General features: G+C 46.4%; 1 protein-coding gene across 3 annotated transcripts; it reads right to left on the bottom strand.

Annotated features, from left to right (window-relative positions):
• Positions 1-1,309: 1,309 nt before the first annotated feature.
• On the bottom strand, positions 1,310-90,112 carry LOC115477834 (alpha-tocopherol transfer protein-like). Of its 3 annotated transcripts, none has more exons than XM_030214928.1 (5): positions 89,836-90,112; positions 48,752-48,905; positions 45,213-45,406; positions 9,407-9,517; positions 1,310-1,595 (listed from the first exon to the last, which is right to left on the bottom strand). In XM_030214928.1, the coding sequence occupies exons 1-5, from the start codon at positions 90,094-90,096 to the stop codon at positions 1,419-1,421; spliced, it is 897 nt and encodes a 298-aa protein (XP_030070788.1). In that variant the 5' UTR covers positions 90,097-90,112; the 3' UTR covers positions 1,310-1,418. The 3 variants fall into 3 exon arrangements, with proteins under 3 accessions (XP_030070788.1, XP_030070797.1, XP_030070806.1); XM_030214937.1 differs by lacking the exon at positions 89,836-90,112 and adding an exon at positions 80,921-81,187; XM_030214946.1 differs by lacking the exon at positions 9,407-9,517.
• Between the last annotated feature and the right edge of the window lie 54,067 nt (positions 90,113-144,179).

The raw sequence follows: 144,179 nt of genomic DNA on the forward strand, positions 1-144,179 counted from the left end.
TAGACATCATAATACATCAAAACACTTGCAGTGGTCCTATATAAAATAATTTCATGGCTATCAAGTTTATTTGAAAGATCTGTGCAAAATCATTGATAGTTCTCAAAACCTACAATCATAAAAAAACAAAATCATCCTCTCAATGACCTCACTAAAAGAACAACTTAATTTGGCTCAATTATTTATTTATTTATTAGGATTTATTTACCACTTTTTTTAAGGAATTCACTCAAAGCAGTGTACAGTAAGAATAAATCAAACATGAGCAATAAGCAATTACAGCAGTAAAAATACTCAAATAACAGTACAAAGTTTGGCATAGTATACTACTTACAATGTCAATACGTAATAGAACATTTTAATTGATAGTGAAGTGTAAAGCAAAGGTTTAACAGATAGAGAGGTAAGAAAGCAAGAAGAGTTAGAAAGTAAGGTGACTGATTTAAAGAAAGGTGCACATGAGATCAGAGAGATGGTTAAATATTATCTCACTAGGGTAGGAGTGGATAAATATGTCCTGCTGCAGTATGTGCCTCCCGAGTCACTCCTCACACACGAGTGAGACTAACAAGTTAATTACGTCTTCCATTAAAGGCCTAGTTGAAGAGCCAAGCTTTCACCTGCTTCCTGAAGTAGAGATAGTCTTGTGTTAAGCGGAGCCTTTCAAACTGTGCATTCCAGGCTGGGGGCTACTCCGGAGAAGTCTTGCTTGCGGGTATCACATCATGTAATGTCTTTTGGAGAGGGTGTGGTTAGTCATAGTCCTTGAGAGGACCTTAGTGTCCTTGGCGGTGTGTAGAGGATCATCCTATTCTTCAGGTACTCAGGACCATTTCCTTTGAGGGCCTTGAAGATCAGACATAGAGTTTTAAATTTGATGTGATGTGGTCACGTTGCTTACAACCTTCTATGAATCTTGCTGCTGCATTCTGAACCAGCTGGAGCTGGTGCAGGCCCTTTGTAGTCAGACCATTTGTATAGTGCATTGCAGTAATCCAGTCTTGATGTTATCATGGCATGTACAACTGGGATAAGGTTTACTTTCTCGATGTAAGGAGATGGGCAGCATAGCTGTTGCAAATAGTAGAAGCAGCTCTTGAAGGTTGCTTGGATTTGAGGAATCAGAGTAAGTGTGGAACTGTATTCCAAGGTTCCTGACTTGTGATCTGAGGGGAGTTCATACTTCAAAAAGGGATTTTGATGTCAGGTATGTATCCACTTATGTTAGGGACCCAGAGATACTTGGTTTTACTTGGGTTCAGAGAAAGTTTGTTGTGTTTAGCCCATTCTTGAATTGATGTTAGAGAGGTAATCAATTCAAGGCTGTAGGTAAGTCAGGTTCAATGGGTATGAGCAGCTGCACATCATCTGCATAGATGTATGCATTGTACTTTCGTCGTGGAAGGCTTATTTCCTTCTCACTGATGAACTAAAGAGATTTGTTGAAGATAGTCCTGAGACTTCATTACAAAATCTACCCATTCCTCACAATGTTCATCCACTGAAGAGTCAGTACCACCATATTCCTGTGGAAGAATGCTCCTTTGGAAGTGCTGGTGAAGGCTTTGCATGTAATTGCTCCCATGCAAGTTTATCTGAAACAAAAAGTTGAAGGTTTGCTATCAGCTGTTAAGTAAGAGCTGTTAAGCTCTTGGTAAGCCACCATCAGCTGTTGGTGGCTTACTTAAGAGTCCCTCATACTTCACAGCCTGCATTGCAGCATTCAATTGTCTGGGCATACCACAGTACCTTCCTTCTAGACAAATATCTATTTTAGCAAAATGAGGATTGGGTAGGGAATTTCACCTACAGTTCACTGTTTGCCTATTCCTGGAGCCAAAACCTAAGGTAAGATAGAGAAGAGAATTTGCAAACCTTGCACTGGGATTAATATTCAAAGGTTTTAGGATCCTAAAATTGTCATCTCTGAAAATTTACTACTAGAGATGAGTACATACCTAACATTGCGCCCTGTTTACTAAGCCACGCTAGCGTTTTAGCGTATGCTAACGCTAGAGACACCTATAGGAATATATAAGTATGCTAGCACACCTTAGTAAACAGGGCCCTTTATGTTTCTATTTTCACTAGACTCTTTAAAAGTGGCTGACAATAGGGGTAGGCAATGACAGCTCCAGACCTGCCAAAACATTTTGAACATTATAGGTAGGTGCTCCTTTCTGTACATTGCACAGAATGCTCATTTTAATACTAATGAACTCATTGTAATATATTTGCACAGGATTATTGGTAGCTGCTACTGTGAATGGTAAAAGTGACAAAGAGCCTCTTTGTGTATTAGATGTTGAATAGCATATATGCTAGATGGTTACAACCAGTCCAAATCAAATGTTGCAAGCACGATAAACTCTGAGCATTGCGGCCTTAGAGGCCTATTTACTAAAGTACATTAGACATTAGCTTGCACTAAGTGTCATATGGTCCATAAGTATAAAATAGGCCATGCAGCATTTAGCCCGGGCTAATTCCATTAGCATGTGTTAAGTTTTAGACTCCAAAATCTAGTCAAATGAATAGCAGTCGTAAATTTAGGAGAACATTCAGCTCCTAAACTAATGCTAAGTTTGGCTAAAAAATAAAGGACATACTTAGGCACATTAGATGCATAAATTCTAGATCTTAGTTTTATTTTGAATAGAAGCCCTCTTTCAGTGTTTTGATAAGATAGGGGATCAACTGGACCAAAATAGATTCCCAACTACAAAAAATATGAACAAATCTAAAAGAGGTTTGGCTCAGTTATTCATAAGGAGGGTAATTGTATAATGGTACATCTAAGTAGGGAAGGCACATGAGTAATGTTTTCTCAATCTCAGTATTATGGGGGAATGCAAGTCTGAACAATTCTTAGGTGCCAAATTGCAACCTGCCTAGAAATTGTTTGCTGGAGGCCCTGGAGTTTGTCTCTGGCTGTCTCCACTGTAAACACAAAGGGGTTTAATTGGTTCTGAGTGGGCTAGCTGCTCAAATTCAGCAGGACTTAACCAGGCAGTGCCATGGAATATTGGCACTAACCGGCCATGTCAAAACCAAGCAGTGAAGGAGTGTCCAGCGGCAGAGTCAGGGAGGAGCCAGGAGTTATATGGGTGCTGGCAATATTCAGTCAGTGTCTGCACAGCTAAACGACCAGATAGGTGTTTAACTATATGGGTGCTGGCACTGAATATTGGCTAACACCTGCCTATCTTCCCATAGTGGCCTGTAGATTCCTATCTTCTCCCTTCTGAGCAAGAGCTTGCCACCCTCCCAAATCCCCCTCTCCCCATCCCCAGGCCTACGTTAGCATTCCTGGTGGTCTAGGGGGTATTTTTGGCAGAAGCAAACCCCATTTGCTCCTCTTGGTGAAAAATGGTGGCCACTGAAAAGGTAGATGGGAGCTGCTCCTACCTTGATTAACTGCCACTGAAAGTTGGGGCCTAAGTTATTTTCCAGATATCTGCTTTAAATATAGATGCCTTCTCTTAACTGCAAATTTTAATGAAACCTCAAGTGAATTCTAGGTGAGGTCTTTGCAATCATCTTATATAAGTTTGTTAACAGTCCCTTCGTTCTGACAAGCCCACTTAGCCATCACATGTGATCATGCCTGTGTTTTTAACTAGACCTCAGCTACGGAATTCTTTGTCCTTCCCAATCTGGATGGAATAGAATCTTCTTTCTTTTCATAGGCAGGTGAAGGCACATTTATTTACTATAACTTTTTCAGATTGATTGGTATGAAATATTATTATATATATGTTTGTTGTATACCACTTTGGATTGTTTAAGATGGGCCCATTATAAGTGAAATAAAATGTAATGAAATAGTTTGCTTTGATTGTACTCTTAAGTATATTGCTTTGTGAGCTGCTTTGGACAAATGTTTTTTTTTTCTTCCCATTTTTTTGGATTAGCAGGTTATAAATCCATAAACAACTAATATGTGCCTTTATAAAATACTATACCATAAACCTGCATAGTTTTGCCTGTTCTGAAACGTGAGTATTTTTGTGTATGTATTTGCTGGTAGAAATCAGCACATAGACCCATGCATGCTGTAAAATACATGCATAAGTTCCAGTCCCACCTTTGCTCCATCCGTGCTCCATCCCCAGAACTGCCTGTGTGCACAGCATAAACCGCATGCTACATTTCAACATTTACCCCCAGATTCTATAAGGCTGGGAAATAAATTTCTAACTAGTACACAAATTTGACCATGCAAGTTATGGAATAGTGTTAGTTGTGTGCCTAAATTAACTGTTAAATTAGGTGCCGTTGTCATTAAGTACCAATTGTAGCCCTTAAGTGCCATTAATTGGTGCTAATTGACACTAACTGTAGTTATACACATGACTGCACTTAGGCATTATTCAATAAACATAAGGCCCGTTATTCAGCCAGCAGCAGGCAGCACATTTGCTGTCGGTTACCAACTTTAAACCCAGATATTCAATAACAGGCCAGTTCCAATGACCGGCTTTTAATATCCAGGGTTTTTTTTTAACCGCTGAAAAATTAACCAGTTAAGCCAATATTCAGCGCTAAAATCCGCCCCTTTCTTTCTGAGCATTCTACCAGAACCCTCATCCACACCCTTGTCACCTCTCGTTTGGACTACTGCAATCTGCTTCTTGCTGGCCTCCCACTTAGTCACCTCTCCCCTCTGCAGTCAGTTCAAAACTCTGCTGCCTGTCTCGTCTTCCGCCAGGGTCGCTTTCCTCATACTACCCCTCTCCTCAGGTCGCTTCACTGGCTCCCTATCCGTTTTCGCATCCTGTTCAAACTTCTTCTACTAACCTATAAATGTACTCACTCTGCTGCTTCCCAGAATCTCTCCACACTCGTCCTTCCCTACATCCCTTCCCGTGCACTCCGTTCTATGGATAAATCCTTCTTATCTGTTCCCTTCTCCACTACTGCCAACTCCAGACTTCGCTCCTTCTGTCTCGCTGCACCCTAAGCCTGGAATAGACTTCCTGAGCCCCTATGTCTTGCCCCATCCTTGACCATCTTTAAATCTAGATTGAAAACCCACCTCTTTAACATTGCTTTTGACTTGTAACCACATGTAACCACTCGCCTCCACCTACCCTCCTCTCCTCTTTCCTCTTCACATTAATTGATTTGCTTGCTTTATTTTTGTCTATTAGATTGTAAGCTCTTTGAGCAGGGACTTTCTTTCTTCTATGTTTGTGCAGCGCTGCATACGCTTTGTAGCGCTATAAAAATGCTAAATAGTAGTAGTAGTAGCGCTAACCAGTTAACTTTTTGGCGCTTAAAGATAGGCCACATAAATAGCAGGCCTATTTTAACTACTGAACATAGACAGTTAAACGCTGAATAGCCATATCTAGCTGGCTAGCTGATAATCACTGATATACAGCTGGGGATAACTTATCTCCCACTGAATATATGAGGTTAGATGCCGATTTGCTATTTAACTGGCCTTTGAATATTGGAGGATTAGTGCCTAAATGCTATAGTGTTAAACTAGAAAGAGGCGTGCTCATGGCTGAATCAGAAGTGTATCTTGTACTTTTGCGCATAAGTTACAGAATACTATCACATGCTGTGATAAAGTCACATCCAGGATAGTTTGGTTAAGGCAGTTTCAGTCTGAAATACAAGTCCCAGAAGGCATTGCAGGCAAGGAGCCAGAGGGTGAGATGAGGAACCCGGACTGAACTCCTAGCTGCAATCGGGGAAGACATGGGTGTAAGCTGGCAGGCTGTGTGGAGTGGCTGCCACTAGGCGGAAAGAGAGTTGGGAAAACCCTTGGGCAGGGAGGTCCCTAAAGTACTGGAGTCTGAGAAGTATTGGCAGGCTGAAAACCCTTGGGAAGGGAGGTCCCTAAAGTACTGAAGTCTGAGAGGCAGTTGCAGGCTGAAATCCCTTGGGCAGGGAGGTCCCTAAAGTACTGAAGTCGGAGAAGTATTGGCAGGCTGAAAACCTTGGGCAGGGAGGTCCCTAAAGTACTGAAGTCTGAGAGGCAGTTGCAGGCCAAAAACCCTTGGGCAGGGAGGTCCCTAAAGTACTGAAGTCTTGGAAGTATTTGCAGGCTGAAAATCCTTGGGGTAAGAAGAAGTCCCTAAAGTATTGACCTTACTAGTGAAGCTGTTGCAGGGGGAATCCCTTGGGTGTGAGAAGTCCCTAAAATATGGAGCTCATTATGAGGGTTAAGAGAATAGAAGTATAACTGCTGCTTTGTGATTTGACTATGATGATGAATTGAATGGACTGCTGCTGTTTGGAATTGAACTAATGGTTATGGTGCACTGGATAAAGAGCCTAGACTGAAGCCGGCTGTAGCCTATATTGAATCCTGACATGTGCTAAGAACCTTCTGCTTAAAGGGGACTACTGGCCACACGCTTTCAGGTGGCTTATAGGTACTTAGGATTGAAGGTGAATGCTGCTGTTGGGACTGTGTACTAAAAACCTGCATGGAATAAAGTCCTTGAGTTTGAAGTTACTGGTGGATATCTGTTTCTTCATTGTACTGGGAGCCTATGGTTAGAGGAGTTTGTTCTATCCCTGGCTGCACAAGAGAGGCGCCTGGTTACAACGCACAACTGCGAACTTTAGGTGCAAGCATTTATACCAGTCTTTGACATGACGTAAGTGCTTGTGCCTAAAGACAGGTGCACACATGCCAATTTTGTGCAATTTGATGTTACAGAATTGGCACTTACCCCTGGATTCTATATAGTGCGCCTAGAGATCCACGCCAAAATCCAAGTGTATTCTATAACAATGCACGTAATTTAGTTGGCTTAACAAACTAATCAGCATTGATATCAGCTCTTAACAAGCAATAACGAGAACTAATTGGCAATAATTAGAATTTACACACACAACTCACTAAGTGCATTCTGTAATGCAGTGCACCTACCTTCTAATGTACACAGTCAAAAAGGAATGTGGTAATGTGTGGGGAAATGGGCGTTTCATGAGTATTCTAAAATTTACATTTGAAGTTATAGAATATGGCACAGTGAACCTAAATCTACGTGCCACAATTTACGCAACATCTTCAATGGTGTAAGTGGAGGTGTGTAGTTTTAGGCGCTGAGATATCAACTAAGCGTATTCTATATACTGCACCTAAATCTAGATGCCACTTATAGAATACGCTTAGTCGGCATCTATTTCCACGCCTATTTTATAGACGCTGTATATAGAATCTCACCCTTACTGCTCATATTCTTGGCATCTTTTGTACAATCTACCCCTTTAATTTTTATGTGTGTATAACCCAAGGCAATTTTCTAAGGATTTACTGGAGCATATAAGATGCTGGTGCAAAACACTCAAGTCACTTTATAGAATTAAACCATACAAGATGAAATGAGTCCTTCTTATAAAACAAGCCAAGGGTGCTGAAGAGAGCACATTTTTTCCATTATTCTCTCTCATGTCAGTTCAATTCCCATATTAAAGCTGGTTTTATTAGTTTCAGCTATTTCATAACCAATCAAGCTAGGAAAATCTACCCTGCTTATTTTCGAAGGAGAAGGGCGCCCATCTTCCGACACAAATCGGGAGATGGGCGTCCTTCTCCTAAGGTCGCCCAAATCGGCATAATTGAAAGCCGATTTTGGGCGTCCTCAACTGCTTTCTATCACAGGGACGACCAAAGTTCAAGGGGGCGTGTCAGCAGTGTACAGAAGGTGGGACAGGGGCGTGGTTAACAGATAGGCGTCCTAGGACGATAATGGAAAAAAGAAGGGTGTCCATGACGAGCATTTGGCCGACTTTACTTGGTCCATTTTTTTTCACGACCAAGCATCAAAAGGTGCCCGAACTGACCAGATGACCACTGGAGGGAATCGGGGATGACCTCCCCTGACTTCCCCAGTGGTCACTAACAACCTCCTACCCCGAAAAAACAACTTCAAAAACTTGTGTCTTTTTTTTTTAGAGTATGTCCTTCGCTATGCCTCCGTCCCTGTGACCACAGTTTGGATGTCCAAAATGTGGATGTTTCTCTGAGAAGGACATCCATGTCTTTGCTATGCTTCCAACACCCTTTTTATTTATTTATTTGGATTACAAGTAGCAGCAGTGAGATTTGAACCTGCCACCTTTGGATTGCAAAAGCAGTGCTCTAACCACTAGGCCACTCTGCCACCATTCTATGCCACGCCACTCCCTTGAAATGTGGCCATCCCTGTTGGGGGGGGGGGGGTGCAGTATGCAGGTCCCTGGGGGGGGGGGGGGTATGTGTGTGTCAGCAGAGGCATAACAAAGGTGTGGACGTCCTTCTTTCAAACATTTTGGACATCCTGAACTGCCCCCCACAGGGATGGCCAAATTTCAAGGGAGTAGCATAGAATAGAGTGGTCTAGTGGTTAGAGCACTGGTCTTGCAATCTAGAGGTGGCTGGTTCAAATCCCACTGCTGCTACTTGTGATCCCAAATCCAAATAAATAAAGGGGGTGTCAGAAGCATAACAGGCATGGATGTCCTTCTCACAAACATCCACATTTTGGATGTCCTCCACTGCCGTCTCTTCCCCTCTTTAGGAAGGAAATCATGTGCAAATGAGCTAACAGCAAGCAGCTCATTTGCATGCAATTTCCTTCATGCATGCCCGTTCCTTTCTGGATCGGGAAGGGCTTTTTCCATTCAGTTAGTGGGGCCAGTGCAATACAAATGCTCGCTCCTCCCATGACCAAATGGCTTGGATTTGGTCATTTCTGAGATGGGCGTCCTCGCTTTCGATTATCGCCGAAAACTGGGGACGACCATCTCTACGGTCGACCTAAATTTCATGATTTGTTCATCCCCGACCATATTATCAAAACGAAAGATGGACGTCCATCTTGTTTCAATAATACGGGTTGCCCCGCCCCTTTACAGGACCATCCTTAGAGATGGGCGCCCACGTTCGATTATCCCCCTCCACATCACACACCATATATCATGAGAGAGGAAAACTAATTTCTCATTAGGACTCTTTCCATTGGCTCAAGACGCTTGCAGAAAGAACACAGCTTCATGGGTAACAATTATGTTTATTATGTTTATAACACATGAACCTTATTCGACCACAACAACTCTTTATATTTGTTTCTCTACCAGAGTTGGCGAACGCCTCTACGGTACAATGTAAGCCACATTGAGCCTGCAAATAGGTGGAAAAATGTGGGATACAAATGTAACAAATAAATTAGGTTGCCTCTGCAGTGACTTAGCTAATGAATATGTTGACCCAAGCAAAAAAACAAACAAACCAAAAAAAGCCTGGCCCTATGACATTTCACTGGATGATTTGAGGATAGAGGGAGCTTATTATTGTGCTAAAACATGAAACTGTATTGTTGCTCACTTCAGTGCACACTGAAGGAACAGGTTTTAAGCTCTGGGAATGCTCTAGGAAGATGTATTCATGGTCACTTACCCGTTTCTTCATTTTGTCTGTCAGTAAGGACTTAATTAGCACAAAGATAGAGTGGAACAACGAAGGCTCATTTATCAGATGAATACCACGGACTTTTAATGGAAAGGAATCCTGTCAAAAGGGTGTGGGGGGGGGGGGGGAAAGATGATCAGTAGGCAGAAAAGAACAAGCAACAAAATTATAGATACAACAAATCATCATCTCCCTATGATCTCACCATCACCTTGATCCATATTTGTTACAGATGCAAATATAGTTATTTCTTAATCTCATTTGTTTTTACCATTCTGACTGAACTCATTATTATTCTTCTGATATAATAATCTTATTTTTAAAGCAATAATATTTACTCCCAGACATTGAGAGTTGCAAGTGGGCCAGGTTTTCAGGACATCCCTAATGAACATGCTTAAGACAGAGTTGCACACAATGGAGGTGGTATGCATGCAAATCTATCTCATGCTGTCACGTCTGTGGTCATGACCCCTCTCAGACTCACCTTATTTCCAGCGGTCAGCGTCTGAGCGGTCTGTTCTTTCTGAGTTAGTTTTGTCTCTGTCTCTGTGTGCTGGCTGCATTGGATTGTCTGTGTGCTGTTGCCCGTTCCAGACTTCAGCCTAATCCAGTCTGGATCTTCCGGCCTGCCAGACTTGCTTGGCTTGTTTGAGCCAGCACAGCACCCGTAGCTGCCTTGTGATTGCTGCAGCTGAATCTCAGCTGCTGCTGGGCTTATTAGCCATTTGGGAACTCTCTGCTTTGCCTTTACATCGCCTAAGGCCCTGGTATGTTGGGGTGTTGGTGCACTTCTGCCTAGTCCAGTTATAGTCTATAATTCTTGCCTGATTCTAGTTTAGTCTTTGTGTAGCTTTGTGTTCTGTATTGCTTGTTTACTGTATTGCTTGTTTCCCAGTCTTGTTTCTTGTTTGTATGTCTTTGTCTAGTTATTGGTTGCCTGGGTTTCTTGTTCAGTGGCTGCCTGGCAGCTTTTAGTCCTGTCTCTTATCTATCCCTTATCTATCAGTGTTTGTTCCCTGTTTCAGTGGCTGCTTGCAGCTTTCAGTTCAGTCCCTTGTCTGAGAGTCCTAATCTAATATTCTGCCTAGCCTCCCTGTGTGTTCTTGTCCCTATGTGTATCCTGCTGGTATTCTGTTCTGGCCCTGTCCGGCAAGTCCTGCCGGCCACCTGCACCCAGGGGCTCAACTCCTGGGGAAGGGTGGCTAAGTGCAGGTGAAGTCTAGCTGTTCCTGTCTGAGTTCTGTCTTGTTCCTGGTGTGGGGTGGTTTTGCCTGCCACTGCCGCTCCTCGGCAGTGGCCCAAGGGCTCACGATCCGAGTTCCTGCTTTTTGAAAACGTGACACATGCATATTCTTCAGGGTTAACCTGAAAACCTAACCCAAGTGTGGCCCTTGAGGATTGGAATGAATACCATTGTGTTAACACATTATGGCACTGTGATTATATATCCTAAACTACATATTAGCTGACACCAATGCACTCTACATGCCACCCATGCTGACAGAGATCTGGGCCTCTGGGCACTAAGGGTCATGGACCCCTAACCACTTATCAAAAATGAGTAACTAGATGGAAATTAGGAGAAAGCAGACCCCCTACTGTTGAGTGCTCGAGCACTGCCCTATTGTTCCAATGGTCAGTTCACCCATAGTGACACTCCTCACGAAGAGCATACTAAATCTTGCAACTACTTGGCAATGAGTAGTGAGGATGTTTTTCCTTTCTTAAAATGCATCTATTCAATACAGGTAAAATATTAAGAGCTATAGGGGGGAAAAGGCAGAGGGGCAAGTGATTGACCTAAGTAGAAGTTAACAATTTTGGAGGATGCCAAGTTGGACTATTTATAGGATGTATATAGGAAAATTTGGGGAGTGTTCCTGATGAAGATATAACAAAATGGAGTCTCTGTTGGGCAGTAACCCATTTTTTAAGAAAAACATAAGTGATCAGCCCTTTTGATGGATTTTGAATATTTTACAATTTATAGGCATCCTTACATTTATTTATTTATTGATAGAATGGGGTAGTATATGGGATTACAATTTGCACATTATGATTTGTTTGGACACTATAAGGAAGGTTATGTGATGTGAAAAGAGTGTTTATGTATAGTCCCTTTATTGAGTGGCATTTCATAGAAATTGCTCTTAAACCTCATTTACATATTATTTATTTATTTATGTATTTTGATTTTGATCACACTTTTTTCAGTAGCAGCTCAAGGTGAGTTACATTCAGGCATGCTGAGCATTTCTCTGTTCCTGGAGGGCTCACAATCTAATTTTGTACCTGAGACAATGGAAGGTTAAGTGACTTGCCCAAGATCAAAAGGAGCAGCAATGGGATATGAACTGGCCACCCCTGGATATCAAGACTAGTGCTCAAACCACTAGGCTAACTCTTGTATTCTCCTCCACTTTCTTTCATAGGGTGGTTTTAAACTGTACGTTATGATATTATTTACCTTCCCAAGGTTTTAGGATTTGTTTATTATCCCCTAAGCGGAAAAAAGACAAACAAGACAGAAAACTGGGAAACCTTGACATCACATTTACGTCTCAGGCCCACCATTCATCTTGAACAGATAATTGAAAAACAGTTCTGACTGATTGAAGAAAACAGTCAGATGGCAAGAAGGTGTAATTTTATGAAGTCATTTTTATCCATGTGTGGCAATATATACATGCAAAATGGCTCTTGTAAAACTGCTAGAATATAAATCAAAACAGAATCCCATATAATTGATTTATATTCTAGCAATTTATTATTCCCAACCCTTTTTGAGTGGATTCTTGTAAAACTGTACCAGGCACATAAGTGTACACAATGGCAAGCATATGTGTACTTTCGCTTTGGATAGTGCTAGCTGCCTGGTTTGGGTGGAGCATAAGAGGACTAGCAAAATAAGGGGACCTTTTACTAGAGGGTATTAAGGAGGAGATTCTATATATGGCACCTATAAAATCAGCATGTAAATTTTAAAATGCCCATGAAACACCCATTTCCCTGCCCATAACTGTTATGATCGTGGTCAGAACCCCTCTCAAACTTACCTTGTGCCTGGGGGTCAGCTTTTTAGCTGGCTTCTGTTCTGTTTTCTGTCCTATTTGAGCTAGCTCTCTCTCTCTCTCTGTGCCGGCTACTGCCAGCATGGGGCTAATTGTCTCACTTCACTGCAGCTGTGGGTGTAGTCTGAGTTGCTCTAACTCTCTTTGGGTGTACTGGCTTCAAGTGTTTCACGGTGTTGCATTGGTGTGGGTTGGGCCTCTATGGTTTTCAGTGTGCTCTCTGGGTCAGTGTGCTGTTGCCTGGGTCTAGGGAGTGTGACATCATCAGGGAGGGCCTTGATAAGGAAGTGATGTTCTTTTCTTCAGAGCCTTCGCAACGTTTGCTTCTGGCTACTTGCTTTAGGTCCAGGTTAGTTTAGTGCAGTGTGCACTTGTGACTTGTGTGTTTGACTTCCCTGTTTTTCCCTTTGGCTCCTCTGCTTTCCCTTTTACTACGGTGTGTAGCACTGCTGTTAGTGCAGTGCTGGAGTTTGGTGCTGGGAGCACCCTTGTTAGTAAGTGCTTAGGAAGCACCTTTTGTTGTTTGGGTATTTGGCTTTCCTGCCTGTTTCCTTGTGTCTTCCCCGCTTTTCCTCATGAACCCGTGCTTAGCTGCTGCAGCTTGGTGCTTAGGAAGCACCAGTGTTAGGTCTGGCATTTGTCTTCCCTTCCTTTTCCCTTGTGGCTTCCCTGCACTTCTGTTAGTGTAGGGCGTAGGGGCACCCCTGTTAGTTTCTGTTAGGAGCACTGCTGTTAGTGGAGGGCTTAGGAGCTTTTCTGTTGGTGCTGGGCTTAGGAACACTTTTGGTCAATTTAGGAGTTAGGTGCACTTCAGTTACAGCTTGTTCTAGTCCTGGTCCCTGTGTCGTCCAGTAAGTCCTGCCGGCTACTCGAACCCAGGAGCTCAACTCCTGGGGGGCTTAGTAGCTAAGTGCAGGTGAAGCTGTGTGGACCAGTCCGGTGTGCTCCAGTCCAGTGTTCCAGTCCTGTGTCCTCTAGTCCGGGGGATTCCAGTCCAGTATTCCAGTCTGGGGGATTCCCGTCCAGTGTTCTTGTCCGGGGTTCCAGTCCTGTGTCCTCCAGTCCGGGGAATTCCAGTCCAGTATTCCAGTCCGGGGGATTCCCGTCCAGTGTTCCAGTCCTGTGTCCTCCAGTCCGGGGAATTCCAGTCCGTGTGTTCTGGCTCACTGGGCGGTGCCTGCAGTCCCTGCCGGTGTCGGTGTGCTTGCCCAGCGTTGGTTGGTGGGTTTTGCCTGCTGCTGTCGCTCCTCGTCAGCAGCCCAAGGGCTCACGTTTGCTCCAGAGCCCGGCCCCGCGGGCTTTGAACCTGAGAACCTGACAATAACCATGCCCCTTTTTGCCTGCGCGTGTTAGAAGTTCGGCACATTGCATTACAGAATATGCTTAGTGAGTTGTAGGCATAAATTATTATTAATTCATGCTCATTATTGCTTATTAAGTGCTATTATCAGCATTCATTAGCTTATTAAGCCAATTAAGTTGCACACATTGTTATAGAATTCACTTGGATTATGGCGTGGATCTCTAGATGCGCTATATAGAATCTGGGGTAAGCCCTTAACACACGGTTAATGTGCGCCAACAGACTACCACAAAATTTTATTTATTTATTTGTTGCATTTGTATCCAACATTTTCCCAACTATTTGCAGGCTCAATGTGGCTTACAATGTTCCATCATGGCATTCGCCATTTCAGAGTAAAAAGATAAAATTGGTACTACATAAAGAACATGGATGACATAATAGAATTAAGCAGTCAGGTATATAAAGCGAATGCTACATACCTGTAGAAGGTATTCTCCGAGGACAGCAGGCTGATTGTTCTCACTGATGGGTTGACGTCCTCGGCAGCCCCCTCCATCGGAAAGTTTACTAGCAAAGGCCTTTGCTAGTCCTCGTGCGCCCATGCGCACCGCGCATGCGCGGCCGTCTTCCCGCCCGAAACCGGCTCGAGCCGGCCAGTCCAGTATGTAGCAAGACAATACACTTCAAGGGAAGACTCAACTCCAAAGGGGAGGCGGGCGGGTTTGTGAGAACAATCAGCCTGCTGTCCTCGGAGAATACCTTCTACAGGTATGTAGCATTCGCTTTCTCCGAGGACAAGCAGGCTGCTTGTTCTCACTGATGGGGTATCCCTAGCCCCCAGGCTCACTCAAAACAACAACCATGGTCAATTGGGCCTCGCAACGGCGAGGACATAACTGAGATTGACCTAAAAAATTTACCAACTAACTGAGAGTGTAGCCTGGAACAGAACAAACAGGGCCCTCGGGGGGTGGAGTTGGATCCTAAAGCCCAAACAGGTTCTGAAGAACTGACTGCCCGAACCGACTGTCGCGTCGGGTATCCTGCTGCAGGCAGTAATGAGATGTGAATGTGTGGACAGATGACCACGTCGCAGCTTTGCAAATTTCTTCAATGGAGGCTGACTTCAAGTGGGCTACCGACGCAGCCATGGCTCTAACATTATGAGCCGTGACATGACCCTCAAGAGCCAGCCCCGCCTGGGCGTAAGTGAAGGAAATGCAATCTGCTAGCCAATTGGATATGGTGCGTTTCCCTACAGCCACTCCCCTCCTATTGGGATCAAAAGAAACAAACAATTGGGCGGACTGTCTGTGGGGCTGTGTCCGCTCCAGATAGAAGGCCAATGCTCTCTTGCAGTCCAATGTGTGCAGCTGACATTCAGCAGGGCAGGAATGAGGACGGGGAAAGAATGTTGGCAAGACAATTGACTGGTTCAGATGGAACTCCGACACAACCTTTGTCAAGAACTTAGGGTGAGTGCGGAGGACTACTCTGTTATGATGAAATTTGGTGTAAGGGGCCTGGGCTACCAGGGCCTGAAGCTCACTGACTCTACGAGCTGAAGTAACTGCCACCAAGAAAATGACCTTCCAGGTCAAGTACTTCAGATGGCAGGAGTTCAGTGGCTCAAAAGGAGGTTTCATCAGCTGGGTGAGAACGACATTGAGATCCCATGACACTGTAGGAGGCTTGACAGGGGGCTTTGACAAAAGCAAGCCTCTCATGAAGCGAACAACTAAAGGCTGCCCTGAGATCGGCTTACCTTCCACATGGTAATGGTAAGCACTGATTGCACTAAGGTGAACCCTTACAGAGTTGGTCTTGAGACCAGACTCAGACAAGTGCAGAAGGTATTCAAGCAGGGTCTGTGTAGGACAAGAGCGAGGATCTAGGGCCTTGCTGTCACACCAGACGGCAAACCTCCTCCAATGGAAGAAGTAACTTCTCTTAGTGGAATCTTTCCTGGAAGCAAGCAAGATGCGGGAGACACCCTCGGACAGACCCAAAGAGGCAAAGTCTACGCCCTCAACATCCAGGCCGTAAGAGCCAGCGACTGGAGGCTGGGATGCAGAAGTGCCCCTTCGTCCTGTGTGATGAGGGTCGGAAAACACTCCAATCTCCACGGTTCTTCGGAGGACAACTCCAGAAGAAGAGGGAACCAGATCTGACGCGGCCAAAAAGGAGCAATCAGAATCATGGTGCCTCGGTCTTGCTTGAGTTTCAACAAAGTCTTCCCCACCAGAGGTATGGGAGGATAAGCATACAGCAGGCCCTCCCCCCAGTCCAGGAGGAAGGCATCCGATGCCAGTCTGCCGTGGGCCTGAAGCCTGGAACAGAACTGAGGGACTTTGTGGTTCACTCGAGATGCGAAGAGATCTACCAAGGGGGTGCCCCACACCTGGAAGATCTGTCGTACCACACAGGAATTGAGCGACCACTCGTGAGGTTGCATAATCCTGCTCAACCTGTCGGCCAGACTGTTGTTTACGCCTGCCAGATATGTGGCTTGGAGCCCCATGCCGTGACGGCGAGCCCAGAGCCACATGCTGACGGCTTCCTGACACAGGGGGCGAGATCCGGTGCCCCCCTGCTTGTTGACATAGTACATGGCAACCTGGTTGTCTGTCTGAATTTGGATAATTTGGTGGGACAGCCGATCTCTGAAAGCCTTCAGAGCGTTCCAGATCGCTCGTAACTCCAGGAGATTGATCTGCAGATCGCGTTCCTGGAGGGACCAGCTTCCTTGGGTGTGAAGCCCATCGACATGAGCTCCCCATCCCAGGAGGGACGCATCCGTGGTCAGCACCTTTTGTGGCTGAGGAATTTGGAAGGGACGTCCCAGAGTCAAATTGGAGCAAATCGTCCACCAATATAGGGATTTGAGAAAACTCGTGGACAGGTGGATCACGTCCTCTAGACCCCCAGCGGCCTGATACCACTGGGAGGCTAGGGTCCATTGAGCAGATCTCATGTGAAGACGGGCCATGGGCGTCACATGAACTGTGGAGGCCATGTGGCCCAGCAATCTCAACATCTGCCGAGCTGTGATCTGCTGGGACGCTCGCACCCGCGAGACGAGGGACAACAAGTTGGTGGCTCTCGTCTCTGGGAGATAGGCGCGAGCCGTCCGAGAATCCAGCAGAGCTCCTATGAATTCGAGTCTCTGCACTGGGAGAAGATGGGACTTTGGATAATTTATCACAAACCCCAGTAGCTCCAGGAGGCGAATAGTCATCTGCATGGACTGCAGGGCTCCTGCCTCGGATGTGTTCTTCACCAGCCAATCGTCGAGATATGGGAACACGTGCACCCCCAGCCTGCGAAGTGCCGCTGCTACTACAGCCAAGCACTTTGTGAACACCCTGGGCGCAGAGGCGAGCCCAAAGGGTAGCACACAGTACTGGAAGTGGCGTGTGCCCAGCCGAAATCGCAGATACTGTCTGTGAGCTGGCAGTATCGGGATGTGAGTGTAGGCATCCTTCAAGTCCAGAGAGCATAGCCAATCGTTTTGCTGAATCATGGGGAGGAGGGTGCCCAGGGAAAGCATCCTGAACTTTTCTTTTACGAGATATTTGTTCAGGGCCCTTAGGTCTAGGATGGGACGCATCCCCCCTGTTTTCTTTTCCACAAGGAAGTACCTGGAATAGAATCCCAGCCCTTCCTGCCCGGATGGCACGGGCTCGACCGCATTGGCGCTGAGAAGGGCGGAGAGTTCCTCTGCAAGTACCTGCTTGTGCTGGAAGCTGTAAGACTGAGCTCCCGGTGGACAATTTGGAGGTTTTGAGGCCAAATTGAGGGTGTATCCTTGCCGGACTATTTGCAGAACCCACTGATCGGAGGTTATGAGAGGCCACCTTTGGTGAAAAGCTATCAACCTCCCCCCGACCGGCAGGTCGCCCGGCACTGACACTTGGATGTCGGCTATGCCCTGCTGGAGCCAGTCAAAAGCTCGCCCCTTGCTTTTGCTGGGGAGCTGCGGGGCCTTGCTGAGGCGCACGCTGCTGACGAGAGCGAGCGCGCTGGGGCTTAGCCTGGGCCGCAGGCTGTCGGGAAGGAGGATTGTACCTACGCTTACCAGAAGCATAGGGACCAGTCTTCCTTCCCCCGAAAAATCTTCTACCTGTAGAGGTAGATGCTGAAGGCTGCCGGCGGGAGAACTTGTCGAATGCGGTGTCCCGCTGGTGGAGAGACTCTACCACCTGCTCGACTTTTTCCCCAAAAATGTTGTCCGCACAGCAAGGCGAGTCCGCAATCCGCTGCTGGAGTCTATTCTCCAGGTCGGCGGCACGCAGCCATGAGAGCCTGCGCATCACCACACCTTGAGCAGCGGCCCTGGACGCAACATCAAAAGTGTCATAAACTCCTCTGGCCAGGAATTTTCTGCACGCCTTCAGCTGCCTGACCACCTCCTGAAAAGGCTTGGCTTGCTCAGGGGGAAGAGCATCAACCAAGCCCGCCAACTGCCGCACATTGTTCCGCATGTGTATGCTCGTGTAGAGCTGGTAAGACTGGATCTTGGCCACGAGCATAGAAGAATGGTAGGCCTTCCTCCCAAAGGAGTCTAAGGTTCTAGGGTCTTTGCCCGGGGGCGCCGAAGCATGCTCCCTAGAACTCTTAGCCTTCTTTAGGGCCAAATCCACAACTCCAGAGTCATGAGGCAACTGAGTGCGCATCAGCTCTGGGTCCCCATGGATCCGGTACTGGGACTCGATCTTCTTGGGAATGTGGGGATTACTTAATGGCTTGGTCCAGTTCGCAAGCAATGTCTTTTTCAGGACATGGTGCAAGGGAACAGTGGACGCTTCCTTAGGTGGAGAAGGATAGTCCAGGAGCTCAAACATTTCAGCCCTGGGCTCGTCCTCCACAACCACCGGGAAGGGGATGGCCGTAGACATCTCCCGGACAAAGGAAGCGAAAGACAGACACTCAGAAGGAGAAAGCTGCCTTTCAGGAGAGGGAGTGGGATCAGAAGGAAGACCCTCAGACTCCTCGTCAGAGAAATATCTGGGGTCTTCTTCGTCCTCCCACGAGGCCTCACCCTCGGTGTCAGACACAAGTTCACGGACCTGTGTCTGCAACCTCGCCCGGCTCGACTCCGTGGAGCCACGTCCACGATGGGGGCGTCGAGAGGTAGACTCCCTCGCCCGCATCGGCGAAGCTCCCTCCGCCGACGTAGTCGGGGAGCCTTCCTGGGAGGTGGCCGCGGTCGGCACCGCACGCGGCACCGACGTCGGGGACCTCAACCTGGGCGATGGACCAGCTGGCGCCATGCTCGACGGTACCGGAGGCGCAAGCACCGCCGGTACCGGAGGGGTAGGGCGCAACAGCTCTCCCAGAATCTCTGGGAGAACGGCCCGGAGGCTCTCGTTCAGAGTGGCTGCAGAAAAAGGCTGAGAGGTCGATGCAGGCGTCGACGTCAGAACCTGTTCCGGGCGAGGAGGCTGTTCCGGGCTGTCCAGAGTGGAGCGCATCGACACCTCCTGAACAGAGGGTGAGCGGTCCTCTCGGTGCCGATGCCTGCTGGGTGCCGACTCCCTCGGCGACCCAGAGCTCTCGGTGCCGACACGGGGAGGAGACCGGTGTCGATGCTTCTTCAACTTCTTCCGAAGCATGTCACCGGAGCTCCCCGGCACCGACGAGGAGGACGTAGAATCCATCCGTCGCTTCCTCGGGGCCGAGACCGAAGAGGGTCGATCCCGGGGGGGCTGTACCGCAGGAGCCCTCAGGGTAGGAGGAGACCCACCCGAAGGCTCACCGCCACCAGCAGGGGAATGGACAGCCCTCACCTGCACTCCTGACGATGCACCTCCGTCCGACGACATCAGCAGACGAAGTCTCGGTACCACCGACGTCGATGCAGTCGCCCGATGCCTCGGCGCCGATGCAGAGGTCCTAAGCCTCGATGCAGTCGATGGAGCGGCAGCCAAGGAAGATGGTCCGGACGCTGACGACGTCGATGCACTCGATGCCTCCGGTGCCGATGTCGACGAAGAGCCCGAGAACAAAACGTTCCACTGGGCTAATCTCGCTACCTGAGTCCGCCTTTGTAACAGGGAACACAGACTGCAGTTCTGAGGGCGGTGCTGGGCCCCTAGACACTGAAGACACGCAGAGTGCCTATCAGTGAGCGAGATTACCCGGGCGCACTGGGTGCACTTCTTGAAGCCGCTGGAAGGCTTCGATGTCATGGGCGGAAAAATCACGCCGGCGAAATCAAAGGCCGAAATGGCGAAAATTGAAGCACCAAAATTTAAAGGGAGAAAAATCTCGACCGAGGCCAAACTAGGCCTACCCCGACACGAAAGAAAACTTACTGGGCAAAAGCTGTGAAAATTACGGGAAGGGCAGAAAACCCGAAAGGGTCTTCCGGAACACTTCCGGAGCGCTTCCCGAACTTTTTCAACGAAAAACAAGGAAAAAACACGTCGAAAAGGACGCGCGAGGTCGACTCTCTGGGGCACGAACGGCGTAACACGACCGTACCGAGCGCGGACGAAAGAAGACTGGCCGGCTCGAGCCGGTTTCGGGCGGGAAGACGGCCGCGCATGCGCGGTGCGCATGGGCGCGCGAGGACTAGCAAAGGCCTTTGCTAGTAAACTTTCCGATGGAGGGGGCTGCCGAGGACGTCAACCCATCAGTGAGAACAAGCAGTCTGTATTTTAGTCCTTTACAGCTAGGGAAGTGGAGATTAAGGAATGAGCATACTGATCTTTTAGCATTTCTGGGTGGCAAGTCAATAAGGTCTAACATGTAAGCCGGGGCATCTCCATGAATGATTTTATGAACTAGAGTGCAGATCTTGAACGCAATACGTTCTTTAAGTGGAAGCCAGTGTAGCTTTTCTCTTAGGGGTTTGGCACTTTCATATTTTGTTTTTCCAAATATTAGTCTGGCAGCAGTGTTCTGGGCTGTTTGAAGTTTCTTGATGATTTGTTCTTTACAGCCAGCATAGAGAGCATTGCAGTAATCTAGGTGACTCAGCACCATTGACTGTACCAGGTTGCAAAAAATGACCCTTGGGAAGAAAGGTTTTGCTCTTTTAAGTTTCCACATTGAATGGAACATCTTCCTAGCTGTATTCTTCACATGACTTTCAAGTGTAAGATTTCGATCAATAGTGACTCCAAGAATTTTCAGGGTGTCTGAAACTGAAAGGGAAAGGTTTGGTGTGGTTATAGTGGTGAATTTACTTGTGTTATGTTGTAAGTATAAGACATTGTGTTTTTTCTGCATTAAGTTTCAATTGAAATGTGTCCACCCATGAATGCATAATTTGAAAGATTTGGTTGATGTCATTGGTGATTTCCTTTAAATCATGTTTGAACGGGATGTAAATAGTGACGTCATCTGCGTATATGTATGGATTGAGGCCCTGATTGGATAGCAATTTGGCCAAGGGTGTCATTATTAGGTTAAAGAGGGTCGGCGACAGTGGAGATCCTTGAGGGACTCCGCATTCAGGTATCCTCTGGGGAGGTGCAGAGCAGAGGCAAACCAGGCACTAAATTCAGACCAGATACCAGACATGGCAAATAAACAGAGCACGTTCAAGACAAGGTGAAACCAGAGCCTGGCTAAAGCGAAAACCAAGAACAGAACTTGACAAAAGCAGGAACCATGAACAAAGGCAGGACACTCATACGGGCCGCAAGGCCGAACTGGAACCCACCTGTAACAGAGTCCAAGCATATGGGCTGCAAGGCCAAACTGGAACCTACTCATACCAGAGGGATGGGAAAAGAAATAGAACGGAATCTCTTGAGCAAGTACTACTCAAGCAGTGCACACACACACTGCACTAAACAGAGCCACAAACAAGGGGTCAAAAGACCCTACATATAGGCACAAAGAAGCTAAAGGGGAAAGGACAGCCCCACTTAGACTCGCATGGAAGAAATCATAAGTAAAAGATAAGAAAACCACACAGGGAGGCAGCACAGGGCTGTGCTTAGAACCACAGCTATAAACAAATAGTCCTAAACAAGTCAAACAGAAATCACACAGAGAGGTAGCTCAGGGCTGAGCTAGTAGTCCCAGCTAAATGAAAGAGCTGTCCACTCGTGCCACACAGAGAGGCAGCTCCAGGCTGAGCTAGTAGTCACAGCTAACAGAAGAACCACCCACTCAAACAGAAACACAACTAAACAAAGAGGACGCTCAGGGCTGTGCTAGTAGACATGGCTAAACGGAAGAACAGCCCACTCATGCCACACAGAGAGGCCACTCAGGGCGGTGCTAGTAGTCACAGCTAAACAGAACAGCAACCCACTCAAACTCAAACAGAAACCTCACAGAGAGGACTCAAACAAAAAGCACACAGGGAAAACTCAAGACAAGGCCACACGGTCATAGTAAGGGAATACTCATGACTGTGCCACACAGCACACAAGGATAAGGGGAAGCCACTCATAGGAACTCTCTAGGCTATACCATATGGTACGCAGGGAAAAGAGAAGCAACTCAAAGGAATACTCAAGGGTGTGCCACCTGGCACTCAAGGATAAAGGGAAGCCACTCATGGGGACACTCTAGTCTGTACTGTACAGCACTCAGGGAAAAGGGAAGCCACTCAAAGGAATACACAAGAGTGTGCCACAGAGCACTCAAGGATAAAGGGAAAAGTGAGCACAAAGGGAAAGCTGCCTTTATATACACAAATCAGATAAGGAACAATGCTCACAAGAACCATGAGACAAACACAGCAGACAAAGAGTTAAAGCATGCTAAAGGGAAAGCCTGCTTCTAATACACAAGTCAGAAAGAAGCAGGGCTCACAAGACCCAAATAACAAACACTGCAGACAAAGGGTAAAAGGAAGCTAAAGAAAAAAATAAAAAAGAATATTCTTACCAGAACTCAGCCAGCACACACAGCTGAGCAAGGAAAGGGAATCAGGCAGAGAGAAAGCAGACACACCTTCACAGAAGCAAAGTAATCAAGGAAAGAAGCTTGCAACAACCATCTCTCTGAACAAACCCAGACAAAAACTACACCCACACAGAAACAGTACAGGCTGAGCTTGAAAAAGAAGCTAACAGAAAAGTAAGCCATTCAGGTTCAAACAAGAACCACACACACAAAGAAACAGAACAGGCTTTGCTGGAGAGCAAAGCTAACATTAAAGTGATCCATACAGGTTCAAACCAGAACCAGACACACACAAGGAAACAGAAGAGGCAGTAGCGTAGCCAAGGGTGGGCCGGGATAGGCCCAGACCCACCCACTTTGGGCTCAGGCCCACCCAATAGCAGCACACCTATGATGTGACTGTCAGGGATCCCCAAGCCCCACCAGCTGAAAACTCCCAACAACTGTCCCTTGTGCATACCTTGTAAATAGTAGATCTTCGCCTCCAGTGAGCAATGAGGACTGTTCCAGAGTTTAAAAAGGCATGCGATAAGCATGTGGGATTGCTTAGGAACAGGAAGAATTAGGAGTTACAGAGGATGGGCAGACTGGATGGGTCATATGGCCTTTATCTGCCGTCATGTTTCTGTGTTTCTATGATACATACTGCTTGCTTCCCTCTGGTGTATTTCCACCTATGCAGAAACAGGAAGTTGCATCAGAGGGAAGGCTGTGGGACCAATATGAGCAGTGTGTATTAGTTGCTGCTCGCTGCCAGTGAAAATCTGCTATTTAAAAGGTATGCGGGGGAGGGGGATGTTTGAGAGACCATATGGCATGCAGGCGAGACAGGGCAAGACCATATCACTAGGTGGATTTCTTCTGCCCACCCATCTTGGGCCCAGGCCCACCCAAAACTGCATATCTGGCTATGCCCCTGAGAAGAGGGCTTTGCTTGAGAGCAAAGCTAACAGGAAAGTAATCCATACAGGTTCAAACCATAACCACACACACAGAACTCAGGGCTGTGCCCAGAGGCACAGCTATCAAGGAGACCAGTTCCCTCAAAATCAAACAACAGTACAACAAGAAAAGGGAAAATTGATCTGTTGCAAAGGCAACACAGGAAAGCTCCCTTGGTCCTTATAAAGGAGTAGGCTGATGATGTCACAAGTAGGAAATTAAGCAGAAGCAGGGAGACCAAAGTGAGGCTTGGCTTCAGGGACAACAAAGCGAGGCCTGGCTAACAGGAAGAACAGCAGGAAAAAGGCAAACTGGAGAGGTCACAGAGCTAGCTACAGAGAAACAGTAGGACTGGACATAAGGGCACGGCCACAACCATGACAAATGTGGCATACATCAAACTTTTAAAGCAAATTACAATAAAAGAACTATAATGAAAATACAAAACAATAATAGGTAAAAACATCCAAGCAGTAAGTTGAATCATTTTGAAATAACAAATTAACTAAAAGAACAACAATCACCAACAGTGGCGAGGAATTCACTAAATAAGAATGCTTTCAACAATTTACGAAATTTCAAGTAGTCAGTAACAGCTCCGAGTGACTTTGGTAGGGAATTTCATTTCCTAGTAGCTTGGTATGTGAAGCTTGCATCATGACTAAAATTTTTACAACATGGAAAATGGAGAAGATAGTCTCTTGATGTTGGATAAGCAAGGTAATTCTAACAAGTATTGCATACTGTCAGATAAAAGACCAAATAACATTTGATAAACAAACAAGAACACATACTTTAAAGGTAACTCTTGCATTTATTGGAAGCCAGTGATGCAGTTTGATTAAAAGAGGAGTTGACTTGGTGAATCAAGGGACTTTTCATACAAGACGAACTGTGGTATAACTGCGGTATTCTGAGTTGTTTGAAGATTTTTGATACGAGAGACTTTTAGGCCTAAGTAAACAGCATTACAGTAATGGATAGCACTAAAGATTTAACTAAAGAGCAAAAAAGAGAGTTTGAAAAGACTGAGGCCTTTCTTTTCTATCTCCACAGAAATCACCACAGAAACATGAGGTACAAATGATAAGTATTGGTCGATATTTATTCCCAAGATTTTCATGGTGGTAGAAAAAGGGTAGGACACATCAATAGTGAAGTTTTTATTAGTCATTGGGTGGGCAGAACTGGTTAGAATTAGGAACTTGGTTTTATCCTTATGCAGTTTAATTTAAAATTGTCAGCCCAAGATTCCATCAAATCCAAGTCGGACTTAATTCTAGGCAAGATTTCATCTAAGTTCTCTTTAAATGGTATGTAAATAGTGATATCATCAGCGTAAATAAAGGTATTAAAGCCATCTGATTTCAATAGTCTACCTAGTGGGACCATCATTATATTAAACAGAATGGGAGAAAGGGAGGAACCCTGGGGCACCCCTCTCACAAAGAGCCAGGGTGAAGAAACGTTCCCACATAACTTTATTTGATTTTGCCTGTTAACCTGTGGGTTACCTATTTTTGCAAAATATCTGGGGGCATTCTTGTGTTATCCAGCTAGCTGGATAACATGGGTAGAGGCTGATGGAAACTGCTTTTTTTCAGTTTCACCTGAAACCAAAACTACCTGAAAGCAATCAGCTGGAACCAAAACCGCAGCCGAAATTCATCATCTGGTTTTGGATGAAGCTGAAACTGAAAACTCAAGTTTGGTTATGTGACTGTGAATCACTGAGGGCCACTAGGGATTGTCAGCATTTGCAGTCTGCATCCATCAGCAAAACCCACAGTATCCAAGTCAGAATATAATAATTTAAATAACTAAAGACAAAACAAAAGCCAAAGTGCTTTTACATTGGCTGACTTTGTGCCACACTCTGATACCCTGATGATTAATTCCCTGATCTGTTCCGAAACAGCAACCTAAAAATAGCACCAGAACAGCACAAGGAATTAACTCTCCTATGATCAACGCTAATAACATGCTAATTTAGGTGCATTATTAGTGTTGATCATCGAGGGAAAGTGAAGGAGGATTGTGCCTGGGCATGCACTCAAGTACAATCCTCCCACACTTGCTTGACAGGCCCGAGCAGTCAAAAACCTGACCTGTCAACCATGAGGAGCTGGAGGTCCATGGGACCCCCCCCCAGGCCCCCCCAAAGGCAAGGTCCTGGCAGTCTAGTATCCACTCAGTCCCTCCCTGGATGCTAAAAAGACCCTGGGGGTCCAGTGGGACTGTTATCCGCCACAATTCTGATGAAACCCTCCCTACCGCCACTGTCATCCCTCCCCCCCCCCCCCCCCCCCCCCCATGGCCAACCTCTTCGGGTGCCTCCTCAAAATGGCCGTGCCCTGCCTTGCCTGGTGCATTTGCACCATCAGTGGCAAATTTATTTATTGCAGATTATAAGGACAAATGGCTCACAACATGCCCACAGAAAACTAATATAATCATTTGACTGCGTTACATTGATGACGTGTTCCTGATTTGGAAAGGGGACGATAGCTGTCTAAAACTGCTCGTTGAATGGCTTAATAACAGGTGCGCCGAAATACAATTTGCTTATGAAAGTTCGCCCAGCAACATCCATTTTCTGGATGTCAATAATCAAAGAAATGGTGATAACTGGAAGATGACTGTATTCAAAAAAAACAAATGACAGGAACACACTCTTGCAATATGGCAGTTGTCACCCGAGAACCTTGAAGAACAGCCTTCCTTACTCACAATTTTTGAGGTGCAGAAGGAACTGTACGGACAAGTCACAAGCAAAAGATCTTATATACAATTTGGAGGACAGAGGTTACTCGACTTCAGTTGTCAGGAGAGCATACACCAGACCTAAGTACAGCGAACGGAATTATTTATTGACAGATAATCAAACAATTGAGAATGATGACAGTTTTGAAACATTCTTCTTAAAATTCAGGAGGGGTGGTGAAGAGGTGGGAAACATTATCAGAAAGAACTGGGACATCGTACAGACTCATCCGTGGTTGGCAAAAAATAGTTTATGCATAACGTATTCTAGAGAAACAAATCTAATAGAAAGACTCAGTCCAGCGCAATTAAGATCGAGTACGGATTTCACAGGACCAAAAGGTCATTTCAAATGTGGTGGATGTAACACATGCATCATCACCAAAGAGGGTGATGAATTCACCAATCCTGTAGAGTTGAAAAAGTACTCCATTAACTCCTATACAAATTGTCGTTTCGATCATGTGTATGTATTACAGTGTTCTTGCCGTAAGTTCTATGTAGGAAAAACTACTCGGCAATTACACACTCACCTAATAGAGCATAAACCTTGCCTAAAACGAAAACAATTGGGTTCCCCTTTGACAGCACATTGTATTGCCACTAAACATGAATTTTCTGAATTCCATTGTTTTGTGATCAATCAATTTAGGTCAGATATCAGAGGGGGAGATAAAGCCAAACGTCTCCTACAATTAGAGCAGCGATGTGGATCTTTAGGTTGAAATCCTTGGAACCTAAGGGGCTCAATACGATTATACAATGGGCAACATTAAAAAAAAAAAAGTATTGCCTTCAGTATGATGCTATCCCTTTAAATGTTTTGAATCAATATCGTTGCTGTGCATTAATGAGCATCTATAAATTCAGGCGCCATTTTTGAGTGGACTGTTTGGAACAGCGGAGAGATTTTAAGCTGCATCCAAGTAAGTTGATATTACCCTGATATTTAAAGTTTAAATGCTGTGTTGTAAGGAGCATTAATGCTGAATTGGTAACAACCTTGATATTGAAAAATCCGGAGGATGGTTTTTTAATTGTGGTTTCAATTGTTGCAGACATCAACATAAGCACAAAGTTGGTCTCCTTGACAAAGCCCATATGGCGAAACGGGACCCCGTCGGACGACTAAGATAAATGCTACAGGCTTATACTTCAATACAATAATGGCAGATGCATAACTTAGATACATGACTCAGAAAATTAATTTGTTAATGAAAATAAAATTTTGGAGGTTTTTGGCTGATGAAGAATTCATCCTGTGGGTCACAAGATTATAAATTTTGACCGGGGTTACAGAGGCTGTTTTCTCCGTCACATATAAGACATTTTACCATGTTATTCATAAACCACTTTGACACACTTAGTAGTATTTCTATATAATATTGTGGTTTAGTCCTCAGTCAAGTACATATGAAGTCTCTGCAAGAGTTATACTAGGACAGTGTTTGTCAATCTATTTGTGGCTGCGACCCCATAATAGTGGCCAAATAAAATTGTATAACCCCCCACCCCCCCACCCCTGGAGGTGCAGAATAATGTGACTCAATATTTGAGTATTGTGACACCATTTGGGGTCCTGACCCACAGTCTGGGAAGCTCAGTGCTAATGTTTTATAACAACAAATAGATGTCTTCAGGTCCACTTAACCTACAGTGGGTACCCTCTACTTGTGCATTTAGCCAAAGATGAAGTATTTCAATTGGCAGGTAGAACACTTTATTACCTTATTGCAATATCCCAATTTTAGTTCTGTTAAAGAACAGGTAAAATTTTCTTCAAATTCTATTCCTCCTGTTAACAAGATTTATTATTTATCTACTAAAAATGCAAGTGGAGAAGGGGGGAGGGACACTGTAAGATCCTGGTCAGGAACAAGATGATTTGAAAGCTTTATCTGCTATATTGAAGGATTCTGTTTCAGAAATGTCAGTTAGAGCTACTTGCTTATTTCCTTTGTGTTTGAACAAGATTTTAATGGATTTATGAGACTGTTCTTTAAGAATTTTCAGCAACCTTTTTGTGGTCAAAGAATGTGGTTATATCCTGATGTGACCAAAAATACGCAGGACAGGAGAAGACATTTCCTGGATATGACTGAGGGCTGACACTAAAGTGTTGGGTGCTTCATTTCTTCTTGCATATCCCTGTAAATGTATTATTATATTTAGGTGTGAAGTACATGTTCTTTGAACAGAAACATCTAAAGTCTTTCATTGATCTGAAGAAGTTATCTGGATTTGGTTAAAATCATCATTGGTTATTGAGAGTTTATACTGTGGGAAATTGGGCTACGCCGTTTCATTGATTAAAGTTTTTCTTTTATTAATCTCTTAATAATATGTAGTTACTCCCTTTATTATTGTGGTCTGTGGAAAGGTTAGTGCATACACATTCCTTATTTTCTCTGTCATCTTCTTTTAAAATTATTTTTGTTTATGTTATTTTCTTACAATGTATTAGCCCTGTATTTCCTAATCAAGTGGATACTTGTGAAATTATTCATATAATTGTATAAATAAAAGGTTAAAACAAAGAACAGGTAAGTATTCAAGAATGTTTTACTAATGAGGTCGTTTTTATAATGCATATTGGTGGTACACTAAACTATTTTTTGAAATATATACAGTATGTTTTTTTTTAAACATAAAAAGGAAATAGAGCACCCATGTTATTCTGTGGTATTTTATATTAGCATTGCTAGTTAGATTATTATTACTACTACTACTACTACTTAACATTTCTAAAGCGCTACTAGGGTTACGCAGCGCTGTACAATTTAACATAAAAGGACAGGCCCTGCTCAAAGAGCTTACAATCTAACGGACAAGTGAGTAGACGATACGATGGGGGCAGTCAATAACCCCCCTATGTGACTGAGCGAAGGTTTTCACTCCCAGAGATCAAGTTTAAAAATAGTAGATCTGGGTCAAGCTGAAGCCCAACTGAAAACAATGCGCTGTCATATGAGGTCTTGTATTTCATTCCTGAGTCTTACTTTTGCTTCAGGGATCAGGCACAGCTCTCAGGGTTTTGCATATCAGGAGGTCTTTTACTAAAGGTTAGCTCGAGTTATCTGCAGCAGGTCCCATTTTATTCCTATGGGCCCTGCTTCAGATAACTCGAGGTAATCTTTAGTAAAAGACCCCCTCGATGAACTCTACAGGTTTCAGAGGTCACATGGCCTGAGGCCTCTAACTGAAAATTATTCTTTCATGGCCCCTTTTACAAAGTGGCGATAAGCCCAACGCAGGCTTACCACTCGCTAAAAGGGAACTACCACCGGACTGATGTGTACCCGGCGGTAATCGGGCAGTGCAGTTTGCTGCCCAGTTACCGCTGGAGTAGTGTGGGAGCCCTTACTGCCACCTCAAAAAAACCTTGTCTTTTACCCGCTGCGGTATAAAGGGTCCTCTGCACACATCAAAAACACGTGCCGACGCCAGCGCAGGCCTACTTTTTCTGCAGCTTTGTAAAAGGTGCCTCAGTGACTTGGTTATATAGAAAGGACTTAAAAAACAAGGCAAAATGTTTGTAGCTCCCAGTGAAAGGTCATGCTGCCACAGAACTAGTAGAGCCAATTTAGCTGGAAGTCCAAAGGAGCAGAGAGAAACTGACAAAGTTTTGCAATTTTTTCTCCAACTATATTTATTCTGCTGTGAAACTCAGACTGTATACAAAGGGTGCAAACTAGAAAAATTCAGTTCCATAAAGCTGTGTATAAGACATATGCCCATCTCTGCATAAATGGCAAATGCACTGCAGTTAATATCAATATCAAAATAATTCTAATTAACCGCTCAACTCCCCTTTCCAGGGTTCAATGCGGTTTACATTAACAGTTAAAAGTTTACACAATAAAACAGATTAGCATAACATTACAATACACACTCACTAAATCATATTTACTTAGTAGAGTTATAAGGAAGCAAGAAAGTTTTCACCTTTTTTCTAAATATTAAATAACTCCTTTCTGTTCTAATAAAAGATGGAAAAGAATTTCGTAATGATACCCCTTTAATTGAGAATATAGTACTAGCAATTAATTACACATTCTTACCAGAGGGCGGACACAGTACTAATTGATTTTGCAATCTAGATGAAAATCCAAATAATGAAGAAGAAACTCTATTAATAAATCAGTTGTGAAACCATAAAGGATCTGAAAAAAACATTAAAAAAGAACAACCACCTCATAATCGAAAGTGAAAGACGCCCATATTTCGACCCAAATCGGGAGATAGGCATCTTTCTCCCGTGGGCGACCAAATCGGTATAATCAAAAGCCGATTTTGGTCTTCTTCAACTGCACTCTGTCACAGGAACGACCAAAGTTGACGGGGGCGTGTCAGAGGCGTGGTGAAGGCGGGACTGGGGCGTGGTTATAAGCCGAGCCCGAAAATCGAAAAAGAGGCGTTTTTACCGCGATTTTGGGTCACTTTTTTTGGACCCTTTTTTCACGAAGAAGTCCCCAAAAAGTGCCCCAACTGCCCAGATGACCACTGAAGGGAATCGTGGATGACCTCCCCGGAATCCCCCAGTGGTCACTAACCCCCTCCCACACAAAAAAAAACTTTAAACACCTTTTTTTCCAGCCTGTATGCCAGCCTCAAATGACATACCCAGCTCCATCCCACCAGTATGCAGGTCCATGGAGCAGTTGTTAGTGGGTGCAGTGGACTTCACCCAGCTGGGGGGATTTGAGGGGCTCAACACCCAAAGGAAGGGAGCTATGGACTTGGGATGTATTTTACTTTTTTTTTAACGTTTTACAAGTGCCCCCTAGGGTGCCCGGTTGGTATCCTGGCATATGAGGGGGACCAGTGCACTACGAATCCTGGCCCCTCCCATGACCCAATACCTTGGATTTGTTCATTTTTGAGCTGGGCACCTTCGGTTTCCATTATCGCTGAAAAACGATACCGCCCAGCTCAAATCCGCACAAATCTGATGCATTTGCCCGGCCCAAACCGTATTATCGAAAAAAAAGATGGACGTCCATTTTTTTCGAAAATACGGTCTGTCCCACCTCTTCACGTACCCGTTTTTGGACATAGATGCCCATGAAGATGGGCATTCGCGTTCGATTATGCCCCTCCAAGAAATCTAAGCCTAAACTAGCTTACACCCACCTGTTTTCTTTTAGGTCAGGGCTTTCCAAACCTGTCCTGAGGACCCCACAAGCCAGTCAAGTTACATTGTAACATAGTAAATGTTGGCAGAAATGGTTCATCCAGTCTACCCAAAAAAGTGGCCAGAATTGTCTGCATAGGCTTCACTTTTGCATGATTAAACATTGGCATACTTAATCTCTATCTCTTCCTACCAATTTTGGGTCACTGTAGAAGTCTGTCCAGCAATGGTCCTACTTCCCAACTATTGGAGTTGCCTTGAAGCCCACTTAAGTCTTGATCCTGATCTTTTTCTGCTATATATGGGACCCAGACTGTAGTCTTTCAGGTATTGGTTTTACTTTCCAATTTCTGGAGCTGCCATCAAAGCTCACTCCAGCTATGGAGTCATTTAAGGTTTATTTCAACTGGATTCCATAGAAATCTTCTGTGTTTATTCCATGCCTTCTTGAACTCTGTCACCATTTTTCTTCACAACCTCCCCTGGGAAGGCATTCCAGGCATCTACCACCCTTTCTGTGAAAAAGTATTTCTTAATGTTGCTCCAAAGTCTACCACTCTGCAACCTCAACTCATGATCTCTAGTTCTACCACTTCCCTGCCTCCAGGTTTTCTGGATATCCATAATGAATATGTGCCAGGTAACTTTGCATATCCTGTATTTCTGGTGCATGTATATTACTTCACACATATTCACAGTGGGGTCCCCAGGACAGGTTTGGGAAGTCCTGCACTAAATGCTCTCTTTTCTCCCATTAGAGAGTCTTTTGTTTTGAAGTATGTTTCTAATTTGCAAGACCTGTGACACAAATTCCTGAAGTTCAGGATTTCTCCACAATGTAGTCATACTTTAAAAAATATATCTATAACTCTTTATGACTCCCGGCAATTAGTCATGTATCCAAAAATTTGTAGTTTTCTAAGAAATGAAGTAACATCTTGAAAACTTATTGCTGCTCCTTATCTCATAGTAGCGCAATGTCTGTGCAGACTATCTTTGTTAACAGCATTTCACACTGGCTTGCAACAGACTTTTTACCCTCATGGAGACTGTTACAGGATGATGTACTACTACTACTACTACTACTTGACATTTCTAAAGCGCTACTAGGGTTACGCAGCGCTGTACAATTTAACATAGAAGGACAGTCCCTGCTCAAAGGAGCTTACAGTCTACCAAAGCAGAAGTAAAAAGCTCTGATCCTCAAGTGCTGTCAGCCAATACAGTGCATTCATGAGATGCATTTACATGCATTGCATCAATTGCATTAAAGTTTATTTATTTATTTCATCTATATCCCACATTATCTCAATAGATCAATTCCAAAGTGGCTAACAACTTATTGTGATTAACAGTACAAAAGGTGATACTGGGTTAGTATACATAAGTACATAAGTATAAGTACTGCCATACTGGGACAGACTGAAGGTCCATCAAGCCCAGCATTTTGTTTCCATCAGTGACCAATCCAGGTTACAAGTACCTGGCAAGATCCCACAACAGTACAATACAGTTTATGCTGCTTATCCTAGAAATAAGCAGTGGATTTTCCCCAAGTCCATTTTAATAACTGCTTATGGACTTTTCTTTTAGGAAGTCATCCAATCCTTTTTTAAACCCCCCCAAGCTAACTGTTTTTACAACATTCTCTAGGAACGAATTCCAAACACAGAGCAAAATAATGTCACTTACTCAGAAAAATCTCCTCTTCTCTCTCAGAAGTTAAGTGGAACCTTTCCTCTATATATTGTTTGGATTCTAAGAAGACTGCTTCAAACAAACCCTTTGATGCTAGCCCAGTAATCAGATTGACCTTTACAAATATTCTACTTCCTCATACCTTAATTAACACATATTCAGGTCAGCAGGCAAAGAACAGAATATAACTTTCTTTTAGGACAGTTTGAGCCTTGCTACTATCCTTTTTAATATTCGTGGCTGTTAAAGTTTCAGTTTAAAACTATAGGAAAAGGGGTTGTACACTATGGAAGCTAGTTAATAATACTTGCTTCTCTCTCTTTTATTTTATTTTTCTAAGACTGAACTAGGCCCTAATGTCCTTCTAGAGTTTGTGGCAGAAAATTAAATTAAAGTTTTAAAACTATGGGGTAAAGGCTATGGAGACTAGCTAATAAAGCTTTTTACATCAGGAATTAATTCAGTGGACAGCACCAGTTAATTTTTGGTGAGGTCTCCAGAAGAAGCCATTTGCAAAACTGCACAGAGAGCACAACCGATATTATCGCCTGAAGATTTGACAGTGCTGTTAACCCTTCATACAGTGAAGCTACACTGTTGTGCTTCCAAAGTGTGACTTTCATTTTTGACATATTATTTGTTTGATAGATACTATAGATAAGGATAAAAGTTTGATATTATTGAAACTATCAAACAATTTTGGTGAGTTTTTTTTAGACCTATGATTATGTTTTGATTGATTACAATGTTGAGTGGCTACATTGAAATTTGAGCCTCAGTATCATTGATAATGGTCTTTATGAGGTCTTTTCCTCCTTATTTTTGAAAAGGTCATATATATTTCCTGTATTTTTCCAGACATTCACCAATGTGTATTTTAGATTTTTCTGATTTTCTACTTGGTGCAATAGATCTTAGGGCTCCTTTTACTAAGCGACGGTAAGCCCAATGCAGGCTTACTCTTCGCTATTTAGGAAGTACCGCCGGGCTAACGCAGCAGCTCAGAGTTACATCCCACCCCTACCGCTCCGTCATTTTTGGCACTATGCAAATTTGTAGCACCGGTTACCACCGGGTTACATAAGTTACATAAGTAATGCCACACTGGGAAAAGACCAAGGGTCCATCGAGCCCAGCATCCTGTCCACGACAGCGGCCAATCCAGGCCAAGGATTGTACATTTGGGCAAGCTTCCCAAATGTACAAACATTCTATACACGTTATTCCTGGAATTGTGGATTTTTCCCAAGTCCATTTAGTAGCGGTTTATTGACTTGTCCTTTAGGAAACCATCTAACCTTTTTTAAAACTTTGCCAACCTAACCGCCTTCACCACGTTCTCCAGCAACGAATTCCAGAGTTTAATTACGCGTTGGGTGAAGAAACATTTTCTCCGATTTGTTTTAAACTTACTACACTGTAGTTTCATCACATGCTCCCTAGTCCTAGTATTTTTGGAAAGCGTGAACAGACGCTTCACATCCACCTGTTTCACTCCACTCATTATTTTATATACCTCTATCCCTCAGCTGTCTCTTCTCCAAGCTGAAAAGCCCTAGCCTCCTTAGTCTTTCTTCATAGGGAAGTCGTTCCATCCCCGCTATCATTTTAGTCGCCCTTCGCTGCACTTTTTCCAATTCCACAATATCTTTCTTGAGATGCGGCAACCAGAATTGAACACAATACTCAAGGTGCGGTCGGGTTAGCACGGGAGCCCTTACTGCCACTTCAATGGGTGGCAGTAAGGCCCTCCCCCCCCCCCCCCCCCACCTGAATTGGCCTTGCGTCAAGTGTTTTACTTGCCACCCAGCTATTTCCTGAAGGAAAGCAAGACCAGCCCTTTTACCAGCTGTAATATATCTGATACTCAACTGGAAACCAATGTAATTGTTTAAACTTTGGTGTCACATGTTCTTGTCTGCTACCACCAGTTATCTTTCTAGCTTTTGCATTCTGAAAAACCTGGAGTGCTCTAATTAGTGACTTTTCACAACACCCAGATACAGGGCTGGTCCTAGGGGTTCTGGTGCCCTCCTGCAGCCGATTATTCGGTGCCCCTATCCATCCAGGGGCGGGATCACTATGGCTCCGCCCCTACAGGAGTCACACCCCCTTTTACTAGCCATGGCATTATTGAAAATATTACACCTGTCTTCCCTTCTCTCCATCCACCCATGTCCAACAATTCTCTCCCTGCCCTCCCCTCCATCCACCCATGTCCAGCAACTCCCTTGCCCTCCATCCATCTATCCATCCATATCCAGCAATTCTCCTCTCCCTGGTTGCCCCCCTCCATTCATCCATATCCAGCAATTCTCTCTATCCCCTGCCCTCCCCTCCATGTCCAGCAATTTCTCCTCTCTCCCTGGGCTCTGCCCTCCCATCCATGTCCATTCTTGTCTATCGATGCTCCTCTCTCCCCTTCCCTCCTCCATCCATCCATATCCAGCACTTATCCTCCCTCCCCTCCATGTCCAGCAATTTCTCCTCTCTCCCTGGGCGCTGTCCTCCCATCCATGTCCATCGATCAATGCTCCTGTCTCCCCTGCCATCCTGCTCCCATGTCCACCTGCCCGCCCTCTTCTCTGGTTTAAATCTTGTGTTTAAATTTACCTCCGATGTCGCAGCAGCTGTGCAGCGTCAGTGAAAGCGCTGCTGCCATCTCCCAGCCTTCCCTTCACTCGTTCGTTCCCTCAGTGTCCCTCCTTCTTCTGATGTCATTTCCTTGCGAGGGCGGGACACTGAGAGGGAACAAACGACCGAAGGGAAAGCTAGAGACGTCGGGCAGCAGCGCTTTCACTGATGCTGCAAAGCTGCTGTGACATCGGAGGTAAATTTAAATACAAGATTTAAGTGCCCCAGGGCAGCGCAGGTACCGGAGCAGGAAACCGAAGGCAGGGCTGCTGAAGGGGGCCGGGAGCTAAGCGGCGAGGGTAAACATGGCATGGTGGTGCCCTCCAGAGGTCGGCGCCCTCCTGCCATGCTTACCTCGCTTACTGGGTTGGACCGGCCCTGCCCAGATATGTCATATTACAAAATCCAATCTACTCAAAATAAAAGACTGTACTACTATTCGAAAAGAAGAAAACACAGTGAGGAAATGCATTTGACTTTCAGAACCAAGCACTAAACATTGATCTTAGTTTTACAGTGATACACAAATAAATAAAACAGGTCTTCACAACTCACATCTTGCCCTATCTGTGCACAAAAAGATAAGTGGGAATCAATAATCACACCTAAGCTTTTCACTCTCTGCTGTGTAAAAACTACAATCCCATCTAAATCACATTTTATCTGGCTCTATTACCAATCAACACAATTTCTGTCTTCATTAAATTCAACATTAACTTGTGACTTTTCATCCGATTCCCTACACAATCCATATATTGTTTCACTCTTCCAGCCACATCCTCTCCTACTAAAATAGTGAAAAAAACTTGATCATCTATGTACATTCTGTAACTTACTTGCATATCAGCAAATAAATCACCAAAAGCTTAGGGAGTAGAAATCCACGGGAGACGTATGTGTTAGGCGGGGAGAGTCTGATAGTTACGGACGGGGAGAGGGATCTTGGGGTGATAGTATCTGAGGACCTGAAGGTGACAAAACAGTGTGACAAGGTGGTGGCCATAGCTAGAAGATTGCTAGGCTGTATAAAGAGAGGTGTGACCAGCAGAAGAAAAGAGGTTATAATACCCCTGTATAAGACGTTGGTGAGGCCCCACCTGGAGTATTGTGTTCAATTTTGGAGGCTGTATCTTGCGAAGGATGTTAAAAAAATGGAAGCAGTGAAAGAAAAGCTATGAGAATGGTATGGGATTTGCGTTGCAAGACTTATGAGGAGAGACTTGTTGACCTGAACATGTATACCCTAGAGGAAAGGAGAAACAGGGGTGATATGATACAGATGTTCAAATATTTGAAAGGTATTAATCCGCAAATGAACCTTTTCCGAAGATGGGAAGGTGGTAGAATGAGAGGACATGAAATGAGATTGAAGGGGGGCAGACTCAAGAAAAATGTCAGGAAGTATTTTTTCACGGAGAGAGTGGTGGATGCTTGGAATGCCCTCCCGCGGGAGGTGGTGGAGAGGAAAACGGTAACGGAATTCAAACATGCGTTGGATAAACATAAAGGAATCCTGCTCAGAAGGAAGGGATCCCCAGAAACTTAGCCGATGGTGTGAGGCAGGGATGGTGGTTGGGAGGTGGGAATAGTGCTGGGCAGACTTATACAGTCTGTGCCCGAGCCGGTGGTGGGGAGGCGGGGCTGGTGGTGGTGAGGCGGGGATAGTGCTGGGCAGACTTATACGGTCTGTGCCGGAGCCGGTGGTGGGGAGGCGGGGCTGGTGGTGGGGAGGCTGGGATAGTGCTGGGATAGTGCTGGGCAGACTTATACGGTCTGTTCCCTGAAAAAGACAGGTACAAATCAAGGTAAGGTATACACAAAAAGTAGCACATGTGAGTTTATCTTGTTGGGCAGACTGGATGGACCGTGTAGGTCTTTTTCTGCCATCATCTACTATGTTACTATATAGAGGTTAAACAATAAAGCACCGCTTCCTTCCCCAACAGGTGTCCCCTTGCTTCCTTCCACCAGCATAAAGTCAACTACGTACTTTCTTCTTTATTTTATTATTTGATAGTGAATGGTGATGGTTTCTAACCTTTGGTATCCTTGTCACTATTACTTTTTTCCCCTCATTTTCTTTCTGGTAGCACCTTCCTTTTCTATTTCAGTCTCTCTTTCTTTCAGTAGGGTATGTTTTAATATATTCTCTTCCTTTTTCTGTCCCATCCTCTTCATTTATATTCTTTCTCCTGTACTTTCTCTTCTGTTCCTCACCTCCTTCTTTCTATATTATCACTTTGGATTAATTTACTTCCCTTTCCCTCACAGTCCAAAAATCTTGCCATCTCCTGTCATCTCTGTTCTCCCACTTCCCTCTTTTCCGTCCTCTCCCACCTATCACTGCAGTCTCCCCCATTTGTTCCCTCCCTTTGATCTCATCTTTGCACCTTCCTCTCTATTGCAATCTCCTTCTCCCTATTTCTTTCAAAATTTTTCTTCTCTCTTTGGGCATTCCTAGTGTCCCTTCCTTTCTCCCCTCCCACTCTTCACACTCATTTCCCCCACGTTCTTGCTCACTTCTCTTGCATTCCCCTTTCTTCCCACCTGTGCATTTATATAGAAATCCTGAAAACTAAACCCCCAAAGATACTCCCAAAGACTGGGTTGAGAACCTATGGGTATAATAACTAGTAGAATGCATCAGAAGTGCTCAGATTACAGGGTGTCACTATATGAAATTTTGCTTATTTCATTGAATGTACACTATGATATAAACTGCTTCAGTATTCAGTCAAAAGACAGTATAGTAAAAATGTAGGGCCCTGTTTACAAAGGCACACTAGACTTTTTAGCATGTGCTACAATTTAGCGCGTGCTAACCGTATAGATACCCATAATATTCCTATGGGCATTTAAATGGTTAGTGCATTATCATTTTTAGCGCAGGCTAAAAACGCTACCATGCCTTTGTAAACAGGTGTTTACTAAGGTATGCTAGTGTTTTTAGCACATGCAAAACATTAGCACGTGCTAACCATGTAGATGCCCATGCGACAAGGCGGTGGCTGTGGGCAGTAGGTTGCATAGAGAGGAGTATAACCAACAGAAGAAAGGAGGTGTTGATGCTCCTGTACAAGTCATTGGTGAGACCCACTTGGAGTATTGTGTTCAGTTTTGGAGGCCGTATCTTGCTAAGGATGTAAAAAGGCTTGAAGCGATTCAGAAAAAAATGACAAAAATGGTATGGGGTGTGCGTAGCCAGACTTACGAAGAGACACTTGCTGACCTGAACATGTAAACCCTGGAGAAATGGAGAAAACAGGGGATATGGTACAGATGTTCCAATATTTGAAAGGTATAAATCTGCAGACAAACATTTTACAGAGATGGGAAGGCAATAGAACTAGAGCACATGAATTGAGGTTGAAAAGGAGCCAACTCGGGAATAATGTCAGGAACTATTTTTTCACTGAGAGGGTGGTAGGTACCTGAAATGCCCTTCCACAGGATGTGGTGGAAATGCAAACTGTAGCGAAATTCAAAAAAACAAAAAGGAACCCTCTTTGGAAGGAATGGATCCAAAGAAGCTTAGCGGAGATTAGGTAGGAACACCGCTAATTGGGAAGCAAAGCCAGTACTGGGCAAGACTTCTATGGTCTGTGACTTGATCATGGCTGAATAGATTTGGAAGGGCTGCAGTGGAGCTTTTCAGGGGCTTTGACAAATTCAGAAATTTAGAAATTTAGAACAAGGACAGCACCGGGCAGACTTCTACAGTTTGAAAATGGCCTTGAAAATGGCAAGGAGAAATCAAGATCAGGTATAACATCATAAGTACATAAGTCCATAAGTATTGCCATACTGGGAAAGACCAAAGGTCCAACAAGCCCAGCATCCTGTTTCCAACAGTGGCCAATCCAGATCACAAATACCTGGCAAGATCCCAAAAAAGTACAAAACATTTTATACTGCTTATTCAAGAAATAGTGGATTTTCCCGAAGTCCATTTAATAACGATCTATGGACTTTTCCTTTAGGAAGCCGTCAAAACCTTTTTTAAACTCCGCTAAGCTAACCGCCTTTACCACATTCTCTGGCAACGAATTCCAGAGTTTAATTACACGTTGAATGAAGAAAAAGTTTCTCTGATTCGTTTTAAATTTACTACATTGTAGCCTCATCGCATGTCCCCTAGTCCTAGTATTTTTGGAAAGCGTGAACAGACGCTTGACATCTACCCATTCAACTCCACTCATTATTTTATAGACCTCTATCATATCTCCCCTCAGCCGCCTTTTCTCCAAGCTGAAGAGCTCTAGCCGCTTTAGCCTTTCCTCATAGGGAAGTTGTCCCATCTCCTTTATCATTTTTGTCGCCCTTCTCTGCACCTTTTCTAATTCCACTATATCGTTTTTGAGATACGGCGACCAGAATTGAACACAATATTTGTGGTGCAGTCGCACCATGGAGTGATACAAAGGCATAACAACATCCTCATTTTTGTTTTCCATTCCTTTCCTAATAATACCTAACATTCTATTTGCTTTCTTAGCCGATAGAATGTTAGGTATTATTAGGAAAGGAATGGAAAATAAAAACATTATACCATGGCACTTTGTTTGATTTATTCTTTGAAAAAAATCTAATAGATTATCTCAATGTTTCAGACAAGTGGAGTAATCCTAGCAGTGTGCCATAGGGCTCTCCCTTGACCCCACTCTTATTCAATATTTATATGTATTTGTTGGGGTATGTTCTGGAGAAATTGGGGGGTCTATTTTTATAGTTATGCTACTGATATGTTATCATACCTATTAATTCAATAGTTGCATCTTATTCAGTTTTACTTCACAATGTCATTGATACTTTAGATTCTTGAATGAAAATGCACAAACTTAAGTTAAATACAGACAAAACTTCATTAGTCGTTCCAGGGGTGTAGCCAGACACCCAATTTTCGGTGGGCCTGGGTCCAAGATGGGTGGGCAGAACTCCATTTGTCCCACAGGTGATTTGGTCTCTCCCTCTCTCGCCTGCATGCCTTATGGTCTCTCAAACATCCCCCCCTCTCCTGCATACCTTTTAAATAGCAGATTTTCACCAGCAGCGAGCAGCAACTAATACACACTGCTCATGTTGGAGGTGGTCCCTCTTCACAAAAGGGTGATAGGGAAGAAGCTGGAAACTACAGGCCGGTAAGCCTCACTTCGGTTATTGGAAAAGTAATGGAAGCGATGCTGAAGGAAAGGATAGTGAATTTCCTGGAAGCCAATAAGTTGCAAGATCAGAGACAGCTTGGTTTTACCAGAGGGAAATCGTGCCAAACGAATCTCATTGAATTCTTTGACTGGGTAACTGGAGAATTGAATCATCGACGTGCTATAGACTTAATCTACTTAGATTTTAGCAAAGCTTTTGACACGGTTCCCCACAGGAGGCTTTTAAATAAACTCAATGGGCTGAAGATAGGTCCCGAAGTGGTGAACTGGATTAGGAACTGGTTGACGGACAGACGACAGAGGTTGGTGGTAAATGGAGTTCGCTCGGAGGAGGGAAAGGTGAGTAGTGGAGTGCCTCAGGGATCGGTGCTGGGGCCGATTCTGTTCAATATATTTGTGAGTGACATTGCCGAAGGGTTAGAAGGTAAAGTTTGCCTAATTTGCGGATGATACTAAGATTTGCAACAGAGTGGACACCCGGGAGGGAGTGGAAAGCATGAAAAAGGATCTGAGGAAGCTAGAAGAATGGTCTAAGGTTTGGCAATTAAAATTCAATGCGAAGAAATGCAAAGTGATGCATTTAGGGAGTAGAAACCCACGAGAGACTTATGTGTTAGGCGGTGAGAGTCTGATAGGTACTGAGGGGGAGAGGGATCTTGGGGTGATAGTATCCGAGGATCTGAAGGCAACGAAACAGTGTGACAAGGCGGTGGTCGTAGCGAGAAGGTTGCTAGGCTGTATAGAGAGAGGTGTGATCAGCAGAAGAAAGGAAGTGTTGATGCCCCTGTACAAGTCATTGGTGAGGCCCCACCTGGAGTATTGTGTTCAGTTTTGGAGGCCGTACCTTGCGAAGGATGTTAAAAAAATGGAAGCGGTGCAAAGAAAAGCTACGAGAATGGAATGGGATTTGCCGTTCTAAGACGTATGAGCAGAGACTTGCTGACCTGAACATGTATACCCTGGAGGAAAGGAGGAACAGGGGTGATATGATACAGACGTTCAAATACTTGAAAGGTATTAATCTGCAAAAAAATCTTTTCCGGAGATGGGAAGGCGGTAGAACGAGAGGACATGAAATGAGATTGAAGGGGGGCAGACTCAGGAAAGATGTCAGGAAGTATTTTTTCACAGAGAGGGTGGTGGATGCTTGGAATGCCCTCCCGCGGGAGGTGGTGGAGATAAAAACGGTAACGGAATTCAAACATGCGTGGGATATGCATAAATGAATCCTATGCAGTAGGAATGGATCCTCAGAAGCTTAGCCAAAATTGGGTGGCGGAGCAGGTGGGGGAAGAGAGGTTGGTGGTTGGGAGGCGAGGATAGTGGAGGGCAGACTTATACGGTCTGTGCCAGAGCCAGTGATGGGAGGCGGGACTAGTGGTTGGGAGGCGGGAAATACTGCTGGGCAGACTTGTACGGTCTGTGCCCTGAAAAAGGCAGGTACAAATCAAGGTAAGGTATACACATATGAATTTATCTTGTTGGGCAGACTGGATGGACCATGCAGGTCTTTTTCTGCCATCATCTACTATGTTACTATGTATGTTGGCCCCACAGCCTTCCCTCTGATGCAACCCTGTTTCCACATAGGCGGGAATACATCAGAGGGAAGGCAGTGGGGCTGGTGCGGGCAGTATGTATCAGTCGCTGCTCAATGCAGGCAAAGATCTGCTATTTACAAGGTATGCAGGAGGGACAGTTGTTGGGAGCTTTTGGCTGGTGGGGCTTGTGGATCATAGGTGTGCTGCTACTGGGTGGGCCTGAGCTCAAAGTGGGTGGGCCTCAGCCCACCCAGGCCCACTCTTGGCTACGCCACTGAGTCATTCAGCTTTGGAAAAAGAAAATAGTGTAAGAATTAATCAGACGTTATATCAGTGTTGGGTATTTTATTAGATTCTAAGTTATCCTTTGATTTTCTGTCAATATGCTAACATAGAAAGCTTTTTCACTGTGCATAATCTCAGATGGCTACCCAAATTTTGATCAAGATCATTTCCATCTAATAGTGCAGTCTTTGACCCTGGGTATGTTAGATTACTGTAATGTTATTTACTTGGGTGTCTCAAAACAATTATTGAAGTGGTTACAGATCATTCAGAACTTGGCACTTTGATTTATTCTTTGAAAAAATCTGATAGAGTATCTCAATTTTTCATAAGGAGTCACTGGTTACTGGTTTATGCAAGTGTTCTATTCAAACTTTATTGTTTTATTTAGAAAGTTACCTATGGACTAGCTCCACTGTATTTTGTAGATCATTTTGAAAAATTAGAACTACAAGATCAATAGCTCTACTTTTCCTTTTTTCAAAAAACACAAAAAGATTCAGATTGCTAGATACTTTATTTTCATTCCAACAGCCTGTCTTGATAAAAATGTTCAGACTTTTTTGCTTTCTACTTCAAGTTATTTCAATATTAAAAAATATATAAAAACGTACTTTTTCCAGAAATTCATCTTGCAATCTACTAACTAGTTTGGATTAGTAGATTTTATTTTATTGTGAATGTGTATTCTTGTTCCTATTGATTGCAGATTCCTGGATATGCCAAGCTTCTACTACTGTGATCCACTTTGAACCACGAGGTATTGGCAGAATACAAGTTACATTGTTAATGTTAATGTTAATCTTGTTGGGAAGGCTGGATGGACTGTACAGGTCTTTATCTGCCATCATCTACTATGTTACTATGAGTACCTTTTTTCTTTTCAGCACCCTCTCTCTGGAATACTTCGCCTCTAGGACTTTGCACTGAAATGCCTTACAAACAAGTTAAGATAGATTTAAAAACATATGTTTTCATTGAGGCAATTAAAACATAAGGAATGTAGGATTGGGGATTGATAGGGGCAGTCACTATGTTCTATGCTTGCATGTTGGTTTCTTTCTCTTTGATTGATTGATTGATTGATTGATTGAATGTATATCTATCCTGTCCATTTGTACCGGTAGTTCTTTTCCTTTCTTTGATGACTTTATATTGTACATTGCCTAGACTTGCCATGCCCAAATTTGGTGATTAATCAAGTGTTTATAATAAACATAAGCATAAAAACAAACAAAAAGGGACTTGACGCACAGCCAAATTTCGGTATCAAATGCCTGCTTCAGGAGTCACAATAGCTCTTTTATTTCATTCAACTGCATGCAGTGTGCCTTTTATAATACTCCTTCCTGGTGAATGGTTGTAACCTGCTAGGTTTAGAGCCATTCAGCAAGAAGGATTCCTCGGGACCCTAGCAGCTGTGTGACTTACCCAAGGTCACAAGGAGCATCTACAAGGTCTGAACCATCCTTTATAAAATGTTCTGAGCTTTGTTATTTTACTCTTAAACACAATGGGAATTGCCCAAACTAAAGCATCAACAAAGACAAGGTAAGTTTAATATTAAGCAGTGATAATAATTTAGAGGTCGATATTCAGCTGATGATGTTCAGTGCTTTGCTGACTGTCGCTAGTGTTATGCCTGAAATTCAATGCTGGGCCATTCCGGGCTTCAGCATTGAATTTCTGGGTTTCTGGAGCCAGTTACACCATAGCTGGTTAAGTGCGATATTCAGCATTGACTTTTATAGAGTCCTATTTATGCAGTGTCTTTGATTGGTTAAGTGCTGAGTATCGACACGTAACAGGCTAAGTGCAAACTCCACCCACAGAATACCCCCCAAATATCTGGTTTTGATTTAAGTGCTAACCAGTCATTTTCAATGCCACTAACTTGTTAACTGCCATTGAAAATGACTGGTTAGCCCTTAACAGGTGGTTTAACCGTCCAAGAGCTTTTTCCAGCCGGTTAAATCACTTTGAATATTGATCCCTTAAAACAGTGTTTCGCAAGTTGTACCCCCTTGCCAGTCAGGTTTTCAGAATATTCACAATGAAAATGCATGAAATTTATTTGCATAAAGTGGAAGCAGTGTATGCAAATCAATTTAATGCATATTCATTGTAGATATCCTGAAAACATGACTGGCAAGGGGGTACTCCAGGACCAACTTGAGAAAACACTACCTTAAAATGTAATATACAAGATAGAATACAAAAACACAACAGCTGACATTTCATATTAGCTCTTCTACTCTCCGTCCATTAGAGTATGTAGAAACACTTTGAGCAATACATCAGAAATACTAATACTATGTTCCAACTAAGATGAGAAACAAAGAAACAGCCCCAGTAGATTTTTAATTAAAAAGCATTAAACTCACATTGAGCCCACTGGCTATTTTCTTGGCAATTTTGGGGGTTAATTGAAATGCGTGAGCATATTGCCAGTCCTGAAGATCACAGATAACTTTGGCCCCATTCCTCTGTGTCTCTGTTTCCTTCACAATGAGTTCTGATGTGATCACACATACACGATACACTTCGTATGCTGTAAAAAGCTTTGGGTCAAATCGCGCTGTAAAGAAAATTCATTTAAACGTCAGGGTTCCAAATGTTTTTATTAGATATTTTTCAAATTAACAAGTAACACAACAATCAAAACAGTGCAATGAGACATATAACATAGCAATCAATATATTGCTCTAACAAGGCCCATTTTGTTTATTGCAGCTCTTTCAAACTTCTAAGTATGACAAACAAAAAATTCCATCACATATTAAAACTTAGGGCCAAATGATCCTTCCAGTTACTAAGGATGAGTTTGCCGGCCAACAAAAGCGGAACGGTATTTGAGTTCAAGAAAGCTTGTGACAAGTATGTAAGTTCTCTAAGGGAGAGGAAGGGGTAGAAGATGTCATGGATGTGCAGACCATCATATGGTCTTTTATCTGTCTTCATTTTTCTCTGCGTTCCCATTAACTTCCATATAACAGTTCTATACATCAATTGTTCATGAATGTTCCATACATCACAGACCCTCTCCCATATTGCAGACCAAAAACATGATAGATTTGAAAAACAAATTAATATAAGGGAGAGCATATGTTTTATTTTTACATGGCCAACAGGAATCAGTAGCAATATGAGTCACTTTTAGAAGTTTTAACTGAGGTCCAGACACCTTTGTGTGCAATAAAATACACAGATTGTGATCAGTGCAAAGTGGGAAATTTGGGCTATTTGATTCCAAAAGAACTCCCTCTGCATAGCACCAAAGTATAATTTATCTTTCCCCAATATTTTTCTATCCCCATAGATGGGATTTGAACCAGCCACCTCTGGATTGCAAAATCAGTGCTCTAACCACTAGGCCACTCCAGTTGTATAATAGTGTATAAAATATGATACCCTTTTCTTAGAAACCAAAGCTCCCTTAGAGAAATCCTCAAATCTGCCAATAGTCTGATAATGAGGAAAGATTTAGGGGTCCTTTTACTAATGGATTTAACGTACGCTAATTGTTAGCATGTGCTAAATGAAAAGATGCCCATAGGAGTCTTAGCATTTAGCATGCACTAATTGTTAGCATGTGCCATATCCATTAGCATGCTTTAGTAAAAGGATCCCTTACTTTGTCAGATTGAATGATATGTCACAGTTGGAGCCAAGGAAAGTAAAATTTTTGTGGTGCAATCAGTGGCGTTCCTAGGGGGGCTGACACCCGGGGCGGATAGCCGATGTGCCCCGCCCCCCAGGTACAGCGCGACCCCCCCCCCCCCCCGGCGAAAGGACACCCCCCACCCCGGCGAAAGAACCCCCCTCCCGGGTGCACGCCGCTGGGGGGGTACCGTGTGCCGGTCAGCTTCATTCGTTTCCATGCTCCCTCTGTCCCGGAACAGAGGGAGCATGGAAATGAAGGAAGCTGACCGGCGTGCGGCACCCCTCCCAGCGGCATGCACCCGGGGCAGACCGCCCCCCCCCTTGGTGCGCCACTGGGTACAATAATCCCATTGCACCTCTGCAAATGATTTTAGCTGATTCACAACCACTAATTGTTTTAAATGCCACATCCCATGTGACTGCCAGCACACCCTATTTATCTTTTGGTTTTGGATCTGAAGATAATCCCATTGCCCCAAATAGGTATTTTTTCAAAGTACTATTCCTCAAAATCCATTTTACTTTCTAATTCTTTTAATGTGTTTTGGATATTTTAAGCAAATGTTTATTGAGAAGTTTATCCGTGATTTTCATACCAGGGTCGGTAGAATAGTTAGCAACTCTTCTACCTGCCTGAGCCATGTGGGTCTGTCCCAGCCTCAGTAGTGCTAAACCATTTACACCCATGCTGCAGGGCAAATGCCTGATGATAGAAGTCAAGGAAATTAACCCCATCCTGTGATTTGGACACTTATACTAAGAGCTTTCTGGGAGTTTTAGCAGACCAAATGAAATCAACCAGAGCAGTGGCATAGCCAAACAGACAATTTTGGGTGGGTCTGAACCCAGAGTGGGTGGGCACAGAAATTTTCACTCTGCCCCACCCCTTCTTCCCTCCACTCTCTACCCCTCCCCTGGCACCTCCCAACTCAAAATATACTTTGGCTCATGAGGATCCACAAGCTCTGTCAGCTGAAGACTTCCTCTGAAGACAGCCAGAACTCCCTTTTACCAAGCTTAGCAGACAGCAGCAGCTGCAGCATCAATGCTGGCACCCCACACATGCTTAGTTGTCGGTGGCTCAAGGATGCTGCCACCGTCTGCCAAGCTTAGTAGAAGGGAGTTTTTTGCTGCCTTCAGAGGAGGTCCTCAGCTGATGGAGCCTGGGGATTCCCCCCCCCCCCCCCCTCCAGCTACAGCAAGGGTCAAGACTAGTGTTAGACATGCTAGAGCCCAGGGCACAAAATAAAGAAGCCGCTTCCCCAATTCCCTGTCTTCCCTGCCTCCCCTCCAATCTTCCCACTTACCATTACAATCTCACTGATATCACCAAATACAGAAGAAGGAATCACATGTACTGCAACAGTGGAGAAATAAAAATAGAAATATATTTCTTTTTCTACTAAACCCACTCTCTCCCCCTCCTTACAGCATCTCTTTCTCTCACCCCCCCATGTCCAACAATGATCTCTCTCTTCTACCTGCTCATGCAGCATCTCTCCCTCCTCTCTACTCCCATACCCAACAAGTTTCCCTCTCTCCTACACCCCTCCCCGAGCAGTATCTCTTCTTCTCTCCCTCCCTTCCACTCCCATGTCCAACAATTTTCCCTTTCTCTTACACCCTCACATGCAGCATCTCTCTTTTTCTCCTTCCCCTCTACTCCACTCCCATGCCCAACAATATTCCCTCTCCAAAGCCCCCTCCACTCCCTTGCCCAATAAGTTTCCCTCTTTCCAACCCCCCCATGCCAAACAATTTTCCCTCTCTCCTACACCCCCCAACCATCATCTCTCCTTCTGTCCCTCCCCTTCACTCCCATGCCAATGCAGCATTGGGAGCATCGCAGCACTTCAAACCTTGAAATTCAAAGGGTCACTGGCAGCATATAAGAATCACTGCACTGCTGCCGGCTGACCCAGAAGCCTTCCCTTTGCCATGTCTTTCCTCCCAGGAAATTACATCATAGTAAGGGGGAAAGATGTGGCAGAGGGGAGGCTTCCAGGTCAGCTAGTAGCACTGGCAGCGATTTTTACATGCTGCCAGTGACCCTTTTGGGTTTCTGCCAGGTACTTGTGACCTGGCTTGGCCACTGTTTGGAAAACAGGATACTGGGCTTAATGGACCATTGTTCTGACCCAATATTGCTACTCTTATGTTCTTAAATGCTAGAAAACAATTAGGTTCTGGAGTGAAGGGAGCAACTACACAAACTGGTTTCCTATTATAGTTACCTAATAATTTAAATAAAACGGCTTACCAATCCTGAAAATTAGGACTTTGCTACCTGAGGAATCCCTTGACCTCAGAACACCAAGGCAACCAGCAGAAAGCAGGTTCATGACAGAAGACGGACACAAGTTTGCACTGATTTCAGGGCACTCAACTCTCCATTTGTGATAGTTCTTCAAAAGCTGGAAAGAGATTTGATTTACTCAAGTTCAGGTTAATACTTATATTTGTTACATTAAATTATGCTTGCTTAATCAATGGGATATGCCAGATAGATTTTGTAGATGGACCCATAGATCTTTCTCACCCATAAAATCTTTATTACTACAGGTTTGAGCAAGTCTCAAGAGGAGTGACATCAGGATTGAGGCCCAAGGGGTTGGGTAATGAAAAGGGAATTCCATATGCCCCGAAAAATATATCAACACCTGACAATTCCTAAGGCCAAAACATGCCCTCTCATTTGATAGTTTGGCACCTTCTGGAATAGACAGTGACAAACTAGCTTTGTGTCACCCCAAGAGGGGAATGATAAGATATAATACAGCCAGAAACCCCCACTGGAATGGTGGAGGGCTGAGCCATAGAGCTCAGGCTACTAGAGACATAGGCCAAGTCAGAAATCTGATGGCTGGCATAACTAAGAGCTTACTGGAAAAGTATGGCCTAGTTTTTAGCCCAGATTGAGGCCTAAATAATCTAAATTAGGAAAATTGGTCAGAGAAACATGAAACAAAATGGAGATCAGAAAACAAAATGGAAACTCTAAAGTGTCAGTTATAGAGTGGATATTCCCCAATTTCCCCATTCCCCCATTCCGAACCCGCCGCCAGCGTCGCTGACCACTGCCCGCAAACACCTCCGACAGATTGGCGCGCCTGGGCAAGGCGACTCGAGCAACCAGCTGAGACTTCATCATCACGGGTTCAGCGCTACCCGGACCCAACGGACGCGCCGCACTGCTCGACATCGCTGAGGGAGGATCGGTGCCCTAGTCCAGGGGCCCACCAAGCGGAGGACTGACTGGTGAGTGCCTAGACCGACCTGGGGTGTGCCGGAGATAGTAGACCAGGGCCGAATTCAGGTGAACTACCGGCGGGATCTGGTGGGCTGGAGGCTGATCGCTGCTACCTGCCAGCCACGCGACCGCCGAACCACGCTGACCAGGATGCATCGACGAGGTCCGGGGACTGGGTAATCAAGCGGGGACATAAGGAGAAACAGGGCCTCTGCCTGCTTGCTTGCTTGCTTTGATTCGACCTTGCTTTACAGTCATGCCTGCTACTACAAACCTGCCTTTGATTCTACCTGCTTGCTTTGAGTTTGCCATATAGCTTGCTGACTCTGCAAATCACCCAGACTGCCCGGACATCCAAATTTGGAATCGCACTGGAGAGTGCGATTCAATTGTCTGAATATAAGGAGATACAGGGCCCCTGCCGGCTTGCTTTTGATTTGATTTTGCTTTTGCTTCATAGCCTTGCATAACTTTAAAAATGCCTTTGATCTTGCTTGCTTGCTTTTGATTTGCTTTTTACCTCGCTTGACTCTGCAAATTACCTTTGATTTGACAAAGGACCTGATAGAACTGCCACTACTGCTGCCAGGACGCATACGACCTGTCTGCTTTGCCTACTCACTTTCGATTTGCTTATCGCCCTGATCTGATCTAGCAAAATTGCCTTTACCTGCTAACTTTGCTCTGCTTATGCAATTCTGCAACACTGCCTACAAACACACACCAAAAGCCTCTCACACTGTTCTGCTTCTAAACCTTAACTCCATCTACCTACCCTATATACTGTAAGCACCTGCACTACAACTGAACGATACCCTTACCACTTAGATCACTAACCCAAAGGTCTAATTATGCCAATGACTTGTTGAATTAATTACAGCTATGGACCACCTGTTCTAAGCACCGCAACACCTGCTGACACAACCACCGTCCTGAACCAATTGTTAAGACAGTCGATGCACTACAGATATCACAGACGCCACCCAACACATCCACGAACACTGTCCACAAACAACTGACATCACTAACAACACCCAATACTACAACGAATACCATCCACAAAGCCAACATGAATACCAACAAACTACTGATAATAATCTACCTCTCTCCCATAATCTACCACGCATGGACCACCCCTAACATCAACAACAACCCAACCACAATCCACCAACTCTATGCACAAACAATCAACAACCCACCAGACCAAAAACACAACAACCAACCTAAAGGAAAAAACTCCACATATGAACCTCACCAACAGAAAGAAAAAAAGAAAAGCAACAACGAAAAATTCAACCACCGAGATAACAAACAACTAATAAAAATAAATACATCTAACCTCCCAACAGAACCATACCGCTTCATCCGAATAGGATACATCAACGCAAGATCAGCAGTAAGTAACTCAATAGACATACTAGACTGGATTACCACAGAGAATTTAGACTTTCTATTTATCACCGAAACATGGTTCCATGGTCCCACAGACCCCGCCATCAAAGAGACATGCCCACCAGAATACAAAATCACCCATTGGGCAAGAACTGGAAAAAGAGGCGGCGGAATAGCCATAATTTACAAATCTGAGTTTACCATAACTACCACTGGCGAATCGACCTCACCACAACTCGAGATTGCCTCAACAAGAATCACTCATACAAACCTACAAGGACACCTCAACACAATACTATTCTACAGGCCACCAGGAAAATGGAAAGACTCCCAAACGCAACTCACAGACTTCATCTCCAATACATGTGTCTCTGCCTCAAATATCCTCATAATAGGAGATATCAACCTACACCTTGAGGACGACACCTCAACAGGCACACAAGAATGCAAAGACTTCTTAAAACTCTGGGATCTACACGCACCTAATAATCAACCAACACACGAAAAAGGACATACACTGGACATCATTACACACAAATTCGACCCAGACCTTACCCTCCTACTTACAGATACAAGATGGACACCCACACCATGGACAGACCACCATAAGGCGATGGTCTCCCTCCACTGGCGAAAAATACACAGAAACGCAATTAACAAACATGAACGAACAACATACACCACAAGAGGAAAAATAGACCCCACAACATTCTGGCAACAGGTCTACCAAAGTGAATGGTCAACAAATACAGACACCATCCAATTCCTCCAAGAATGGGACGACATATGCAGTACAACATTAGACACAATCGCCCCAATCCAAACTAGAACATCACACAGGAAAAAAACAAATTCATGGTTCACCGAAGAACTGAAAAAACTCAAAACACAAGTCAGAAAACTAGAACGTACATGGAATAAAAAGAAAGACGAACACACACTGAACGCCTGGAAATCACTCCGGAGGAAATACAAATACACAATTAAACAGACTAAAAGACTACACTACAAAACTATGATTGGACCAAACTACAAAGACACACACAAACTCTTCTATCTCGTAAACAAATTGCTTGACACCACACCAGTAACAACCAACAGCAAAGATACACCAGGGGTCGATGACCTCGCGAAATACTTCAAGGAAAAAATCATACAACTACGGTTCAAAATACCCACCAGCCCCACGGAATACACAACACTCCTAAGTTGTCTAGACCCAGAAGACGGAATATACCCAGCAGACAGGATCTGGACCGAATTCGAACTATTATCAGAAGACCTAATCTCTAAAACGCTCAAGAGATTCGCCAAATCCCAATGCAAACTAGATATCTGCCCAAACAACCTCATGAAATCAGCCCCCCAACAATTCATAATAGACCTAACTAACCACATGAACTACATGCTACAAAACGGACTTTTCCCAAAAGAAAAAGGAAACATTCTACTCACCCCAATACCCAAGGACACAAAGAAAAACACAAGCGAAATAACAAACTACAGACCAGTAGCATCCATACCACTAATAACTAAAATAACCGAAGGGATGGTTACCAAACAACTCACAAACTACCTCAACAAGTTCTCCATACTACACGACTCCCAATCAGGATTCCGGTCAAATCATAGCACAGAAACAGTGCTAATCACCCTAATGACCAAATTCAAACAAATGATTGCAACCGGCAACAATATACTCCTACTACAATTTGACATGTCGAGTGCCTTTGATATGGTAGACCACGAAATCCTTCTAAACATTCTCAAATACTTTGGCATAGGAGGTAATGTTCTAAACTGGTTCAAGGGGTTCTTAACCACACGTCCATATCAAGTCACATCAAACTCAACTACGTCAGCTGCATGGACACCTGATTGTGGAGTACCGCAAGGATCCCCCCTCTCACCAACTATTTTCAATCTAATGATGACCCCCCTGGCAAAACTTTTATCTAACCATAACCTCAATCCACATACAGTGGTGGAAATAAGTATTTGATCCCTTGCTGATTTTGTAAGTTTGCCCACTGACAAAGACATGAGCAGCCCATAATTGAAGGGTAGGTTATTGGTAACAGTGAGAGATAGCACATCACAAATTAAATCCGGAAAATCACATTGTGGAAAGTATATGAATTTATTTGCATTCTGCAGAGGGAAATAAGTATTTGATCCCCCACCAACCAGTAAGAGATCTGGCCCCTACAGACCAGGTAGATGCTCCAAATCAACTCGTTACCTGCATGACAGACAGCTGTCGGCAATGGTCACCTGTATGAAAGACACCTGTCCACAGACTCAGTGAATCAGTCAGACTCTAACCTCTACAAATGGCCAAGAGCAAGGAGCTGTCTAAGGATGTCAGGGACAAGATCATACACCTGCACAAGGCTGGAATGGGCTACAAAACCATCAGTAAGACGCTGGGCGAGAAGGAGACAACTGTTGGTGCCATAGTAAGAAAATGGAAGAAGTACAAAATGACTGTCAATCGACAAAGATCTGGGGCTCCACGCAAAATCTCACCTCGTGGGGTATCCTTGATCATGAGGAAGGTTAGAAATCAGCCTACAACTACAAGGGGGGAACTTGTCAATGATCTCAAGGCAGCTGGGACCACTGTCACCACGAAAACCATTGGTAACACATTACGACATAACGGATTGCAATCCTGCAGTGCCCGCAAGGTCCCCCTGCTCCGGAAGGCACATGTGACGGCCCGTCTGAAGTTTGCCAGTGAACACCTGGATGATGCCGAGAGTGATTGGGAGAAGGTGCTGTGGTCAGATGAGACAAAAATTGAGCTCTTTGGCATGAACTCAACTCGCCGTGTTTGGAGGAAGAGAAATGCTGCCTATGACCCAAAGAACACCGTCCCCACTGTCAAGCATGGAGGTGGAAATGTTATGTTTTGGGGGTGTTTCTCTGCTAAGGGCACAGGACTACTTCACCGCATCAATGGGAGAATGGATGGGGCCATGTACCGTACAATTCTGAGTGACAACCTCCTTCCCTCCGCCAGGGCCTTAAAAATGGGTCGTGGCTGGGTCTTCCAGCACGACAATGACCCAAAACATACAGCCAAGGCAACAAAGGAGTGGCTCAGGAAGAAGCACATTAGGGTCATGGAGTGGCCTAGCCAGTCACCAGACCTTAATCCCATTGAAAACTTATGGAGGGAGCTGAAGCTGCGAGTTGCCAAGCGACAGCCCAGAACTCTTAATGATTTAGAGATGATCTGCAAAGAGGAGTGGACCAAAATTCCTCCTGACATGTGTGCAAACCTCATCATCAACTACAGAAGACGTCTGACCGCTGTGCTTGCCAACAAGGGTTTTGCCACCAAGTATTAGGTCTTGTTTGCCAGAGGGATTAAATACTTATTTCCCTCTGCAGAATGCAAATAAATTCATATACTTTCCACAATGTGATTTTCCGGATTTAATTTGTGATGTGCTATCTCTCACTGTTACCTATAACCTACCCTTCAATTATGGGCTGCTCATGTCTTTGTCAGTGGGCAAACTTACAAAATCAGCAAGGGATCAAATACTTATTTCCACCACTGTATATATGCCGATGATGTAACGATATATATACCATTCAAAAAAGACATCAATGAAATCTTTAACGAAATCAGCCAAAGTCTACACATCATGAATACCTGGGCAGATGCATTCCGACTGAAACTGAATACAGAAAAAACTAAATGCCTCATACTTACCTCCCAATACAACACGAATAAATTTACTGCCATCAACACACCTAAACTAAATCTGCCAATCTCAGAAACCTTAAAAATCCTTGGAGTCACCATCGACCGCCACTTAACTCTCGAGACTCATGCAAACAACACAACAAAAAAAATGTTCTACTCCATGTGGAAACTGAAAAGAATTAGACCATTCTTTCCAAGATCTGTTTTCCGTAGTCTAGTGCAATCACTCGTACTCAGTCACCTGGACTATTGCAACTCATTATACGCAGGATGCAAGGAACAAATACTGAAGAAACTTCAAACAGCACAGAATACAGCAGCCAGACTCATCTTCGGAAAACCAAAATACGAAAGTGCAAAACCCTTACGGGAGAAACTACACTGGCTACCACTCAAGGAACGCATCACTTTTAAAGTATGCACCTTAGTCCACAAAATCATTCACGGTGAAGCCCCTGCATACATGTCCGACCTAATTGACCTGCCACCCAGAAACGCTAAAAGATCGTCCCGAACCTTCCTCAATCTCCATTTCCCTAAGTGCAAAGGCATAAAATACAAAGCACTGCACGGATCGACTTTCACATACATGAGCACACAACACTGGAATACACTACCCCGCAGCCTGAAAATGACCTACGAACTGACCGACTTCTGCAAACTACTAAAGACTTATCTCTTCGAGAAAATCTATGGCAAGGATCAAAACACATAAAGCCCATGCAATCTCATAGACGCGCACCAATACACTCTCTGAACCTCTACTCCCGCGCTTAAACCCTACCTACTGACCAAATTTGTCAGACCTCCCTATTCCCTCGATTATGTTTCCCCCCTCTCAACTCACCCCTGTTATAATCCACTATTCGATCCCCTAAGAATATCTTGAACTTACTCTGTCTTATATAATTCTTCACAATGTAACCCATAATTGTACTGCAACCAACTGCACTTCCATTTTTACAATGTATTGTAAGCCACACTGAGCCCGCAAATAGGTGGGAAAATGTGGGATACAAATGCAAATAAATAAATAAATAAATAAATAAATAAATAAGTTAGAAAAAGACTTGTTTTTCTTAAGTATCTGCAAGTGCAAAGGAAATTACTTATTGATTGAGCAAGATTGTGGTTAGCTAGTTTGGGATAAACAAGTTTAACATTGTGGCTTATGGGCCTCATTACTTAGAATGGAGTTAGGAGAGTATATAAGGCAGGAAGATTTAGGGCGTGTCAGAAGATCTTTTGACTTGCTACATGAAGTGCTGTCCGACTGTACACCCATCTGCTTGTATACCTGATCCTGCTGTATTATTGTGGTAAGCTATAATAAAGCTGATTATTCTTGCATCTTGTTCCCTTACTCTTTCCTATAGAATATTTAGAGACTTAGTTAAACTCTTGGGGTAAAAATGGCTAGTAAGATAATACCCAAGCACACAATTACCGGTTGGGAGTCAGATAGCAGCCAAATAGATAACAGCCTTCAGGGGACCTTCTCTGGTAGATGGCTAGCTTGCCAGCCTACCACAGCTGGTCCTCATGGGTCTATCCAACCCTAGATAAAAACAGGACCTATGCATGTGGGAGCGTTGTCTGAAGTCCACCGCACTGACCTCTAGGGTGTACAGTTGGTGTCCTGGCATGTCAGGGGGGCGAGTGTACTACGAATCCTGGCCCCTCCCACGACCAAATGGCTTGGATTGGGACGTTTTTGAGCTGGGCGTTTTTATTTTCCATTATCGCAAAAAAAAAAAAAAAAAAACGCCCAGCTCAGAAAGGACCAAATCCATGGGCATTTGGTCCGTTCAAACCGTATTTTCAAAACAAAAGATGGACGCCCATTTTTTTCGAAAATACGGTCTGTCCCGCTTCTACACGTACCCGTTTTCAGACATAGACGCCCATGGAGCTGGGCGTTCGCATTCGATTATGCCCCTCATTGTCTCCTACTGTCATCCCGTTTATCTGTCATATCCTCAATCTTTCATTGTCCACTGCGACTGTTCCTGATGCCTTCAAACATGCCATAGTCACACCACTCCTTAAAAAACCTTCATTGGACCCTACCTGTCCTTCCAGCTATCGCCCTATCTCCCTCCTCCCTTTCCTATCCAAGATACTTGAACGTGCTGTTCACCGCCGTTGCCTTGACTTTCTTTCATCTCAAGCTATTCTTGATCTACTTCAATCTGGCTTTTGCTCCCTTCATTCAACTGAAACAGCGCTTGCTAAAGTCTCCAATGATCTGTTCCTAGCCAGATCCAAAGGTTTCTATTCTATCCTCATCCTTCTCGATCTATCTGCTGCTTTTGACACTGTTGATCACAGCCTACTCCTTGATACGCTGTCCTCACTTGGATTTCAGGGCTCTGTTCTTTCCTGGTTTTCTTCTTATCTCTCCCAGCGTACCTTTAGTGTATGCTGTAGTGGATCCTCTTCTACTTCTATCCCACTGTCAGTTGGTGTACCTCAGGGATCTGTCCTGGGACCTCTTCTCTTCTCCATCTATACTTCTTCCCTTGGTACTCTGATCTCATCCCATGGTTTTCAGTATCATCTTTACTCTGATGACTCCCAGAGCTACCTCTCCACACCAGAAATCTCAGCCGAAATCCAGGCCAAAGTATCAGCCTGCCTGTCTGACATTGCTGCCTGGATGTCTCAACGCCATCTGAAACTAAATATGACCAAGACTGAGCTTCTTATCTTTCCCCCTAAACCAACCTCTCCTCCTCCCCCATTCTCTATTTCTGTGGATAACACTCTCATCTTTCCTGTCTCATCAGCTCGTAACCTTGGGGTCATCTTCGACTCCTCCCTTTCCTTCTCTGCACATATTCAACAGACTGCTAAAACCTGTTGTTTCTTTCTCTATAATATCAGCTAAATTTGTCCTTTCCTTTCTGAGCACACTACCAGAACCCTCATTCACGCTCTTATCACCTCTCGCTTAGACTATTGCAACTTGCTTCTCACAGGTCTCCCACTTAGCCATCTCTCTCCTCTTCAATCTGTTCAAAATTCTGCTGCACGACTAATATTCCGCCAGGGTCGTTATGCTCATATTAGACCTCTCCTCAAGTCACTTCACTGGCTTCCTATCCGTTTCCGCATACAGTTCAAACTCCTCTTATTGACCTATAAGTGCATTCACTCTGCAGCTCTTCAGTACCTCTCCACTCTCATCTCTCCCTACATTCCTCCCCGGGAACTCTGTTCACTGGGTAAATCTCTCTTATCTGCACCCATCTCCTCCACTGCTAACTACAGACTCCGTTCCTTTTATCTTGCTGCACCATATGCCTGAAATAGACTTCCTGAGCCGGTACGTCAAGCTCCATCTCTGACCGTCTTCAAATCTAAGCTACAAGCCCACCTTTTTGATGCTGCTTTTAACTCCTAACCCTTGTTCACTTGTTCAGAACCCTTATTTTATCATCCTCACTTTAATATTCCCTTATCTCTTGTTTGTCCTGTTTGTCTGTCCTAATTAGATTGTAAGCTCTGTCGAGCAGGGACTGTCTCTTCAAGTGTACAGTGCTGCGTATGTCTAGTAGCGCTATAGAAATGATAAGTAGTAGTAGTAGTAGGATTGCAGGATGCCCACCCTTCATATATATGGCGTATATATACTGCATGTAGGTGTTTTCTTGGGGTGGCTTGTGTAGAGCAGAGGTGGAGTTGTAATATACCCATGTATTTTATACAATACTCATAGAATATATATATATATATATATATATATATATTGTCAGCAAGCACCTCTCCGTGCTGTCCGCTCTCGACCCGCACCTCTCCGTGCTGTTCGCTCTCGACCCGCACCTCTCCGTGCTGTCCATCTTCACCCACACAATTGGGGCTAATCCACCTCCTAAGAGGCACTGCTTCTGCTCACTTGCAAAAAATAATTATTCACAGTACCAAATTTATCCTGCAGAGTACTTTATTACACTGCGGTACCAGTGGGAAAAACAGTATGTTCACTGTACCACAGCTGTTGGTCTCCGTGCAGTTTGCTTCACTTTTCCAACACACCAAACAAACAACAGTTCAGTCTTAGAATTAGCTAAAGACTTGGGAAAACTTTTTGTGTATACCTTACCTTGATTTGTACCTGTCCCTTTCAGGGCACAGACCGTATAAGTCTGCCCAGCACTATCCACGCCCCCCAACCACCAGCCCCGCCTCCCACCACCAGCTCTAGCACAGACCGTATAAGTCTGCCCAGCACTATCCCCGCCTCCCACTACTGGCTCTGCCACCCAATCTCGGCTAAGTTCCTGAGGATCCATTTCTTCTGAACAGGATTATGTTTATCCCACGCATGTTTGAATTCCGTTACCATTTTCATCTCCACCACCTCCCACGGGAGGGCATGCCAAGCATCCACTACTCTCTCCGTGAAAAGATTTCTGCTCCTTATTTATGGCATGCTTAGTTGGCTTTTTGATGAAGGACATGTTATCTCTTTCTCTGGTGATGCATCCACTTTGCATTTTCTTTGGACTGACTTTCTTGGGTAGCGCTTTAGGGGAAGCAGCCCACCAAGTACCTTAATTCAGCCCACCATGTCTTGTCCTAGAGGCCAAGGCCCTGGCATGGGCTTCAGTGCTCTGTTCAGCTCCCTCAAACTGCCACTTCTTGCTCTGAAGACATATACCTTGCAAGTCAAACACCAACCAGAGGAGAACAAAGCCTTTCTCATTGTCTCCAAGCTGTAAACCAGTGATTCTCATCCTAGTCCTTGAGGCACACATAGCCAGTTGTGTTTGTAGGATATCCAAAATGATCCCCCCCCCCCCAGGAACATTTCTAGATTTGTGTGGCTTTATTTATGCTGATGATGTTACACTTTACTTATGGAGAACTTAAATGAAGTCCTGCCTAGAATTAAATCCAGCTTAGATTTGATGGAATCTTGGGCTGATGCTTTCACATTGAAGCTACATAGAGACAAAGTTCCCAATCCTAACTAATTCTGCTCTCCCAATGACTAACAAATATTTCTCTATTGATAATGTGTCTTACCCTTTTTCTGCCTCCTTGAAAATCCTTGGAATAATTATCGACCAGTATTTATCATTTGAACCACAGGTTTCTGTGTTAGTTTCCAGTGTCTTTAATTCTCTATGGAGACTAAAAAGACTGAGGCCTTTTCTTTTCAAATTCAGTATTTCATTCTTTAGTACAATCCTTAGTGTTGTCCAGGTTTGAGTGTTGTAATGCTGTTTACTCATGTTTGAAAACCTCTCTTATCACAAAACTTCAAACAGCCCAGAATACTGCGGCCTGTCTTGTATGCAAAGCCCCTCTGTCTACCAAATCAGACCCTCTTTTAATCAAGTTTCATTGGCTTCCTATAAATGTAAGAGTCACCTTTAAACTGTGTGCCCTTGTTTATCAAATTTTGTTTGGTCTTCTCCCTGATTATATGCAACAGTTGCTGCAATTACCATCATGCAATGCCCATCGTGTGTTGAGAGACTATCTACTTCACCATTTTCTGAACTGGAAGAATCTCCTCTACAAATCAGTTCAATGATGCCAGTTTCTCATATCAAGCTAGTAAGCAATGGAATTCCCTCCCAAAATATCCTATCAAAGCTACAGTAATATCACAACAGAACAAAGCAACACATACTATGAATTGCTTCCATGCATTTTAAAAAGTGACATTTATGAAGGAATTTCTCAAACACTGGTCATTCTGTCAAAACTGATACTCATCAACAAAGAACAGGTTTCCATTCTACTAATGCACAGAAGGAAAGGTTAATCTACAGCTTGAATATCACTCAATTGTATCTAATATTGTTCATTTCAAATTTTCGCATAGTTATTTGAATCTGTGAGGGCTGGCTCAAGGCATGAGTCAAGTGAGGCACTGGCTCTGCCTGCCAAATAGCCTTCATATCAGTGAAAGCATATTGATTTATTCTTACCACTGTCTTCTCTACTCTGCACAGCCACCAATGCTACAACAGGTTTAAATGTGAGAACAGGTATTTCCTGATTGCATTTAAATCTGGGGAAATGCTAGCAGCCAAGAGTGGAGGAGGACATAGCGATGAAAGTAGAGCAACATGCTCTCGCTGCTGTGAAAAAGCAGGTAGAGTCAATGCTGGGGGGAAGGAGGCAGCAATAACAGTTGGCTCTGGGCACCACAACCCTTGAGCCAGTACTGAAATCTTAGTTGAAAAAAGGTGTCATGTTCTTGCAAAAGACAGCTGCTCAGTACTACAGTAGCATTTCATGACTAGCTATGCAACAAGCTGACACCACAGCACATTGTATGCAACTGATACAACATTCTGAATTCAGTCATACACAACCGTAATAAATTTCCCTAACCCCATTTCTTCAGTTCTTTTAGTTGTCATATCCTTTGTTGCTGATTTTCATTATAGTGACAATGTAGACTGGCACTGTGACTAAGGCCACAGTTCTCTGCACTTTGATGTTCAGCTGGTTCAGCCTGAGTAGTCTACAGAGGCAGTGAATTCTCACTTCCTATGGGTGAGGTGAAGCAGAGGAAAGGCCCCCTTGGTGGGGCCAGCTGGAGGCAGTCTGTATATGACGCTATCTCTATTGATCTCCCATATGTTTGAAGACCACGGGGGGGGGGGGGGGGGGGGGGGGGAGGGTACTACAGAGATGCCAGACCTGTGGGGTGGTGGAGGGGCAGAAAAAGGGAGGAAACGCTGGGGCTTGTGGGGGGAAGGGGGACAAAGAATGACATGCTTGAAGAGGATGTTTAAAAAATGACCCACTCTGGGTGTCAAATATGCTAGGTAAACCACTGTGAAATAATAGAGAAAAATACAGATTACAGGTAGAGTAGCACAAGTCAAACAGTATTCATCTTTACAGGGTCAACCCCACCGTTAGGGAAACTTAGGGGTTTCCTGCTGGGAATCAACTGTGAGTGACATCAGCCTGGCTATGGAGCCTAGCTCAGCAACTCCGAAGGAGCCACTGACACAGGCAGACACATTAGAACGTTGGTGGTGAGAATTATTATATAGGATTTTTACTGCTGTAACTGTCTATTGCTTATGTTTGATTTATTCTTACTGTACACCGCCTTGAGTGAATTCCTTCAAAAAGGCGGTAAATAAATCGAGCACAGCAGTTTTGAGAGTGGCACCAGGAGCTTCATTATGCATAAGCATACTGGGAACATCAATGACTCCATTAGCCAGTTCCCAGTCTCAGGCAATACAGACTGGGCACTAGTCCCTGCTCCAGCACCTCCCCTCTCTCTCTCTCTCTCTCTTTTACCGCAGAGTTGGTTTTCATTTTGCCACACGTCCATTTTCTAGCCCAATTAAAAAAAAACCTTTACCTGAAAATTGCCCCAGAGAAGACCATACACAGAAATTAGATCATGCTTTATCCCTTCAAGCTTATTCTTTTAGTTTTGAAGATGCAAAGCTATGCACATTATTGTCCCCTCCCCCTCCCCAAGGCAGTATACAACACATACAGCTAGAAATAAAATTTACCATTTTGATAGCAGCATGACAATAGTAAAATGACCAAATATCGGCAGTGAGACAAAGTTGGAGATAGTATTCTAGTAATAGGACTAATATGATACAGTATCATCAGTATTTATCAGAACTGTGAAACATTTATTTATTTATGACATTTATACCCCACATTAGCATGAATTAGACTCAAGCTGAATGTGGCTTACAAACAATAAAGTGAATAAAGCATAATAATGTACAGAATATAACACAGATTACATCTAACAGAAATATGATAAACATAAGCAGAATAAAAATGATACCATAACATGGAAAAACATTCATATAATACAGATATGATTCTCACAATGACGGCATAATACAGATGAAACACCTTAATACACATTACAACATTCTTTTTTTTTTTTAAACTTTATCTTTATTAAGCTTTTTAACAAACATAATTTCACATTTATGAATGATAATACACAATTTGGAAATAAATTATATAGACAAGCAAATATTTTTTTAAGTTTCAAATAGTTATCGACCACAAGAATAAGAAATCAATCCAAGATGTAATTAATAATATAATCTAAAAGAAATAAACATACATTGTAAATTATAATAATGAAGCGTCACGTCCCGAGTGATTCACTCCAAGGCTGTTAAACAGTGTACATATGGGATTAAACCACTACATTAACCTCTTCCCTACTAATTAGAAATTCCTCTAGCTGTTTGGGGTCAAAAAATTGAAACTGTTTAGATTGAAACACTATTCTACATATACAAGGGAATTTCAAACAGGAAGGTAGCTCTTATTGCCACAGTTCTTGTGCGTAAAGCCAAAAAGGCTTTACGCCTCTTCTGAGTCTCTCTTGATAAGTCTGGGTATATTCTTATTTTTGACCCCAAAAAACCTGAATCCAAATGTCTTAAAGAAAGTCTCAGTACTGCATCCCGATCCATCTCCAAGGCAAATGAGACTAATAATGTTGCTCTTTTCGTTATAACGTCTAATGATGACTCCAAAAAGGTAGTCAGATTCATCACTGCACCACCTTGAGGAAATTTTTCTGATTCCATTCTAGAATCAGTTGGCAAATAAAACCCTCTAGTTATTGGTGGTAGTGAATTTTCTGGCATACCCAATATTTCCACTAGATATTTTTTTTTACCATTTGTACAGGGGTAATAAGAGGTGAACTAGGAAAATTTATTAGTCTCAAATTAAGTCTCTTAGACTGATTTTCCAGATATTCCAGCCTTCGGGAAGTAAAGTTCTTATCTTTAATCAATGTTTGACCCACAAGTTCCATTTTTTTGAGTTCTTTCAGTAAGAGATTTTACTTCTATAGCTTGTTTTTCAGTCTTTTGCAATTGAATTAATGCAGTTTCTGATAAAGTCTTAATAATTGTAGCATTTTTTGTTACCACAGATTGTAGGGAGGAATGTGCAGTAAAGGTTAAGTCCCATAGTGACTCTAGCGTCACTACAGCTAGTTTTTCCATTTTCTCCAATGTTAGTTCAGGAAGAGGTGCTTTGGCAGCATTTTCCAGAATACTCAATGTCTCTGGAAGCAGTACAGCAGCTGATGTCGCTTCTGGAGCTCCCAAACTGTCGTCCCTCTGATCTCCCCTTGTCTCCAAAGGGCTCCCTCCCTGCAGACTCTGCTCTCCACTAGGGGTTAGACCTGCAGGGCTCCTCTGGAGACCCTGATGAAACACCTTAATACCAGTGTTGCCAGGTGGGCGGTTTTACCGCCCAATTGGGCGGTTTTCCGCGACCCGCCGCGGGAAATTTTTGCCCGGGGCGGGTTGCGGTTTTTTGGGCTGGTTTTTGTACTTCGGGCGGTTTTTTTCGGCCGCGGGGGGGCGGGGTTAATGACGTTTTTGGGTGGGGTTAATGACGTTTTGGGCGGGGTTAGTGACGTGGGAGGCGGGCCGATGACGTGGGAGGCGGGGCCGATGACGGGGAGGCGGGGCCGATGACGTGAGAGGCGGGGCCGATGACGGGGAGGCGGGGCCGGTGACGTGGGAGGCGGGGCCGGTGACGGCGGGGGCGGGGTTGATGACGGCGGGGGCGGGGGTGATGACGCGGGGGCGGGGGTGTCAGGGGCGGGGTTTGTGTTTGGGCGGTTTTTGGGCTGTTTTTTGGGCTCCAGTGGGCTGGAAAAAAATTTTCCACCTGGCAACCCTGCTTAATACACATTACAACATTCTTTATCTGTCTCTGCCTTTAGGATTTATAACTGAGGGATTTTATCAGTTTTACTATAAACACCTGTGCTCAGCTTTCATAGTAATGTAGGTAATAAATAGAAATAATTCAAAACACAGAAAAGAAAATATGGTGATACTTTTTTTTATTGGACTAACTTAAAACATTTTTTGATTAGCTTTTGAAGGTAACCCATCTTCTTCAGATTGGAAATAAGCAAATGTTGACAAATATCAGTATAAGTGAAACACAAAAGCATTCCAATGACAGTCTCACAGGATGAGTAGGGGTAGTTAGGTGAGAAACAGGGAGAGTTGGGTGGATGAGAGACAGGGAGAGATGGATGGCTGAAAATGTTTGAAATACTTCCTGTATAAACTTAATCCACACTGTCTGGGTATTGCCTGGCAGCACAGTGTAAGATTATGCAGGAAGTATTTCAAACAATTGTGGGGAAGTGTGATAACCGTCTTAAGGGCAACCTTCGAAAGCTAATCAAGAAATGTATTAAGTTATGTCCAATAAAAAAGGTGGTATCTTATTTTCTTTTCCATGTTTTATTTTGTTTGATTTCTATTGATAAACAATTGTGGAAAATCCCCTGAAGAAGCCTGTCCTGTGGTGAAATGGGTTCCCCTTGGGATTTATTAAGCAAAGTAGAAGTTGAATACCCAGTGCATTTTTTGTAGAAAAAAAGGCGCCGGTACTCATTATGGGCGGGGTCACCACATATGGCTCCACCCCTATGATAGCCACACCCACATTAGCCACACCCCTTATATCAGCCATGGCGCATATAAACAGACATCATTGAAAATATACTAGTATAGGAGAAAAACAATAACTTGTGATTCTTTTTTCATTATAAATCATTTCTGTAAGATGTTACAGCTCCAGTATACCCAGTGCAAAATAAGACAACAGATGTAAATTCTCAAATTGGACATATTCCAAACACTAAAATGAAAATAAAATAATTTTTTTCTACCTTTGTTGTCTGGTGACTGTTTTCTGTCCATACTGGTCCAAGTGTCTGATTCTGCTGCTGTCTATCTGTTCTCTTAACTCCGTTTCCAGGGCTTCCTTTCCATTTATTTCTTTACTTTCCTCCTTTCTTCTTCCATGTCCAGCAATGCTCCTCTATCTCCTGCTCTGCTCTCCTCTCCATCCATTTCCAGCATTTCTCCTTCCTCTCCTGCCATCCCATCCATGTGCATCTCCTTCCTATCTTCCCTCCCCTCCATCCATGTCCAGCATGTCTCCTCTCCCCTCCCCTCCCATGTCCAGTGATTCTCCTCTCTCCCCTGCCCTCTTCTCCTATCCAAGTCCAGCAATTCTCTCTTCCCTGCCTTCCCCTTCCATCCATGTCCAGCAATTCTCCATTCTCCTCTCTTCCCTGTCCTACTATCCCATCCCCTCCATGTCCAGCGATTCTCTTTTGCCCCCTATCCTCCCCCTCCCTTCAATGTCCAGTGACTCGCCCCAGCCTCCACCTGCCCCTGAGATCATTCAAACCCCAGCCCCATTTGCCCAGCCCCCCTTGCCCATACACACATACCCCCAGCCCTACTTGCCCATACACACACCACCAGCCCCACTTGCCCACACACACACACCCCAGCCCCACTTGCCCACACACACCCCAGCTCCACTTGCCCCCACACACACACCCCCAGCCCCACTTGCCCCCCCCACACACACCCCCAGCCCCACTTGCCCACACACACCCCCAGCCCCACTTGCCCACACACACATACTCCCAGCCCCAATTGGCCACACACCCCCCCCAGCCCCAATTGGCCACACCCCCAGCCCCAATTGGCCACACAACCCCCCCAGCCCCACTTGCCCACACAACCCCACCCAGCCCCAATTGGCCACACAACCCCCCCAGCCACAATTGGCCACACAACCCCCCCCCAGCCCCACTTGGCCACACACCCCCCAGCCCCACTTGTTCACCCTCCCCTGCTCGCTCCCTGCTGTTTGCACCGATCCCTGCCTCGTAAAACTTATTTTTTCGCGAACCGGCAGACTGAAGAAATAAAACAAACAGCTGACAGGCTTGCCTCCTTCGATCGCGTCGGCCGCTTCCTTTCCCTGCATTCTCAGCGCGTCCCGCCCTCAAGGAAAGGAAATGACATCAGAGGAGGGCGGGACGCGCTGAGAATGCAGGGAAAGGAAGCGGCCGACGCGATCAAAGGAGGCAAGCCTGTCAGCTGTTTGTTTTATTTCTTCAGTCTGCCGGTTCGCGAAAAAATAAGTTTTACGAGGCAGGGATCGGTGCAAACAACAGGGAGCGAGCAGGGGAGCCACAGAAAAAAGGTGCCGGTACGCCGTACCGTCGCGTACCGGCACAAAAAAAGCACTGTGAATACCTCCTTTTTTCACTGCATGTTTGATGAAAAGGCAATTTCTCCCAGGACAAGCAGTCTGCTTGTTCTCACATGTGGGTCGACGTCTGCATCAGCTCAGGAATCGGCATTTTGCAAGCAAAATATAAAAAAAGTTTTGCCAGAGTCTTCTGGCACGCGTGCAGCCTGAACTGCGCATGCGTGGACTAATTTCCCACCCATCGCGTTCCCTCAGTTTTCTTTTCTCGCGTTGAGGTGCGGTCGTTTTTTTTCTGCGCTCCTCTCAGGCCCAGGAAAGAGTCTTTGACTTTTCACTTTTTTCTCCTCATTTTTTCTTTATTTTATTATTTTAAAAAAAAAAAACCAAACAAGTTCCCGTAGTGTACTGTTAGTTTTGTCCCCTTTCAAGTTTCCATTATTTTTCGTCACGGCCGGTTTTTATGCCGCGCGGTTGGGTTAGTCCCTTATTTTTGTGCTCTTTTTTCTTTTATCAGGCACAATCGTGTCTTTTGATTTTGCCGAAGCCGTTTTTCCTTCCATGTCATCGAAGACACCCAGCGGTTTCAAACGTTGTACTCGGTGCAACCGGACCATCTCAGGTACCGATATTCACGCCTGGTGTATCCACTGCCTTGGGCCCGACCATAGCCCAGCCGCTTGCAGTCTGTATCTTCGTATGAAGAAACGGACCCAAGCGTCTCGAGAAGCCCAAAGAGAAAAGCTATTTGGGGCTTGGTCCGGTCCTTCAATGTCGTCATCGGTACCGAGGTTGGCAGCGTCGGGAAGCATTGATGTCGGGAGCGGAGGTAATAGTTGCTGAAAGACCAATTCGCACTGGGAGCAGTGAGGCATTGAGTGGGTCTCCACCTGCCTCGAGGCCTCCTGTTAGGCAGGCCCCCCGGGTCGGTCCCGGCCCCAAGGAGGCGTGAGGATTCCGCGTCCTCCTCATTGGTACCGAGGAATCTCGATGACAGGCATTGAGTGAAGGCGAAGAAGCACCGTCATCGTTCTCCTTCGACACACGGTGCCGGGAGGTCTGGGGTGTCGAGGGAATCGGCGCCCGAGAAGCGTCAGCGCCGAGAGGATCGCTCCCCCTGTATTCAGGAGGTGCCGATGCTTCGGTCTTCTGGCAGCTCGGTTTCTGCTCCCGAGTCTCGACAGATTCTGCCACCGGCTCCTTTACCGATCCCGCAGCCTTGTCTGATGGCGGCTCTCGATGAGTGCATCAGGGCCCTGCTTCCAGAGCTTCTGGAAGGATTGCTGCACCAGTCTGCTTCGGTGTCAGGGGTGCTTGTGCCTTCCGTACTGTCTGCTGCAACCGCATCTGGCCCTTCGCCTGTGGTGAGGTCCCCGACCTCAGTGCCGCCTACAGCATCGGTGTCGGCTGCCACCCAGGTCGACTCCCCTTCGACGTTGGTGGAGGAAGCTTTACCACAGTCCAGGCAGGCGTCGACTTCTCGGCACCGCAATTGAGGTCGTTGCTCCTCGGCATTGAGACAGGCTCAGTTTCGGACTATTCTGAGGGATGTCTTGTCCGATACTGAAGATGAGCGTTCGTGGAAGGAAGAGGAAGAGCCCAGGTACTTTTCTTCTAACAAGTTCTATGGGATTCCCTCTGAACCTTCCCCTCCACCAGAAAGGAGACTTTCTCCACCAGAGAGTCTATCCTTTACCTCCTTTGTCCAGGAAATGGCTGCGGCTATTCCCTTCCCTATGGAGGTTGAGGATGAACCCAGGGCTGAGATGCTCAAGGTCCTGGATTATCCTTCTCCGCCTAGAGAGGCTGCAACGGCTCCTTTGCATAATGTACTGAAGGAAGTCCTTATGCGAAACTGGTCGTTCCCTCTGTCTAATCCTGTGATCCCCAAAAAAGCTGAATCCCAACATCAGATCCACAGTGAACCTGGATTGATGAGGTCTCAGCTACCTCACAATTCCATGGTGGTAAACTCCGCCCTCAAAAGAGCCAAGAGCTCCAGGGACTATGCCTCGGTGCCCCTAGGCCAACTTCCGCAAATCCCTGAAGACCCACCTATTCAACAAGGCATACCAATAAGATCAGCTACTACCAATGTAATACATCACAACCTACTTACTATCAGGAATGTATTTGTCTATATCTAGTTATTTGAACTTCGATCACGTTATATTCCATGACATATCTGCCTACCCATTATCAACGCTTACCATTATCAGCAATGTTTTGCTTATATCTGCTTGTTTAAATCTCGACCACGTTACCTTTATGGCACCTGTACCTATTATCAATACTGTTTTGCTTCTTATATCCACTTGTTAACTGTCGTTTATGCTATTCTTTATGTAACAACAACAACCACTCTGTAAGCCACATTGAGTCTGCAAAGAGGTGGAAAAATGTGGGATACAAATGCAATAAATAAATAAATCTAGAACCTTGGACTCTTTTGGGAGGACGACGTATCAGGCTGCTATGCTTGCTGCCAAGATCCAGACATACCAGCTGTTCATGAGCGTCCACTTGCGGAACTCGGTGACACAACTGTCCAGCTTGGTTGATGCACTCCCTCCGGAGCAAGCCGAGCCTTTTCGCCAGGTGGTCAGGCAGCTGAAGGCGTGTCGAAACTTCCTGGCCAGTGATACGTTCGACACTTTTGATGTAGCATCCAGGATCACTGCCCAAGGTATAGTGATGCGCAGACTCTCATGGCTGCGTGTCTCTGACCTGGATTATTCAGTCCAGCAGTGGATGGCGGATGTTCCTTGCCGGGGGGGATAACCTTTTTGGTGAGAAAGTAGAGGATCTAGTTGACCAGAAGCAAAATGATGCTATGGATTCTCTCTCCCGCCAGGCGTCTTCTGCTACTACCTCCTCATCTAGGAGGTTTTTTGGAGGGAAGAGGAGTGCTCCCTATTCCTATGCTAGGTGTAGGTACTGTAAGATTCCTCTCCTACGGGTGTGTCCAAACTTCCGACCTCTGCTGCTGGGCTGCTGCAGGACTCCTCTCCCACAGTTGTGTCCGAACCTCCGACTCTGATGCTGGGCTGCTGCAGGACTCCTCTCCCATGGGTGTGTCCGAACCTCTGACCTCTGCTGCTGGGCTGCTGCAGGATTCCTCTCCCACTTGTCTGCCCAAGCCTCCGGGCTCTGATGCTGAGCGGTGTCTGCCTCTCTTTTCCACAGTGAATTACTTTAGGAGGATAGCGTCCTACCCAGCAAAATATCCTCTTTCCCAAAATGGCTGACGCCCCCACTCAGTCTGTTCCCCTCTTGGTGGAATGTAGTACCTATCCCACAAGACTATAGGTTTGCAGTTCAAACAGCCAGTCCTAATAACTTTTTGTCCCTCTGCTCACCCCTTTCTCCCGAGGGAGCAGGGTGTTAATGTACTCCAACAACAGTTTATGTCAGTGCTTCCTCTCTCTCCGTCTCTCAAAACACAGTCCAAACTCCTCACTTTATTTTATTTATTTATTTGTTGCATTTGTACCCCACATTTTCCCACCTATTTGCAGGCTCAATGTGGCTTACACAGTACCGTAAAGGTGTTTGCCAATCCGGTAGAGAGCAGATACAAGGTTATGTTGTGTTCGAATAAGGTAGGTGTTTTCCCAGCTCCGGTAGGGTCGAATGGAGGGGGGTTGTTTATTGTCCAGTTTGTTCTTTGGTATAGTTGTGTGGCCGGATGTGGGGATTTACATTGGATCAGTAGGGTAGGCCCTTTTGAAGAGGTTGGTTTTTAGCGATTTTCTGAAGTTTAAGTGGTCCTGAATTGTTTTCACAGCTTTTGGGAGTGCGTTCCATATTTGTGCGCTTATGTAGGAGAAACTTGATGCGTAGGTTGTTTTGTATTTGAGTCCTTTGTAAGTTGGATAATGGAGGTTTAGGTATGTACGAGATGATCTGAATCTGTTTCTGGTTGGTAGATCTATAAGGTCTATCATGTAACCTGGGACTACACCATAGATAATTTTGTGGACCAGGGTGCAGATTTTGAAGGTGATCCGTTCTTTGATTGGGAGCCAATGTAGTTTTTCTCGGAGGGGTTTGGCACTTTTGAAGCATGTTTTACCAAATATCAGCCTGGCCACAGTGTTTTGGGCGGTCTGAAGTTTTTTTGTAAGTTGTTCTTCTTTGTAAGTTGTAACTTCTTCTCCTCAAGTTGTGTTAAGGAAAAGAGACCCTCCTCCCTCAATTGTCAGTCAATAACCTCCTAACAACCACCCCACAGGTCAATTTGGCTGTGTTCAACTCCTCCACAACAGCCTACCAAAATCAGTACAGCAGCTGTAACAGTTCTTATCACTTATTAATCCTTTCGGCTGTACCTGAGCAAGAGCTGAGTCTTCCATTAGCCCTTCTTACTCCTCCTCCAGCTGGTATCTCCTTCCCTCAGCTCCCTGCACAGCCTTATCCCAGTCCATCAACTCCTCACCTGGCTCATCTCCCAGGTGCTCCTCCTCTACTTGATTGGACCCCATCTCCCAATCTTCCTCTTCCTCTGAGGGCTGCTGGGAGTTGTAGTTCTGCCCTTCCTGTTCCCTGTTCCGCTCTAAGGGTTTCTGGGATCTGTAGTTCTGTCTTCCCTTTGAACCTCGACTGATCCCTTCCCACCAGGGGGCGATCCACCCTACCTCGAGAACTCTGGGACTTGTAGTCTGTTCTTCTTGAAGGAAAAACTTTCCCTTTACTTCTTTCTTGAGCCCCCTCCTCTTCCCCAAAACCTGACTTCTCACAGTACACTCCTACTTCTCGGCAGCCTGCCCAGGCTCAGTCCCAGCATGCTCGTTCTCGTCAACAGCGTGCACCTAAGGCCACTGCGGCTCCCCAGCAAAAGCAAGGGACGGGCTTTTGACCGGCTCCAGTTCAGCATAGCCTCAGTAAACGTGTCCGTACTGGACGACTTGCCGGTTGGGGGGAGGTTAATGTTTTTTCACCAAAGGTGGCCTCTTATAACCTCTGACCAGTGGGTTCTTCAAATTGTCCGGTTAGGATACACCCTCAATCTGGAATCCAGGCCTCCAAATTGCCCAACGGGAGCTCAGTCCTACAGTTCCCAGCACAAGCAGGTACTTGCAGAGGAACTCTCTGCCCTTCTACAGGTCCAAGCGGACGAACCCGTTCCACCAGAGGAAGAAGGGCTGGAATTCTGTTCCAGGTATTTCCTTGTGCAAAAAAAAAACAGGGAGGAGTAGCCTAGTGGTTAGGGTGGTGGACTTTGGTTCTGGGGAACTGAGGAAGTGAGTTCGATTCCCACTTCAGGCACAGGCAGCTCCTTGTGACTCTGGGCAAGTCACTTAACCCTCCATTGCCCCATGTAAGCCGCATTCCTGCCATGAGAGTGGGAAAGCACAGGGTACAAATGTAACAACAAAAAAAAAATCCTAGACCTAAGGGCCCTGAACAAATTTCTTATCTGAGAAAAGTTCAGGATGGTTTCCCTAGGCACCCTTCTTCCCATGATTCAGGAAAACGATTGGCTATACTCTCTGAACTTAAAGGTTGCTTATATACACATCTTGATACTTCAAGCTCACAGGAAGTATCTTCGATTTTGGCTGGCAACACAGCAGTTTCAGTACCGTGTACTGCCTTTTGGCCTGGCGTCTGCGCCCAGAGTGTTTACAAAATGCCTAGCTGTAGTTGCAGCGTCGCTACGCAGACTGGGAGTGCATGTGTTTCCTTATCTCGACGATTGGCTAGTGAAGACCACCTCGAACGAAGGTGCTCTGGAGTCTATGCAAATGACTATTCAGGTGCTGGAAATACTGGGGTTCGTCATAAATTATCCCAAGTCCCATCTCATCCCAGTCCAAAAATTGGAATTCATTGGAGCTCTGCTGAAAACTCAGAGAGCTTGAGCTTATCGCCTCGAGGCAAGGGTAGACAACCTTCTGTCTCTGGTATCCATGGTTCGAGCATCTCAGCAGGTCACGACTTGGCAGATGTTGAGAATTCTGGGGCACATGGCCTCCACAGTTCATGTAACGCTCAGGGCACATCTACATATGAGATCAGCTCAATGGACCCTAGCTTCCCAGTGGTTTCAAGCTGTGGGGGATCTAGACGATGTAATCCAACTGTCCACTGACTTTCGGAATTCTCTTCAGTGGTGGACGATTTGATCCAATTTGACCATGAGGCAACCATTCCAAATTCCTCAGCCATGAAAAGTGCTGATGACGGATGCATTTCTCCTGGGGTGGGGAGCTCATGTAGATGGGCTCCACACTCAAGGAGCCTGGTCCTTTCAGGAAGAAGGTCTGCAGATCAACCTTCTGGAATTAAGAGCAATCTGGAACGCTCTAAAGGATTTCAGAAATCGGCTTTCCAACCAAGTAATCTTAATTCAGACAGACAATCAAGTTGCCATGTTTTACATCAACAAGATCTTGCCCTTTGTGTCAGGAAGCCATCCAGATGTGGCTCTGGGCTCGCCGTCACGGCATGTTTCTCCAAGCCACTTATCTGGCAAGCGTAAACAACAGTCTGGCCGACAGGCTGAACAGGGTAATGCAACCTCATGAGTGGTCACTGAACATGGGCGCAAGATCTTCCGAGTGTGAGGCACCCCCTCGGTGGATCTTTTTGCCACTCAGATCAATCACAAGTGCCCTTAGTTCTGTTCCAGGCTTCAGGCCCACGACAGACTAGTGTCAGATGCCTTTCTCCTGCATTTGGGAACAGGCCTTCAGTATGCGTATCCTCCCATACGTCTAGTAGGGAAGACTTTGCTGAAACTCAAGCAAGACTGCGGAACCATGATTGTGATTGCACCCTTCTGGCCGCATCAGATTTGGTTCCCTCTTCTTCTGGAGTTGTCGTCGAGGAACTGTGGAGATTGGAGTGTTTTCCAACCCTCATCACCCAGAACGAGGGGTCGCTTCTACATCCCAACCTCCAGTATCTGGCTCTCACGGCCTGGATGTTGAGAGCTTAGAATTCACCTCCTTGGGTCTTTCAGAGCGTGTCTCCCGAATCTTACTTGCTTCCAGGAAAGATTCCATGAAGAGGTGTTACTCTTTCAAATGGAGGAGGTTTGCCATCTGGTGTGACAGCAAGGCCCTACATCCTCTTTCTTATCCTAAACAGACCCTGCTTGAATACCTTCTACACTTATCAGAGTCTGGTCTCAAGACCAACTCCATAAGGGTTCACCTTAGTGCGATTAGTGTAGAGGGTAAGCCTATCTCTGGACAGCCTTTAGTTGTTCGCTTCATGAGAGATTTGCTTTTGTCAAAGCCCCTGGTCAAACCTCCACCAGTATCATGGGATCTCAATGTCGTTCTCACCCAGCTGATGAAAGCTCCTTTTGGGCCACTGAATTCCTGCCATCTGAAGTACTTGACCTGGAAGGTCATTTTCTTGGTGGCTGTTATTTCAGCTCATAGGGTCAGTGAGCTTCAGGCCTTAGTAGTGGATGCACCTTATACCAAGTTTCATCACCACAGAGTAGTCCTCCACACACACCCTAAATTTCTGCCAAAGGTGGTGTTGGAGTTCCATCTGAACCAGTCAGTTGTCTTGCCAACATTTTTTCCCCATCCTCATACCTACCCTGGCGAAAGCAGTTTGCACACCTTGGACCACAAGAGAGCATTGGCCTTTTAGGTGGAGCGGACAAAGCCCTTTAGACGATCCGCCATCGGAAAATGCACAATCTCCAATTGGCTAGCAGATTGCATTTCCTTCACTTATGCTGAAGCTGTGCCAACTCTGGAGGGCCATGTCACGGCTCATAATGTTAGAGCCATGGCTGCGTCAGTGACTCACTTAAAGTCAGCCTCCATTGAAAAGATTTGCAAGGTTGCAATTTGGTAATCGGTCCACACATTCAGATCACTACTGCCTTCAGTAGGATACCCGACGCGACAGTCGGTTTGGGCACTCAGTGCTGCAGAATCTGTTCGGGGTTTAGAATCCAACTCCACCCCCTAGACCCATTTTTCTTCTGTTCCAGGCTGAACTCTCAGTTAGTTGTTTATGGTTTCAGGCAAATCTATGTTATGTCCTCAAAGTTGCGAGGACCAATTGACCAATGTTCATTGTTTTGAGTGAGCCTGGTTGCTAGGGATACCCCACAAGTGAGAACAAGCAGCCTGGTTGTCCTCGGAGAAAGTGAAGATACTTACCTGTAGCAGGTATTCTCCGAGGACAGCAAGCTGATTGTTCTCACAAACCCGCCCACTGTCACGATTGTGGCCGTGACCCCTCTTTTGACTCACCTTATTTCTGCTGGTCAGCTCATGAGCTGGCTTCTATCTGTATTGTTGTGTTTGTCTTGCGTGTTCCAAGCCTCACTTTGGTGTTCAGTGTGTAGGGTTTCCACTTCCTTTGTGTTTCATGCCTCACTTTGGGTTCTGTGTATTTCCTGTCACTGAGGAATAAGGAAGAGGTTGACTTTCATTCAGGGCCTTTGCAATGCCAAAGGTCTCCAGGTCAGTCCGTGTGCTGTGTGAAATTCTGCCTTGTTCTTGTCTGTGTCCCTGTGGGTACTTCTGCTTTGTTCTTAGCCTGTGTGCCCTTGGGCACTTCTGTTTATGATGCCGGTGTGCACTTCTGGTTCTGTTCTTCTCTGTTTGTTAGCCTTGTGTCCTGCCTAGTCTGCTTTGCTGTTCTAGTCTCCTCTACCTTTTGCCTTCAGCCATTGTTCTGTTGTTTGTCTGTGTGGGTCGGCCTTGTGTCCTGCCTAGTCTGCCTTGCTTGTTCTTGTTACCTCTAGCTTAGCTTCAGCTATAGTTCTGCTGTTTGTCTGTGTGGTCAGCTTTGTGTTCTGCCTAGTCTGTCTTGCTTGTTCTAGTCCCCTCTGCCTTCAGCTTCAGCCGCCTTCCAGCTTGTCCCTGCCGTGTTTGCTTTCAGCTCCTGTTCCTGCCAAGCTTGTTTGTAAATCCTGAATCTTGCTTGAGTATCCTGAGTCCTGTTCCAGTCAAGCCAAGCTTGTTCCAGTATCCGGTTCCAGTCCAGCCAAGTCAAGTCCGTTCCAGCATTTGGTTCCAGTCCAGTCAAGCCAAGCTTGTTCCAGTATCTGACTCTAGCCAAGCCAAGTGCATCCTGTATCCAGCCCAGTCTTGCTTGAGGGGTGTTGCCTCCTGCTGCCGCTCGACGACAGTAGGCCAAGGGCCTACATTGTTCCTGAGTTTGTGCCTGGTTGTTCAAAGCCTGGGATCGTGACACTCACCTCCCGTTTGGAGTTGTTATTTATTTCTTTCTATGCTTTTTGATTTAACTGAGGGAGAACGCGCTCACATGATGGGTGGGAAATCAGTCCGCGCATGCGCGGTATCTGCTGCATACGCGCCAGAAGACTCTGGCAAAACTTTTTTTATATTTTGCTTGCAAAATGCCGATTTCTGGGCCGACGCAGACATCAACCCACATGTGAGAACAATCAGCCTGCTGTCCTCGGAGAATACCTGCTACAGGTAAGTATCTTCGCTATTCTGCAATATCCTGCATTATTGTAGTATTGGTGGTAACCTTAAAGAACTGAAGTCATTTTGAAAATGCAAAATTTGAAAACACAAGAATAAAGTTTTGTGGGGGGTTTTTGGCTGATGATTGGTTCTATTTAAAAGAAACTGCAGCCGTCAAATGAATGGTGACAGTTATATACAGCCAAAGTGCGTATTACCATGGCAGCTTGTAGCCTTCTACTACTGAGGCCTTTATTCCTCCATTTTTTTAATATGAAAATAACAAAAAAGAAAAAAAAGCAAATATGAAATAAATAATGTGATTTGATATTATAATTATTAAGAAGGTTACACGAAGCTTTGTTTCCTGAGTGTGCATTTCTCACTGTTTTGGTTATTAGCTTGGCATTTTTTGTGGGAAATAGTTCTTCTGTGATTGATTAGAATAATCCAAATGTGCCATTAATAGTGTCTGTATAATTAATTGGAAGTCTTTTGCTTGAAAGCAGGATCTAAAATGTCTTAACTTCCACACGTAAATACCTTAGCTGTTAACAACTGGACATGAGATTCAGAAGTTAGATGATTGTCCAATATAACATCTAAGATTTTCAATTGAGATTCCACTATATTTTACTCCATTGAATACCAAATCATTTGTTAGGTACATTCGACTGATAATTGGCCATTTTGCCTTCCCCAGTGAAGGAAAAATGAGTCAACGCCTCTCAGGGTTCCAATATGTCGAAATTGGGACTACATAAATTGTAGCATCCTCCAAGGAATTAAAAAAAAGGGGGGGTGGACCTTTGGTTTCCAGTTAAAGAATGCAGTGTTAATAGTTTCCTATTTAGCTTCATGTTCCAGTTTAACAAAGGAGCTGGGAGTGATTGAGAAGCAGCACATTCTGCACTGTTGCACCACCCACAGCTGGTATTAGATATGCTGAGGCCCAGGGCAGAAATTTAGCAGGGGGCCTCATTCTGCTTTTGAGAAGTTTGAGAACTCCCTGTGGCACAGGTGCTCCAGGACAATTACCCTGCTTTTTAGCCCCCCTCCCCCATTAGCTCTGGTACCATTTGCTAGTCACTTCGATAGCAGACACTAGATGGGATTAGACCAGTAGTTCTCAATCCAGTTCTCAGGACATACCTAGCCAGTTGTTTTAAGGATACTGACAATGAATAGACATGAGGTAGATTTGCATACAATGTAGTTAATCCATGCAACTTTATCTCATACATATACATTGTAGGTATCCTGAAAACATGACTGGGTATATCCTGTGTAATGAGTTGAGAATCCTTGGGTTAGGTCAGTGATTCCCAAACTGGGTTTCATGAAACTAGGGTTCTGTGAACTTTCTCTAGGGGTTCCACATTAGTTGTGGCAGAAGCAATCTTCAGTCACTCATGCCCATGCTGACTGTGCTGACAAAATGGCTACTGGGACCTCCCATACTATACACCGTCTTCAGTAAATTCCTTCAAAAAGGCAGTAACTAAATCCTCATAAATAACTAAATAAATAAATGACAGCTTCATGAGACAGCTGCGGGAGGTCCTGGCAGCCATTTTGTCAACAGAGCCAGCATAGGCAGGATCGACTGGGGGAAGTGGGTGAGGGGGCCTATGTGTGGTTCTGGGAAAGGAGATTCAATAAGTCTGTGCTGAGGGTGGGAAGTGGGGTTCCTCAGTTTATGAAAAATACTTTAGGGGTTCCACCATAGGAAACAAAGTTTGGGAATCACTGGGTTACGCACAAGCACTCTAGTACTCCCTTTCATTTCCACCCAAATACTTTCCCAGTGAGTGTTGGGAAGAAAAATGTTATGGCCGTAAACAAAACTTATTTGATGAAGGGTTTGTACTTTGCCCACTCCTGATCTCTCTCCCACCTTCCACCCTTTCAAAAGATAACCAAATAATGCAGAATAGAGAGCACTGTACCTAGAAATGGTAGGAATCATCAGTGTAGCAGCACGCTGGGTAAAAGTTACACCTAGGGCTGGTTCAAGGGAAATGGAGGGCTATTCTGATAACTGAGTTACACTGTGACCTGCCACAGCCCAGGCATATTTGCTCAGTTGATTGACTGAAGGTTACATGCAGTGCTTGATTAACCTTCAGTCACTGTCCTAGCTGACATGAGAGGTTGAAGCATTTTAGAGGTTTGCAAACTCTGTGTGTTTTTCTGATATCTGGTACATCTTGAGCCAGCAATCTGGATCGTTTTATTTACTTTCATAAGGTCTCCCTAGCTTGTTCAAGTGCCAGAATGGTTCTTCCGTATACTCAGCTGACATTTTGAGTTCTGTGATGCATGTGAATAGATATTCCAGGTATTGGAAACTTAAATATTGATCTTGGAACTGAAGCCAGACTTTATTTTAGCAGACATTGCTAGCAGGCAATTCAAAAAAATGGTTCTAGTCCTTGAAAAAGTATCAATTTACAGAAGATGTTCTTTTGTAAAAGGTGACAATAGAAAATCAAATTGCAGATGTCAATATAAAGTCTCTCATTGATATAGAAGTTTGTTACTCAAAAGTTTTCTTAACATAATTAAAATTCCCAAAGTTTCAAACAAAGCAACAAGAAGTATACTTAGATATTTCAGTAAACAGTTAAAATTAAAATAATTTGCCCTACCCTTCTAACGTGATATTTTGAATTCTGAAGAAATTATTTAATGTTTCGAAAGCTCCAGTCTTGTTTTATTTTTACTTTTTCACTGATCACTGTGAAGCCAAGTAGATCAGGGTACAGTTCGGCAGATCCCTCTACAAATCCCCACTGCCAGACATGTAAAAGGCGACTACAGTCTGAATAGAACACAGAAGGCCCGATGTTCAAAAGTAAACCTGGGTGCTAGAGGCCATTAGCACAATATTAGCGCCCATATTTACCAGCGTAGAATGTTCAGAGTGGTCTAACACAGGAAACGATGAGCGTGCCAGGCAGTAGTGCGAACAGCATGCAAATATAGTCCAGCTCATGTTAATGAGGTCATTTTGTATTCCTCCCCAATGCTCAGAAAAGAGAGCCTGAAACAAAACTGCCTTACAGCTGTAAAAAATAACGCCAGGTCAGAGCAGGTGTTAGGGTGTTGGAAGAGAGATTTTCATATGATTCTCATGCTTCTCTCATGATTCTTTCTGCAAAATCTGCCGGGTTTGATTGTTTTGAAAACAGGAGGAAGCTCATGCAAGCCCTTAAGTGCTGGTCGTGAGAAACAGCAGACCCAAGCAAAATCATACATCGATGTCTGTTTCCTTTGTTTAAATTTAAAGCATCCATGCTAAAAAAATAAATAAAATAAAAATGCATACTGAAAGCACACATTGGCATCTGTTTACTGCATCTAAATATAAGCGTCAAAGGTTTTTAAAAACTGTAAACACGTACATCTAGGCTGCAGAAAACAGATGCCAATGTGTGCTTCATATTTAGATTTTACCAGGCGTATGCACAGAGGAGCCAAGCTTATCGCAGAACTCTTCTGTGCATGCATCAGCACAATCCTCCCGCCAAACTTCCTAATGTTCAACGCTATGAGCTTGCCTATATTTGCATCTCATTAGCATTGAGCATTAGGGTGTTGTTCATCTGTGCTATTTGGAACAGCACAGGAGTTTTGAGCATCAGGGCCTGAGGAGAGGAAAAGCAAAGTGTAGGATCAGGTCATGACTGAAAAACTGAGGCATAAGCAGGTCAGCAAACATACTAACCCTTATTTAAATGGCCTCACATCAAAAAGGTTCTGACTTATTTACTTAAGAAACAAAAATGTATACATAAAACTTTAATTTCTTCCACCCCCCCCCCCCCCAACCAAAATAGTTGGCTGTCTCTTTTTGCCCTTCTTTCACCAACGCCCCTGTTCATAAAAACACCCCAGATTTACTACTGCATAACAAGTACTCATATCTTCTTAATATCTCCAGTAGAACCCATTAATAAAAATAGTTCTATTTCATTTTAACGAAATGTCAGCAAACATACTAACCCAAGGTTCTGACTTATTTACCTAAGAAACAAAAATGTATACATAAAACTTTAATTTCTTCCACCCCCTCCCCCCCCACCAACCAAAAATAGTTGGCTGTGTCCTTTTGCCCTTCCTTCGCCAACACCCCCTGTTCATAAAAGCACCCCAGTTTACTACTGCATAACAAGTACTCATATCTTCTTAATATCTCCAGTAGAACCCATTTAAAAAAAATTTTCTATTTCATTTTAACCAGATCTCATTTTCTATAAAGCTGCAGGACTTTCAAACTTTTCACTGTTGGATGTGACCTTTGTCAAGCAGGACAGGGCTGTCCGTTCCCTTCCCCTCCCTCTCAGCCCTGTAGTTTTGCCACTGGTCATCCCAAATTATACTTTTCAGATCTTATTTTTCACAGACAACAAGTGTTTGCCCGTCTTGTGATCCTCAGCTGCTTCATTAAACCTTAAATACAATCCTGAACTTTGTGTCTGGGAAATTACAACTGATTATCTTCCACTGAATCTCTCCTGTTCCTTTCCTCAGCATACATACATATATATATATATATATATATATATATATATATATATATATATATATATATATACACACACACAATTTTTTTACCTTGTAAGCTAGATCAATGTTGAAATCCCTGGCTCTGAGGAAGCGCAATAAGAAGTCATCAGCCAAGCCAAATGGCCAGTGCTCACTCTCCCCTTGGGCTCGCTGTTTAAGGAGGTTGATGGCTTTTCTAACCACCTTAGAGTGGTCTGGCAGCTGGTTGAGTTCGGGGTCTCCCCTGCTGAAGTCTGGCAATACCTCTGACATACTGCAGACAGGAATGAGTGCAGAAAAGCAACTGCAGGCTGTGCACAGGACAGATGCTGTTGCCAGTAGCAGCACAGTTTGGCTGAGTATTGATTTTAATGGGAAAAGAGAGAGGTTGTGGCTAAAATAGAAAAAAATAGGAAGTGTAGAAGCTAACAGGGTGGAGCATTTGGAATTTCACTAGCACTTAAATTGCAAAGTGGGTGAGCCCTCATCACATTCTCCTCTGCCCTTTTCCATGTTTTTGAAGAATTCACTTCCAAGCCTTCTCCTCCCTGTGACTTCTTAACCCACTCCCTCAACCAACCTAACCTTGCCTCCTTCTCCTCCTTCCCTGAGATCACCGAAGAGGAAACTGCTCATCTTCTTTCTTCCTCTAAGTGCACCACCTGTTCCTCTGATCCCATTCCCACCAATCTGCTTATCAACATCTCTCCTACAGTTAACCCCTCAATCTGTCACATCCTCAACCTCTCTCTCTCCACTGCTACTGTCCCTGACACCTTAAAGCACGCTGTAGTCACACTACTTCTCAAAAAACCATCACTTGACCCCACCTGTCCCTCCAATTACCGCCCCATCTCCCTTCTACCCTTCCTCTCCAAATTACTTGAACGCGCTGTCCACAGCCGCTGCTTTGATTTCCTCTCCTCTCAGGCCGTCCTCGATCCGCTTCAATCCGGCTTTCGCCCACTACACTCTACAGAAACAGCACTCTCTAAAGTCTGCAATGACCTGTTCCTTGCCAGATCCAAAGGTCACTATTCCATCCTTATCCTCCTCGACCTATCTGCCGCCTTTGACACCGTCAATCATAATTTACTTCTTGACACACTGTCCTCATTTGGGTTCCAGGGCTCCGTCCTCTCCTGGTTCTCCTCGTATCTTTCCCAACGCACCTTCAGAGTATTTTCTAATGGCTCTTCTTCCACCCCCGTCCCGCTCTCTGTTGGGGTTCCTCAAGGATCTGTCCTTGGACCGCTTCTTTTCTCGATATACACCTCTTCCCTGGGCTTGCTGATCTCATCACATGGTTTCCAGTACCATCTGTATGCCGATGACACCCAGCTCTGCCTCTCCACTCCCGACATCACAGTCGAAACCCAGGCCAAAGTTTCGGCCTGCCTCTCAGACATCGCCACCTGGATGTCCAACTGGCATCTGAAACTGAACATGGCAAAGACTGAGCTCCTTGTCTTTTCACCCAAACCCTCCTCTCCTCTTCCCCCGCTCTCCGTCTCAGTTGACAACGCCCTCATCCTCCCCGTCTCTTCAGCCCGCAATCTCGGAGTCATTTTCGACTCCTCCCTCTCCTTCTCTGCCCATATCCAGCAGATAGCTAAGACCTGTCACTTCTTCCTCTATAATATTAGCAAAATTCGCCCATTCCTCTCTGAACAGACCACCCGAACCCTCGTCCACTCACTTGTTACCTCTCGTCTTGACTATTGCAACATTCTCCTCGCTGGTCTCCCGCTTAGCCACCTATCCCCCCTTCAATCTGTCCAAAACTCCGCCGCACGTCTTATCTACCGCATGAACCGATACTCTCATATCACCCCTCTCCTCAAGTCGCTTCACTGGCTCCCGATCCGCTACCGTATACAGTTCAAGCTTCTCTTATTGACCTTCAAATGCACTCAATCTGCAGCCCCCCATTACCTCTCTACCCTCCTATCCCCCTATGTTCCCACCTGTAACCTCCGCTCTCAGGGCAAATCACTCCTATCTGTACCCTTCTCCACCACCGCTAACTCTAGACTCCGCCCGTTCTGCCTCGCATCACCTTATGCCTGGAACAGACTTCCCGAGCCCATACGCCATGCGCCCTCCCTGCCCATTTTCAAGTCCTTACTCAAAGCCCATCTCTTCTCCCTTGCTTTTGGCGCCTAACCACCTTCCCCCTTCATGATACCTGCACTGACTACATAGTTTGTTACCTTTAGATTGTAAGCTCTCTTGAGCAGGGACTGTCCTTCCCCTTGTTAAACTTGTACAGCGCTGCGTAACCCTAGTAGCGCTATAGAAATGCTAAGTAGTAGTAGTAGTAGTGCTCCCCCCCCCCCCCCTTGTAGTGCAATCTTCATATTGTGTTATTATAAATATCATTCTGGTGGTCCAGACAAGCCTTGGTTAAGCTGAATGTAAAAATTATGTACAAAAGAATAGGATCTCTGCATTAGAGTGTTGTACATATCTTAACTCTTTCTATAGTTTGGGGTGTTTATAGTCCACCATATGACTCTGAAATACATGGAAATTTATTTGGATTTGCTACATGCCTTTTCAGTAGCAGCTTAAGATGAGGTACATTCAGGTGTAGTAGGTATTCCCTGTCCCCAGAGGATTTACAATCCAAGGGTTTACTTTACTAAACCACATTAGGCGCTAACGTGTACCTAATGCAGCAAAACAAGGAGAACTGCAGGGTGCGCTCAGGCATCCTGTGGTAACATTGAAATCTGAACACACTAAAAAATGTTTCTAATTTTTTTGAGGGTGTGTCATTGCAGAGAGAGGGGGCTCCTGTGCTAACTAGTTAGAGCACCTACATTACCATTCGCTAACTGGTTAGTGCACGCTTTACCACCTACAAAATAGGTGGTGGTAAGTGCTCACTTGGTAATTTTCAAAAATGGCTGAATGCTAATTGCAACATTAGAGCATGGCCATGAATGCAAAAAATAGAAAAAATTATTATTTTTTTACTGCTGTGGTGAATAGTGGTCTTAGCACATGGGAAAGACCCACATAAGGGCTCGTTAAGGCCACTTTTCACTGCAGCTTAGTAAAGGGACCCATAAGTTTGCCTCTGAGGCAACAGAGGATTAAGGGTCCTTTTTACCAAGACGCGTAAGGTTCTATGTGTGCCCGATGTGTGCCAACATGGAGTTACTGCCCGACTACCGCATGGCTCTTGCGGTAATTTCATTTTTAGCACGTGTCCGCTACATTCGTCTGAAAAATCTTTTTTATTTTCGGACACACGCCAAGTGGCATCTGATACACGCAGGTCATTACCACCCAAATTCTTTACCGCTAGGTCTATATCTGATGGTAAGGTCTCAGACCCACGCCTACACTACCGCAGGCCACATTTTACTGTGAGCAGGACGTATCGGGATGTGTGTATAAGCATCCTTTAAGTCCAGAGAGCATAGTCAATCGTTTTCCTGAATCATGGGGAAAAGGGTGCCCAGGGAAAGCATCCTGAACTTTTCTTGGACCAGGAATTTGTTCAGGGCCCTTAGGTCTAGGATGGGACGCATCCCCCCTGTTTTCTTTTGCACAAGAAAGTACCTGGAATAGAATCTCAGCCCTTCGTGCCCGGGTGGAATGGGCTCGACCGCATTGGCGCTGAGAAGGGCGTAGAGTTCCTCTGCAAGTACATGCCTGTGCTGGAAGTTGAAGGACTGAGCTCCCGGTGGGCAATTTGGAAGTCTGGAGATCAAATTGAGGGAGTACCCTAACCAAACTATTTGAAGAACCCACTTGTCGGAGGTTATGAGAGGCAACCCCCGGTACAGAGACAGACTGACGCAGCAGCCCTTCCAGGAGACCTGGAAGAATGGCTCGGATGCGCTCGTCAAGAGCCGCTGTCAAGGAAGGCTGTGGGGCCAGTGCAGAAGTCGGCATCAGAATCTGTGAAGGCCTGGGAGGCGGTACCGGGCTGTCTGAAGATCTACTGTAAGGGGTTACTGAGAAGACGGTCTCAGGAAAACCGAGAGCAGCCCCGGGAAGGGAGTATAAGACATGTGCCAATCCCTTATAGACGGGGAATGCGCCCTCTGGTGGTCAAGAGACCAATTAGAATAAGGGATGAGCCTAGGAACCACGATTCCCACAATAAAGCCCAGCAGTGAAGCATATCTGCTAAGCAGGGTCAACCTGGGCCAGAGAGCGGAAGGGTGACCTCCTGACACTATGCACCAACACCTCTTGTATGGAGGGTGAGCGCTCCTCCGGGCATCAACACTTCTCGGGTGCCGAATCGTTCGATTCCCCGGAGCTCCTGGTACCGTGTCTCGAAGGAGACCGGTAACGATGCTTCTTTGCCTTCGCTCGAAGCACGTCACCGGCACTCCTCGGTACCAACTAGGAGGACGTGGAATCCACATGCCTCCTCGGGGTCGGGTCCCGGGCCTGCACAGCAGGAGCCCTCGAGACAGGTGGAGACCCGCTCGACAGCTCACTACTCCCAGCTAGTGGTGAAGTCTGGACAGCCATTACCTTCTCTCCCGATGTCGATGCCATCTCCGGTGCCCATGTCAATGCCAAGGAATCAGTTGGAGCTCCGAAAAGACGGTCCTGAAGAGCTCTTCTCGACGCCTGTGTCCGCTTTTTCAAGCTCAGACACAACTTACAGAAATCTGGGTGATAGTCGGGCTCAAGGCACTGGATGCACCACGTGTGCGGGTCAGTGCCCGAGATCGACCGCTGGCACCGAGCACACTTTTTGAAGCCGCTGGGAGGCTTTGAGGACATGAGCGGAAAAATCATGGCGGCAAAATCAAAAGGCGTGATTGTGCCAACAGAGGGGCACAAAAATAAGAACCGCGTACGCGCGGCCTAAGAAGGCCGCCTCGAAAACGAAAGGAAACTTTAAAAGGGGGAAAAAATAAGAAAATAAGGATTTCTCTTTTTTTTTTAACTGGAAAAAGAAAGACAAAAGAGGCAACAAAAAACAAAAAGAAAGTGCGAATTAACAGCGCTAAAATGCCGAAGTCTTTCTCTGGGCCTGAGGGAGAGTGACTGACAAGCAGCCACTCTCCTCCGCAGAAAAAGAAAAACTGAGGCGGGAACGGACGTGAACGGGTGGGAAGATGGCCTCGCATGCGCAGTGCGTCTGTTCTGCGCTCCGGAAGCTGTCACAAAGTTTGTTGATTTTTGCTGGAAAAAAATCTCCGTTCCTGGGCTGCCGCGGACGCCGACCCATCAGTGAGAACAAGTAGCCTGCTTGTCCTCGGAGAAAACTCTTTACACAAAAGGTAAAGGGAAAAGTCAGGAAGGGCTAACAGTTGGGAGGCGGGGCTAGTGCTTGGTAGACTACCACAGTCTGTGCCCTGAAAATGGCAGATACAAATCAAGGTAAGGTATACACAAAAAGTAGCACATATGAGTTTATCTTGTTGGGCAGACTGGATGGACTGTGCAGGTCTTTTTCTGCCGTCATCTACTATATGTTATATTTAGGCCAAAAAAAACAGATGCCAATGTGTGCTTTACGTTCGGGTTATACCAGTCGCATGCATAGAGGAGCTGAGATTACCGGGAACTCTTCTGCGCATGCACAAGCACGATCATCCCACCAAACTCCCTAATGCTCAATGCTATGAGCTTGCCTATATTTGCATCTCATTAGCATTGAGCATTAGGGTGTCGTTCTGCACTATTTGGAACAGCTCCGGAGTTTTGAGCATCGGGGCCTGAGGAAAGGAGAAACAAAGGTGTGGGATCAAGGACATGACTGATAAACTGAGGCATGAGCAGGTCACAAAACATACTAACCCTTATTTAAATATCCTCAAATTAAAAAGGTTGGTGACAAACGAAAATTTTATATATAAAACTTTAATTTCTTCCACCACCCCACAACCCCCAACCCTAAACAGGTGGCTGTCTTCTTTGCACTTCCTTCCCCGACATCCCACACCCGTTCATAATAACACCCCAGATTTACTACTGTGTAAAAAATATTCATATCTTCTTAAAACCTCCATTAGAACCCATTTTAAAAAGTACTATAGTTTTACTTCATTTTAACCCAGGGCTTTTTTGAGGGGGTATTTGGGGGTACTGAGTACCGGCACCTTGTCCATTTTCTTCTAAAATTGACCCATGGTCCCCAAGTTTTAATGAAAGAGCTCAGGCTCTTGTCTTGAAAAGAAGGTGAGCCCTTAGGTCCCGCAAGGCCCCGAAGGACCTCAGAGGACAGCCGTGCAACCCCAAGTCTTCACCCGCGGCGACCGCCGTTCACCAAGGGTTGAGCCCCCAGCTGCAGGCGGTCAATGGGACTTCCGGAACCGCGGGGTTGACGGACTGACCCAGAACTGGAACCAGGAGAGAAGAGAGCAGGTGGAAAACAGAGGAATCCAAAACCAGCAACAAGTCAGGGCAGGCAGGTCACAGCGTAGTCTGAAACAGGCAAAAGGTCAAGGCAGGCGGCTAGCAGAGTAATCCAGAAACAGTCCAAAGGTCAAAACCAGGAGAGCAAGGAAACCAACTGAGAACTAGAACACACGAAGACTGGCCTCGGGAAACAGAACCTGAAGCAGTGTCTATCTCAGGCCCGTTCCTTAAATACTATCAGCATTCAACCGCCCAGCCCCAGCCAACATGGTCGGGCAATCAGAACCCGGTTACTGACAAAATCCTTCTGATTGGTTCCGTCCGACCTCCCAGGCGGGACTACAGCACCGGCCTCCCAATCTAACTCCTCTGAGGCGGAGCTTCGGGTTCCTGCGCCCGAAAGTGAAGGAGACGCCGGCCTGGCAGCCGCGATCGCCGGCCCACGGCCTCGGCCCCGGACTGGGCGGCTATCGCTGCGGCGAGCCCCGGCTCTCTGCCGCGGCCTCAAGAAGGCCGGCCCTCGCCGCGATGGACACCGGTTCCAGCTTCCCACAGAGGAGCAGCCGGAGGGAGTGACGGATGTGACAGCTCTACACACCAATTCTGATGTCATAGATTCTGTGAGTGGTTGCAGGGGGCCTGGCTATTCTGGGGTGGGTCCCTTAGAGGGGCATAATCGAACGAGGCGCCCAAGTTTTCCTGAGGACGTCCTCGCAAGACGTCCCCGCGAAGGGGCGGGGAAACCCGTATTATCGAAACAAGATGGGCAGCCATCTTTCGTTTCGATAATACGGTCGGGGATGCCCAAATCTCAACATTTAGGTCAACCTTAGAGATGGTAGTCCCTAGAGATGGTCGTCCCCGATTTCAGCGATAATGGAAACCAAGGACGCCCATCTCAGAAATGACCAAATCCAAGCCATTTGGTCATGGGAGGAGCCAGCATTCGTAGTGCACTGGTCCCCCTGACATGCCAGGACACCAACCGGGCACCCTAGGGGGCACTGCAGTGGACTTCAGAAAAAGCTCCCAGGTGCACAGCTCCCTTACCTTGTGTGCTGAGCCCCTAAAACCCACTCCCCACAACTGTACACCACTACCATAGCCCTTAGGGATGAAGGGTGGCACCTAGATGTGGGTACAGTGGGTTTTAGAGGGCTCACATTTACCACCACAAGTATAACAGGTAGGGGGGATGGGCCTGGGTCCGCCTACCTGAAGTGCACTGCAGTACCCACTGAAACTGCTCCAGGGACCTGCATACTGCTGTCATGGAGCTGGGCATGATATTTGAGGCTGGCATAGAGGCTGGAAAAAATATTTAAAAAATTGTTTTAGGGTGGGAGGGGGTTAGTGACCACTGGGGGAGTAAGGGGAGATCATCCCCGATTTCTTCCGGTGGTCATCTGGTCATTTAGAGCACATTTTTGTGGCTTGGTCGTAAAAAAAAAAAAAAGGACCAAGTAAAGTCGGCTAAGTCTTTGTCAGGGACGCCCTTCTTTTTCTATTATCGGCCGAGGGCGCCCATGTGTTAAGCACGCCCCAGTCCCCCCTTCGCTATGCTTCCGACACACCCCTGTGAACTTTGGTCGTCCCCGCAATGGAAAGCAGTTGAGGACGCCCAAAATCGGCTTTCGATTATGACGATTTGGGCGACCCTGGGAGGACACTCATCTGCCGATTTCTGTCGAAATATGGGCGCCCTTCTCTTTTGAAAATAAGCCTGCTAGTGATCACCCCACCCCTGAAGGGTGGCCTGGCATTTGAGTACCGGCACCTTTTTTACTAGAAAAAACACACTGTTTTAACCAGACCTCATTTTCTCTAAAGCTGCTGGATTTCCAAACTTTTCAGTGTTGTAAGTGAGGTGTGTCAAGCAGGAAAGGGCTGTCTGTTCCCGCCCCCTTTCCTGCCCTCAGTCCTGTAACGTGCCACAGTTCATCCCGCATTACACTTTTCGGATCTTATTTTTCACTTCTGTCAGTGGCGTAGCAGGGGGGGCTGCCACCCGGGGCGGGGCGGTTCGCCGTTGCACCCCCCCCCCCCCCGGGTGCAGCACGATGACACCCCACCCCCCCGACCAGCTCCCGCACCCTACCTTTAAAAAGAATATCGGGAGGCGAGGCGCAGCGCCTCGCGCCTGCCCTGCATGTAAAAGAAATGTGGACCGTCGGGCCTTCTCTCGCTCTGTCTGTCCCGCCCTTGCGGAAATAGGAAGTTGCGTCAGCGGAGGTCGGGACAGATAGAGCAAGGGAAGACCCGACGGTCCACATTTCTTTTACGTGCAGGGCAGGCGCGAGGCGCTGTGCCTCGCCTCCCAATATTCTTTTTAAAGGTAGGGTGCGGGAGCTGGTCGGGGGGGGGGGGTGTCGATTCGCCGAGGGGGGGGGACCTGGCAGGGAGCACCCCCCCCTGAGCTGACACCCGGGGCAGACCGCCCCTCCCCCCCCTTGCTACGCCACTGACTTCTGTACATTTAATAGTAGAACAGACAAGTGATTGCCCGTTTTGTGATCCTCAGCTGTTTCATCAAACACTAAATACAATCCTGAACTATGTGTCTGGGAAATTACAACTGATTATCTTCCAAGGTCTCTGCTCCTTCTGTTCCTTTCCTCAGCATTTTTGTTTGTTTTTGTTACCTTGTAAGCTAGATCAATGTTGAAATCTCTGGCTCTGAGGAAGCGCAATAAGAAGTCATCAGCCAATCCAAGTGGCCAGTGCTCACTCTCCCCTTGGGCTCGCTGTTTCAGGAGATTGATGGCTTTTCTAGCCACCTTAGAGTTGTCTGGCAGCTCGTTGAGTTTGGGGTCTCCCCTGCTGAAGTCTGGAGTTGCCTCTGACATACTGCGTTCAGGAACGAATGAGTGCAGAAAAGCAGGGGCAGGCTGTGCACAGGGCATTCCCGCCTTGCTCTTATCAAGCAAATGCTGTTCCCAGAGGCAGGACAGTTTGGTTAAGTATTGTTTTTAAGGGGAGGAGAGGGAGGCTGTGGTTAAACTAGAAACAAAAAATAGGAAGGCTAGAAGCTAACAGGGTGGAGCATTTGAGATTTCACTAGCACTTAAATTGCAAAGTGGGTGAGCCCTCATCACATTCTCCTCTGCCCTTTTTCATGTTTTTGAAGTTTGCTTTTTCTGGTGGCTCAGCCAGCTTGTTTCCAAAGCCTTGGCTAATCTATAACAATCATGTACAAAAGTATAGGATCTCTGGAGACAGGGAATATCTACTGCACCTGAATGTACCTTATCTTGAGCTGTTACAGAAAAAGGCATGTGGCAAATCCAAATAAATTTCCATGAATTTCAGAGTCATATGGTGGACTATAAACACCCCAGGCTGTGGAAAGAGTTAAGATATGTACAGCACTCTAATGCAGAGATCCTATGCTCTTGTACATGATTTTTACATTCAGATTTGCCAAGGCTTTGGAAACAAGCTGACTGAGCCACCAGAATTATCTATATAAATAATTCTCACCTGCAACATTCTGAAGCTCACTCTGTGGGAGGGAAACACTGAAGCCCTGCACAGTTGGGAGGCTAGGCTGTCAGCAACACTCACTCATGCACCACTCACTGTCACTCATAGACCCGCCCTCAGCCACGCCCCATCTAATATAATAAAACGCACCGTGAACGTTCTGAAGACAACGTTCTGAAGTCACTCAAACACTCCCTGAAGGATTCGTGGTGTGAAGCCAGCCAGGCTGCCAGCCGTCTCTGCCCCGCCCTCGCGTCAAACGTCATGACGTCCAGGGCAAACGTCATGACGTCGAGGGCGGAAAAAAAAACAAACAAAGCGCAGCGTCAGGGAAGGAGGCGGCGCTCCCAACGTCTCTAGCCTTCCCTTCGCTGTGTTCCGCCTTCTTCTGACGTCAAGGATGACGTCAGAAGAAGGCAGAACACAGCGAAGGGAAGGCTAGACGTCGGGAGCGCCGCCTCCTTCCCTGATGCTGCGCTGCCGGAACCGCCGCCATGGAGGTAAATTTAAAAAGAAAAAAAAAAGGATGTTGGGGGGGAGAGAAGAGGGTGGGCAGTTGAACAATGGGAGCAGGAGGGCAGAGGAGAAACTACAGCAAGGATGCGAAGGGGGGGGAGAAGAGGGCGGGACAGGCTGGGACATGTGAGACAAGAGCATGGATGCGAGGGGGGGTCATGGAAGGGAGAGAGGGGAATTGCTGGAAAAGGATGAATGGAGGGGGCAGGGGACAGAGGAGCATGGATGGGCATGGATTGGGATGGCAGGGCTCAGGGAGAGAGGGGAATTGCTGGAAAGGGATGAATGGAGGGGGCAGGGGACAGAGGAGCATGGATGGCCATGGATTGGGAGGGCAGGGCTCAGGGAGAGAGGGGAATTGCTGGATAGGGATGAATGGAGGGGACAGATGGGCATGGATGGATATGGATTGCAGGGCAGGGCTCAGAGAGAGGGGAATTGCTGGATAAGGATGAATGGAGGGGGCAGGGGACAGGAGCATGGATGGGCATGGATTGGGAGGGCAGGGCTCAGGGAGAGAGGGGAATTGCTGGATAGGGATGAATGGAGGGGACAGATGGGCATGGATGGATATGGATTGCAGGGCAGGGCTTGGAGAGAGGGGAATTGCTGGATAAGGATGAATGGAGGGGGCAGGTGACTGGAGCATGGATGGGCATGGATTGGGAGGGCAGGGCTCAGGGAGAGAGGGGAATTGCTGGATAGGGATGAATGGAGGGGACAGATGGGCATGGATGGATATGGATTGCAGGGCAGGGCTCAGAGAGAGAGGGGAATTGCTGTATAGGGATGAATGGAGGGGGCAGGTGACAGAGGAGCATGGATTGGGAGGGCAGGGCTCAGGGAGAGAGGGGAATTGCTGGAAAAGGATGAATGGAGGGGGCAGGGGACAGATGGGCATGGATTGGGAGGGCAAGACTCACACTCTCTCTCTCATATACAATGTCTTTCTGACTCTCACACACTCTGTCTCACAATGTATCACATTCACTCTCTATGTGCCACACAGTCACTCACACACTCGCTTGGTCTCATACACTCACTCTCACAGAGAATCTGTGTCTCACACACACTCTCTCTCTCGCACACACACACACTCTCTCACACTGTGTCTCACATACACACTTGCACACACTCTCATTCTCACACACACACTCTCACAAACACACTCACACCCAGACTCACTCTCTCTCTCACACACACACACTCACACTTTCACTCTGACTCTCACACAGTCACTCTCACATACACTCTCCCAAACATACACACTCCGAGGAAAACCTTGCTAGCGCTCGTTTCATTTGTGTCAGAAACGGGCCTTTTTTACTAGTCTGCACATAATTCACAACCCCAAGGTTCTAAATGAAGCCTCAACCGGAAGTGTGAGGCGTCGAGATATCCGTTTTGCCCATGACTGTGTGCCCTGCCCTCGCGTCACAACGTGATGACGAGGACGGAGCACTGACATGCCACGAAACGCGATCTCCCCCTGCCCCTCGGTGGCCATTTTTCATACAGAACCCGCATCATGGAGCGGACAGGTGCCTGGAGGGGGGTTGGGGGACAGCTGGGTTGCTGACGATGGGTGGCTGCAGGGGGGCCTGGGGGACAGGAGGATCGCTGGACACCAAAACCTTGCTAGCACCCGTTTCATCTCTCACAGAAACGGGCCTTTTTTACTAGTATCTATAATAACACAATATGAAGATTGCACTGCAGGGGGGGGGGGGGAAGCAATTTTTGACATGTGTCTGCTACATGTGTATGAAAAATCTTTTTTATTTTCAGACACGCCCCAAATGGCGTCTGATATGTGCAGGTCATTACCACCCAAATTCTTTACCGCTAGGTCTATATCTGATGATAAGGTCTCAGACCCAAAATGGAAACGTGGCAATTTTGATTTTGCCGCATGTCCATTTTCGGCAAAAATTTTTAAAAGGCATTTTTTTGTAGGTGCGCTGAAAAATAATTCTGCGCTCGCCCAAAACCCAAGCCTACACTACCGCAGGCCACATTTTACTGCACCTGTAAAAGGACCCCTAAATGACTTGCCCAAGATTACAAGGAGCAACAGCAGAATTTAAACCAGGCTTCTCTTGGTATCAGCCCAGTACTCCAACCACTAGGCCATGCCTCTGCTTTCTGTTCATAGACAATGCAAACTGATGGGGGAGAGAGGGTTGCTGCCATACCCAGTTCTTCCTAAGTAAATAAACATCTGCACCTACTTTCATCCAAGGAGGCCACTAAAAGCCCACTTTAAGTAAAGCCAGACTCATTCAGCTTCTTTGTAAGAATTTCTTAGCTTTAGCTTGATGATGAAAGGAATTAGATTAGAAAGAGGTGGGAAGTCTGTTGAGGGAAAGCAAAGACACTGTGTTCCTGGTGAGAGGAATTTTGGATTTCTCCCTTTATCGAAGGTGTGCTCCCCCTTTCTAAGACTCAGGGCAAGATGCACTAAACGACCCTTTAACGAAGAAATTTTCAACCGTGGCATGCATTAAAGGCCATTTTCCGACGACGCTAGCAGCTAATGAAAATGGAATGCAAACGAGTAACTACCATTGAAATGTGGGCGATTCGGAATGCACTAACCATACCGACGATTGCACCGAATCATTTACCGTGAAATATTTAACGTCAGATCAGAGCTGTCGTTAAGGCCTGAGCTGTCATACAGACACTGCTCCCCGCTTCTCCTTGCAGCATAAAAATCCAAGCTGGCACGTTAGAAAATATAAATAACCCACACAAACATGTGGCTCCCCGTTTCCCCCTGCAATAAAAAAGAAAATCAAACCAAAAAGCAAAAAAGGATCGGGAGGGGGCAAAGGCGCTCGTCAGGAGCATCCTGTATGGACGGCCTTGCCCCCCCCCCCCCACCCGAGGTCACCGCTGCTCCCCGCTGCCTCTGTATTAAATAAAAAATCAAAACAAAAATGAAAAGTTTAGCAGCCCCGGCCCCCCTCCTTTCCTGTCTCTCTCGTTCTCCTTCTCCCACAGCTCCACCTAGCGCCATCCTCTGCCCCATGCCCCGCCCCCTTGAGGTCGTCGTCGCCGCTCCCCCCTCCACCGGACCCCCCCTTCCACCTTACCGGCCTGCGCAGCGCCTCTCACCTCTGTGTGAAGGCACTGCACGGGCAAGAACAGCTGATCGGCGATCAGTGATGCCTCCTCCAACGTCCCTCCGTTCTTTCTGGGCCAGCCCTCCTCTGACGTAAGGGGGGGGGTTTGGCGGGAAGGGGGGTCGATAGGGTCGCGGAAGGGGGGTCCAGGGGGCCGTAACGCGGGGGATGTTGAAATCGGAGGGAGGGCAGAGTATGAAACTCGGTGGGAGGTGTGTGAGGGGACACGGGGTGTTGATGTTCGTCAGGTGGGGGGGTGGTTTGGTGATGCGGCGAGGGGGGGTCTGTGTTGTCCCGCTCCCTGCCACTTGCTCCGAAGTGGCAGGGAGTGCGCACTGACAGCTCCGCCTGTTTCCCTACTCCTCCCCCTGGCTGGGTCGCTGTTTGCTGCTGTGCGTCGGGCTGGTGATGTCAGTTTGATCTACAGCACCTAGCAGACCACCTCTGGCGGAAGCCAGGTTCCCAGGCAGCTTCAGAACGTTGGAGGTGAGAATTATTATATAGGAAGATTCTAACCAGGAGTGCCAGTCAATCAGTCTTATGTCACTTTTATCAAACTTAGTATAAGGATCATCTATTTTTATGGGGATCATCAGATACTACTGCAGCTCACACCATAGGAACTCAGCATTCCTTCTATAGAGAAAAAACGGTTGTGACGCAATGGTTGGTATTCAAGTTCCCACATATACGGTCCATTAATTTGAATTTTAGTGTATGCTTCTAGGCAGCCCTCCCTCAACTAATTCAGGTAATCCACCATGTCATAGTGTGTTTTATCCACATGGGCTCAGGATGCTTGCTGCAGCACATTGAACACCACCTCTAAAAACATCTTGAACTCCCCTCCAATAGCCAGAGCAATATCACCAAACTCAGAGAGCATCTGAGGTTTTACAGTGCGATGAACATGTACATTCCCAAGGTTCTCCAGCAGCTGCTACATCACCTTGTCACAGAAAGGTAAGAAATGGGACTGCAAGGCTCTGCACAGGTCTCCCACCACAATCACTGCAGCCAGACACATGTATAGGACTCACCTCTAAGACTAGAGCAGAAACAAAAGTTCTCCTGTTCTTGTGCACATTAACTTTGCTGTCTCATCTCTGAGACATGGTGTTCACTCATAGGACTCACCTCTAGGACTCCGCGGGAACAAAGGTTCCCCTGTGCTCGTACACATTAAGGCCCTCATGATCAAAAGCAAACTCTGGCGCTAGTGGCTGTTAACGCCATACTAGCGCCAGAGTTTGCAGCCAACCCATGATCAGAGCCCTCGAGTGCCTGAAACAGCGCACTCGAGGGCTCTCAGCAAATGCATGCTAAACAGGGCTTCTAGCGCAATTAGCTTGCAAATGCATGCTAATTGGCGCTTAACGCATTCATCCCCAATGATCAGCGACCATCGCGCCAAAGATTGGGTCGCTGGCTGCAGCAAAATCAACGCCAGCTCCGAGCTGGCGTTAGATTTTGCAGATCATTGGGGAGGAATGGTGAGCCCTGTCCAGCATGCAGTTGCATGCTGGCAGGCCCCCCTTCCCCCCCAAGGCAAACGCGAACGGGGGCTGGAGGTCCAGTGGGTCTCCAGCCCCCGAAACCCCCAGAAATCGTCGATCCATCAACGGGGGGGGGGGGGGGGGGGGGGGAGGGGCGGAGGTCCGGTGGGTCTCCAGCCCCCGAAACCCCCAGAAATTGTTGCTCCATCGACGGGGGTGGGGGGGGGGGTGCTGGGCGCTGCCATTTTGGGCTTCGACTGACAGGAAGAGGAGGGAGGCAGGCAGGCTGTGTCCCTCCTCCAACACAAGGTAGGGGGGCCGGGAGGGGGCCGGGACGGGGCCAGGGGGGTGTCACGACACCACGGACCACCAGGGAATTTAAGGAGAACGCTGGGGGGGAGGATTTGGGGTGGGCTGGAGGTCCACCGGACTTCTAGCTCCCCCCCCCCCGTCGATGGAGCAACAATTTCTGGGGGTTTCGGGGGCTGGAGACCCACCAGACCTCCAGCCCCCCCGCCCCCCCCCCCCGTAGCTGGTTGGGAGGGTGGGAGAGGGTTTGGCCGGCGGCGGCCACGACGTTTTCTGGGGGTTTGGGGGGGGGAGGCTCGTTGTTCGGGCCTCGGGGCAGGCTGTTTGACAGGTTTGGGCTTTTGACAGCCCAGACCTGTCAAACAAGTGCGGGAGGATTGTGCTGAGCGCATGCTCAGGCGCAATTCTCCCGCACTTCAACATGATAATCAAAGATAATAGCGCTGCTTAGATTTGCATGCATTATCTTTGATCATCGATGCAGAAAAGCCCTGCGCTGTCCTGGCGCTATTTTTAGGGCACTGTTTGGAACAGCGCAGGGCTTGCTGACCCAGATATTCTATTTACAACTAGTTTTATATTTCTCACTCCTGTGACAGTCTGCTGCTTTCACTGCTCTATGCTGCCTCAAACTGGGCAGGCAGCACCTTGGTTCTCTTATTTCATGCCAACCATACACAACTTACATCAACACTTGACAAGTTATCCAAGAAAAGAGTGGAATTTATTATGACCGCAGCATTCTACGCCTTATATATGTAAATACATTCACAGTAGTGAGCAATTTTATTCATGCATACATTTTATAGTAATAAGCAATCAAATATATGACTCACTTTTCTAACTAGAGCATTTTTGGGCAGGGGGGCCTAGCCTTTTGAGTCACACAGATCCTTCTGCTTCTGTCTTAGTCAGGATGTAGCTTTTCTGCTTGGCCTGGGGCATGTACCAATGCAGCTTTGATCAGGGGATTGCCCCTTCCCCTTCTAGAAGCCTTCAGCCTCCCCATTCCATCCAAGTCTGAGGTAGGCACTGCTGAACAGTTGTTACTGTGGCCCTGCCCCCCCCCCCCCCCCCCCCCCATACAGGAGAACTACCTGCATAATAAAGTGCCTTTTTGACTCTTTGTCAAAGTTGGCTTTAGTAAATTCTTTTTTTTTTAAATTCTTTTTATTAACTTTTTTCTTTACATACATCCCACATAGCTGAACACATTTATCACAAAACTTTCTCATATATGAATCCACAACCTCCCTCCCCCCCCCCCCCTAGGCATCTCAGGTGTACATCCAACTCCCCCTACAACAGAGTATCCTCATTATACATATGTCACCCCGTTAATCCTCGCCATTCCACATAGGAGGACCATGTTTTTAAAAATCTCACCATGCCCCCTCGCCTTAGTGCTGTAAGTTTGTCCATCAAACAGCAATAGTCCACTTTAGTCAATACTTGATCCACTGTGGGAGTCGCCGATTGCTTCCAATATCTTGCAATTAGAATCCTGGCTGCAGTTACAATGTATGATAGGGGCCCATGGCGTAAGCCACGTCCCTCCCTTAATGGGATGTTCAGCAAGCACAGCCCAGGAGTTAGTACAACCTCAGCTCCCAGGCCATTCTGCAGTCTCATCTGTAAATCTTGCCAGAACTGCTGTATCCTCGGGCATGGGAGCCAACTTTTCAAAATTATTGGGGGTGCTAAGCCCAATGGAAATGACCCCTCCCTGGACACATACAAGGAATTTTCTCAATATCGGGGGTGCTCAAGCACCCACAGAGTCGGCTCCAATGTCCTCGGGCAGTCCCACCATATATGCCAAAACGTTCCTTCCGCCCCACAATTACGCCAGCAACTTGCCCTTCCCATTTTAAACATACAGGACAGCCTACTGGGAGTCATATACCATTGATACAGCATTTTATATCCATTTTCCAATAGGGGGGTGGCCACAGAAAATGACAGTAGTCGTTTAAATATCCTTTTCCAGGTTTCTGGTTCATATGTAGAACCCAGTAGGGACTCCCATTTATTAATACACATTTTTAATGGTTGGGACTTATGAAGTAAAGCTCTATAAATTCGGGAAATCCCTCCTTTACCTTCCAGATCTCATTGCCATTTCAAGCTCCGTGGCCACCAGAGACAGATCTTCTCTGGCTTTCTTCTGCACAAAGTCTCTGATCTGCATATAATGAAATCTGTCTCTGTCCCCCAAGCAAAATTCCTCTTTTAAAGTTTCAAACGAATGGCATTTCCCGTCCTCCCATTTCTGACCCAGCAGTCACAGAGAAGCCGCTGATCAGTGCCCATACACCCCTTCTCTCCTCCCAGGGACAAAGTCTGTAGCATATATTATGGGCGTAGTCAGATGATATTTACGCCCCGGGAACCATGCTGCTCTATATCTTGCCCATTCTTCTAGCGCCACCCTCATTGGGCCCGTCAATCCTGATATGAGTCCCCTCAGCAACTGTAGGGGAAGCCACGACACCGCCCATATAGGCACCCCCTTCAGCCCCCACTGTGCTGCATAGGTCCACAACTTATTTGGACCCCTCTGCACCGTGGCTAGCATTTAAAACAGAGCAGCTCTGTAATAAAGCCCCAAATTCGGTACCCCCATGTCCCCATCCTTTCTTAATTGATATAGTATTCTACGATTCACTCGGGGTGGCCTCTTGCGCCAAATAAAGGCGAACATTTTCTTGTTAAGTGTGTGAAAGAAGTTATGTGGCACAGAGACAGGCACAGCCATAAATAAGTAAAGCAACTTGGGAAGCATTGTCATCTTTACCGCTGCTGGCTTTAGTAAATTCTAAAGAGTTCAGAAGTGCATTGTAGCGGCCAGCTTCACATTGTTACTGGGCTCTTCTTTCCTCATTCCTTGCATAATAGCTATCAAAATCTCATTGGATTTGTCCTGTAGTTGTTCTGGATCAATGTCCTGGCAGATATAACCAATTGCTTCTAGCGTTGATTCTTTCATGTGCTCTGAGTTGTTGGGGTTTGTGACATTAGCCACTGGCTGACTGGGATTTCAGTACATGCAGTACCAGCCACACACTGAGATGCTGAGCTGGGCGTGTAGGTTTTAGTTCCCAGTCTGCAAAACATAGGTCTTGACTTCTCTTCCTGCACTGGCATCAACTGAAAACCACCTCTGCTGGTATTGTGCTGTGACAACTGGGTCCTTGGATGTGTTTGCGCCAACAGATGTAAGTGAATTCTTAATTTGTAGAGCAGAGGCAACACTAGCAACCTGACTGTTCCCTGGGTTTGCCAGCATTTTTGACAGTGCCACCAGGAAAGTGGGCAGATTCTCGATGGCCGCCTGCTCCAGAAACTTCTGCAGTTTCCAGCTCATTGCGGTCCGGGGTATGTAAGGCATAAAAGTATGGCAAGCTGGCCACTGCTGTGTATGAAGCAGGCGTCCGTGTACTGCACTTTATGTAAACCTGTTTGGAAGATATGCAAGTGATACAAATTGAAGCTGTGAAGCGGTTGGAATATAAAAAGAAGTCTGGATTTGAGTGATGTTATAAATAGACTGAAACGTTAACAGGTGAGTTGTTCATTACTTATATTACACTTGTGCATGAAGCAGTGACAGATATGAATACTGTATCAAGTATCCAGGTTTGCTTCCATGGTTTCCCCTGCAAACAGAAAATAAATAAATAAAAGTGTGCATGATATCAGCATTACTTTGTGCTGTTCAAGGCCCTGAGGCTGCAGGGTCAGAGTGTCAGCCTAAGGTCTCTGGGAGAGAATACACATCCCCCCTCCTAGTCTGATCCCTGGGAATGTCAATGAAAGATAGGATGTCTCAGAACACCTGTACTTCCGAGTAATAAAACAAACCAGAACCAAAAAGGAGATAGAGCAGCTTTTATACTAGAAACTGGGGAAAGGCCGATAGTTGCTCAAAAGTGCATGGTTCGGAATAAGGTATCTTTCAAAGATAAGTACATAAGTAATGCCATACTGGGAAAAGACCAAGGGTCCATCGAGCCCAGCATCCTGTCCACGATAGCGGCCAGTCCAGGCCAAGGGCACCTGGCAAGCTTCCCAAACGTACAAACATTCTATACATGTTATTCCTGGAATTGTGGATTTTTCCCAAGTCCATTTAGTAGTGGTTTATGGACTTGTCCTTTAGGAAACCGTCCAACCCCTTTTAAAACTCTGCTAAGCTAACCGCCTTCACCACTTTCTCCGGCAACGAATTCCAGAGTTTAATTATACGTTGGGTGAAGAAAAATTTTCTCCGATTTGTTTTAAATTTACTACACTGTAGTTTCATCGCATGCCCCCTAGTCCTAGTATTTTTGGAAAGTGTGAACAGACGCTTCACATCCACCTGTTCCACTCCACTCATTATTTTATATACCTCTATCATGTCTCCCCTCAGCCATCTCTTCTCCAAGCTGAATAGCCCTAGCCTCCTTAATCTTTCTTCATAGGGAAGTCGTCCCATCCCCGCTATCATTTTAGTCGCCCTTCGCTGCACCTTTTCCAATTCTACTATATCTTACTTGAGATGCGGTGACCAGAATTGAACACAATACTCAAGGTGCGGTCGCACCATGGAGCGATACAACGGCATTATAACATCCTCACACCTGTTTTCCATACCTTTCCTAATAATACCCAACATTCTATTCGCTTTCCTAGCCGCGGCAGCACACTGAGCAGAAGGTTTCAGTGTATTATCGACGACGACACCCAGATCCCTTTCTTAGTCCGTTACTCCTAACGTGGAACCTTGCATGACGTAGCTATAATTTGGGTTCTTTTTTCCCACATGCATCACCTTGCACTTGCTCACATTAAACGTCATCTGCCATTTAGCCGCCCAGTCTCCCAGTCTCGTAAGGTCCTCTTGTAATTTTTCACAATCCTGTCGCGATTTAACAACTTTGAATAACTTTGTGTCATCAGCAAATTTAATTACCTCGCTAGTTACTCCCATCTCTAAATCAATTATAAATATATTAAAAAGCAGCGGTCCTAGCACAGACCCCTGATATCACCAATACAGGGAAGATAGGGATCCCAATAGCGAGGTCGCAATAGAGAGCATCAGGGCCGGTCTTAGAGCGAGCGGTGCGACCGCATAGGGCCTCGTGCTTAAAGGGGCCCCACGCGGCGTGCCTCAACTCTGCCTCCTCCATGCTCAATCCCACTCCACCGCAGGCGCAGCACTCTCACCCTGAGTCCTGTCTGTCCACGGCGCTCCGAGTCCCGCCGGCCGCCGCTACCCACTCAGCCAGAAGACTGCTCTTTGAGACGAGTGAGTGTGAGCCTGCTGCATAAGTACATATAAGTACATAAGTAATGCCACACTGGGAAAAGACCAAGGGTCCATCGAACCCAGCAGCCTGTCCACGACAGCGGCCAATCCAGGCCAAGGGCACCTGGCAAGCTTCCCAAATGTACAAACATTCTATACACGTTATTCCCAGAATTGTGGATTTTTCCCAAGTCCATTTAGTAGCGGTTTATGGACTTGTCCTTTAGGAAACCGTCTAACCCCTTTTTAAACTCTGCCAAGCTAACCACCTTCACCACGTTCTCCGGCAACGAATTCCAGAGTTTAATTACGCATTGGGTGAAGAAAACCTTTTTCTCCGATTTGTTTTAATACTACACTGTCTGTTCACGCTTTCCAAAAATACTAGGACTAGGGGGCATGCGATGAAACTACAGAAGAGTAGCAGAAGTGTGGGTCATTCATTGTGTTTCTTTGCTTCCTGTCACCTCTCTGCCTGCTTTACACAAAGATCACCTCACCTGGGGTACTGCAGCGCGGGCTGCCAGTGCCAAAAAGAAGGAAGGAAGACCAAACGACAGCCGGCATGGCTAAAAAGTGAGGTGAAGGAAGCTATTAGAGCTAAAAGAAAATCCTTCAGAAAATGGAAGAAGGATCTGACTGAAAATAATAAGAAACAGCATATGGCATGGCAAGTCAAATGCAAAGCGCTGATAAGGAAGGCAAAGAGGGACTTTAAAAAAGATATTGCATTGGAGGCAATAACACTTGGAAATTTTTTTTTAGGTATATTAAAAACAAGAAGCCCCCCAAAGAATCAGTTTGACCGCTAGATGACCAAGAGGTAAAAAGGGCACTCAGGGAAGACAAAGCCATAGCAGAGAGATTAAATGAATTATTTTTTTGGTCTTCACCGAGGAAGATTTGGGAGAGATACTGGTGCCAGAAATGGCATTCAAAGCTGATGAGTCAGAGAAGCTGAATGGAATCTCTATAAACCTAGAGAATGTAATGGCGCAATTTGATAAATTGAAGGGTAGCAAATTTCCTGGACCGGATGGGATTCATCCCCAAGTACTGATGGAAAATGAACTTGCAGAACTATTGTTAGTAATTTGCAATTTATCTTTAAAAACAAACATGGTTCCAGAAGATTGGAGGGTGGCCAATGTAATGCCGATATTTTAAAAAGATTCCAGAGGAGATCCGAGAAATTATAGACCGGTGAGCATGACGTCAGTGCCAGGCAAAATGGTAGCGACAAGAACAAAATTACAGAACATATACATAAGCATGGATTAATGAGACAAAGAGGAGCATTTTCGAAAGAAACGTCTAAGTTGGAATTTGGACATCTTTGTAAAACGTCCAAATCGGAGGCAGGGAAAAGGTCATTTTCGAAAAAAGATGGACGTCTGTCTTTGTGTTCAAAAATACCATGGACATCCTTGGATTTGGACGTCTTTGATTTTTGGCCATTTTCGAAACCAAAAACGTCCAAATCTAAAACGTCTAAATTCAAGCCATTTGGACGTGGAAGGAGCCAGCATTTGTAGTACACTGGTCACCCTGACATGCCAGGACAGCAGTTGGGCACCCTAGGGGGCACTGCAGTGGACTTCATAAAATGCTCACAGGTACACAGCTCCCTTACCTTGTGTGCTGAGCCCCTCCAACCCTCCCCCCAAAACCCACTACCCCCAACCACTACCATAGCCCTTACGGGTGAAGGGGACACCTATATGTGGGTACAGAGGGTTTCTGGTGGGTTTTGAAGGGCTCGCTGTTTCCTCCACAAATGTAACAGGTAGAGGGGTGTGGGCCTGGGTCCATCTGTCTGAAGTGCACTGCACCTACTACTAAACTACTCCAGGGACCTGCATGCGATGTCATGGACCTGAATATGACATCTGAGGCTGGCATAGAGGCTGGCAAGTAATATTTTTAATCATGCTTTTTGGGGGTGTGAGGGAGTTAGTGACCACTGGTGGGGGTAACGGGAGGTCAACCCCAATTCCCTCCAGTGGTCATCTGGTCATTTTGGGCACCTTTTTGTGCCTTATTCATAATAAAAACAGGTCTAGGTGAAAATGTCCAAGTTTTAGTGCTGGGCGACTTTGTTTTTTCCATTATAGCTCAAAGACGTCCAAGTCTTAGGAACGCCCAAGTCCCGCCTCAAACACGCCTCCTATACGCCCCCTTGAGATTTGGACGTCCTTGCGACAGACTTCTGACAAAGATGTCCAAAATCGGGTTTCAATTATACTGATTTGGATGTCTCTGTGAGAAGGATGACCAAGTGCCGATTTAATGTTACTTTTTGGACGTCCATCTCTTTCGAAAATGAGCCTGAAAGCCAACATGGATTTAGTGAAGGGAAACTTTGCATCACCAACCTACTACATTTCTTTAAAGGGTTAAACATACATAACATAACATACCATAAGTACATAAGTATTGCCATACTGGGAAAGACCAAAGGTCCATCAAGCCCAGCATCTTCTAACAGTGGCCAATCCAAGTCACAAATACCTGGCAAGATCCCAAAAAAAGTACAAAATATTTTATACTGCTTATCCCAGAAATAGTGGATTTTCCCCAAGTCCATTTAATAATGGTCTATGGACTTTTCCTTTAGGAAGCCGTCGAAACCTTTTTTTTAACTCCGCTAAGTTAACCATCTTTACCACATACTCTGGAAACGAATTCCAGAGTAATTACACGTTGAGTGAAGAAAAGTTTTCTCTGATTTATTTTAAATTTACTACACTGTAGTTTCATCGCATGTCCTCTAGTCCTAGTATTTTTGGAAAGCGTGAACAGACGCTTCACATCTACCCATTCAACTCCACTCATTATTTTATAGACATCTATCATATCTCCCCTCAGCCTTTCCTCCAAGCTGAAGAGCCCTAGCCACTTTAGCCTTTCCTCATAGGGAAGTCGTCCCATCCCCTTTATAATTTTTGTTGCCCTTCTCTGCACCTTTTCTAATTCCACTATATCTTTTTTGAGATGCGTCGACCAAAATTGAACACAATATTTGGCACCATTGAGTGATACAAAGCCATTATAACATCCTCATTTTTGTTTTCCATTCCTTTCCTAATAATACCTAACATTCTATTTGCTTTCTTAGGCGCACCAGCACACTGAGCAGAAGGTTTCAACGTATCATCAACGACGACCAGTGGCATAGCCAGAAGGCAATTTTTGGATGGGACAACAGGTTGGATGGGTGGGCACTAGTCGTGAGCTGGTAAATGTTTAACAGGCTCTCTCCCTGGTCCACCTCTGCATGCCCCCGTCCACCTGTGTGCCTCCCTTCAAAATTGCAGAGCTGGCTATAGCCGGGGAGAGAGCCTGGGGAGGGGGGGGGGGCAATGCATTACTCTCTCCAGGAAAAAAAAATTAAATGATCCCAGGTTCCAATCTAATTCATGTTTAATGTGGGATAAAATGCCATAAAAAATTAAATAAATATAAACTTTTAATGTTGAGCACCTGATTCTCAAAGTGGACATATTCCAAACACTATAATGAAAATAAAATAATTTTTTTCTACCTTTGTTGTCTGGTGACTTTGTTTTTCTGATCATGCTGGCCCAGTATCTGATTCTGCTGCTATCTGCCCTCTTAACTCCATTTCCAGGGCTTCCTTTCCAATTATTTCTTTACTTTCCGCCGTTCTTCTTCATTTCTTGCCCTACATCTGTAAGTAAAAGCTGGGTCCTCCGCAGACTTCACTGTCCAGTGGATCCAGCTTCTGCCTATGTTCTTCATCCATGTGCAGTTTTTCTACTCTCTTCCTTTTCCCTCATCTCATCTCCTTCCTCACTCTTCCCTCCCCTCCATCCATGTCCAACATTTCTTCTCTCTCCCTTCCCTCTCCTCCATCCATGTCCAGCAACCTTCCACTCTCCCCTGCCCTCCCCGCCATCCACCCATGTCCAGCAACTCTCCTCTCCCCTGCCCTCCCCTCCATCCACCCATGTCCAGCGATTCTCTTCTCTCCCGTGCCCCCCTCCAGCCACCCATACCCAGCGATTCTCTCCTCTCCCCTGCCCCCCTCCAGCCACCCATGTCCAGCGATTCTCTCCAGCCACCCATGTCCAACGATTCTCTCTTCTCCCCTGCCCCCTCCAGCCACCCATGCCTAGTGATTCTCTCCTCTTCCCTGCCTTCCCTCCAGCCACCCATATCCAGCGATTCTCTCCTCTCCCCTGCCCCTCCAGCCATCCATACCCAACAATTCTCCTCTCTCCCCTGATTACCTCCATCGAAGCGGCCGCATCATCGAAAGCCCTGCCCATCGAGCCTTCCCTTCGTTTGTTCCCTCAGAGTTCCGCCCTCGTGGAAAGAGGAAATGACGTCAGAAGGCGGGACTGAGGGAACGAACAAAGGGAAGGCTCGATGGGCAGGGCTTTTGATGATGCGGCCGCTTCGATGGAGGTAAAAAAAAAAGATTTAAATCCCGGGCGAGGGGATGTTGGGTGGGAGGGCCTGGAGGGAAATTGGCTGGGCCTGGGCCTGGGCCCGTCCAGGCCCGCCCATGGCTACACCCCTGACAACGACACCTAGATCCCTTTCTTGGTCTGTGACTCCTAACGTGGAACCTTGCACGATGTAGCTATAATTCGGGTTCCTCTTTCCTACATGCATCACTTTGCACTTGCTCACATTAAACGTCATCTGCCATTTAGATGCCCAGTCTCCCAGTCTCGTAAGGTCCTCTTGTAATGTTTCACAATCCCCCTGTGATTTAATGACTTTGAATAACTTTGTGCCATCAGCAAATTTAATTACCTCACAGGTTACTCCCATCTCTAGGTCATTTATAAATCTGTTAAAAAGCAGCGGCCCCAGCAGAGACCCCTGGGGAACCCCACTAACTACCCTTCTCCATTGAGAATACTGACCATATAATCCTTCTCTCTGTTTCCTATCTTTTAACCAGTTTTTAATCCACAATAGAACACTACCTCCTATCCCATGACTCTCCAATTTCCTCTGTAGTCTTTCATGAGGTACTTTATCAAACGCCTTCTGAAAATCCAGATACACAATATCAACCAGCTCACCTTTATCCACTTGTTTGTTCACTCCTTCAAAGAAATGTAGTAGATTGGTGAGGCAAGATTTCCCTTCACTAAATCCATGTTGACTTTGTCTCATTTATCCATGCTTTTGAATATGCTCTGTAATTTTGTTCTTAATAATAGTCTCTACCATTTTGCCCGGCACTGACGTCAGACTAACTGGTCTATAATTTCTCGGATCTCCTCTGGAACCTTTTTTAAAAATCGGCTGTACATTGGCCACCCTCCAATCTTCCGGTACCATGCTCGATTTTAAGGATAAATTACATATTATTTTATTTATTGCATTTGTATCCCACATTTTCCCACCTCTTTGCAGGCTCAATGTGGCTTACAATACATCATGAATAGTGGAAATATATAATAAGATAGACAATTCGTATTATGGAAGGATCTTGGGTAACATGATAATGAAAAAGCATGATATTAGTATAACAAGCAAATATAATAAGACAATACTGGATATATGTAGAGGAGTTCACATTTGTTGATCTTTGTGGTATGCCTTGTTAAAGAGATGGGTCTTCAGTAGTTTGCGGAAGTTAGTTAGTTCATAGATTGTTTTTAAGTTGCACGGCAGCGCGTTCCAGAATTGTGTACTCAGGTAGGAAAAGGTTGACGCATGCATTAGTTTGTATTTTAGACCTTTACAGTTAGGGAAGTGAAAGTTGAGGAATGTGCGGGATGATTTTTGGCATTCCTGGGTGGTAAGCAGAAGCGTAGCTAAGTGGGGCGCAGAGGGAGCGGTCGCTCCCCTAAATCGATTTTTAAAAAAACAGCGCCTATGCAGCGAACGGCAGTGAAAGAAGCAGAGGACAGCCGACTCATCTTTAACTTTCTCCTTCCCACTCAGCTGAGCTGTGGTCCCGCCCTCATTTCCTGTTTACGCAACGGCGGGACGCTGAGAGGGAAGGAGAAAACTGAAGACGAGCCGTCTGTCCTTTGCTTCTTTCACTGCTAGAACGTAAATTACATCAACAGCAACATTAACAAGAGAGATAAAAGCTTTATTATGCCTCAATCTGCTCTTCCGTGTTAAGGTATGTAAGGAAGTGGCTCCTCCAAACCAGACAAGTAGGGCTACATTTCCCAGCAGGTGGACAATGTGAGTATATGAGAGGGACACGTACAACTCACAAAAGAAATAAAAGTTCTTACCTCAGGGTCTGGCGGCAGCAGTGAAAGACAAGCAGGCTCGGTGCTTCAACCTGCCTTCCCTTCTCTGTCAGCTAACAGCTCTGCCTCTGGTCCCGCCCTTGCGGAAACAGGAAATGAGGGTGGGACCAGAGACAGAGCTGTCAGCTGAGAGAGACGGGAAGGCAGGCTGCAGCCCCGAGCCTGCTCGCCTTTCACTGCTGCCGCTGGACCCCGAGGTAAGAACTTTTAAATTCTGGATGGCACGCAGGAAGACGAGGGGCAGGTGGAGGACTGGGAGAAGAGGGCGGGCAGCGCAGGTTGGGCTAGCACTCGGAGGAGAGGGAGGGAGGCTGGCGGGCTTGGAACTCGGAGGAGAGGGAGGCCTGTAACTCGGAGGAGAGAGAGGGAGGGAGGGGAGCCTGGAACTCGGGGGAGAGGGAGGGAGGCCTGGAACTCGGAGGAGAGGGAGGGGCGCCTGGATCTCGGAGGAGTGGGATGGGGCCTGAAACTCAGAAGGGAGGGGCCTGGAACTCAAAGGAGAGGAAGGGAGTGAGGGGGGACCTGGAACTCGGAGGAGAGGGAGGCAGTGAGGGAGTGAAGGAGGGGGGCCTGGAACTCGGAGGAGAGGGGGGCCTGGAATAGAGAAAAGGAAGGGAGGCCTGGAACTCGGAGGAGAGGGGGGCCCAGAACTTGGAGGGAGGGGGAGGAGGGCCTGGAACTCAGAGGGGCGGGAGGGAGAGGGGCCAGCCAGGTTGGAACTCAGAGGAGTGGGGGGCCAGGCTGAAACTCAGAGGAGAGGGAGGCCTGGAACTCGGTTGAGAGATAGGGAGGGGGAGGAGGAGAGGGGGGAGAGGAGGGAGGAATGCACCACCTGTAAAAAAAAATTTCAGCAGCCCCCAATCATTTTGAAAAGTTGGCTTCCATGCTTAGGGAGTAGAAATCCACGGGAGGCGTATGTGTTAGGCGGTTAGAGTCTGATATGCACAGGCAAGGAGAGGGATCTTGAGGTAATAGTATCTGAGGACCTGAAGGTGACGAAACAGTGTGACAAGGTGGTGGCTGTAGCCAGAAGGTTGCTAGGCTATATAGAGAGAGGTGTCATCAGCAGAAGAAAGGAGGTGTTGATGTCCCTGTACAAGTCGTTGGTGAGGCCCCACCTGGAGTATTGTGTTCAGTTTTGGAGGCCGTATCTTGCTAAGGATGCAAAAAGAATTGAAGCGGTGGAAAGAAAAGCTACAAAAATGGTATGGGATTTGTATTACAAGATGTATGAGGAGAGACTTGCTTACCTGAACATGTATACCCTGGAGAAAAGGAGAAACAGGGGTGATATGATACAGATGTTCAAATATTTGAAAGGTATTAATCTGTAAACTAACCTTTTCCGGAGACGGGAAGGTGGGAGAACTAGAGGACATGAAATGAGGTTGAAGGGGGGCAGACTCAAGAAAAATGTCAGGAAGTATTTTTTCACGGAGAGAGTGGTGGATGCTTGGAATGCCCTCCCGAGGGAGGTGGTGGAGATGAAAACAGTAACACAATTTAAAAATGCATGGGATAAACATAAAGGATTCCTGTTCAGAAGAAATGGATCCTCAGAAACTTAGCAGAGATTGGGTAGCAGCACCGGTGGTTAGGAGGTGGGGCTAGTTTTGAGCAGACTTCTATGGTCTGTGCCCTGAAAATGGCAGATACAAATCAAGTTCAGGTATACATATAAAGTAGAAACATATGAGTATATCTTGTTGGGCAGACTGGAGAATTCCTTTATTAAATGAAAGCGGAAAATCAAATTTCAGTACATTACATTGTGCAGTTATAAAGCCAGCCTCTCTATACTTTTATACAAAAAATGCAAATTTTACACAAAAAAACCGTCCCCCCCCCCCAACCCCCCCCCCCCAAACATTCAACTCAACTTCAAGCGTACAGTGGGGGAAATAAGTATTTGATCCCTTGCTGATTTTGTAAGTTTGCCCACTGACAAAGACATGAGCAGCCCATAATTGAAGGGTAGGTTATTGGTAACAGTGAGAGATAGCACATTACAAATTAAATCCGGAAAATCACATTGTGGAAAGTATATGAATTTATTTGCATTCTGCAGAGGGAAATAAGTATTTGATCCCTCTGGCAAACAAGACCTAATACTTGGTGGCAAAACCCTTGTTGGCAAGCACAGCGGTCAGACGTCTTCTGTAGTTGATGATGAGGTTTGCACACATGTCAGGAGGAATTTTGGTCCACTCCTCTTTGCAGATCATCTCTAAATCATTAAGAGTTCTGGGCTGTCGCTTGGCAACTCGCAGCTTCAGCTCCCTCCATAAGTTTTCAATGGGATTAAGGTCTGGTGACTGGCTAGGCCACTCCATGACCCTAATGTGCTTCTTCCTGAGCCACTCCTTTGTTGCCTTGGCTGTATGTTTTGGGTCATTGTCGTGCTGGAAGACCCAGCCACGACCCATTTTTAAGGCCCTGGCGGAGGGAAGGAGGTTGTCACTCAGAATTGTACGGTACATGGCCCCATCCATTCTCCCATTGATGCGGTGAAGTAGTCCTGTGCCCTTAGCAGAGAAACACCCCCAAAACATAACATTTCTGCCTCCATGCTTGACAGTGGGGACGGTGTTCTTTGGGTCATAGGCAGCATTTCTCTTCCTCCAAACACGGCGAGTTGAGTTCATGCCAAAGAGCTCAATTTTTGTCTCATCTGACCACAGCACCTTCTCCCAATCACTCTCGGCATCATCCAGGTGTTCACTGGCAAACTTCAGACGGGCCGTCACATGTGCCTTCCGGAGCAGGGGGACCTTGCGGGCACTGCAGGATTGCAATCCGTTATGTCGTAATGTGTTACCAATGGTTTTCGTGGTGACAGTGGTCCCAGCTGCCTTGAGATCATTGACAAGTTCCCCCCTTGTAGTTGTAGGCTGATTTCTAACCTTCCTCATGATCAAGGATACCCCACGAGGTGAGATTTTGCGTGGAGCCCCAGATCTTTGTCGATTGACAGTCATTTTGTACTTCTTCCATTTTCTTACTATGGCACCAACAGTTGTCTCCTTCTCGCCCAGCGTCTTACTGATGGTTTTGTAGCCCATTCCAGCCTTGTGCAGGTGTATGATCTTGTCCCTGACATCCTTAGACAGCTCCTTGCTCTTGGCCATTTTGTAGAGGTTAGAGTCTGACTGATTCACTGAGTCTGTGGACAGGTGTCTTTCATACAGGTGACCATTGCCGACAGCTGTCTGTCATGCAGGTAACGAGTTGATTTGGAGCATCTACCTGGTCTGTAGGGGCCAGATCTCTTACTGGTTGGTGGGGGATCAAATACTTATTTCCCTCTGCAGAATGCAAATAAATTCATATACTTTCCACAATGTGATTTTCCGGATTTAATTTGTGATGTGCTATCTCTCACTGTTACCAATAACCTACCCTTCAATTATGGGCTGCTCATGTCTTTGTCAGTGGGCAAACTTACAAAATCAGCAAGGGATCAAATACTTATTTCCCCCACTGTACATGCTTCCACCAAACCCCAAAGGTCTTTACCCCCACCTCCACCCGTTCCCATCGGGCCACTTCCTGGACAGCTCGGACAACGTCCCAGGAGACCTGCTCAGCAGACCTGCACTCCTGGCCCAGGGACACCCCGCAGTGAGCCATCCATAGGCAGTATCTGATGATAACAGATTAGAAAGGCGGTACCTGGCTCTAGCCGCCCCGTCTCCCTCTGCCTCCCATACACCCAGTCCGCATAGGTGTAGGACGTGAAGCTGGGGATGGCCAGCAAGGCAGCCACTCTCCGGCAAACCGCTACGGAGAATGGACACTCCAGGAAGTGGTCCATGGTCTCCAGCCGGCCAGCACACTCCCCCCCTCGGGCAGTCTCGGTCCTGCTGGTTCCTACACCGAAGGTTTGCCCTAACATACAACCTGCCATGTAGGGACAGCCAAGCAATGTCCCTGTACTTGTGTGGGATGCGTTTGGACGAAATAAAACACAGGCCCTGCCTCAGCACTGGCTCCGGAGCATCCCTAAGAGCCAGGGGAGAGGAGAAGCGTTGGGAGCGAACCCGCTCCACCCAGATCTCCCTCTGCCCTGCCCTAACTTCCTCCCATGTAATGTCCCACAGCCGAACCAGCTTTACCAAGGATTTGTAGTAGCCTACCCCCTCCGGGAACCCTTTCCGCAACCGTCCCACCCTACCTCCCCCCAACCAAGGACCCCAAAATCCCTCCCACCACTGGACAACACTGTGTACCCATCCTGGGGCATCCAGACCCCCCGCCCGCCCCAGGTTAAACTGGATGAAGAGGGAGGAGAATAGCAAGACTGGGTTTACCATTCCCACCCCCCCTTCCTCCCGCGACCGGTAAGTAATATTACGTCTAACTGGGTTCATCCTGTTCCCCCACAGGAGTTGAAAGAACACGCTGTAAATTGCCGTGAAACAGCGTTCCGGCAGGAGACAGATGTAGCTCAGGAACAGGAACATGGGGACCACCTGGCTCTTCAGCAACCGGACCCGGTCCTCCATGGGCATCCGCCACCCCTTCCAGCGGTCCACCTTCTCCCTCGCCTCCGCTATCCTTTGTTCCCAATTCTCCCGCCCGTAATCCCCTCCCCCAAAATACACTCCCAAAACCCTCATTTTCTCTATCCCATCCGGGAACCCACCACCTAAATTAAACCGCTGTCCCTCCGGCCCCACCCACAAGCTGGTGCTCTTGCCCAGGTTTACCCGAGACCCCGAAGCCTGGGAGTATGCTGCAAGGGTCTCCTGCAGCCTCCTCCCCTCCCTGCGATCCGCCACCCAGACGGTGACATCGTCCGCATAGGAGATGACTCGCAACACATTCCCTTTGCCTACCTCCACTCCTCTGAGCCCGTCCTCCCCCCCCCTTCCAGCCTCCTCACCAGGGGATCAATGGCGAAAGCGTACAGCAGGGGGCTCAACGGGCACCCCTGCCGCACCCCCGCCGAGATCCCCACCTCCGCCCCCTCCATCCATTCACCAGGGGAAAGAATCGCGCCCCCGCATACAATAACTGAAGTTGCGCGATCCATTCCCCCGGGAATCCATAGTGGTCTAGGACCTTCCATAAAAAGCCCCACTGCACTCGGTCAAAAGCCTTGTCCTGGTCCAAGGCCACGACCAGCCTGCCCTCTCCCACCCGACTACGTTCCAGGCCCTCCCTCACCCAGGCCACTGCCTCCAGCACCCCCCTTCCCGGGACCCCACACCCCTGCGGGGCTGCCAGCACTTCCCCGGAGATCTTCCTCATGCGGGCAAGGAGCATGTGAGCGAAGATCTTCCGGTCGGTGTTCAGAAGTGCAATCGGCCGCCAATTTGCCACATCCTGGGGGTCCTTGTCTTTGCTAAGGAGGACCAAAGCTGATGCCCCCATTGACTCAGGCAAGGATCCCCCTGTTCGTGCCGCCTCCCAGATTGCCAACAAGACTGGCGCCAACTGATCCCTAAACCGCTGGTAGAACTCTGCCGGGAGTCCGTCTGGCCCCGGCGCCGTCCTGCGCCGCAAGGCCCCAATGGCCTCCTGTACCTCCTGCAGCATCCACGGCCGCAGCAAGGCCCGAAGATGAGGCCCCCCCTTACCCACCCCTGGGGTTTCCTCAATGTACCTCGCCATGGCCTCCTCCCCCAACCGTTGGTCCAAAAAGACCCGCCTAAAGTGGGTCCCCACCACCTGCAAGATACCTTCCCTAGACTGCTGGAGCGTCCCCCCCTCATCCCTTAACCCCTCTACCACCCTCCTCTCCCTTCTTTCCTTACAGCAGTCATACGGGTTCGGGCTGAGCAGCTTCCCGAAGTCCCGCTCATAGACGAGGGAAGAGTACCGATTGTATTGTACCCGTTCCACCTCCTGCTGCAAGGCCTCAATGTCCTCCCTCCTCCCTCCCCTGGAAATCAAATTGTCCCTTCGCTTCCTCAGAGCAGTTCCTAGCCGGGTGACCTCCCTCCCCTGCCTCCTCGCCTGACGGAGAAAGAACCCCCTGGTGTGGTGTTTCAAAACTTCCCACCAGTCCCCTAGGGAAGGGAAGACACCCTGAATGGATACCTGGTCTGCCAGAAACTCCAGATACTCCTGGTACAACACCCCCTCCCTCAACCATTTCTGATTTAAACGCCACAATCCTTTCCCCAATCCGTGAATCCCCCCTCCCCCCAGCTCGACCAGCACCATCTTGTGGTCTGAGAAATCAACCTCTACCACCCTTGGTGCCTTCCCACACGCCCCTCCCCGAACTAAAAACCGGTCGATTTTACTTCTACAAGTGCCCCGGGCAAAAGTGAAACCCTGCGTCCCACCACCAAACTCTATGTGCGCGTCCACCAATCCCGCTCCCTTCATGATCCCTGCTAGCCATACCCCATCGTAACCTACTTGCGCCGCCCTCCCCCCCCTATCCTCCTTCCTCAGGACTGTGTTAAAATCCCCCCCCCACACACACACACTAGCTGCCGTGAGGTGTAAAGGTACGGCCGAATTTTCCCAAACAGTGCTGCCCTTCCCCATTTGCTTTGCGGCCCGTAGATGTTAATCACCCGCAAAGCCACCTCCCGCAATCTCACATCTAACACCAGACACCTCCCAATTCCCAGCTCCACCACCCTCTGGATCTCTACTTTAAAGGTTTTGAAGAGGATGCCTATCCCCCCATACCGTTCCCCTGCCAGCCCCCAAATAGAGGGCCCCCATCTCCAGGCCTGCTTTGCCCGCCGAACCTCCTCCAGCGTTCGCAGCCTGGTCTCCTGCAGAAGAAAACAGTCCGCCGCCATGGCAGAGAGGCCATCGAACGCCAAGCATCTCGCCCTCTGGGAGGCGACACTAGCCACATTAAGTATGGCGAATGTTAACAGCAGTCCCGCTATCATTGTGCCGTTCCATACCCCCGCCCTCCTGGCTACCTTCCCTCTGCTCCATACTACCTCCAGGGATCCCTTCCCCTTCCCCCTCCCCTTCCTCGTCCGCCCAGTCCCGGACACCTAGCTCAAAAAGCCCCCCCCCCCTTTCCTTACTTTCTTCCTCCCCTTCTTCCTCTTTTCTTCGCCCACCTCCCTCCCTCCTTGGGAGTCGTCCACTGACCCTTCCCCCCTGCCCCCTCTCCCGCCCCTTCTGCCCCTTCTTCGACCCCCTCCATCAATCCTGCCTCCAGCCCATCCTCCCTCTCCTCTCTTGCCTTCATCCCTGCCTCCTGTCCTACCCTCCTTTTCTCCCCCACCCTCCCTTCAGCCCCCCCAATCTGCCCCCCACCTCCCCGACCTCCTCCACTACCATTTCCTCCTCTTCGTCCCTCAAAACCTTCTCCCTCTTCTTCTTCTTCCTTTTACCCGCTGTTCCCTTTCCAGCATCTGCCATGCTTTCCAACCCATCCTGCCGGCTCACCCCATCCTCTCCTTCCTCTCCTGCCAGTTCGTCACCCCCTCCCTCATCTTCCAATCCCCTAAATCTGTTCTCTACTTCTATCCCCATTCCTGCCTCCCCTCCCCTTTCTTCCCGTACCCCCGTCACCTTCCGTTGTTTTTTTGACACCCGTGTCCAACCCTCATCTGCCCCGTCCTGCCGCTTCCACCCTTCCCCCAACCCTCCCCCACCTCCCACTCCCTCCGCAGCTCCTTTCCCCCCCACCCCGGGAACCTGATCTCGCCCTACATTCACTCCCCCCCTCTCCCTCTGAACTGGACCGCCCCCTCCCATGTCCTCCTCTCCCCCGTTATGGGAGGCCCAAGGGCAAGCTCTGAATGCATGCCCCAGACCCCCACACAAATTACACCGGATAGATGCACAAGACTCCGTAGGATGCTCCTTAGACCCGCACTTCCCACACTGCCGTACTGGGCACGACATACTAAAATGTCTGAATGACCCGCACTTGTGACATTGCCGCGGCTGTCCCTTGTAAAAGCAGAGGATCCGATCCCTGCCAATGAACGCCGCGGAGGGAATGTGCTGGGTCACGTGCCCTGCCTGCTTCAGCCTAACCTGCGCACACCATCCTCCCGCCCACACCCTACTGGGGTCAGGGAGCTTGGACAAGGGGGTACGCAATTCTGCGTACCGCTGTAGCCAGAAGGCCAGGTCCACCCCTGAGATGGATTCATTTCGGACCAGCAGGGTTACCTGCACCAGGTCAGGTCTGCTGATTGGTACGGCCCTAAAGTTTCTCCAATCCCCTTTCCCCCTTATCCCCTCGTATTTCTCCCAGAAGACCTCCATGCCTCGCTGGGTCAGAAAACTAACATCATATTCTGGGATATTCACCGGGTGGATACAGGCATAGAGGTCCTCTAGGAGAAATCCTAAACCCAGGACCAACTTCAGGGCCTCATCCCTACTTGGCATCCCGCCTCCCCCACCCACCTTAACTGAATCACATTCCTCCTTTTGGGAACCTGGCCCCCCCACCCTCCCCGCCATCCTTCCCCAATGCTTCCTGCCCCCCATTCCCCCTGCGCCCGCCGCAAAGGATGGAGCACCCCCCCAACGTCCCCCTCCTCCATCTCCTGCTCCTGCTGCACAGTACCCCCTCTCTCTCTTGCCCCCCCTCTCAGCCTCCCTCCCTTCTCTCCCTTCTATCAGCAGACTTTGCACGTCCCCTGCCTTCACAGTGTCCTTCTGTACCATTTCCCCTGCAGCAAAAAACCTGCCATTGTCCCCTTCAACACGTTCGCTAGAGACAGTGAGAGCAGGTTCCCCTAAATACTTGTTCCCCTCCCAATGCCTCTGACCCCCTCCCCCGCCCACCGAGCCAACCCTCCCCTCCCGGCCCGAACACTCCCCCCTGGCTCGCACCCCCGCAGCCTGGCCAACTTCAAAGTCAAAGGTACCAGTCAAGTTTCCTTCTGGCGCACACTGCAAGGCAAACACCTCCCGCTCCTCCCCCCTCCTTCCCCCCCGTAACCTGCTCTCTGTGCTGGGTCCCTCCTTGCAACGTGCTGCTCCAGCTTTCCCTGTGCGGGCCCGCTGTTTTCCTGGGAACTGGTCTCCCCTCTGGCATCCTGCTTCGTTGGGACTTCCTGCTCTGCCATTTTGCCAAGTAAGAGTGGCTTCCCGCACTCCAGCACCACTCGCTCTCCCAAATGTGGGGAATCCTCCTGCGCTGTAGCATTCTCCCCTGCCGGCCACTGCAGCTCCTCTGCGGCCATCCCTGCTCCTCCAGCCCGATTGGCTGGCGCCTCCTGCTCCAATGTGCTGGGCGGGCATGGCATCCCGCCACCCGGCAGCGCAGTGCCTTGCCATTCTGAACCTTTTATTGGGGAACACTGTGTGGCCTCCTGTGCTTTCTCTATCGAAAACCACTCCTTGTCTTCACCTGCCTTTCTTCCTGCATTCTCCTTTAAGAGGCAGCTCCCTGCTGGAACATCTCCACTTTCAGTCCTTAGCCCTGCTGCAGGCTGATTGGCTGGAACATCCTGCTCCTCAGAGCTTTGTGGGTGAGGCCTCCCAGGCTGTGCTGGGGCAGGCATTTTTTCCTTGCCGTCTGCTCCTACTACAGGCAATGGGAACAGGACAACCTCCTCTTCTCCAGGTAAGTTCTCTGTTTCAACTTCCACCACCACTTCTGTGGAAAAAGATCTCTCTCCTGAAATTCCAGCCTCTGTTTCAACAATGTGAAAAGTCTTAGTGTTAAAGTTTTTTTCCTGTTCTGCTCTCCCACACTCAGGTGCTCTCAATGAGGCTTCCACAGCCCCACCTTCAGTCCTGCTTACTCCAGAAGCTGCCTGCAGAGGCCCCGACTGACTAGCAAGGTATTGCATGAATTTTAATGTATTTTGGGTGCTAGTTCCTGGCAGCTCCCCTGATGCTTCAATGTTCTGGGGTCCAAAGCCTGGGCTGATTCCTTCCTGCTCTGTTTGTTGCTTCCACTGTACCGAGGCTGACGGGGCCTGTCCCCCCGAGGCCATCCTGTCTCTGTTGATATAGAGTTCTCTCAGAGGATTTCCAGGGCCTTTCCTCAGGGCCCTCAGCAGCTGTTCTTTTTTCTGGAGAAGCCTAAGCAGCCTGGTTTCCTCTTTCATATAGGTCTTGCGATGCTCTGCTGGGGCCAGCCTGCTCAGGGCTTTTGCCATTTTGACTCACTTCCCCAGGTCCACCACCTCCTTCTCCGTACTTTTAATTCTCTTCACCATTTTAATTATGCCACTGGCCGGGTCCTCTGGATCCTGGCAGTAGTCCACAAGCTCTTCCTCCTCTAGATCATCACTGTCCTCACTGCCTTCCTCCTCCACCTCCGGCAGGGCCTCTTGACAGATCTCCATTACCACTCTTTCCTTCTCAGACCAGCTCTTCTCTAGGGCCTCCGCCAGCTCTCTCCCCCCCTCACCTGCTGGATGTCGTGCGGCCGTGAGGGGGTACCAGTCCGGCTTCCTCCCTTGGAGTCTGGCCCTCTTCTATCCACAGGGCTCCTTTCCCTCCTCCCTGTGGCACTGCAAGGGAGGGAACCGCTTTTCCTGACCCTCTGGTCCCTGAGCCCAAGAGGCCCCATGGCCTGGGCCTGGGCCTGTCCTGGGGAACGCTCCCCAGAGGCCCTCCACATCCTTGGGGAGGGAGCTAGGCCTCACTCTCCTCCCACTGGAAGTCTGCAGAGCTCTCTGAAACACCTCCTTCCACCTCAGCAGACTGGATGGACCGTACAGGTCTTTTTCTGCCGTCACCTACTATGTTACTATCGGGCTCATTTTCAAAAGAGAAGGGCGTCCAAAAAGCGACACAAAAGGCAGATGGGCGTCCCTATGAAAGAAGGTCGCCCAAATCCAATAATCGAAACAAGGCTGTAAGGACGTCCTCAGTGCGAGGACGCCTATCTATATTTGTCCACACAGGGGCGTGTTATGGGCGGCATTACGAGATGGGTTCCTCTAAAGTATAACAGCTAGCAAAATGGTTTCGAATGGGTGGGAACATGGGCGTCCTTAGTTAGACCTGAAATAAAAGTGACCAGGGTAAGGGGGAAGTCGTCTTTAGACCCGTTAGCAATTTTGTGAAGATGGAGAGTGGCGAAAGCATTGTTGGGAGAGAAAGCTGAAATGTTGTTTGCAGAGAAAGCTGAGAGTTTGTTCAGTACCTGTTACCTTTGTCTGTGTGCCGTAGTCGGAACGTTTTCACCTTCACCTGCCTCATTTGTGTTTTACCTTTTCAATTTTCCCTACCCCTTCTAGCCCCCAAACCCAGACACCACTACTCCTTCCTCTCTCTCCCCCATCCCTTCCCCCTATCCCTCTCCATTCACTGTCCCCAAGTTCATATTTCATTCCCTTACCTGTTTGTAGTCTGTTTGTCTCTTTGTCCTGTGTACTGCTGCAGCGTGTTTGTGAAGACTGCTTGGAGAGTGAGTGGCTAGAGGGTGTGGCAGGAGAGTTTGTAGTGGGTCAGAGAGTGCTTGCAGTGTGGCTCTGCTGTGTGTGACCGTATTGCTTGTTGGTGGTGGGAGAGTGTCAGCTTCTGTTTGTTGCTGCTGTGTTTCACCAAGTTGGTAGGGAGAGGTGAGCACTGGTGTCACTGCATTGCACCTGTAGTGTGGAGAAATGGAGGCACTAAATGCACAGGTGGCTTACATGTTGGAGGAAGAGGGGAAGCACCGCAGGAGGTACTCACGCCCCAGAGTTTTCAGGCCCCGTAGCAGTTTCCTAGACCTCACTGACCTGCAGTGTCTCACTAGGTACCGCTTTGATAGGGCTGCCATTCAGCACCTTTGTGACCAGCTCAAACTCCTCAAACTGCAGCCCAGGACCCATAGGAACAACCCCATCCCTGTGCACCTAAAGATCACTGCTTCTCTATCTTTTCTGGCCACTGGGAGTTTCCAGTCTGTCCTATTTGTGAAAATGGGTTTCACCCAGGCTTCCATTTCTAACTGCCTCACCCAGTTCCATGATGTCTTCCTTACCCACACCTCTGAGTACATCACCTTCCCCACCCCACCCCCAGGCCCTGCAGAACAACATGGCTGACTTCTACGATGTAGCTCGCTTCCCCTCGGTCATAGGCGCCATTGACTGCACACATGTCGCACTCAGACTCCCCCCCCCCCCCCCCCCCCCGGGCATGAGAGGCCACTTATAGGACCAGGAAAGCATTCCATTCACTCAATATGCAAGTTGTGTGTGATGCCCAGGGGGAGATTCTAGACATGTGTGCCTGATACCCAGGTTTCACCCATGACGCCTATATATTGCAGCACTCAGGAATCTTTTGCAGGTTTGACCGAGGGGAGATCACCGGCGGATGGCTCCTAGATAAGTGCAACATGGATCTGACCAAACTATACCTCCTCCACCGGGCAACCCTCAGCACTGTCTCCCTCCAGCTCACTCCACAACCCACTATTCCACCCCCACCTCCACAAGTGTACTGCTATGGATGTACAGCCTGTCTCACTGACACAGACTACTCAAAAATTACAGTGGATTCTTTTGGATTCGTATTAGATAAATGAAACCTTTATTACAGGTGCTAAAATCTACAATGATTTATTTATTTGTTGCATTTGTATCCCACATTTTCCCACCTATTTGCAGGCTCAATGTGGCTTACAATTTGTTAAGATATATACAATGGTTAGCTATATACACACAATGATTAGCTATATAAACAATCATTACATCACTGGTCTCTACATCTAAGCAATGCTAAGAGTTCTTAGACCAGGAGAAGAAGCAATAATACACTATACATACAATCATCACTGCTCCTTACATCATCCAGGCTCTTATCATCAGTTGGGGGGGGGGGCGTTACAGCGAAAACCAGGAGCTTTTTAGACCAGGAACAAGTCCTTTGCGCAGTACGTACGTTACTCACAGATGAGCTCCCGATTTCACAGAAAGAAACTCCCCTTTTTATTAGGCTCAGAACTCATGTTCAGAGCTAAGGAAAATTACAGAATGCTTCTCTGTTTAGGTAAACAAGCCATAATGTGGGAACGCGGTTACATGCTTTCCAAGTCCAGGTGGCCAGGCTGAACTTCTGAAAACAAGAACCATCCTCCCTTTGCATACCAAATTAATTCTTATCTTCCAACTTGTTTTGTATTTACAAGGAAAGTTACTTTTTGTCAAAGACAGAAGATTTCAGAGTTCATTATCGATCAAAGCAGGGTTGAAAAGCAATCCTTTACAACAAGGTACCCACTCCAAACAATACACACTCATCTTTCTCATTTTTTTCTCCTCAAAGGTGACAGAGGCTACCCACAGCAGAGTTGGCTCATGACCCCCATAGTGCACCCACAAACAGGATCAGAGGAGAACTACAACAGTAGACATTGGACCATCCATGGCATCATCGAGCACACCTTCTGACAACTTAAGAACAGGTTCAGATGTCTGGACCGTTCTGGAGGGCAGCTCCTGTACAGCCCCCAAAAGGTGGCAAAGATATTCCTGGCCTGCTGCATGCTACATAATTTGGCAATGCGCAGAGGACAGGCCCTCCCAGAAGAGCCACTGCAACCACAGCAGCAGGCCCCAGATGAACAGGATGAGGAACCCTCTCAACCTCCCGCCCACAGAGCAGAGCAGAGTGCACACCAGCTGGGGCAGAGCCAGGCAAAGACTCATCGAGACAAGCTTTATGTGAGAGTAAGTTGACATTTATTTCTATCACATAGTACTTACACACCACCACCACCACCATCACCTGCTCTGTGCATATTCCCCTCCCTCTAACCCTCACCCCCACCCCCCAGCATGTACCATCACTTTCTCCGCCCCCTCTCCTGGCCCCGGCCCCGTCCTCTCCTACCCCTCTCACTGTGTTCCTTTGCAGCTGGTGCTGCAGAGGAACTCTGTTGAGAGTCCTCCTCTGATGAGCTCCCACTCTCCTCCTCTGTGTCCACAAGGCAGCCTGCTGCTTCGGCTGCCCTGTGGAAGTCCAGGCACCTTGCGGTCTATGGCTTGCCCTGCAACCTGGGCACAGGACCCAGAAGGGGAGCTGGTGTGGTGGCTGCTGAACCAGTGGCTGGGGAGGCTGAGGATCTCAAGCTCCTCTTTTTAGCGGGTGGTTGCTGTGCAGTGATGGAAGTAGACGCCACTTGTTGCTGCATCAGGGCTGTACTAGGTGGTTTCATGTCATGGCGTAGGCCCTTGATGCTGTGCTCCAGCCAATGGAGCTGCTGTACCACCTCACGTTGGGCCTGTACCACTTCCCGTTGCACCTGGAGTGCTTCCGTTGCACCTGGAGTGCCTCCCGTTGCAGCTCCAATTTCTGGCGCCGGTAAGCTTCCATGTGCACATTCTGGCCCAGCAATTGTGTGGTGAGGTGCAGTAGCTGCCTCCTCTGGCTGGATGGCCTCTGCTGAGGAGGTGCCCCCCCCCCCCTGCATCTTCTTCTTCTTCTGTGCCACCATTGGCAAAGGTTGTGGGTGGTGGAGGGAGAGCCGGCTCTGCTGCTGCTGCTGGGTCCTGTGGTTCCACCCCATGGTCCTGTGTGCTTTCTTGTGCAGGTCCACTGGTTTGCTGCTCTGTGTGCTGGGGATGGTGGCCACTAGGGCCAGCTTCTTCCTCTGGTGACTGGCTGTCATCACCTGCATAGCAAAAGAGGAGGAAGTGTGTTGGTCAAAATAACCCACTTTTGTTTTTCAGCATTCATTTACATAGCCCCCCACTCAAAGACTCAGCAAAGAGATGGTGAGGAATGGGATTGGCAGGCAAGCCACAGATGTCATTGTACATGGCACAGAGCTGGAGACGATGAGCGCAGTGTACTACAGAGACTGATGTTGAAGAGAGCCACACAGGCAGGTGGGTAGACATAGAAATGTGGAAGGAGTGCAGAGGACACAGTGGCTACAGCATAGAGGTGTGGGAAGGAGATATGCAGAGTTTGGTGATGGGAAAAGAGGGAGTGGGAAAGGCCCCCAAAGCTGTGAAACAGTAGTAACCTACACACACATATGTTGGAAACCCTCCCCCCTCCCCCTGGCTACTCCCTGTGTCATGCTCTGTAATGAATAGTGATTTGTATTGCATGTGGTGTTCTCACCCCTTCCCCTACTGAGGAGCACCACACTGTCCCCCACTTGTGTAAAACAGCGTGTAGTGCAGCACAACACAACAGATACCCTAGCTTCCTAATGGTCAACCTACCTGAGCCCTCAGGCTAAGCTGATGTGTCAAGGGACCCAATGCCGTGGATGCCCTCCTGGGTCAAGAGCCCATGAATGATGCGCTCGATGGGGGTCAAGTTAGCAGTGTCATCTGCTGGGGGGTTGGCACCAGCCTTCTTCATCACGCCTCAGCCGGCATCACGTTCATTTGCAGTCTTCCATTCTCTCTGCTTCATTGTAGTAGTCAGCCTCTGGCCCATGGAAGCAAAGAGATGCGTGTGCCCTCTCTGGATTTCCTGAACCAGCAGTTCAATTTCAGGGTCGCTTTGGTGCCATTGTACCAATGCGATGCAAAGAATCGAAAATACTGAGAAGGGCGCTTAAATACTATCCCAAGGACGCCCATGTAAGACTCCCAGCGGCTTCAAGCGTTGTATTCTGTGCAACCGGACTACCCCAGGTACCGATACCCACGCCTGGTGTATTCAGTGCCTTGGGACCGACCATAGCCCAGGCGCTTGTAGTCTGTGTCTTCGTATGAAGAAACGGACCCAAGCATCTCGAGAGGCCCAACGAGAAAAACGTTTTGGGGCTCAGTCCGGTCCTTCGACATCGACATTGGCATAGGTACTGAGGTCGGCAGCATCGGCGTCGACATCGAAGGGAGCATCTTGCCCCATATATGATAGGTTGGCACATGGACGACCATGACGCATGGACGTCCATGATGTGCATGGACCGTCGTCACGCGTGCGGGGCCTTATTTGGATGCGTACGTGTTCACACGTGCAGAGCCTTCCTTATATGGATCATTACCAAATGTGCGAACCTCTTCATATATTCACAATAAAATATGTATGTTCTTTATATTTCCCATAACTGCATGTTCCGCAAGTACAGTGCATGTAGTTGCAGACATCCAGGTACGGGAAATATAAGGAACATTCATAAGTGTAAAGTACAGTAACAAGGATGTGTTTCTCACAGAACTGCCAAAGGGGGTGTGAGGATGGAGGATGTCTTAAAACAGGTAGTGTGGCATTTAAATCAAGTGCAGACAGCCAGAGTTCAGATCACAAACAGTGCACAATGGCCACCATGCATATATGTGAGGACACATAAATGTAGCATTCACCTTTAGTACAAGCACATTCCAAGATGGTGTTCTGAGGCTTACATTCCACAGTAGAAGCTGCTTGTTGAATGTTGTCATGGTTAACATGCAACTTAAGAAGCAATGTGAGGATCCTCAGAAGGAGACAGATACGGTAAAAGAGAGTTTCAAAACAGCTTCTGTGAGTTAAGACTATCTGTGCAAAGTTTCAGTGTTAGAAGAGATCTCCTTGGGATTTGAACCCACAAAGTTTGGATGATGTGGAGGGGCATAATCGAAAGGGACGCCCAAGTTTTGCTGAGGACGTCCTCACAAAACGTCACGGAGGGCCGTATTAGCGAAACAAGATGGACGTCCATCTTTCGTTTCGATAATACGGTCGGGGACGTCCAAATCTTGAAATGTAGGTCATCCTTAGAGATGGTTGTCCCTAGACTTGGTTGTTTCTGATTTTCGGCGATAATGGAAACCAAGGATGTCCATCTCAGAAACGACCAAATCCAAGCCCTTTGGTCGTGGGAGGAGCCAGCATTTGTAGTGCACTGGTCCCCCTGACATGTCAGGACACCAACCAGGCACCCTAAGGAGCACTGCAGTGGACTTCAGAAAATGCTCCCAGGTACACAGCTCCCTTACCTTGTGTGCTGAGGCCCCACCTCCCCCAAAACCCACTACCCCCAACTGTACACCACTACCATAGCCCTTATGGGTGACGGGGGCACCTAGATGTGGATACAGTGGGTTTCTGGTGGGTTTTGGAGGACTCACATTTACCACCACAAGTGTAACAGGTAGGGGGAGGGATGGGCCTGGGTCCGCCTGCCTGAAGTGCACTGCACCCACTAAAACTGCTCCAGGGACCTGCATATTGCTGTCATGGAGCTGAGTGTGACATTTGAGGCTGGCACAAAATATTTTTAAAGATGTTTTTTTAGGGTGGGAGGGGGTTAGTGACCACTGGTCATCTGGTCAGTTCGGGCATCTTTTTGTGGCTTGGTCGTAAGAAAAACACGACCAGGTAAAGTCGTCCAAGTGCTCGTCAGGGACGCTTTTTTTTCCATTATGGTTCGAGGACGTCAAGGGTTAGGCATGCCCAAGTCCTGCCTTCGCTACGCCTCCGACACGCCCCCGGGAACTTTGGCCGTCCCTTGACGGAAAGCAGTTGGGGACGTCCAAAATCGGCTTTCAATTATACCGATTTGGACGACCCAGTGAGAAGGACATCCATCTTCCGATTTGTGTCCTTCTCTTTCGAAAATAAGCCTGAAAGTAGACCTTAGGCTACCACAAGATGTAATTAATGGCTATCTACAGTTGAATACCAGACCTCACTGAAACATTACAAAACTGTACATGTGGAATTGGGATGGGTTCATATCTGAAGCTTCACACAGCCGGTACAATGGGGGGGGGGGGGGGGGGGGGCTGTATGGGTTCATCTGTTCTGACAGCAGAACAGCTTGATTTTGTGGTTGTGGGTTATAGATTGCAATGTGCATAGGTGGATGTATAACATAGGTGGAGTTCCCAAGCATTTTGCTTCTAGACCCAGGTGACCTCACATACTCCCAAATGCAGGAATTAGGAAGATGCACACAAGCCTGCAAGCCGTGCACACATCCAAGTTTTGTGACAGCGGTCAGATATCATCACACACACAGAATGTTCATGGAACACTTCAGCTGGACACCCTGAACATACTGATTTGTTGTGAAAGCGGCTCACATGAAGCTCGTAATTCAGAGCATTATGTACCAGCCACAATGGGAATGCTGTGCATATGGTTGGTATTTCAACACATTTCGTAGGTGTCATTTCATAGCGATAGTGCCTTTTTATGGACATGAATGTGATGGGTCTCCGTGAGTGCTGACAGCCTACTATCTGGAATAACATATCAGAGATGTCAGTTCACATAAAAGTGACAATATTTGCATTGTTTGGGCAGGATAGTAGTAAGTAAGCCACCCCCCCTCCTTCCTAAAGGACATTACCCGCCATGATGTGTCTGTCATTCCATGTTGTCTGCTCACTTCTCTTCAGCTTGAGTGGGGGTGGTTAAGATGACCTCTTCAACTATGCATGTGTTGCACAGTGTTTATTAGCTAACCAACCACAGCAGATACTCATCCATACACTGAGACCTATGCACACATATACATAGTAACAGCTAGGTAGGGGTATCACATGCATGCTAGCCAGGTCCATTCACATCCTGGGGTACTACAGCACATGCCACAAGAATTTCAATAGCCATGTTCCTTAACAACCATTCACACTGTACAGTCACACAAACACTTGTCATGGATCCCAAGTAGGAAAACAATGCTGCATGTAGAACAGTGAAATTCACACCCACAGACCTGTGCTTTGGAATAGTCTCCACAAGATGTAATACATAGCTTTATAAAGGTGGCCTGATAGCCTAATGGTTAGTGCAGCACCCTTTAATCCAGGTGAAGTGGGTTCCGTTCCCATCTTAGCTCCTTCTGGTGTTGGGCAGCTCACATATGAGATATTTTGGATTTAACCACATTATGTAAGACTGGCATCTGGATGTTCGACATTTGTTATTGGCTAGCACACATATTTGATATAGACACGTACATGATGTCATTCTCATGCAGCCACATAAGCTATTGATCACGCCACAGTGCTTATTGTTTTCTTTGCCAGAATGGACCAATTTGTGGATGATATTGATGTCTTCTGTTGTGTTGCCCCAAGTGCCAATAGATAACTACTGGATCAACCTGTCCAGCCTCCCCCCCTTCCTAAAGGACATCACACACCACGATGTGACTGTCACTCCATGTTGTCTGCTCACTTCTCGCTTTTGATTGGTTCCATTATGGCTAAAAAATATCCAATATACAAAACTCTAGGTTAACACAATTCCAATATAGCTGTAAATTCACAATATACTTCACCAACACAACTATATAAATGCCAATTCGTTTTATTTATCTACTTTTCATCTCATATATATCTGATTGTCACATGACTAAAAAACTTAATCAATTATACTACTTATATTCACTCAACACACATTCTAACCCATCTATACATCCATTTATTCACACTTCTCTTAAATAATTATCCAACTGTTTTGTCTTCAGTGTTATATCATACCGGGTCATACCCAAATGCTGTGAGCAATAATGAATCCAAGATGCTCTTATATTACCAAACCCAACCAAACATGGAATTTATACAGAATCATTAATGTTCATGTCTCTGTTTATAGCGTTACCGCTTCCCATTATTTGTCCATGTCTATATGAACTGCAAAATAATCCTGAAGTTTTAGTCTGGGTTTGATGATTCAATAATTCACTCAAACATATATATACCAGTTCCTTCAGGTTTAAATTAATTTCCTTTTCTGCTGGTCATCAATCACAACATTTATGGTAGTCGACCCGCCAACTCTGTTATGAAGTTCTTATGGGATATTCGTAAAACGACAAGAACTTCATGTTGTGGTATGGTTGTTGCTCTCACAAATGTTGCAACAATATATGCATTGGTGGGCCACAGTTTGGTACAGGGCAAGGAATGTTGAGGGATAACTGAGAGGTAAATGTCTAGTATAAGTAGGTTAGAGGCTTTGCTTCTAAATTGGGTGTGTCTGGACTGATTGTTCTACTCTGCTCTACAGACATCTCTGTCTGTCTCAATAGAGCGGTGCCCTAGGGCTGCTGAGGATATAGTTGTGTGTCTGACACTGCTTAGGTGAAACATATCAAAATGCTGTAATTTGATTTATTTATTTATTTGCACATTTATATCCCACTTTTTTCCACAGGACTGCGGACTCAAAGTGGCTTACAATGTTCTGATAAGGCAATAGCCAAACCAGTTGTTTTACAAATACAATTACATTAAATAGGACAGAAGGAACAGAGTCAGAAGAAATAGGGGAAGGGTAAGAGAGACAAAAAAAAAAGGGCTATGGACATTTTATTAGGAAGGACTGTAGGCAATATGTTGAAATTCTGAAGATGAAAGTCAGAGATAGGCTGGTCTTCAGTAGACTCCAGATGCTGAGACAGTTCAGTGTAGCTTGTACAACTGTCTGCAAGGCAATCAATGATGGGGAGCAGGTGAAATACCCATCCAGACCAGGAGAAAGAAGCAGGCCACGATTAGAACCGTTGAAGGCAGGAAAAGATGTGAAGTGGCCGGACTGTCCAAGCTGGAATAGCATGTTGCAAGTAGTGCTGAAAACTGCTTCTTAACTATCCACACCAGCACCCTAAACAATGAATGCAGCGACCAGGAGATGAGGTGCTAAAGGCCCAATGGCGCTGCTGCGATGAACAATGGTTGGTGAACAGGCAGGAGCAAATAAGAGGCAGGCTGAGTACCAGGAGGCACTTACAAAGTGCAAAAGAAGCCGGAAGCGGCCCAGAGAGATGAAAATGGAACCGGAGGTGAGCGGCAACAGCTGGAGCATGAACGGGTCAGGCCGCAGTTGGTCGGCAGCTGGTCATGTGTGGTCTACAGATGCTACACAGGAGTAATGGTCATCTGGTGGTCTGCTGCGGGTTGCTTTACTTGTCCATTGGCACCACTTGTAGTTAGCCTTTTAATATGAACCATAGATAGATACTGTTACAATGGAGGTGCTATGGTAAGGTAGTAGAATATGAGGGGCTGCATTGTATGTCAAATGTCTTTTGTGGCTTAGACTCTTTGACAGTGTCCAGATCTGTGGAAGTACTGAAATTCATTCCAGTGGTGAACTCAGTCTCAGGCCTTCTGGATTAATAGATGGAGTATATCTGTACACTGTTCTTCGTGTCTCATTGTCCTGACTGTCAGTAAACAGGTCAGCACATTCATCTTGGCCTCCGAACTAGAGGTTGCTAGGAGAGGAAGAGGTTTTACCTTACAGCTACATTGTTTCTTCACCTAAATAGGTCACTCATGAACGGTTCCAGCCAGATTACCCTGAAGACAGTGTTTGAATGGTTTGCTCATTGGACACAGATGGTAGGTATTACTAGGTAAACTGTACCCTCCTGTTATGTGTTAGCAGTTGTAAAAGCACTTGCTCTGAAAGTTATGTAATGCTCCTTGCTCTGTGTGTATGTTTCCCTGTTGGAAAATGATCACCAGAGCCAAGTGGTTAGAAAGTATGTCCCCTCCCCTACCCCCCAGCTAGCAGCATATGTGCAACTCCTTATTGACAAACATGAGCAGTAGCCCTATGGAGAGAGCAAAGTGGATGTAGTGTCCTGAGTTGGTGTTTGATGTTTCTGAGCACCTAGAGCCACACTATACAGTCATTTTGGATGCTGCTGCTGCTGCATATAGATGTTGTGAAGAAACAGTGTGTTTTAAGCCTATAAAATGTATCGAATATTTTCCTGCCTTAACTATGTCCTGAAGTGTATTTCTCCTATTTGGGCAGCAGGTGCTGTTTCTTTGCTGTAAAGCTGTTACAGAGAATTGAGTGTTCTTTTCTTTAGTTTGACACAAACAGAAACAAGAAGCAGTATATATTTGAAATCTTGTTGATTGGGCTCTGATTGGCCCAGGAGCTCACTTCCTTTAGAGTGTGCTGGTTTTGCCTCCAGTCTTAGCCATGGAAAAAAGAGAGACAGATCTATCTTTACTCTGTCCCTGTCTCATCCCTAGAAACTCTGTCCCTGTCCCTGCCCTGTCCCCACGAACTCTGTCCCCATCCACAGAAGCCTCAAACAGTTGATTTTATATTTAAATGGTTTTATTACAGTATAAAAATGAACAAACAATATTCTGAACTGTCATTTATAAAGCAAAAATAGAAGATACATCTCCCCCATCTTCCCTACCTTCTCCCCTTTGAGTCTCATCAACACTTTCACCATAGTAGTGGCAAGCAGATGTCGTCTTTTTCTCCCTTCTCTGAAACTCAGTTCAGGCTGTGCAGCAGGCATTTGCTCTGCCTCATCTCAGCACTGGACAAAAGTTAAAGACCCAGGTGATGTCAGAGTGCTAGCTAGGGGCACTCAAAACATGGTGCTGCTGCTTTCCCTGTCTTGCCCCCATCACCAACATTTCTCTAATGCCTTACCCCTTGTCAATGACTTGTCCTTCCCTTTTGTTTCACGCCACTTAATCGTTTACCTTTTTAGTGGAATATAACCACAGAAGCATGATATGGTCGCCTTTTCAATATGGTGGATTTCAGCTAAGTAAGTGGTTATTTTGAGTTAGTCATCACTGGACCAAACTTGCTTTCCTATTTTCTTGTGCCATCACCAGCTGGATAGACAATCTTTTATACCTAACTCCAAGTATTTCTGAACAATATTCTTACATAGATTTCAAAGGGATTAGAGTAATGGATCTGTCAGATAAACATGTCACCACCATTCAGGCTATATATATATGAGCCAGGCATTTTTTTTCTTATGGTTGGCATGTATTCCTCATTGATCCATACTTTTTAATATTTAAACTTTCACCCATCATTTTTAAATCTTCAATGTTCATCTTGTAAAAATACACTTAGCTTATGTGAATCTTCCGTTCTTTTTTCTTTTTTGTTTATCTCATGCTGCTCATCAATCAGCTGAACAACAACAAGGACTTTTTGTAAGTTAACCTGATTTAAACCTGTTACCTTGTTGTTTTAAAGCACAAATTCTCTGTTCCAAGATCTCTTTTACAAGCTACCTCTCATTTGCAACTATTACATTACCTGTACTGCAAATAAACCCCTTTTCTGCAGCTAAATATATGGTCTTCTGTGTCCTGAGTACATGCTTTTAAATCTTGCAGTACAGGCTAGTGCATTTCAGCAGAGATAACATTTAATTCCTTTGTATTCTTGCAATTGTGAATCTTATTACCTTAATAGGTAATTGGTGGAGAATTAACCAAAATATATCTTAAAACTTATAAATATTAGCGAATGCTCCGAGCAATTTCCCCAAGTTAAATATTTCTTGTAACATGTTAAATTCGGAGACGTTCATTAATCCAAATCTTAAATGTTCTATCTTGTAAAAATACACTTAGCTTATGTGAATCTTCCGTTCTTTTTTTCCTTTTTTGTTTATCTCTTATATATGCTAAATTCGGAGACGTTCATTAATCCGACATGTCATGTGTCACACATACTGCTGTGTCAAGGTACATCTCCTACAAGGTAAAAGAACATATGCTTATAACTTCAAGCCTTCAAAATAACCCGTTATGACTTTATGATTTTATATTGAAGGATGTAATGAGTCAGTAGTCGAGGATTGCGTTGGGACGACTTGAGTGAGACTAACGGATACTCATATTTATTGGATTATGTCTTGTTGAAAGAAATTAATTTAAGGAGATAACATAGCTGACATAGAAGCAACAGGGGTCAGCCTTCTCAATATTTCAGCGAGAGGAGGAATATCGACAAGGACTGTACCTATCGTACCCATGGAGATTTTCTTGACTGCAAATATGTTAAGTGCCTTTTTGATTATTTGACTTTTTGAATTGCTTTTTACATGGACAGCAATCAATTATAAAGACATTATAATTATATTGAGACCCAGAAAGTTTTTGAGCACATCAGAAATATTTAGATGTGCAGGAGGTTTTTCAGGAGCGAGTGTTAGGAGTGACTTACTCGGTTCTGTGATTTGTGAATATTGTATATGGATGTATAGAAGCACATAAGGGTGTTCCGCATATAAAAATTGTTTTGAAAAATCTCTTAGAGAAGTCCTATGATTGAGAAACTTGTCTACCCTTGGAGGGCTTCTTACTTAGAGGTACCTCATTTGGGTGAGTTTAAAAATCTCTGAGGACATCTCTATTATCAAAAAATTACATTTTCAGTGTTATCATCCAGAACCGTATTAGGTCAATCCTTTCACTATTTGCACTTCTGGAGTATGCTTAGGTATGTGTTCAAAATAAATTAAGCTTAAACAGTCCATAGTACTCCATTACCTCTACATGACCTAGAAAAAAATCTGTAGCTCTCTCTCAGCATTTCAAAAATGGCCGCAGTGTTCTTCTGCTTTTATTATCATTAGCTCAACCTCTCTATAGCTCTCTTAATGTGCTCTCCACATGGTCCTCTGTATGTAGTCATGCTCTGTGTCATCTCTCCATACACCACCATTTAGTCCAGCATTGGGAGATTATCCATGTTAACATTATCAGAGTGTCTGTGGGAATGGCCAATCATTGTACTGACTTTGTTGCTCTAAGTATTACATGGCTGCTCAGTAGTGAATCTTGCTGGAAATCTTGGGAGTATCAGGTATGGCACATCCATGGTACAGATGGGGAAGGGGTTGTCACCAGGCTGGAGGGCCAGGTCTGGACAATGAGGGAGTTTGGATGGAGGTGAGAGTGAGGGGGAGATGTTTGACCTTGGAAGGGGAGTGAGAATGAGCTGGTGTTTCCAGGGGGAGGGGGAGGTCAGAATGGTGCACCTGAGAGGAGACAGAATATGATGGTCAGATATTGTATGTATGTATATGTGTGTGTGTGAGGGGAAGAGGAAGGACGAGGCTTGAGCTCAGGAGGGAACGTAGGAAAATTGAAGGATGGAATGGGGATGGGAACGAGAGATTTGGGAGTTTTGGATAGGGGGCATGACACTCCTTGCATAGGGGCCCAGGGCTCTGGCACTATACTGCTGTTCGCAGCACATGATGAGGCCAACCAGCCATGAGTTACTGATGGTCAGGTATCCATATCTCACCTAGGTCCATTGTCACTGAAATGCCAGCCACAGGACTGATATGTTGTACACTGTGTAAAGGACAAATCACCAGTGGTCATGAAGTGTTTTGCTAATGCAGGTGCAGCACAGCAGCAGATGCCAGAGTTGAAGTCAGCTACCAAGGTCAACAAGGAGCTAGTCACCCTCCTTCCTTTTCCCCCCACCCCCATGACATTCCCCATTCCTGCCCCATAGCCTACTACCCTTCCCCCACCCCCTTATTTACCCCTGAGCCTCGACGACTACTCCTGTTTGCTGCCCAGCGCACTTTGCTCTTCGTGGTCAACCTCAGTCCAAGATGAACAACACTACCCTGTGAAAGTGTGCCTGTAAACCTCCTGGCATCACTCCCAAATTTCCCTCAGTGGGCCTCAACAGCTGCCCTCATCAGAGGGACCCCCCAGTGTGGCAACAGAGACCAGCTCTGAAGAGGGCAGCTTGGTTGCTCTACAGGAGAAGATTTGGATGTTGTGGGAGGCAGTGTACTGGCAGCTAAGGAGGTCAGTCTGCCAACCATAAACCTTGCACTAGGGCATATATTTGTCCTCTGGCGAAACCAAACATATACCCAAGTTGCAGCAGGCATTCTCAGGCATGATCCTTTCTGATGGCCCTCAGCTGAACCCTAACATTGGTGGTCCTGCTGTGGGTGGGGGGAGGGGCCTCTATGCCTCCATCTACCTCAGCTTTCCATCCCTCCCCCTGTCCCCAAGTTTTATGTTTGTTGCAAATTGTTGCGCTTCCTACTTCATGTTTGATATATTTTATATTGTCCAATGTATGACATATGTATTGGACATAACAATGAGAGAGTTGTCAATATGTGGATATGGGTGCCCCTCCCTATTAAGCAGCCCATTAATTGCACCAGGCTATCTATGTACAGGTTAGGAAAATGGTCATCTGTTCTGTGAGCAATGTAGGACACTGTAGCTAGGCCTTGACCTTCAGCCTATCCCCAACAGTGTGGTGGAATACTGTTGTTGAGTTAGGGACACATGGAAGGAGGGGTCACACTTTTCATTCACTGCTGTGTAATGCAACAAAGCAATTTATATCTCCAAAACACAGTCTCTTTTCTACAGACTCACATGTGAGGCAGTATATTTGGGATTAGGTGTTTAGAGCAGTGTGAACCATGCTGAGACCAGTAGCATAAAGTATATGATTAAAATGGGTTGTTCAAAATGTGATGGAGGTGAATAGGGTTGTGTTCTCTTGGGCCCAGATCAGATAATAGTCCAACATCCCATAGGGTTCATTGCCCCCAACAAAACACAGCACCTCAAAATGTGTCTGACTGCAGGTATAGGGTGTTTTGGACATTTCACCACATTGTAGGGTCAAAACCTTTGTATGGTGCTTGTGATGTACATAGGCACTAGATCCCTTATGGACCTATTGCCAGTAGAGACTCATCATTGTACATCACACTCAGCAAGTGGGAGGCTTCCATACCTAAGTCAGAAAAAAATATACTGCTGCAATTGTTGACAGCTGCAAACAGGAGCATTGCCTACTCTGCCAAAGGCCATCAGATCTTGGAGTTACCGCTTATGGAGGATGGTGAACAATAAGTATTCCACATTCAACTAAAGGTCATGGAAGATCCCTGTACAGTGATTTTCAAAATGGCAGCATGTTCCTCCAGCACCTGGAAAAGGCAAGCCAGAGGAAGGGATAAGAGCAATGGTGGCAGCATTAAGACGGATGTTCAGAAACACAATGTGAATGATCCTACCTCATACTAGAAACAGCAGAGAATAGAGGTTTAGTGCCAGAGAATGTTGGGAATTGTTCTTCTTAGTGGGCTAATCTCCAAAATCTATTCCCAAAGTAATAGGAGGTCAAAGTGAGCACTGCACCCAAGGTCATGAGACACTATGCCACACATCTTGATGTAGGACATTTCCAAGATTCACTGCTCTATTGCTCTTGGCCAAGTAACCATAACATCTGCTCCAACAGAAAGCTAGTCTTGTATGTAAAACTGATCTGGCCTTTGTGATCTGATTCTCAATCTGATTCAGGCACACTGCCAATTTGCATAGGGCCTGACCTAGTTCTTACATAAAAGCCATAGCAAAAGTGAAATGGGGAAGGTTCATAAGAACCAGAACCCATCAATGCACCCTTCAAAGTCATTTGACACAACATCGCCTGACAGATGAAAGGAAAACCAATAACAGGTACCTGCAAAGGACTACAGGAAATATACAAAGCACAGCACTTTGGCTGAGGTACCTTTAAAGGTCAAGGCTAGAGGTGTTCACCTTAGTCATGGGGACAGACCTAGAAATTCAATTTGTTTAAGGACACCAACAATGACTATGCATGAGAGATTTACACAGCCTACCTTTAAGGCAGGCAAATATTAATGTCAACTAAAAAATTAAGCGTGTGGTGTGGAAGCACAACAATATCCAAACAAATAGAAAAATCCACTTGCTGAAAAATGACTCGATTAATGTGGAAATGGCCTCAAAGAGCTCTGAGGTCAGAAATTAATCACATGGGGCTTAAACAGACACTATGGTCTTCTCTTCATCATAGGCCAAAAACCCCCCAAATGCCACAGATCTACAGGAAACATTTTTAACCCGTGGTCAAAAAACAATAATATAATACTGCAGCATAACGGGCTATCCAATGTACACAATTCCACTTATCTTTATCAGGTAGTGTTCATTGGGTGCTGCTCTCCGCTGTGCGTGTAACAAGAAATAATCTATACTTGGGGATATTGCTCCAGAGCACTAGCTAATATTTATAAGTTTTAAGATATATATATTGAATAATTCTCCACCAGTTGCCCTATAAGGCAACAAGATTCACAATTGTTGTGACTCTGGGCAAGTCACTTAACCCTCCATTGCCCCATGTAAGCCGCATTGAGCCTGCCATGAGTGGGAAAGCGCGGGGTACAAATGTAACAAAAAAAAATTGTAATGAATTTAATATTATCTCTGTTGAAATGCAGTATCCTGCGTTGCAAGATTTAAAACGTGTACCCAGGACACAAAAGACCTTCTATTTAGTTTCAGAAAAGGTTTATTTAATATACAAATCATGTAAATAATATTGCAAGAGGTAGTTTTAAAGATCTTACAGAGAATCTGTGCTTAAAGTCAGGCAACAGGTTTAAATCAAAAGTTATAAGTTACTTACAAATCCTTGTTACAAAGCATGAGCGGCATGAGGTAAGCACGTGATTGCAGGAGGAAGGAGAGTTTCTGTAGCAGTGGCAGCAGGATAGAAGAGAGCCCTGTGTGTGGAACACCTTCTGTCTTTTATACATTGCAAGTTGCAGGAGGATATGATCATATGAAACTCAGCACTTGCTTTCTGGTTTGCACTGGATAATGCCAAGGCATTATGGTTAATGTAGTCTGTTCACATTATAAGTCTTTCCTTTCTGCACATGCCCTGGTGTCTTCTTGTCTGATAGCTGATGGGAGAGGGCAGGTATACATCTGATGACAGGCAAATGTTTTGTTTATGGTTTTCCTCTGAGTCCTTTGTCTTCAGTACCTGGATTTACATTTTTCCAGACCCTCTGTCTGCAGTTGTGTTTAATTTCTGCAGAAGTCTTGATGAGCCTTCAAGTATCCACCTAGTCATGCTTTTGTTATCAGTCCTTGTTAGGTGGGAGGAGAAGGAAGCTATATCTCTGTGAAGCCAGTACCTTTTGTCTCTGTTAAGTGTTTGTAATTGGCTAGCCCTGCCATCAGAAGTTCCCAGGAAAAAGGGGGAGGGGAGAGGGACTTGACATGAAAGCCAGTTTCATTGCTGTAGTTCCAATACGTTTTTTAAAGCTGTATTTTTATATTGATATATATTTTTATCTGATTCAGCACAATTAATAACTCTGACAATTAAACTTATATCATGCTACATGCGGACCTTCACTTGCTGCCCTGAGCCGACAATGGCCAGCGTTTTGCTGCTTCATCAGGGTCTCAGGCTGCAACTGGAAGAAAATCAAAAAATATAAGTCCAGCGCTCAAACCATACACAGAGCAATCGAAAATAAAACTCAAAACAACACAATACATGGAACACTCGCACAGCTCTCCATGGCAGTGTACGACATCTGAACAGACGCTACTGTGTGCTGTGATGTAGTAGCTGTGACGTAGGACGCCAATACCCCAACAGCCAATCAGCTGACTAGAAAAAATGACACCATTCTAGGCGGGCGTTCAAACCCCTTGGTTCTAAAAAATGGAGTTTAAAAATCCATTTTTGTTCATACTGCAGTAAACATTTCTGATGATCACCACCTCGCGGGGACTTCAAAACTTCCTGCAGAACTAAACACTTCAAATCTTCAAAGCTGTGCGATTGAGCAGTGCAATGCGGTACCAGTGGCAGAACAATCTTATGAGTATTAATTGCACTTCTATGTTCTGTGAGGTGAGTAGCCAGAGTTCTTGATGTCTGCCCCACGTAGATTTTCTCACAGGGACAGCGCAAACAATAAATGACAGAACTAGATTTGCATGTAGTGTTGGTGCGGAGAACATAACTTCTCTGATCTACCGGGTTCACAAAGGTAGATGTCTGTAACATCACAGGACAGAAAGAACAGCCATCACATTTTGAATGGCCTGTCAAATCACTATGTCTTCCATCATTTTCAGCCAGATTAGGTAGTATCGCAGTACTTAAAAGTTCTTTCAGATTTCTATGCCTGCTATATGAAGGTCTTAACCGTGCATCTTTGAAGAGCGGATGGGTCTGTATCAGCGCCCAGTGTTTCCTCACAATTGCCATGATTCGTGGGGAAGATGCATTAAACTGCGTGACATAAGTGAAAGTTGAGTCCTTAACATCCATAACTGGAATTTTAGGGTTCAAAAGAAGATCTCGGTGATTGAATCATGCTCTATGGTACGCCTTCCATATTACAGATCTTGGATACCCTCGAGCTAACAATTTGTTGGATAGGGTAATAGACTGTTGCTTAAATTCTTGGTCACTTGAACAAATCCGACGATGCCTCAAGAATTGCGAAAATGGTAGACTGTTCTTCAAAGCGGTTGAATGACAACTCCCATAGTCAAGAAAGGTGTTCTTATCAGTCGTTTTGTGGAACACCGTAGTAACAAAACCATTGCCAACATTCTTAATTAGTACATCAACAAACATAATATCTGATGTATGCATATTTAATGTGAACTTGATTCGTGGATGGTAATTATTCAAAACCGTTGTGAACTGATCTAGCTCAAGGGGACTGCCCATCCACAAGAGAAAGATGTCGTCAATATATCTTACCCACATCGCAACCTTCTTGTAATCCATTGATGGGTATATAAACTTCTCTTCAAAGGCCCGCATAAAGAGGTTCGCTATGGATGGTGCCATCGTGGCTCCCATCATGACCCCTGAGGTCTGCTGGTAAAGTTTTTCTTCAAATAGAAAAAAATTGTTTTTCATTGCCAGGTTAGCCAGTGATAAAATGAAGGACGTAGAGACATGATCAGGGGCCCTAGATTGTAAAAAATGTTGTAAAGTTTCCATAGCCTCTTCTTGCGGAACAACAGTGTACAAAGACACAACATCCAATGTAGCCATCAAAGAGGAACCCGCCTTGTCGTCATTCGCTGCTAGTACTTGTAAAAAGTGTGTGGTATCTTTAAGATATGACTTCCCTTATGTTACCAAGGGATGTAAACAACAATCTACAAACATCGAGAGTGGTTCCAAAATCGACCTTCTACTGAAATACGGAAGGCGTAACATAGAGCATGATTCAATCACCGAGATCTTCTTTTGAACCCTAAAATTCCAGTTATGGATGTTGAGGACTCAACTTTTACTTATGTCACGCAGTTTAATGCATCTTCCCCACGAATCATAGCGATTGTGAGGAAACACTGGGCGCTGATACAGACCCATCCGCTCTTCAAAGATGCACGGTTAAGACCTTCATATAGCAGGCATAGAAATCTGAAAGAACTTTTAAGTCCTGCAATACTACCTAATCTGGCTGAAAATGATGGAAGACATAGAGGGGCATAATGGAAAGATCGTCCAAGTACGAATTAGGGCGTTCTTACGATAACGTCCAAAAATAGACCTGTATAATGGAAAAATAGTGTGGGCGTTTTTCGACAATCGATTATCCCTGTAAGAAAACAATCAAATGACGAGCGCATAAGCGTGACTAAATTGGGCGCCCTAACACGGTCGACTATTGCAGGTGCAAACGACCAAATCACGTGGTGTGTAAAATAATGTACATAGGTGTATCGGAAGTACAGTACATGTTGTTCAGGCCATCCAGGTACGGAAATATATGACGAACGCATATATGTGTCAACTACAGACATATCATGCTGCTCCACCCATACATTCATCATATGTGCCCATCTGAATGTGCGGATCTGCATGCACTGTACACCTACTGAACATGCAGTAAATGTATATTGTGTATATGTGAAAAGGGTCGGGTGGGGTGCGTCATACTCATCTATAGAAGGCACGTTTCACACTCCTGCAGGCATGTGCACGTCAAAGACGTCTATGCTTACGAGGGCGTCCACGTGCTGATAGGGGCCATATATGGAATGGTCATCCATATATGGAGCTGTGCGTGAAACGACGTCCCTCACGCAAGGTCGTCTATATAAGGCACTTCTTTTCCAACACGTGGAAAAATGGCACAACGAAGGGAGCCCAACTTCGGGCAGGAGGAGAGCCTGATGCTGGTGCGGCTGTGTATAAGGCACCGGCACAGGCTCTTCATTCAACACCATCACCTGCCCCCCAGGCTGCAGGCCATGCGAGCCTGGTCCCGCATCCGGGAAAGGTTAGAGAGGTAAGGTTATGGCCCAACCCCCCTCCCCTCCTGTACCTACACATATAACAGCTCCGTCATCAATGTTACCAGCAGTAACTGGAGTGTCCATGCAAGGATCATGAGTAATATAGGAACATGCACAATCACCAATAATTTGTATGTTATTGAAACGACCACCATTCCCACATCCCTACAAGAATGTATTTCGTTAGGTTAGGTATGTGACTATTCTATTAGTGTTATGTAACAATTTCGTTAGTTATGTGAAGGCCACATTTTCCAACCCCTCTTTGGAGCCTCCGAATAGTGGAAGCATGAGACTAATGAAACCTATTTATAACATGGTCATGATAACACATATAAAGTAGTTTAACAAGCATACATTATAATGTATACAAACGGTACTGTCTGGCCTCATGGCCACCTCTCTGGCATCATCTGCATAGGAACCAACTCGGTGGCTGCTGTGGGTGCTTCACCACCCCACCCCCAATATCAAATATGTATGGAGGGAGGGGTCATCTCCACTGGGGGTTCCACCCCCCAAAATGGAAAAAAGGTGGCTCCTATGATTCACTACCAATGGAGGTGCCCCCCCCCCCCCCAACACTGTAGACCCTCTCTCTCTGGTATGTGAATAGCAAATGAATGTGTGCAGAGGACAAAAAGGACCAACACCCCTGACCCCTGCTCTCCAAACTTATATCTTACAGACGCTTTGGAGTCCACCGGGACCTCGAGTCCCTGCGGAGGCGGTTCCGCAGGGTGAGGCGGGAGAGGCCCGACGTCATCCGGGCGGTGCGAAGGCACCTCAGGGCTCGCCGTAAGTATTCAAAAACAGGACACCTGTACAGATTACTACATACATTTCATGAATAAAGCAAATGTGTTGTACAATATCACTTCCCATGTGCCTAATAGCCACCTAGTAATACCATATCTGTCCCAGATCAAGGATGCAGGTTGCAGGGGTTCTCCCATGAGCGTGCCTGCAACGTCCGACCATCCCCCCGAGATGAATGAGATGATATGCCACACTTTACTATTCCCCTTACTGTGGTGGCTGATTAGTGTGTCCTGGTACAGTTGCCTGAGACCCTACTTTTACTGCATGTTATGGCCTAACTCACATAAAAGAATTGTGCTCAACACCCTTCCCACTGCCCCCCCCCCCCCCCCAATAACTCCTACAACAACTGCCCATCAACCCTCGTTGCATCTCACAATGCAAACATGCTGGTCAGCAATGAATTTGGTATGGCAACATGTCCTGCGTGGTGTGTATCAGAGGAGGGTCCAGGGTTCTGTGTCATGTCATCTGATGCAGCTCATTCCCCATGGGCATAGGCTACGCCTTACCACACCCTGCCCCATCCCCTGCCTCACGCCACCCAGCTACTGCACTATGCAAGCCATGTTGTATGCACTGATCTCAATCACACTCCTTTTACATACACAGGGCTCCACCAGCAGGAAGCCGAGCGGGAAGATGAGGAGGGCCACCACCTCCAGGAGGAGGAGGAGGAGGAGGAGGAGGAGGAGCAGGAGGAGGAGGAGGCAGGAGGAGGAGGAGGAGCAGGAGGAGGGGCACATGGAGGAGGAGGAGGAGCAGCAGCCAGGCCAGGAGGCGGCCCACCAGGGAGAAGAGGAGGAGGAGGACTCGGAGGAGGGAGTCCTCATCATAGACATTCGTGAGGACCCCTCCCCACCTGCAGCTCCTTATGAGGGCTCTCCCTCCCCACCTGCAGCGCCATCGCCTGGCCCACCTCCATCCCCTGGGCCAGCTTCTGTGTCCCCTGGCCCACCTCCATCCCCTGGGCCAGCTTCTGTGTCCCCTGGCCCACCTCCATCCCCTGGGCCATCTTCCCTGTCCCCTGGGCCACCTCCAGCCTTTGGGCCGGCTACGGTAGTGCGCCTCCTGCAGCAGCTGGTAGATGGCCAGCACCAACTTATAGTTGGCCACCAACAGCTGCTGCAGGAGGTGACAGCCCTACGGCAGGGCAATGAGCAGCTCCAGGGCCCACTAAGGGTACTGCTGGGGCTGCTCATTGCCCTGCTACAGAGGGCCTTACTAAGAGGGCGTGGCCGCCCTTAATTTAAATAGGGGGGCCTGTTGGGGTTGTGTGTGGGGGGGGGAGGGAGGGAAATGTTGGGGTTGTGTGTGTGGGTGGAGGGAGGGAAATGTTGGGGTTGTGTGTGTGGGTGGAGGGAGGGAATTGTTGGGGTTGTGTGTGTGGGGGGAGGGAGGGAATTGTTGGGGTTGTGTGTGTGGGGGAGGGAAATGTTGGGGTGTGTGGGGAGTTGTGGGGGGGAGGAGGGCATTGTTGGGGTTATTTTGTAGGGGTGGGGGTGGGGGAGGGAAATAAATGTTTGTTATAATATAACTATCAGGGTGTGTGTGTGTGTGTTTGTCTCCCTTGTGCATTACATATCACCAAATGGTGCTGTTGAGTTGAGAGGAAGGAGGCAGCAATATGCATAGCATTAAATGTGCTGTGTGAATGAGAAGGTGATGTATGTCTGAGAATGTTGGCCAGACAGAACGCCACCTGTTCATTCCAACCTGCATGGCTATATATGTGCAGGGGGGTTGGGCCGGGGAGGCTGGCTGGATATTTGTGTTCATGAATAAAAATGGCCAGCCAGCATCTCTCTCTCCCTTCCTCCCTCCCCTCCACCATACTGACCCACAATACAGAGTGCCATCAATAAGAGATGAATATTGTACCACGTGTGATCTGCCAGGTACACACTTCCACATAACTCCAGGTACCACATACACAGTGTTTGCTGTCTGATGGACACATATCTTTACCCACAAGCCACATTGGTGGGGTGGGGGGGGGGGGGCCCAAGAAGGACCTACAAACAGCTGGCTCATATTTTCACATTGAATACATCAGCTATGGTATATAATGCTGAGGAGCAAAAGGGAAACAATGGGAAACCCAATAGATGGATGGTTACTTCATCACAGTTGCAATGTAATACTTGTGTTAGGGAAGGGCACAAATAAAAATGGTGCTCATTATTTGCAGGTGTGATCACACTTTCTCCAGTAGTGAACCAAGGTGTGTTACATTCAAGTATTCTGGGTTTGTGTCCAACTTTGTCTCTGAAGTGACTTGCCTTAGGTGGGATTTGAACCAGCAACCTTATGATTATAAGGCTGGTGCTCTAACCACTAGGCCACAGCAGCCACCAGGCTTTATCCACCACCAGTTACTTTGGGTTGGTACCTGTACACACACCCCTTTCCCTCACCACCACGTCATAGGCCTCAGTGGCACTACCTGTAGCCACCTCGATCATTTTGTCCAGGCTACCGATTAAAAACAATGTAATGTGCATGTTCCCTACCCTACTACCTATGGAGCAATTTAGGAAGGTGTTGCATAAAGTGCTATACACATCCATTGCATTAATCATTCTCCCCTCCCCCGCCTATGGACCTTGAGAATGGGTGGCCACTTCATAAATGGGGACTGGGGTACACCACATAAACAAGGAAGATGGAAGCTACCGGGAACCAATACAGCACCTCCAACAGCTGGCCCACACCACTGAGGACCTGCCAACCCCACAGTACAGTGCACAGGAACCTGGTGAAAACAGAGCTACCTAACATCTGACTCCAGACTACATACATACAGTGAATGCACACTCCTTGACTATGAGCACAAAGAGAAGAGGTGGCAGACAAACGAGAGCTTACCATGAACGTCTGTTTCAAGACTGTGTAGTGCGCCTTTTATCTTCTGGAACATTAGCTGCACATCTCCCTGATTGAAATGACCCTTACCGAAGGGTGCTTGATTTGGGGTGAGTGTAGCAAATTCGTGGCCCCCACACACTGTCTGCTACAACCAGGCAGAGAGAATGGGAGAAAGGAAGGGAGCATCAGGCGATGTGGAAGAGAGGAAACGGAAGGCTTGGTGGCTGAGGGCCAACAATTATTTCCCCCCCCCCCCCCCTAAATACACAGGTGTACCTAAGCATGCTAAGTGAGGGTAAAACCCTGTAAATGATTATTACGAACAACCGGCAAGGTCTCAGTGCAGGAAATGGCAGGTAAAATGGCAATGAAGAAAGGGAAGGCAGGTGGAGACGCCCATACTTATCTACTCATAATCGAAACCATGTGTTCCTAATCGCTATCTGAGCTGGGCACGCTTAGGAATTATGTGTATAATTGAAAAAGTAGCGCCCAAATCAGAAACGCCTATTCCCCCGTCTCAATGGGCGTTCTTGGCGCCTATATAACGCCCACTCCGTATTTTCGAAAACCCCATTGGTACAATGCCACCACGCATGCCGCCGACCCGGAAGGGTAATTTTCTCGAGGCAGAGGTGGAGCTCCTGGTACAAGAAATTGTACAGCGGCACCGGAGTCTGTTTGCTCCCACAGGGCAGAGGCTGGCAGCAACAGTAAAGCAGCGGGAATGGGAGGCAGTACGGGACAGCCTGAATGCTGTCTTCCATGCTGGGAGAGACGTGGAGGACTGCAAGAGGAAGTGGCGGAAGCTGAGGAGGGATGTTCGGAGGAAGGCAGGGGCCAATCCCCCAGGCAATGACACTGCCAACCTTACACCAATGGAGCTGATGGTGTACTCCCTCCTACCCCAGGAGGGCATCCACGGGATTGGCTCCATGGACACCTCGGGCCAGGCTGAGGACTCGGGTAGGTGTTTCATTATGCAGTTGGGGTATCTGTTGTGCTGCAGTACACTTGTGTTATAGAAGTTGGGGTCAGGGGGAGGGAGGTGAGGAGTGGGGGGCAGGAGGAGGGAGGGAGATAGGTGGGGGGGGGGAGTATCTCTGGCTGTCTT

This window comes from Microcaecilia unicolor, chromosome 1 (genome assembly GCF_901765095.1).
Source record: "Microcaecilia unicolor chromosome 1, aMicUni1.1, whole genome shotgun sequence".
Lineage (NCBI taxonomy): Eukaryota > Metazoa > Chordata > Amphibia > Gymnophiona > Siphonopidae > Microcaecilia > Microcaecilia unicolor.

Bases quoted from the DNA above. Each gene is read 5' to 3' on its own strand.
- LOC115477834 (XM_030214928.1), bottom strand. From the start codon at position 90,096: ATGCCCTGTGCACAGCCTGCCCCTGCTTTTCTGCACTCATTCGTTCCT. The intron at 48,906-89,835 runs GTAACAAAAACA...ATCTCTTTCCAG, and splicing joins ACATTGATCTAGCTTACAAG to CTTTTGAAGAACTATCACAA. The intron at 1,596-9,406 runs GTAAGTGACCAT...TTTTTGTTTCAG, and splicing joins CAGACAAAATGAAGAAACGG to ATAAACTTGCATGGGAGCAA.